Source organism: Xiphophorus couchianus, chromosome 22 (genome assembly GCF_001444195.1).
Source record: "Xiphophorus couchianus chromosome 22, X_couchianus-1.0, whole genome shotgun sequence".
Taxonomy (NCBI): Eukaryota; Metazoa; Chordata; class Actinopteri; order Cyprinodontiformes; family Poeciliidae; genus Xiphophorus; species Xiphophorus couchianus.
In genome coordinates, this window is record NC_040249.1 from 12,771,757 (window position 1) to 12,893,652 (window position 121,896).

General features: G+C 38.7%; 9 protein-coding genes, 3 long non-coding RNA genes and 1 other non-coding gene across 17 annotated transcripts; 7 read left to right on the forward strand and 6 right to left on the reverse strand.

Annotated features, from left to right (window-relative positions):
- Positions 1-3,229: 3,229 nt before the first annotated feature.
- On the reverse strand, positions 3,230-17,184 carry LOC114138230 (E3 ubiquitin-protein ligase TRIM8-like). Of its 2 annotated transcripts, none has more exons than XM_028007365.1 (7): positions 16,870-17,184; positions 14,780-15,383; positions 7,933-8,028; positions 6,497-6,730; positions 6,351-6,382; positions 4,531-4,646; positions 3,230-4,452 (listed from the first exon to the last, which is right to left on the reverse strand). In XM_028007365.1, exons 1-7 carry the CDS (start codon positions 16,881-16,883, stop codon positions 3,812-3,814), a joined length of 1,737 nt encoding a protein of 578 aa, XP_027863166.1. In that variant the 5' UTR covers positions 16,884-17,184; the 3' UTR covers positions 3,230-3,811. The 2 variants fall into 2 exon arrangements, with proteins under 2 accessions (XP_027863166.1, XP_027863167.1); XM_028007366.1 differs by having other exon boundaries at positions 16,866-17,184.
- A 2,403-nt stretch (positions 17,185-19,587) lies between these two features.
- sufu (suppressor of fused homolog (Drosophila)) lies at positions 19,588-30,798 on the reverse strand. 2 transcript variants are annotated; one of them, XM_028007816.1, is made up of 12 exons: positions 30,463-30,798; positions 30,089-30,223; positions 29,691-29,827; positions 28,752-28,894; positions 28,221-28,306; positions 26,702-26,774; positions 25,507-25,660; positions 25,303-25,405; positions 24,756-24,890; positions 21,089-21,227; positions 20,935-21,003; positions 19,588-20,847 (listed from the first exon to the last, which is right to left on the reverse strand). In XM_028007816.1, the coding sequence occupies exons 1-12, from the start codon at positions 30,609-30,611 to the stop codon at positions 20,758-20,760; spliced, it is 1,413 nt and encodes a 470-aa protein (XP_027863617.1). In that variant the 5' UTR covers positions 30,612-30,798; the 3' UTR covers positions 19,588-20,757. The 2 variants fall into 2 exon arrangements, with proteins under 2 accessions (XP_027863617.1, XP_027863616.1); XM_028007815.1 differs by having other exon boundaries at positions 25,507-25,663.
- A 1,368-nt stretch (positions 30,799-32,166) lies between these two features.
- Positions 32,167-37,718, reverse strand: LOC114137878 (uncharacterized). Its single transcript, XR_003594122.1, has 2 exons — positions 34,737-37,718; positions 32,167-33,662 (listed from the first exon to the last, which is right to left on the reverse strand). It is a non-coding gene; the product is annotated as an uncharacterized LOC114137878 (long non-coding RNA).
- LOC114137877 (uncharacterized) lies at positions 33,658-38,611 on the forward strand. Its single transcript, XR_003594121.1, has 3 exons — positions 33,658-33,898; positions 37,734-37,846; positions 38,525-38,611. It is a non-coding gene; the product is annotated as an uncharacterized LOC114137877 (long non-coding RNA).
- On the reverse strand, positions 37,846-41,216 carry mettl18 (methyltransferase 18, RPL3 N3-histidine). The gene is made up of 2 exons (XM_028006708.1): positions 40,993-41,216; positions 37,846-38,982 (listed from the first exon to the last, which is right to left on the reverse strand). The coding sequence occupies exons 1-2, from the start codon at positions 41,095-41,097 to the stop codon at positions 38,020-38,022; spliced, it is 1,068 nt and encodes a 355-aa protein (XP_027862509.1). The 5' UTR covers positions 41,098-41,216; the 3' UTR covers positions 37,846-38,019.
- A 185-nt stretch (positions 41,217-41,401) lies between these two features.
- zdhhc16a (zDHHC palmitoyltransferase 16a) lies at positions 41,402-46,797 on the forward strand. Of its 2 annotated transcripts, none has more exons than XM_028006707.1 (11): positions 41,402-41,554; positions 42,579-42,836; positions 43,334-43,528; positions 43,629-43,717; positions 44,238-44,266; positions 44,376-44,509; positions 44,651-44,734; positions 44,839-44,924; positions 45,150-45,273; positions 46,057-46,127; positions 46,221-46,797. In XM_028006707.1, the coding sequence occupies exons 2-11, from the start codon at positions 42,603-42,605 to the stop codon at positions 46,321-46,323; spliced, it is 1,149 nt and encodes a 382-aa protein (XP_027862508.1). In that variant the 5' UTR covers positions 41,402-41,554; positions 42,579-42,602; the 3' UTR covers positions 46,324-46,797. The 2 variants fall into 2 exon arrangements, with proteins under 2 accessions (XP_027862508.1, XP_027862507.1); XM_028006706.1 differs by lacking the exon at positions 41,402-41,554 and adding an exon at positions 41,571-42,035.
- A 138-nt stretch (positions 46,798-46,935) lies between these two features.
- Positions 46,936-58,564, forward strand: ubtd1a (ubiquitin domain containing 1a). Of its 2 annotated transcripts, XM_028006709.1 has the most exons (5): positions 46,936-48,779; positions 49,203-49,289; positions 56,199-56,426; positions 56,737-56,922; positions 57,735-58,564. In XM_028006709.1, the coding sequence occupies exons 1-5, from the start codon at positions 48,728-48,730 to the stop codon at positions 57,947-57,949; spliced, it is 768 nt and encodes a 255-aa protein (XP_027862510.1). In that variant the 5' UTR covers positions 46,936-48,727; the 3' UTR covers positions 57,950-58,564. The 2 variants fall into 2 exon arrangements, with proteins under 2 accessions (XP_027862510.1, XP_027862511.1); XM_028006710.1 differs by lacking the exons at positions 46,936-48,779; positions 49,203-49,289 and adding an exon at positions 51,624-52,049.
- A 524-nt stretch (positions 58,565-59,088) lies between these two features.
- rrp12 (ribosomal RNA processing 12 homolog) lies at positions 59,089-71,187 on the forward strand. The gene is made up of 34 exons (XM_028006705.1): positions 59,089-59,312; positions 60,130-60,359; positions 60,463-60,546; positions 60,671-60,747; positions 60,835-60,940; positions 61,028-61,144; positions 61,261-61,399; positions 61,995-62,122; positions 62,210-62,308; positions 62,385-62,476; positions 62,561-62,672; positions 62,769-62,869; positions 62,960-63,074; positions 63,158-63,300; positions 63,390-63,511; positions 63,790-63,854; positions 64,473-64,635; positions 64,725-64,879; positions 64,958-65,025; positions 65,133-65,226; positions 66,380-66,538; positions 66,629-66,709; positions 66,793-66,898; positions 66,980-67,087; positions 67,181-67,338; positions 67,949-68,040; positions 68,119-68,277; positions 68,350-68,519; positions 68,608-68,718; positions 68,793-68,839; positions 68,941-69,019; positions 70,324-70,391; positions 70,477-70,559; positions 70,637-71,187. Exons 1-34 carry the CDS (start codon positions 59,174-59,176, stop codon positions 70,737-70,739), a joined length of 3,873 nt encoding a protein of 1,290 aa, XP_027862506.1. The 5' UTR covers positions 59,089-59,173; the 3' UTR covers positions 70,740-71,187.
- A 1,335-nt stretch (positions 71,188-72,522) lies between these two features.
- Positions 72,523-102,277, reverse strand: antxr1d (ANTXR cell adhesion molecule 1d). The gene is made up of 18 exons (XM_028007432.1): positions 102,117-102,277; positions 94,800-94,871; positions 94,640-94,711; positions 94,352-94,433; positions 93,577-93,607; positions 93,403-93,476; positions 91,780-91,848; positions 91,618-91,698; positions 91,429-91,489; positions 87,480-87,578; positions 86,427-86,496; positions 82,785-82,863; positions 82,430-82,525; positions 82,279-82,317; positions 81,669-81,767; positions 81,414-81,578; positions 81,244-81,324; positions 72,523-74,387 (listed from the first exon to the last, which is right to left on the reverse strand). Exons 1-18 carry the CDS (start codon positions 102,275-102,277, stop codon positions 74,091-74,093), a joined length of 1,728 nt encoding a protein of 575 aa, XP_027863233.1. The 3' UTR covers positions 72,523-74,090.
- On the forward strand, positions 92,742-92,815 carry trnai-aau (transfer RNA isoleucine (anticodon AAU)). Its single transcript has one exon. It is a non-coding gene; the product is annotated as a tRNA-Ile (tRNA).
- LOC114138270 (uncharacterized) lies at positions 102,138-102,693 on the forward strand. Its single transcript, XR_003594179.1, has 2 exons — positions 102,138-102,285; positions 102,395-102,693. It is a non-coding gene; the product is annotated as an uncharacterized LOC114138270 (long non-coding RNA).
- A 1,919-nt stretch (positions 102,694-104,612) lies between these two features.
- Positions 104,613-109,288, forward strand: znf488 (zinc finger protein 488). Its single transcript, XM_028006125.1, has 4 exons — positions 104,613-104,745; positions 105,344-105,563; positions 105,734-105,962; positions 107,209-109,288. Exons 1-4 carry the CDS (start codon positions 104,735-104,737, stop codon positions 108,291-108,293), a joined length of 1,545 nt encoding a protein of 514 aa, XP_027861926.1. The 5' UTR covers positions 104,613-104,734; the 3' UTR covers positions 108,294-109,288.
- A 3,435-nt stretch (positions 109,289-112,723) lies between these two features.
- On the reverse strand, positions 112,724-120,428 carry gdf10a (growth differentiation factor 10a). Its single transcript, XM_028007897.1, has 3 exons — positions 119,904-120,428; positions 114,329-115,431; positions 112,724-114,229 (listed from the first exon to the last, which is right to left on the reverse strand). Exons 1-3 carry the CDS (start codon positions 120,106-120,108, stop codon positions 114,038-114,040), a joined length of 1,500 nt encoding a protein of 499 aa, XP_027863698.1. The 5' UTR covers positions 120,109-120,428; the 3' UTR covers positions 112,724-114,037.
- Positions 120,429-121,896: the final 1,468 nt, after the last annotated feature.

Consider the following 121,896-nt stretch of genomic DNA (forward strand, 5'->3'; position numbering starts at 1 on the left):
ATTTAAGATTTAAATTTAAGATTTAAAAGAATTGGCAAGTTTGCTTTGTAAATATGCGGAGAACATTCTTCATAATTTAATTGTTGTGCTGCCATAGCTACAATCTGATGCCGTGGGTTTAATCTTGTTTAAACCCAGTTTGTTCACAAAAACATCTCAGCAAACAGATCTATTTAAAGTGTTTTTGTCATTCCATGCATTTCTTTGGTTGGAAAAGTGAGATTCTAAAGGTTTGGTTTCAATTTTTGGAAATTGAGTTTTCAAAAAAAAAAAAAGAGAGGAAGAAAAAAATTGGGGAAAAGTTTATTTCCTCAAAAAGTTAAACTAGAAAAAGAAAAGGGGGAAGAGGGACTCATTGATCTGATGAGTGTGTCAACAAAAAGAGAAGACAATGCATTAGGGAAGATCTTAGAGAGGTGACAGCTGCCATCCATCAATCTGCAAACTGTAATGAGTCCATCTCTAAACACTGAATCCATCATTGTACTCTGGGATCATTTGCAAGTCAAGACCGTTACCAGTCCTCAGAGGACCGGACAAGTAAGCAAGCCTGCGAGAAATCTTAATGAAAGTAGTTGCAAATAATTGGACGCTTAAGTTATTGTTTATCTCCATTCATTGACTTTTAATTGCTGGATGTAATTCTAGATTAATTTGTTTACACTTGAATCTACAGCTGTATTTATAATTGCACATACATTAGCAATAGCATGTGGGACTCGCCTATAATGACATACAGGGGGAAATAGGGGAAAAATACAGAAAACCAGCACCCATTTCACTTTCTGACCAATTGACAAAAGAAAAAACACACAAAGAACAGCTGCGAAGCTTTCCACACGCAGGTACGGCCGGCTGGCATCCTGCAGCAGGCCGGGCCATGTTGTACTCCTGCATATACAGCTCAAACACACCTGCTACAACGTAGCACAGCTGCCGGTGCATCACCTATTTACCCCAAATACAGAATAAACACTGTGACTGTGTTCTGACACCTGAGCACACACCTAACTATAAACACAACTGTAAAAGCGGCCAAGTTTGAGTTAGCATTAATGACAGGTAACATGATAAAGTTAATTTGAAATCAACTCTTTAATAATTCAGAGGGATTAGATGTGACCCCCTTTAGAATAGCGGCTGTTCAGTAGCACACGTACACAGAGAAGGAAAAGCAGTGAATAATGACGATGCTATTTGGGCTCCAAACACAGATAAGACTGTAGTCCTGTAATTAAGTCTCCTCTCTTTTCTTTGCTGCTTAAGAAAGGTGGGGAAAAAATATAGAAATGTTTGACGTACAAATCAGACAGGGCTCATAAAACGAGAAAACAAAACAAGGGAGGAAGATTTTACAGCCAATAAATAAGTGATAAGCTTCACTCCCCTCACAACCGAGCCCTTTCTCTTCCTTTTCCTCTCAACCCTGACTTTGCCCCCCAGCTCTCTTATTATCTGACTGTGGGGGAGGTGCACTGTTTAAAAAAGAAAAAAGAGCATGAGTGACAGATACATAGAAGATGACGATATTCCATCCAGCCCCTCATTAAAACCCTGCGCTTATGTCATCCACTGCTCAGACCCTCCCTCTCCTCCTCAACCACTGTCCTGCCGCTGCAAATCAAAACCCGGCAGAGGAGTGGAGGAGGAGGTGCTGCTCATCAGTTATTCCACTTCTCTGACCTAACTTGACAAGCGGCTCCCATAATGAGACAAAGAGGGATGAGACAGAGATTTTGCCAGAGACCAGGATGTTGACGAGGAAGTGAACTGTCCTAAATTGGCAGATAATGGGCCTGCTGAGGGCCACGCTGGAACAAATCACTGTTCAAACCTCCTCCACCGTGTTCTCTCTGTCTCAGCTGGATTGAGCTACAGTCAGGGCTCTTCGTTTGTTTTAAATTAAACTCTTGCATTTTTCCAAAAACGTGCTTTGTAGAGGAGTATTTGTTTTTCTTTGTGTTCCTTTGTGATTTGGTAATCAATTGCATTGGATAGTTTCTATATCTTCTGTATGTAGAAACTAGCCCAGTCCCTTGTTCACATGTGATTTTGATCCTTTTTTTATTCCACACAAAATATCTTCAAATCTTGATGGTTCCTGAGAGTCTTCTTTGCTGTCTGAGCTTCAGACTTTCAGTCAGCTATTCTGTCAGGTTAGTTTTCTTTTTCTGAAACCAGTTGAGAGTTTTCTTTTGTGTTTCGGATCATTTTCTCGCTGAAAAATTCACCCTTGTTTCACAAAGTTCTTATCAAGACTATGCCTGTACTATTCTACAATGATTGTTCCTTCAATGTGATGTCTGCCAGAAACAAACGCTGGAAACAAGCCAAATCCAAAACAGTTTTGTTCTGTTTGTATTTATTTTTCTAACACTTCAATACTTTTAGTAATCAAATTTGTTTTAATATCAAAGAAAACCTCAGTAAATATTAAAAGTAGCTTAGAAAATGATGATTACACTTATTCAGTGAAAACCCAACCAACCTTGCGCCATATGAAAAAGTAATTGCCCCATAAATCAATAACCAGTTGCCTTGCCGGCAACAACTACATGAGTTGTTTGTGATAACTGGGAATGAGATTTACATCATCATGGGGGAATTCTGTTCATCTCCTGTTTGCAGTATTGTTTTAAGACAAAGCAAGCAATGCTTTCACACCTGCACTGCATGCTTAAGTTCATCCTGCAGCTTCTCAATCAGATTTAAATCTGGATTTTGACTAGGCCTCTCCAAAAGCTAAATGCTAAATGCTTTTAGCGATTTTCTTACAGTTGAACTTGCAGGTGTGCTCCAGATAACATTTCTGAATTTATGGATCCATCATATAAGGAAAATCATCAATGTTTAAACAAAGCAAAGCAATCCAAGGTCACCACACTACCACTACCATGCTTGTTAATTTTACAAAAAGAAGGTGTTTAGTGAACTAATGCAGTAATAAAACAAATACAAAACCAAAAAATGTAGCCAATAAGAATAATTTATATATACGTAACTCGGTGGAGTTACTTTTTTCACATAGAACCAGGTTCCTTTAGATGGATTTTTTTTTCTTAACGAATTAAATCATAATTTTGTATTAACTATTTAAAGGTTATCATTGTCTGATGTTAAAATTTATCTGATGATCTGAAATATCTAGTGTGGCAAAAAGCAAAACATAAACGAAAGCAGGCAAATACTTTTTCAAGCACTGTATTTTCCCCACTTTAAACCACAGCAGGACGGCAATGTTTAATGCAAAAACAATGAGACTGGAAAAAACCTTAAAGATTCCTTTAGAGGGTTTTGATCTGCTTATTTATTCAACATCTTTCACATACTTTGGTTTATTCATATTCTTCTATAAAAAATACATGAAAAAACTGACAAGCATTTGGAGTCCAGTGTTTTGTTTTGTTTTTCCTCAAGCCACATTGACATCCGTCTGCATGGAGACGTTTCCCTGCTCACTTTCAGATGCAAGCAGGAAATAATCAAGAGCTAAGGAGTCGCAAGTACATTAAGAGTGGAGTTAACAGTCTTTTTTTAGGCACTGACGTCCCACAGCAGGACTCGTGATGAAGAACATGTCACTTCCTCATTTGCTGCTTGGATGGAGTTTAAGACTAAAAAAAATTAACATCAGCACTTACAATGAAGTTGAAAAAGAAACTAGCTGCAAACTTACAACGGGTTCAGGAGTTACTAGTGTTACTGGGATAAACGGGCTACAATGATTTGCAGAAGTGTTGTCGAACAAATATTAAAATCGTATCCTAAAAGGGGTTCTGATACAGTAACAGAACCAAAAGCTGATTCTGATTTATTTGGTCCCGTAATGCTTGGTTGAAGATTGGCCGTACAGGCCGTAGAAGTCAGGGTGCCTGGAGGTTTGCGACGCATCCATCAGGCCCCTGACGGGAAAATGCTGCAAGGGCTGACTCGCAGGAAGTGGGGCGTGCGGGGGGAACCCCTGAGAGGGGAAGGTATCCGCCCCCGGGTACGGAGGCTGGGCGCGGGAAGCCGGTGCTCTGGAGCAGCAACAGTTATTCAGGGTGCACATCAGCACTTTCCTGCTCTCGTACATGGATTGTTGCGACGCTCCTCCACTGGGGAAGTGGGACGATGGGAAAAGGTTTCCTGAGTGGTGGCTAGAGCTTGACCCCAGACCCACCATGTGATGCGCCGCCGAGTCAAGGAGGCGACCGGAGGTATGGGGAGCCTGGGGGAGGACCTCGGAGGAATACACAGAGGAGGAACGGTGGCTTTGCTCCGTCAGGAAGGGCTTTTTGCTGCTGTAGATTAAATGCGAAGGATCCTGGGAAGAGGAGTTTTCTGAGTTACTCTCCAGGAAGGCCATGCTGTATTTCCTCTTCTGCAGGCCTGAACTCATTCCCAGCTGAGAACCAGCATGGCTGCTGTGAGACTGGATGATCTCAAGAATGGACGCCTCATTAAACGGCTCTGAAAAAGTTAAACAGGCAAACTTTTAATAGGTTACACTCGTCTATTCATTAGCTACTTGATGCTTCTCCTGCCTACCTTCGAGCATTTGTCGCAGGTTCTTCTCTCTCACCGAGAGGTCAGATAAAAAATGATGAGAGTTGAGCTGGCCTACTCTCAGGGCAGGGATGGCCCCACTTAGATGTGAGTCTAACCTGGAAGAAAAACACCCAAATAAAAACCACAACTGACAACAATGTGGATAAACCTGCAGGAATTCCTAGTTGGGGCACACTTCAACTATTATCCACATACAAAGTGTTCCATTTAGGATCATTTAGGTAAGTAAATGGTTAACTCCACAAGATTAAAGGTGATGTAATTCATTAACACTCTGTACCTTTACCTCTATGAGGCCAGCATTAGCAGTACAGAGTCCCACACAGAACAGCATAACCAATGCAAAGTGGATGAGCCAGATTTAATAAAGAGCTGGTTCCTGTGCATCTACACCACAGGTGTCAAACTCAAGGCCAGGGGGCCAAATCTGACCTGCCGAAGCTTTTTATGTGGCCCTCTAGGCTACAAATTATATCAATAAGTCCTTCCAGTTTTTCAGAAATCTGCAAAACTTACACAAAATCAACAAATCTCCACATTTTGTTCTGATTTTACTGCAAATTTTCTCAAAATTGGTCAAAAACATGGAATCTGTAATTGATACGGTGAGTGAAAAAAAGTCACATTAAATATCATAATTAGCGCAAATATTGTAAACATTTCCTACAAACATTTCTAAATTAGCACCTCAAAATCTGCAACTTTGCAAAAAACACTAAAACAACCACAAAATTCTGGAGGAACAGCTATTTATTGATACTATGACCGTTTAATTGGTTTTATTGATATATTCTGGTACAACCGGCACTTTAAGAACATCCAGATTTTTGATATGACCCAAAATGAAAATGAGTCTGACACCCCTGACCTACACAGTCATTAAAACAATGAACAATTGTTCATATACTATCAAATTCACCTGCACTATTGCATAAGGAGTTACATCTGGTAACACAGAGAAAGTAAAACACAATCTGATCATTTTTATTTTATTTTTAAATGAAACTTTAAGCTGCTCCCATTCACTTCTGCGCATGGTAATTTGGGCAGAATTTGCACAGAAGTGAAGCGATAAACCAGGCTTGCCATGGAGTATTATTAAATTCCTGGGTGGGTTGCTGGGGTTTTAGGTGACCAAGTTGCTGCTTTCAGATATGTTTTCTGACTACTTCTTTTGTGTACATGTCGGCATATGAATTTTCACCTTCTGAGCTGAAGCGGGAGTTCAGAAGGATAATCTGATGCCATCACTCATTTAGCCATGTGGTGCAATGGGTGTTCCACATGTCAGCTTTGGCTGTGTTTCTTCCACACTCTATATTTCTCCATTTGGACAGGGATTTTACTATAACTATTGAGAGCTCCAAGTCCAAACACAAAACAAGTGTAAAGATCATAATATATGCTTTTCAAAGTAATCCAAGAAAAAATGTACCTACTGGCAACTTGTAACAATTTTTAATGCTTCCTACATTCAGAATGATCTCATTTCTGCTTTGCAGCACACTGAACACTACTCTGTTGTTGCAGACCTTTCTCTGTATGCAGCTGTTTAAAGCCCCTCAGCTTGGATGCAAGCAATGATTTTTATATCTAAAGTTCACTGCCAAAGGAAGAAGTCAATAGTTGGCTCAGCTGAAGTAACATACTAAATATAGTGCTGCTTTTCAATTACTCAATGAATCACATGTAACTGTCAAAGGCTCCCTCTTACTTTACAGTTACCAAGATACAAACATTTTCTTATGTTTTATCACATTTTAGATTGGAAGTAAACAAAAAAAAAACTGGTTTCCTACCTATCCATCAGCAGCTGGTAAGGTTTGGTGTTCTGAAAAAAACAAAATAAATAAATAAAAAAAATCACAAAGGTCATTAAAGCCCAAAACATGTTAAAATATCAACAATATAAAAAAAAAACGAAAGGAGAAGTTTTGATTTGTACCTTCATGAAGTTTAAACTCTCTGTTCTTTGACAGAAGGACTGAACCGAGCTCAGGAGCTTCTCTGACTCCTGCCGCTTCTCGTTGAGCTGCAGGACCTGCTGCGAGTTCTTCCTCACATACATGGTGTAAGTCCTCTCCAGCATCTGCACAGTCTCCGCTTGGTTTGCCTCAAGCAGCGCATACATCCTCTGATACTGAGCTCGGACACGCTCCTTCAGCTCGCACACAGCCTCCTGTGAGGAAAGGCATTTGTAAACAAGCGCACATGCTAACAAAGCCCAGCATTTACTTTGTCGATGGGCATTTTACCAAATAAACGCAAACAACTTCTGGAACTTTTGGAAAGTTTTTTTTTTTTTGAAGAAACAGTAAAGAAAAAAAAAGGAACTCAGCTGCTACAAGCTTCCTGTATTCTCAGAAGTGAATTAGGCAAATGTTTTACAAAATATATTTTCCTTCATGCAGAAGCTATTGTAGATGTGCATTTATTTGTAGCATGAATCAACTTTTATTTTTATGTTTTAGCATCAAACACTTTTTGCTCCCTTTATTACCTAGACAAAATTTGCAAAATGCAAATTCTGGCATCCCAGGATGAAGTTGAGTCATTCTGTTTAATATTTTATTGAAATAGTCATAAGGTACAATAGTGAATGTTTGTTATATGAGGCAGTTCTTTTGTCCAGTGAAATGAATAAGGTGTTTAAAAGACCTTAAAAGCATCAATTGGCTTGAGCTGAGATAAATGTTGAGGGTAAAAGTCTAACGTCTGTGAATTTATCAGACATCATAGAATAAAGTTTCCCTTTAGCTCATTGGCTGCATCGCATTACATCACTTTGTTGTCTAAAAATCAACTCCCTATTGGCTGCATAAACAGTGTGTGAAGTAGAAATATGACTTGTAGATAGCAACTGTCTCTCTTCATTGCTGTAGTTTAGGTCTTTAATAGTTAATAGTTGTTACCCAGTATTATTCTACAATATCTGCTCATTTTTGAATAAATAATAATCCTCAAAATTAATACAAATCCACTCTTTTTTTTTAAAGGCTTTATTGGCTCTAGTGGCCTTTATTTGATAGCAAATTGACAGGAAAGTGGGTAATGAGAGAAGAGGGAGGACATGCGGCAAAGGTCAACAGGCCAGGAATCGAACCTGTGACGGCTGCGTTGAGGACTAAGGCCTCCATATGTGGGTTGTGGTTAACCCCTGCGCCATCACAGCACCCAAAATCCATACACTAATACTAATACTAACCGATACACTATCTGACTGATTTGACTTTAACAACTGGAGCTGTTTGAGATATGGACATTTTGAAGCAGAGGCAAAAGGTAAGGTTGCTTTTACAAAGCACACAAAATTTGACCCCAAAGCCATCGATCTGATTTTAGCCCAGTCTAAGTTTCTGTGCGGTGCGTGCTGTACTTCACCTTCAGAAGGGTTTTATCTGAGTCCAGCTTGCTGAGCTGCTCATCGATGTTCTGAACACGACAATCCAGTCTGTCTTGCTGCCTCATTAGCATGGCCTGTGGAGAGAGAGAGACACGGATCAGAGTCAAAGCACAACAGGATGCACTAGAAACACAAAGACAATGATATATAGAGACTCTGCGCCCTGACCTCAGCAAACCTCAGATAACCATGACTTCCTCCACAACCCCGATTAGTCAGGGGAAACAGCTGCCCGCGGTAGGCACGTGCAATTACCCATTAGGAGAGAAGCAGCAAAGGCAAACACGACTGCACAAATCTAATTCTGATTGCTCCAAGGTTTGTGAGGGACCCTGTAACGATAAATGTAGCCCATTGTTGCAATCAGTCGACCTCCTTTCTCTTCAGGGCAAAATCAAAAAGAGCTACAGGAGCCAAAGGCCAGTGAGAGAGCTAGTAAACATAATCCTCCTCTATTTACAGCAGGAGATAGAAATCAATCTGCAGACACCAGCCGACATCAGAGCAAGAGCAGAGGGCAGGTATGCTTTTTAATGAGCCGTTTCTGCATGGCAAAAGGCACCGTGAAACCCTCGCTGTCAAGGCAACAAAGCCTTGCCTATGTATTTATATGTCAGAGATATTTCATACGCAGGGGAGCAAAAGCAGCACCACCTCTATGCTGTTTTATGTTGCTTTATGCGCATTGCTTCCTACAGTTAACACTGGCTTCTGTGTGTATGCATGTCAGGGTTCAACTAAAGAGAGGGTGCAAAAGTGCACAATGCAAAATATGACTTTGAGAATGACGCGTGTAAGACTGAGACTGAAAGCGAGCAAAGAAGGAAAAGGAGAACGAGGACATTCCTTTGACCTCTTGAGGGAGTTTCATGGTTGTTACATTAAGGTATCTGAGCAACAGGACTCTTCAGCTGCTGACAACACTCATACTGAAAGCAGGAGAGGAGCTGATATTTTAACACCACATTACACAGACCAGAGCCAACAGACTTAACTGGTTTCAAACAGCTATTAGAAAAAGACCTATATGGAGTGCTTGTTTACTAAACTATTTGTAAAAAAAAACAACTGGTTTTTGTATCATTTTAAACCGAGAAACTAATCAAAAACACACAAAAATCAAGAAAACAGAAATAAATTAGCTCACTCTGCTCTGTTTTGATATTATTATTATTTGGATTATTTCCAGCTTACTGCTTTAGATTGTTTAATAGAAAAGAAATTTATTTAAAATGTTACCCCAGATTCATTTTAGCTCCATCCCTTCCAAAATGTTAAAGCATTATAGTACAATACAATGCAGCAACCTCCAGTTCTTTCTTCTTCTCTAGTTTCTTGTTTGACTTTGAGGTTGTCCAATATCTTCTGGTGGTCAGAGAAGGAAAACAGTGTAGTATCATCACAAAATGATGCTACACTAAAGTATGTTATCTGTGCGCTTTCGGATCAACATTTCCTATTGTGAAAGTTTTTTCCATCTTCTGTAATCAACATACAACAGCAACAGAGGTGCCTGCTATGATGCAGCCACCTATGTGAACCACAGTTAAAGAGGGATATTCTTTGAGGCATTCATGTTCCCATTTTTGTTTCCCCAAACTTGGTTCTACCTTCTAATGACTTGTTCATGAGGGTCATATTTGTACAGGTGTGGCTTCATGCTAAAGCGGCACAGCACCGTTATAAAGTCTCACAGTTTCATTCGCAGTGTATAGAAAAGAGGTTTTGCATGAACTTTTCAAGCAACTCTGACATTTTCTTTCAGTCTTGTATTTGCCAGTCACCGTAAAATTGATTCAAAAGTCACATATTTCTGTCATCTGAACATAAAAGTCTCAACTATGTGCAGTAGGAGAACTGTACCTTCATCTTCATTAACTGAGATGCTAGAAATCTTTTCTTCTGATAGAAACTGAAGTTGGGTGAAGATTTGCTTTGATTTCTCTCTTATTAACGACCCCTCTAACATTACATTCAGTCAATCATTGGAGCTATTTTTTAATGACCAACGTAGGTCTATTTTCAAATACATTGAGTATCAATCGATGCAGTGTTGACTAATTTTTTGAAACCGATACCACACACAGGAATAGAAAATAATCCTGCATGCAGGACCAGGTCACGTTATTTAAAAGAGATGGTGATAAAGCTGAGCAGTGGAAACAGACAGGCCTATTAAAGTTCTATGAAATATACAGCATAGAGTCCAGCTGGAACATAAATGAGAAATAATGGGATGACAATAATTGCCTCTGAAAATCTGACAATTTCAGAAAGTTAACTTCAGGGTAGATTAAGTTAACTCTGCAACAACTTTGGTTTATAACTAAGCATTTATTATTGTTAGTGATGTACCAACCGATCAGCCAGTAGGTCTATAAATCACTTTGGGCTGCACTGAAAGACACGATGTGGATAAAAGTTGTGCAAACTTAATCAAGCAATTTTCCTTTGATCTGCAGGTCAAATACTGGAAAATAAGGTTCTTGATCGGTTCATCAAATTAATTAGAAATCAAAACTTTCAACTCGTTGGTCTGTAATAAACAACATGCTCTCTGATGAACTTTGTTGCTTCATTGCTCTACATCAAGTTCCAAGTACCTTGTAAAGAAGTGCACAAAAAAATGCCTTTTTCTGACTCTTAACAAAACAACTAATCTTAAACTACTTGGATTGTATTGGAGACAAAAAAAATCCTTATTGGAACATCCCTTGTCAGAAAACAAAACAAGACGTACACAATCTCAACTTTGCTTCTTGCTTACTCAACATGCAGTTTTCGCTAAAAGAAAATACCCCTCTTTTTTGCAAATCATTGAATAAAGGCTCCTACAATTTTCTTTCTACTTATGTAAGACAAATGTAACCAGCTGCTTTTGTCCTGGTCAATTCCAGATTCACAGGGACTAATATAGACTCGTCTCCTTTTTGTATGTATTTTGTATGTCTTCGCTGCTGTCTGCCTAACAAATTGCCCCTTAGAGATGATAAAGTTTACTTGACTTGACATGATGGTCCTGGACCGATACATATTGCATTGTTAGTATAATTATAAACCAAGTTGACCCCTCAGGTCATCAGAAACCCACTCACTCAGTTTGCCCAGGACCAGATCTAAACCAGGAGAAGCAGCATTTAGTTTATATGCTCTTCAGCTCTGAAACAAACTTCCTGAAAACCTGAAATATGCAGCGGCTTTCAACTTTTCCAAATCAAGCCCAAACATATTTTTGTTCCTGCAGCTTTTGATCAAAGAATCCCACTAACAAACTGTTTCACTAATCACAAATGAGTGAATGAAACATGAGATCGAATATGACAATCTTTGCTCTTGGAGTCTAATAACTCCTGGCAGTGATTCTTTTTCTCTAGCAACTCATTTGTTTTAAATTTGCATTTTGACATGTTTTCCTTTTATGCAATGCTTTTCAGTGTTTGCCGTGTAAAAGCAAAGCTGAAATATTTTTCCCATTGCATTGTGTTTTTTTTGAGTTCTCGTTGCACTCTTTGGAAGTGTATATCTGGAGCTATGCTAATATACTTGCCTTGCCCTGTTCGGAGAAATTTTATATAACTTAAAGGTGTAGTTGTTTCTTTCAAAATGGATGAGATCGTATTACACTTTTTTGTTTTGCATTTTTGCACAAGTAGCGTGAAACCGCAGCATTTCTAATCAAGGTGATCATACAGAGAGAGACTCATATCCATATCAGATGACTTAGCCATGAAGGCTCACATGGCACCTTGTCTCTTCCAGTTTTAAGTCACATCTTTTACACAGAATGCTTCAGTGGCTCGGCCTATACGTCGTATTTTCTAAACAGCAGAAAAACTTTGGAACAAATTATTGCTGTACATCACAATCGCTGCTTTTTCTCATTTTTGCCCCTCAGCCATATTTTCAAACCTTTGTCATTTTCCATCCCATTCCCATTTTTAGCTGGCTGTGCTTGAAATGCAACATGGAGGCCGAGGCTATCCAGCAGCATGAAAGCCCACCTTTATCATCCTTAAATCTGCCAATGATCACTTTCCACGCTGTCTTATTTAAGCTTCCCGACACCAGTGGGCTACCAGGAAGCTCATGTTTAAATGAGGAGCCTCGGGCTCAATGAACAGAGAGCCTCTTTCACAATCAACAGACAAATATTCCCCACTTCTGATGTCAGTGCACTGCCCTCAGCATTCTGGGGAACTGACTCACTCCAGCTATGATAGGAGAAAATGCAAACAGCAGAGCCTCCATGAGGGACGGTTTCCTGCTGAGGTGCCTGAGAAAAGCCAAGGTGAGGTTGTGTGGGAGGGGTCCTCCTCCGCTTGTCCCGGGGATAACATTGCTATTATATTACTCTTCCTTTCTCATCTCAAAATTACCAACGAGCATGCGGAAAGTTACTTTTTTTTTTAAAGAAATCTCCTTAGAGAAGCAAAGATAACCAAAGATATGAAGACACTGTTGCTACTTTGGTTTTTTTTTTCCCTCCTCCGTTTGTCCCAAAAGCAACAAGAGTGCTGCCAGGGGAATTTAAAGTGCTTTCACCAAAATAGACCACAGCTCCGTCAAGGAGAAAGACCTCTCAGTAAATACTGATGAGAAGCCACTCCGGGCCTCAAATTACTTTAACAAACGCGCAGCGCAGAAGAAGCCCAATGTTTTGGTTGCTGGAGGAATCAAAGAGGGCGTGAGGGTCTAAGCATGGACAGCGTTAATCTGAGAGAAGCCAGGATGTCTTTTTTTTTCCTCCCTGGGAATATAAGGTTGTGAAAGAACAAAAAAAAAAAAAGATGGGTGGGTGTGTGCATGCAAGTGTGCAGAAAGGGAGAAAAGGGAGAGAGAAAGAGCAGCTGTGGAAAGGGCTGAACAGACAGCTTTTGTCCCAATAATAGCTCAGAACCGGGGAAACATTTTGCACAAGGGACTTGGAATAATTTGGGACTTTTTGATTTACTTTGGAGAAAAAAATAAATTGCTGTAACTTTCCCATTTGGAAATATTTCAGTTACTAAAAGCATCAATGACAAGGCAACGCGGCAGATGTTAAAACATATTTGCTTCGTACTATCTTTCCCTTGCTGGAAAAGTGTTTGTGGGTGGTGGTTTATGACACCTTTCAACATCAGAATTTTAAAATCAGAACAAGCTGCTATAAGACAGTACTTACACCCCTTCAACAGTTTCAAGAATCTTAGTGGGGTTTTGTTTGCTAGAGCATCACAAAGTAACACAATTGTAAAATAGAAAGAAAATATATATGGTCTTAAAGTTGCCAAATAAAATTTTGAAGTGTCACTTTAACTAGGCCATTCTAACACGTAAACCATGACATTGTAGTTTTAGCTGATGAGCTTCAGGTGTAGTTTCAAGTCTTTTGCAGCTTCTAACAGGTTTTCTCCAACTAGTGTTCTGTACTCAGCTGCATCCATATTTCCTGCTGAAGAAAAACATATGCACAGCATGATGCTGCCATCACTGTGTTTCAGAGGGAGGATGGTGCTCTCAGAGTGATATGCAATTTCAGTTTGCTACCACATGTAGCATTCTGAATATTTAAGCACTTAGAAATGCATTAATATTAAAAATTGGGCCGATATCGATAGCCAACATTAATACTGCTGCTGTGGCTGATAACAGGTCTACGTTTTCCTCCACTTTAGACACCATGTAAAAGTGACCACACCGCCTGCTTCCCTGCTCCAGTTAAACACCCCATAATCAGTTTTGCATCACTAGCTCCATCACATGACCGAACAAATACCACATGACCAACCTTCAGCCCATCCTAAAACACACACACAAATGGCAACAAAGGCCAGGGCTCTCTTGAAAAACAGATTTTCAATCTCGATAAAACATACCTGGTTGCATAAAAGAAACAAACAAATGACAACAAGATGAAAATAAACATCGGTTTTTAATATCGAAATGGTTTTACTTATTGGACTAATACCGATACGATAAGAAATGACTAACATCGACGATACCAGTGTTGATGCATACTTATCATACAAACCTAATAAAAGCCTGCAGCACTTTTCAGATTGTATTTATAAAAAAAAAAAAAACTTTTTTTTTTTTTTTACTTCTACTTCACAACTTTGCACTGATTTGTGTTGGTCTATCGCTCAACATAAATGTTTTTGTCTTGTAACCAGACAAAACGTGGAAAAATTCAAGGGGTTGTAAATACTTTTCCAACACACTGTATCCCGGCTGCGACTGGCTGATTTATGTGAGAAACATTCCTCCATGCACCTCCCATCCTAAGGTCAACCCTGCCAAGACAAATCATAACTCATTTGTTAACAGTTTGCTGCCAGATGATCGCTTTCTGCAGCATCTGTTTCCCACCTTTCTGTGTCTCTCCTTTCAAAAACGTCTCGCCTGGGTTCAGCTGAGACCCCATGAGGGGAGATGAAACGCTAAATTATCGGAAGCGTTATTCATATTAAGCCGTTTTAAATCAAGGCGGCTGGTATTAACCAACACACGAGGATCTGCCCCCCCGCTGCACAGGGGTCGTCACTTCCGGTGGGTGCCGACTACATCACAGCACTTACCCGAGGGCGCAGTGCTGCTAATGCAAAGGCGTGAACCTCCTCGATGGGCGGTGTGATCAAGGTTAAAAGCTGTGAGTATACATTTGTGTGTGTGTGTGAGTACTTTTATCTGCTTAGAGGCACACTTTCCCCCCTTTCAAATCAGATTAAAAGACGACATAAAGAGAAAATATACTTTTGCCAGTAAAACTAGAAGAAATATTTCCTGCACCGACATGTTTTCTCCATCTTAGAGTGTACCACTGTAAGTAGGTGTGACTTATACCTGCATTTGTACGCGTTGTGTGTTCACATCGCACACTGTGTGTCTTTGGTTCGTGCAGTGGGAGATGTAGCAGAAGGGGCACAGAGCCACCTGCTCTTCCTCACAGTGGAGCAGCCTGTATTCCTCATGAGTGGGACACGTCCAGGCACTCAGCTCTTCGATGTCTACTAACAGGTGTCCCGGCGCCGGGCACGGCTGCTGCAGGTGCGTCTGGACGTGGGTCTGGCAGCAAGGCTCCTTGCAACGCAGGCACACTTTCCTCACGGGCAACGGGGGGCCTCGTCTGCAGAGGACACAGTGCAGCACAGCGGGGGCTTTCTCTGCATTCAGAGCGTTAAACCGCTTAACTATGTTGGCGAGTTTAAAGTTCTTCTCCAGCGCTGGCTTCTGGTCATAGTCGTGGTTGCACTCAGGACAGCGGACCGCCGCGCTTTCCTTGGCCCAGGCCTCAGAGATGCAACCTTTGCAGAAGTTGTGCTTGCATGGCAACTGGATTGGCTCATCAAAGACATTCAGACATATAGGGCAGAGAAGCTCCTCCTCGAAGCAGTTTTTCCAGCTTGCATCCATAGCTTTGGTGGAGATCCAAACTGATGGTGCACAGCTGGGAGGGGGAAAAAAAAAAAAAGAGTAGCAGAATGATTTAATTTCCAGAAGATCACATGGAAAGATAAGAAAAACTTATTAATTGTCAGGTAGCATCTAGTGTTACGATAGTAAAACAACAGTGAAGGGCCATAAGAAGTGGTAAACACCAAAGACCACATGACTTTAAAATAGGACAGCAAGTCTGAGTTTATTAAAACTTTTATTCATTCTTAAAAAATGTTGTGTCCTTTTTAGCATTACACTTGTAATCATCTCTACAAGCTTTACTGTTCACAGAGTACTGTTTCCAAACATATTAGTAAAAAGTTCAGTGGAAGAAAAAAAACTAGCAGAAAAAGCAACACTATCTTCTAAGCCACTATCTTCAGAAGAACCCAATCAAGACACTGGGTGGGCGGGGGCGGAGATTTACAAAGTATGAACAGCACAGCCATCTACAACAAAATTTTAAAGCATATCATATTTTATCTGGTTATCAGCCTTTTGGAAATGCAGATTTCATTTTCCAGCTGGACTTGGCACCTGTCTATACTGCTAAATCCTACAAGACCTGATTTAATGATGACAATAGCAATACTCCTGAACTGCCAGTTAACTTAATTGAACTACATACAACAGAGAGATCTATGAATTATCAGGGAGAATGTGAGAGATACCCACTAAACCAAGCAGGTGAGCTAAAAACCCCACAGTTCCTTAACACTTTAGCAGAGACACAGGCTGATCGCCTACATTCAACGCTGCAGTGACGCTGTAATTCATGCAAAAGAAAACCCAACCAAGTGTTAAATGCAGACACACTAATGCATTGACATAATTTTCAGTAGGCTGAAATTTCTGTATTAAAATACCTTCTTAAATGGCTCTGAAGAAAAATTCTAATTTTCTAAAAAAAAAAAGATCATTTTGCATTTGCTGTAAGCCACACTCATCTAAACTGACAAGAATAAACACATAAAAAAAATGTATTGCTCCGTGAAGAGTTTCAATTTTTCACTGAATTACAAGAATAAATTTACGTTTTGTTGTGATGCACCTGTACGCGACAGAAAAACATAATAAAACTCCTAAAACTCTGTTTCTTGCTCGGATTTGGTGGGCCACCCCAAAATTATTAAAGGCCCCCATCTGGCCAGTCCGACTGAAAACTTTCTGGAGGCGCCCCTGGGCACAACAGGAGCAAGCAGGTACACAGATGTCATGTTTTGAAGCACCGGAAGAGAAACAACATGATTTTAGACTGAACTTCATAAACCCTACATATGAATCTGAGTGCGATCTGATCTTTTCACCAACAGGGCCACACACGCTGTGGCGTTTAAAAGCGAGTGACAACTTGCTGCTGAGAATTTGACTCCTCTCCGGTTGTTACACTAAGCTACGCTGACATTTTAATTACACGCTGTAATTTGCCACTAAATGGGCTTTAAAGCAGAATATATAATGAGTATATTTCTACGGAAGAGAACGACGTTACCAACTATTTATTGTCCATGTCGTCGGCAGACTCCGGTGCTCCTAGAATAAAGCCGAGGAGCTTGTCATCCAGCCCGCGATGAAACCCAGCTCTCTCCGGTTAGATTACAGCCGTCTGTCCGACGCAGCAGCCCCGACGCCGGGCTTTTAGGACATTCCCAGCTGCTTCTGTCGACTGTTTCGCTTTCCCGTCAACTCTCTGAGTAAGGTTTTACTGTAAGCAGAGGCAGACGGTGACTGGTCGGAAGAGAGCACGGTGCTTTCACACCGACTCCAACCCCCAGCTCCGACACACCGTGACCCGTCACAGAGTTGACACACAGACGGGGAGGAGCCGAGAGGAGGAAGGGAAGGCGAGGCGAGCAAAGGAGCGGACACAGCAAACTCTACCGGACACACTGCAGAAGACCGGTGTGACCCGCCCGGGAACATGCTTTACATCCGAACCAGGAGAGGGCAAAGCGGAGGCCCTCAGGGGCCCATGCGAGGGTCCGTAAGCAGGGAGGAAATGTGGGGATGGGGGGTTGGGGGGGACAAAAAACCCTTCTTTTCTTTGAAAGTTTGTCAGGTACATTTTAACAATAAACTGGAGTTCCTGTAAATATATTTGCAGGTTAAAACTACTTTAGGTTTTTAGGTGCAGTGGCGGTTTCTGCATGAACTATTATCCTGGACTAGTTCTTCTACCCCCATCCTCTATACTCTACAATAATAATAACAACAAATACCTTTTTGCGGTGTAACTTATTTTTCATTCTTCTTCAGCCATGCTCAAAATTATTCTTACCCCTGGTTGATTTATGTTTAAAGTAATCTTTTCCTGTTCGCAGTATGTTTCATTCACTCGAAGTAAAAACTTTTCTGAACTGCTCAGCCAACAGACAAAGATTAGGGTGATGACATGTTCAACTTTAAAGACTTGGAAGTTCATCGCCAAAGATAAATAATCCTTCAATTACTGAGAAAGGTATAAATAAACAATTTTTGATATGTCATCTTTGCAGAAAAACATCAATGATCCCCCCCCCAGAACTACTTCTCCTTTTAGATATATTTATCTTTTTTTGAGACGTGCCTATTTCAGTTCCTATCAGAAACAACCTTCTTGAGTCAATGAAAATCATTTTAAAACCAAGTCTAACTGAGGTATGAGTAAGTGTGAGTCTAACTGTCACCAAAATTCTTTTGGCTACCTGTTAGAATATTTTTAATCTCTGTGTATAGTAGCACAATCATTTTGTGGTTTGACTAGTCTATGTATTTGTAGACGATCAAGTGCTAGTTTCATCTTTACGAGACACTCACAATACACGGCAGCTTGTTCTGTACAGTGTATAGGAGTGACCAGCCATGGACACAATAGGAAACAATAGGAAGTTGACTGATAACCTTTTTTCCCAATTAGGTCCAGTGTTTGGTACAGTATTTGCCTAACACTGATGTGTGACAAAAAAGCAAAAGCAGAAGACACTTGAAAGGGAACAAGTACTTTTTCAAAGAACTTCATCAAATAAGTTTAACAGAGCAGAAACATCTTCATACGTTATTAGGATTTATTGATCCAGCCCATTAGCTTGCTCTTGTCTGTAGTTGGAACTTCCACCCACAGTCTCAATCTCTCTGTTGGCTCTAACAGCTTTTCTTCCTGAATTACCCTGTTGTTAGCTCCGTCCATCTTCCCATCAACTCTGACCAGCTTCTCTGTCCATCCAAACAAAAAGCCCTCCCACAGCATCCTGCTGCCATCACCATGTGTGGCAGCAGATGTGTTCCTGGCTATAGAGGTAAGCTGCAAACAGGTCTTATTGTGATTTTTTTTTAAACCAGTCACTCTTCCATCAAGTCAATAGTTATGATAATAACAGTTGCTCTGTCACCAGACTCAACCCTTACTGTGGGCCTCCTGATTGTCAAGCCTGTAGGTTCATGGGTAGATTTAGTGGTAACATTCACTCTGTAAGATAATACATTCAAAAGTGCTGAATGAGATGCTCAGAGCTTGGAATATTATTTGATTTTCTAACACTGTTTTGTAACTTTTCCACAACTTTAATCTAGCTGTTTTCCTTGTTCATCATGGTGCTGCTTGTTCCCTATTATTCTCTTTAGATGACTCTTTAAGTCAACTTGTTGCATTGCTTTATTTTTAACTTTGGGGTATAAAGGGTGGGTGAAGAAAAGTGCACACCACTCTTCCCCAGCTTTCAAGACCATGAATTGTTTTAATTCCAGGTTTCCACATCGTTTTCTGTTGGTTCACCACATAAAATCCCAATAAAACACATTGGAAAAATTGCATTTCTTTAAATAACTTTAAGAGAGTTGATTCTGTCTTAAAGTTTTCTTTCAAACAATGAAAACAAGAATGAGATCAATGTACGCATTTAAAATCCATTTACAGAAACTAGTTCCTTGTTTCACTTGGTGTCTGGCAATCCCCTGCAGTCAGTCTGAACCTGAAACTTAATTAAAACTAAATACACAAGCTCATACAGCAGAGCTTAATAAAAAGTGCAAACTAATTTGCACTCATTAATATTCTCCACATCTTCTGCCACTACTAATCCTTCATAATTAAATTACTACCAACACACTTTTGCATTTTTTAAACATTTTCTTGCGCACTTAGGATTGTTATTCATAAACTGAAGGCAGTGACAACACTGTGTCCAGCATGAGCATTCAGACACATCCAACCACTCACAAGAACCGGGATTCACAACGCTTTTCAATCAGTGATCCTGATTTATTTGTGTAATAGCTACACTCTTTAATGCACTTAGGATTACAGTCAGCCGGTTCACTCATAAAAAATAATAATAAAAAAAGAAATTTAGCATCTAAACTTTTCTTTCATTATGAATGATAAAAAACATAAATATGCCATCACATGCTGCATGAGAGTACTTGTACAGTTAAGACAACACCAAAATATGCTGATTTTACATTTCGTGTTGATGGGGAATGAAGTATGATGGTTGGCAACTTAACCAGTTTTTTTTTTCTTTTAATTATGAAATAATGTGTTTTTTAAACAATCCGGTGCTGTACGTAAACGGAAAATAGCTTGTAGCTCAAGGCACTGAGGAGGTCCTGTGTTAGGTTATGGAAGACTGATATCTTTTCTTTGACATTTCCTGAAAACCTAATGCATTTCAGCTTTTAAAACACACCTGCTTGCATGGGGAAAATAAATGTTACATGTAACACTCTGTGGGGTAAGGCTCTTGGCAAAGAGGGAGCTACAACAGCAGAGTGGCTAACCAAAGCTCTGTGGCTTGCTAAGGCAATGGTATTGAAAGATTTGAGACACAGACAGTACTGGCAGCCAAAAACTTTGGTGTGAACACAAACACATAAAAGAAAAATGTCCAGCATTTGTAAATACTATACAAAAAAAAGGAGTAACTGAAAACAAGACCAATAAACTGGTTTGCCATTTTAAGTCCCTTTTCTAAGGCCACTTGAATAAATAGTAGTGTTTCATAAAATGTAGCCCAGGTATTGCTTCAGACAGTCTCTGATGATCAAGGATGCCGTGTCAGTGATGCATATTTTAGTTTTTTTGTTGTTGTTGTTTTGTTTGAGCAATACAAGCATCCCGTTTGCCTCGCAGCAAAGTTCTCACAGAACAACCATCTGAACAAGCTGGTTTGAGGCTGGGTTGATAACCTCAAGGTACTAGCGCCTCAGAGAGAAGTGGTAAACAATGGGCCTAGTCTGAGAACACAGTAACAGTCAGAAATGTGTGGCTGATCCCCAGGATCGTCCTCCGGAGCAAAGCAGTCCTCTGTGGATGACAGTATATTTCTACTATTTTTTTTTCCTGCTCGATTTGCAGCACGTTCTGGGAGCGACGCTCTTGGAAAACATTTGTCTGCATTTTCTCTGCCTCATTGCAATGGGTTATCAAACACAGAGTCTGGCAGGATGGAAATCTTCAGCTTCTTCTCTGGCCAGCTGTATTCCTTGGGTAATTTTGACTGAACAAAAGGAAAAGGACACTAGAGTTGAGACAGCTAAGCAAACTGAAAGCAAAACATAAAGCAGAAGGTTTTTTTTTAATTTACCTCATCACGAGAGCCGAGCTCGTGTAAATCCCCCAGCATCTGCTCAACAAATTCTTCAGTCAGCAATATCTATGTGGGCAAAGGACAAACACCAGTTAAATGCTTTGAGTGTAAAGAAATTGCACAAAACAACTCAGCCCGTCTATGTGCATACCTGAAGCCAGGGCCCATGCGCCGCGTAGGGATGCTCTTCAGTGGCAAAAGCTCCTTCGACTCCAGTAGAGACAAACGTGATGGCCGTGTCTCCGTTGATGCTTTTATACGTGAAGTGTCTCCCGTGGAGTAACCTGCCCCTGCACACGATCAAATACAACACAGCATGAATTCTTTAGTTCATCCAATTACACACAGCTTCATCTGACCCGGACAAGTAGCAAGGTTTCTGCAAGTTCTGACTTACCCGCAGCATTATCATTATTTCAGTTTCAGGTCTTCAAGATTAAAGAAATAAGTGAAATACAACTTTTTCATTATTTTCCTCTCTTCCTCTGACTGCAGTATTTTTACATGCAGACTGCTGAATATAGCAACCTTCATAACAGTTACTGTTGCCAGCTTTTAGTGATCACTATTGTATTCTGTTTTCAAGTCATATCTCATAAAAGACATACTATGGAAGTGAAAAACAATTATTTTGCTTTTGCTTCCTGAATCATTTATAGTGAGACAACGTCAAAAGCAGAAATTTAAGACCATACCAAGCATGGCAAATGTTGATGTGTTTATTACTAAAATTGAGATAATTCATTTTTTTGGAATAGAATAGCAAATTGAAACCATTTTGAGTGGTAAAAAGCTCTAGCAAGCTTCCATTTGACCTGAGTTTGAACCTAAACGTAGAGCGAATACATCACTGGAAGTGTGTGACGAGATGCTGAAGAACGGAAAGGTGGAAAGATGAGAGCAGCACCAAATCAACAGTCTGTTTACCGGCTGCATTTCAGGAGAGCTCTACCTTGTGTGTTCAGCTGTTCCAGCTGAATAGACGGCCACAAAGCTGAAGGGAACAGTTGCTTTGACTCAGACTGGTTAGTACAAACACGTCACAGTAAAGAGTCAAAATATCACATCGTTCCACAGAGAGGCTGTTCTTTTCTATTTAATTTTTAAGTGGAGCTACATAGCAGTTATCATCGCAATATCAATACTGGAACTGCAAAAAACCTGCTTTGTTGCCTTAGTGTCAGGCTAATAAACTGTAATTTGAGGATTATAAGCCTGTACTGTTATTATATGTGGATTTTTACCACTGAGTTTCAAAAGGCTGGACTTCTGCGTGATGAAGAGGATCAAAAGTGAATTTGCCTTGAGACCAAACTGACATTGAGTGACAACGAAAGAGAGGCTGAGGAAGTGTGTGTGATGCTGTTCAATTGTGACTGAAAAAGACGACTGGTGGTTTTAGTGTGCAGGAGGAAGATGAAGACGCCGATCGATTGCTTTTTTTTTAAGCAGCTTTGCTACATGTACTGTTTGGAAAAAGCATTCATGGTACACATTTCATTAAAAGTAAAAAAATAATAATACTATAATGATAATTTCCAGTTTTTCGCTGAGAACATTGCTCTGCCACATAGTAGCATTATAAAGGAAAACCCTGGCCTGATGTATGTTTTTGTAAACCACCATCCCAAAACTATTTTAAGTGGAATTAAGATGATGTGACCTTAGATGATCTAAGGGACAGTATGCAATCTGCTGGGTTTCCTTAGACAGAAAACTTTTAAAGCTAATTTTAAAAGTGGGAACTTCTCATGCCAGTAAAGCTGAAAGCCATCGGGACCATTCGCATCAGTTTTTATCCACATGTAAACGTCATATTTGGTGCTCTGTTGGGCGATGGTGCCTCAAGCATTTGGAAATGTGGCCTTTTGAGACATTTTTTGTTCTTTGAGGTCTGCGCCCTTCTTTCCCAGATGCCGTCTTATGTTTATTGGCCTTCAGTAGGCATCAGTGGGAGCCACAGTGTTTTGGCTCAACCAGTTTTTGTTCCTGAAGCCACAGGATCTTTTAAAATCATTTAAAATGACTGCCTGACTGTGCTCAAACACTGCAGAGAAGTCACTCTGTGAGAGCTGCTTGTGCAGCTCAACAATTCTGCCATGTTCAAAGACAGAAAGCCTTTTTACTTTTAGCCATGATGCCCGACCTTAAATGACAGAAACTGATTGATTTTTGATTGTTTAAGCCGTTGTCATGAAATGTTGATCAGCTGAAGCTCCTAAGATTAAGATTAAAAGTTAAAAGTCACTAACTCTTTCACCAGGAGTGTATGAATTATTATTAACATATTTACTAGAAGGTGTTTGAACAAATATTTTGAGGTCATCTGCACTGCAGATTACATTTAAAATATGTGCAGAAGCTGTACATAAACACAATGCTGAAGTTGGTTATGTGCTTTGAAGCTTCCAATTAAAAGGCTCAACTAAAGGGTGATTTCACAGCTTTTAAGGAGTCTGGACGGAGTTCAAGTCCCTGTAGTCGCAATTTTTAAAGTGTCAATTCAGTTTTCAACGATCCTATCCAAATGTAAGTTTGTGATTTGTGCCGGAAATCTTGTCTTGGCTCATGGATGACATATTAGTTGTGTGTCTAGCCAGTGACATATAACTTTAATTTAGGAAGTTGTTTTAAAAAGACAGCAATGTTTTTGTATTGGTACACTTCAAACTGGCTGCTCTCTCTAAAACTAGTCTCTGGTTTCCCACTAGTATTAAGAAAGAGTCCTACATAAGCCTGTCACATGCCAATAACAAATTTTGCTAAGCTATTAATTGTCTCAAAAATTATTACGATAAACAATAATATTGTTTGAAGACCTTTTTACACCTAATTAATGGAAATGACGTAATAATGCATGCGATTTCCTTTCAAAGATAGATACACTTTATTTTCAAAAGAGCACTTAACACTGGAACTGATAAACAAAATGAACAAAACAACCAAAAACAACGTGTGGATTTGTCTGCATCTGAAGTGGTTAAATGTCTTTAATCCAAACATGTTTAAAAAATTTTATGGTTAATCTTGCATTTATTCACCTGGGTTTTTATTACCTTTTTTCTGTCTCAAGTGGCTTCAAAGAAGCTTTCTTTCCCTTCTTATTTTCCTGGTGCTGCAGTTTGTTGTCCATGTTGTGTGGACTCAGACTAGCCACATGCTTTGCAGGTAGACTGTAGTAAAGCATTGATTAATGCCTGGTTTTAAAATTAGTTAACTGGACTTGGAGCCGTTATTTTGTGCCCATTGTTGGACACCACACGGCACGATCGAACCCGATCGAACCGTTATTTCTAGGATTTCTGTCAGCTAATGTGTGGTCTCTCAGGTTTTGAAAATGGGTCGACAATCGGCCGGCAACTCAGATCGTGTAGTGTGCGCTGGGCATTACACTAAGGAAACGAGGAAGGGAGAGGTCGGTGGAGAGCACCGGAGGTTTTTCATCAACAGAAAGAGAAATAGGCCAAAAGAAACGATAAAGCTGATAATTAAAATGAGGTCGATAGTTTTAATTTATCGTGCAATTAATTGATTTATTGTTTATCGTGACAGGCCTAGTCCTACAAAGAGAAAATAAGTTTCTTTCCAATACATCTATAACAATTCGTCAACAAAAAAAAGATATTTTGATTTAAAAAAAGAAAAAATAAAGAAAACTAGGCAACTAAGCACAACTGCACCTTTGCGCAATTTAAACTGATGTTATCTATTATCTTCTCAAAAATATTTCCTTATCCTAAAATGAACCTTTGATCCATTTTTTTCTACATTTTAAAAACAGTGAATTAAGTGTGTGAGTGGTGGCGTTTCAGCCGTACCGCAGACAGAGGGGCAGCAGCGTGCCGGACTCCTGGTTGAATTTCAGGTGGACGCTCTCCAGCTGGCGAGTTCGGACCAACTCATGAGGAACGATGGCTGCTGAGCTTTCACTCTCCAAACTGTCCTTCCGACTTCTGAAAAAAAAAAAAAAAAAAAAAAAAACAAGATAAATTGTAAGTGGGGGTCCCTAAAGTGACAAATTTCCTGATGAAACTGTGGAAAAACTGTAGGGCAGGGGGATGGGGGTGGGGGGGAAAGTGTAGGAAATGGCAGGGGCTTTGTCAGCACACAGGAATGTAGACAGATTGCTTCACAATTCCTGTCATGGAACCCACTATGCAGAAGAAACCCAGTTCTAGAGAAAGGAGGAAATGAACAGAGACAAGCCAACGTAATATGCTGGTATCTTGGAAACAATGGTGATATCAGCTCAGATGTCAGCGGGGTTCTGAGTCACTGCGCATGAAGGAGGCATCTCTTTCTCTGGGGCCCACTGAGCTGAGCAGAGCCCATGTAAGTGTGTTGGTGTGTGGGAGGAGAACTTACTGAGCTCTGTCGTGGTTCTGTTTCTGGCTGCTGATGGGTGGCAAGGCCGCCTTGCTGTTAAACTCCAGTCCTTTTCTCAGGGTCTCTCTGATCTGTTCTGTGTCTGTTGAGTGGAATAAGAACAGAAGAGCTATGAGCTACTGAAAGCAGCTTCCCACCTCAGTGTTTTAGATTTGCTCCTGTAGTCTTTAGGAGATGTCGTGCCTTTGTTTGAGAGCCGGCGAGGCTGCGATCCGATGCAGATGGATCGGCTGTCCTCCTCGTCGTCTGGGGGTCGGCTCAGGTCATCCCACACACACTTGGCACTCACGCCGCTCAGGTTAGAGCCCTCGGTTTCAATACCCTGGTCCACTCTCTCCTGCTTGGATGTGCAACAGACATATGCAAACATTAACACTAGCTTAGATGAAACTCACACGGGCCAAACATTTTAGAAGTGCATCTCAATAAATAAAAACAATATAATCAAAAAGTTACGATTGATTTTATTCAGGAAGTGTAGCTCATTATCTGGGTTCATTACACACAGATCGGTATCGGTACAGAGGGGTGGTTCATGCCAACTGATAAACTAAACGGCATCCATGTGAACAATTGTAATTATGAATGTGGCAAACTGACCTGACTGTGTATGTGTGTGATATGTCAGGGTAGTAAAACTGGTCTGCTGATATCTCATCCTGCAATGCAGGAACATCAACAGCATACTGCTTAGCCTATAGCTTAACCGTCCAAGCTCCACGCTTCAGAAGAGCAAGGCAGGTTTTATAGCAACCAACGGGAATGTGACGGGGGTGTCCCGTCAGTTCCCAAAACCACAGGAAAATAAAAAAATAGCTTATAAAGGCGCATGCGGGGTCAGTCCGACCTCTCTGAAAGAGTGGGAGGCTTAATTAAAGGGTGTGTTAACTTCTCAGGCATTATTATAACCTGCATGGGACCATTCTGAAAACACTTCTGTGTTTGTTTTCATGTTTAGCACAGATTGAAGGACAACTTTTTCTGCCTTTTTTTATTTTTAGGAAAATTTTACAACTCTGTGCTGCTTTTACTCAGAATAAAGTCTGTCTTTGGTACCTTTGCCAGTGAGAGCAGGAGCCAACTCCTGACTGGATTAATTAATTTTGTGCCCATATGAACAATTCATTCTGAATATTTAATCTGAATAGATTTTAACCCAATCAATGACTTTTTGAATTAGATTGTGGAAATAAATGAACTTTTTGATGATATTCTAATCAAATCAAAACTAATCTAATCAAATCAAGATGCACGTAGTAATGTCCAAACAATTCCTTAATCTACTCTCAATTAATTTTGCATTCATAATCTTTTAACCTTCAACTAAAAGCAAAATACAGGAGCAACTGTATGTGTGCAGATTTGAATGAAACCTTACTTGTAGATGTGGATCAATTTCAAAAATGGTTTCTCCTCTCCTCATGTCAGTGATGAGCCAGGGGCCGCCAGCTCTGTAAACCAGACAATCAATATTAACCTCTAGTTAAACTCGAAAGTTATCAAATGACCAAAGTTTGCACTCCCAGCTCACAACACACTCGAAGTGTAAGTGATATGGATTGCTTTTCAATACAAAGTTCATTTAACAGGAGCTGATCTGAGCAAAACACTATCATTTGACAAAAGAGAACTCATAACACACACACAATAAATACTTTTTTTTTCTTTTTTACTCAGGACTGTGAATTTGTCCAGCAGTTCGGTTACAGTTTTGCAGAGGCAGATGATTTTTATCCATTCCCTCACAAAATGAGCTCACATTGGCACTCCCTACATTCAAAGTGTTTCATCACCAACACGGTCCTTTGTTTTGACTCATCAACACCCACGTTCCTGAAAGAAGAGCTTCTCTGTCTTTCAACTTTAACCTTTTCAGTTATGAATCAGAACATTAAATTGGTGTCAGATCATATTTTAACTCATTAGCAATGCAGCAGTTATTTTTGTTGGGTTATTACACTCAAATTATCTACCAACACAATGCGTCAGATTCATCTGAACAGTCATGAGATAAATTAACGCCTACACTCGCTTCACTTCAGCAGCTCAGACTTCTCTAGGTAAATGTTAAAGTTCAGATTAAATATTTAAAGGTCGAATTTATTGATACAGGAACTTAAAGCTGTAGCACAAAAATGAATTTAAGGCATACCAAACACATACCCAGCTGCAATTAGGTTGAATTTACGTTTATAAAAGACTAATTTCTTTTTATTAATTAATAGTGTAGCAACAAATTATTAACCTGAACAGTGCAGCAACTCTGATGTAATGTTTCTCAGGTTCTTTAGAATAAAACCTGCATCCTATATTTTGCATCTAGTGTAAAATATTTTTGCAGCCCCAAAAACTGCTTAGGAAGAAGTCGGACAACACTACAAAGAGTTCCAGATTCCCATTAAGTGTGCATGCATACTTCCCAGATCTTCCGATATAATGAGGTCACATTTAATCTGCAGGAAGCACGTTCAGTCCTAAAACACCCCACCCAACAATCCAGAGACTTAAATATCTACTGCCAAATGTCCTGTAGCAGTTACTACAAGCCCCCTTTCAATATTAATTCAACAGCGGAACAGATTTCTTTTGCACTTCAATAAGACATACAAACAAAACTCCTTGCTTTCAGCAGCTGCAGTTAATTTGCAATTTCAGCCTCAAAAGTATTATTCAAAGATAAAAAAAAAAAAAAGTCTGAATATTTATTTTCAGAAACTGTTCAGACGTTTGATACCAACATCCATAATCCTAAGAGCTGATAGTGCTGTTTTCAAGAATCTGTTCTGATTTAAGGTAAACATATGCAAATTGCATCAAATTCTATAAACTAGACAAAAAGCTATGCAATAAATCAGGATAATGCCTGGGATTTTTTAAGCTTCAACAGTTTTACTTACACTTTGATTCCACGCATCAGCTCCAGGATGCCCTGTCCATTCCACTGCTGGGACGCCTGCAGCTCTTCTGCACACACGCCCACAATCTATAGAGAGCGCAGAATTTCATAAAGTGTTGCAGGAACTCACGCAGCATGCAGAATGTTTGTATTTATCGTTTTCTTCCCCTTTTATTTATCAGACTTGACGCACCTGATTTCAGGTAAAAAAGCAATTTGAACTGTGCATCTACACAGAACAGTATGAAAGTCTCATATCAAAAGAACTTTTGTATGTATTTCTTTGTGTCATTGGGAGCTACCGAGGTTAAATCTGCTGAAACTCAACTCTGTCTGGATTCAGGAACCTTGTGCTTCTCAAACTAAGTGCTACTTTTTCTTTTGTTGGATAAAATAAATGGCAGCCAATGTTTGAAAGCATTGAAAGCAAGTTATCCACTCTCCTAATTAATTACGACTCCCCAGCCTCTTCTCAAGGCTAACGCTGTATGTATAGTAAAGTTGTTTATTCATGTGAGGTATTGAAACCCACCTGGAGAAAGCTGACGGCACCAAACGGAGTCTGGATGGGGTGCATCTGCGGGTCTTCAGTAAGCAACATGTGCTGAATGCGAGACTCGCTGTTATCCAGTGGACTGTGCCATGACACATGATCCCCGCTACAAAATGTGTTTTCTACAGAAACATAAAAAAAGACAACATATGTTTCATAAAATGAGAATTGGACTCATCTCTATTCTTAATTTCCCTAAGGTGATAAAGAAAGAGCAACAATAGAAGAAAAATGATGGGAAAAAGAACAAAAAGAAGTGAAAACAGGGATGAAACTGGTATCCAGATGTGGAATGAAATGCATTAAAAATGGATTTCCAACTGACTGAATCTGTCTACTTGGGAGGTAATAAACACCCTGTTTGGAGTGGAAAGAAAACCAAGGGAGAGAAGATGGCCAAGAATCAGCATTCGGTTAACTTAAGGGCCCACCCACAAGCAAATTGACCCCAGCTGGAAAGCAATGCAAAGGACCTTAGATGTCCTTTCTTTCTGCAAGACTTTATTTAACTTCTCTCTGGTCGATAAATTCAATTTTTGGACATTAAGAATCTCAAAGATAAAAAAATGTCCTCAAATATTAAGTCAATAATTGAACCGAAGACTCAAAGGGGGGGCACAGGCAACAAGACTTCCTGGGAATCTGAGGTGCTAATGACTTGTCCATCCAGGCATATTGAAATATATCAGTCTAAGAACATATTTTAAATAAATTAAGACATAATATCTAACAAATGCTGGAAACATGCATATAGAGACAGTTCTAAAATACAAATTATCCAGTGAGTCTAAAAATGGCTGAGCAAACAAAAACAAATAAAAGTCCAGAAGATATCATTGATTACTTTAAAACTGCAGGAACATTTTTTTTTCACCGTACTTTTCATCAGCACCATTTTGTAAGATTTATAAATCTTACCTGACTGGAAGACATAGCGAGCCAATCCTTGCATGAGTTCTGCAGGCCACGTTGGAGGTGCTGTCTCTCCCGCCTCTCTCTTGAGCCTGAAGGTAAGTTCAAACCCAAATCCGCTGGGCCCGTCTGTTCCTGTAAATCTGGAGGAGAAAAAAAAAAGTGGCCAAAGAACAACAGTAACTGGATGTTTGTTTAATCTTAAGTGTAAGGGATCGCTAAAGTCACAATGCATGTCAAAATCAATAAACTGCCATTACAATAGGTGGTTATCATGTAAAGTGTTAACCTGTAGATAGGTTTTCCCCCACACAAAATGCATTAGTAAAAAACAAAAAAAGTCATAAATTAATAGAGATCAATTATGTAAAATGTAGAAAAATGACACAAAAAATTGTACTTACTCGTGGACCCGATTATCTCCATACAGGTCACTGAGTCCAAAGCTTACATAGTGCCAGTGTTCCTGGACGTCCTGAGCCGCACAGCCCATGTTCCTGTACATGCTGATGTAGTCTAAGGGGTCTGGTCCACCAAGCCTGGAAAAGGAAAAGATTGCTTTCATGTGTAGTGTTTGTACCAAGTTTGTGTCGTTTTGAACTTGTTTTCAAAGGATATTCCTGGATGTTTGTTAGCTTAACTGTAAATGTTAGCATTGTGCGCTAAGCTAACTTAATGATATTTCTTAGCCTTTGATACACAAACTTTTCCTACTATTTGCTAGAATGTCTACTTATGAATATAACTCAGACCAGCTACAGCATATCGTGTTACCTACCAATATTTAACAATGGCAGTAACTTGCAGCGGGTTGGCCTGATCGGGGTAAAGTCGCCGACATTCCCCATATATAGCCTGCAGTCCGGGAGGAAACAGTGGCACCAGCCCGTGGGCTTGCGCACCACTGTTAGGCCGTATTTCATCCATACTACGGCCTCGAATAAACCGGGTTGTTCTCTAAAGGTAAAACCAAAGTGTATGGAGTTTGTATCGGTTCTCCCCGATGAACAAAAGTAGTCAAAACTACACCATAAAGGTCCCAGAAACAATAGGTCGACTTCTTTGCAAAACTCTTGTTGCTCCTTCTACACAAAAAAGCTCTAACAATTGGTTGGACAAGGAGATCTACGTCACAATACTGACGGGGAGTTTTAACCAATAAACATGGAGTATAGGATTAATGGCTGATTATGATTGACTGATTCGTTGTGAGTGGGCGTATCCAGTAGCAGGATTGGGACGGTGGGTTGGGCATTGAACGTGTAGAAGCTTCTCCGGAAACTGTACGTTGTAATTCGTGGCGGTCGAACTGATGCTTTCATACAGTATATTAAGCCCTATTTATTAATTGTAAAAAAGAAACAACTTCCCTTTTTGGACATTCAAATTAAACATTAATTAAACGTATTTGCAGGGAAAATAATATTACGTTATAATATAATTAAAATGATTGTTAATTATGTATAATTATATTATAGGAAATAAAAAGAAGCAGTCATGTTCAGAATATTATTTAATATTAAGTAACTCAATTCACTAAGTGAAACGCATTAACTACACATAATGGTGTTTCCAAGCCTTTATTTTTATTTATTTTTTTTACAGTTGATAAAAAGTACAGTTTAAGATAAGACCAATAAAAATATATTTTTACAAAAATGTGGCCTTAATGAGAAAGTATAATTTTTGATTACTGTTGTAAATGTATTCTAACATTGTAGAATAGTACTGTAAATACATATATATAATAATTGTCATAACTAACAATATGATGACAATTGTAAATGATTTAAATGATTAATAGTTCATGTTATATTAAGAATCTATCACATTTTGTCAATAAAAAATTAAGTATGCCATTTGGCTTTTTTAAGTGATGCATTATTATAACTTTTATATTTTTATATTATCCAAATGATTATATATCCAATGTATATTCAATTTTGAATCTAGTATACCTGCAAATTGTCCTGGTTTATTCTTTAGGTGATGTTGTGAAGTGGAGTTGTCAAATAAAAAAGGAACTTTCAAGAACCTCAAAACTGCTCCTGTTTTAGCATGTTACTTAATGTTTTACCATACACAGATGCTTAATATATAAATAGATGTGATAATGTTTGTAGGAAATCACACAGAATACGATCCGCACCTTATAATAACTGTTTGTTGTGATTATTCCTAAAGTGAACAACGTTAAGAAAAAATACCAATCTGAATATTATTGTAGCTTGGTCAGTGTGACAGCATGACTAGCTTCCAGAATAAGATCATCACGTAGTAACGATGCCATGCATATATAAAAAAACAAACAAAAAAATCTTGAGTCTACATAAGGTTTGCATATTCACTTTAAATAGTATCAGAATGATTAGGACACATGTGAAAGTGCAGAACTATGCAAAGTATTTTTCTGTACTCAGACAGGCCATTGTTTTATTTAGGATAAGTAAAGACAAGAAGGAAATAGATGTTTTTTTCTTTGAAATATTTTATTTAAAAAATCTCAAGTCACAGGAACAAAATTAACACATACATAAGTTAAAGAAGTTATTTCACACCCTTCCTTCCTTGATCAGAGTTGATTGTGGTGTACGTGTTTCACAGACTCTTTTACATCTGACAATATCAATTAAACTTTGTGTAAATGAAACACTGAGTTACTACCAGCTAATCTGGTAGTTAATGTTAAGTTTTTGTTAATTTTTTACAGGTTATTTAATAATGAGTTTGGTGTGTTTCCATTATGCATTGATTATGCTTGCAGTGGTACAAGAGAAACCACATTTCCTATGCCACATGATAAATAGGGTATTCAAGCACAGGGTACAACCCCCATGGCTGACGTGCGCCTACAGCGTAGCTCGATTTGTGTGAAATAAACTGTATTCAAGCTGAACAGTCACTGTCTCCACCTCTGATTTTGTTTAAACTTTGATCAGAATGATAGAAAATTGTGTAAGGTTACAGAGATGTACACACGATTAAACAAAAAGGTCACAATTCCTATGACTCAAATGCCCTGAGAGAAGTCTGTGTAGTAAATGGCAACAGCTGAAACTGTAACAACCACTCTTTTTGTAAGAGCAGGCCTAACCTCTTTGTGGGTGGAAGTGAATAATAAGGTGAAACTACAATTAATAACCTTTCAATGTGAAACATTCAGCTTTGATCTCATGATGTGGCAGTCCTTACGTTCTGATTCAGGAGGATATTATGAGTAGAACATCGATATTTGCCGTTTCAGTCTACATACATTTCAGAAACTACATACATTTCTCATTGCTCTTGTTTTTAAACAGTTTTTGTGTATATTGTTTCATCTGCAAAAACAGCTAGCAAGAGCAATTTTCAATTTACAAACACCTCATAGTACATTGTATTTACAGAGTCCTTTATGAACTTTGTAAAACTTTGTAGACAGAAAGCAAACCAAATGCAACAGATTAAATCAGTTGTAATTTCTGCTTAAATATTTTACCTTTTGTCACGAATTATAATCATAGTTTGTTACAGAATTCAGTCCAAAATACCGCAGGAAAAGCAGGAACAACACATACGAGGCAAAACGTTGCATCATACAATAAAAAGAAATACAATTAAATAAAAAACAAATGTTACACATTTTTCTGAAATGCAACAAAAACATGAATTATCTACAATTATTATTCAATTCCAACCAACTGCCAGGAAAATAAATCAAAATTTTAAACAACTTGGACTTACAGTTCAAACACACAAATACAAAAATAGTCTGAATTCAACACTTATAGGCCTACCAGTATTAATTGATTTAGATGATCATGAGAGCTGCTGTCGGATTCCAAACAATGTGCTCGACAAACCAGTACCAAGCCAAAAGAACTGGATCCATAGATGACATCTTTACATGTCACCATCTATGGAATTCAGTTCTCACAGCGGAGCACTTATCAGCACGGCGTCCTCAGAGGTGTCCTGATCCTCAAACGGCAAACCTGTCTGAAGAAACTCATATCTCAGTATCAATTTGTTTAGATCACCACTCTATTAGTCAGACACAGCAAAAGATTTTACAGAGCATATATACAAATAATTGCAACATAACTTCGGAGTAAGCAAGAAAAAGGGAGTAGAAGCTCGTTACATAGCAAACAGAATGACGAGGCGCCCATGCCCATTTCTCAAGAACAGCAGGGTGAGGATGAGACGATAACATCAACACAGCTTCTTCCATGGTAAGATTGAGCAAGAGACGATTACTGAGGTGACTAAACTTAGCCTCACACAGCTAATAATTATTGTTGGAGTATTTGTTTCAAATATACATGTAGATATGTTATAGCTTCAAAGTTTAGGATATGTTTTATCAACATACGGCATAAAATTGAAATGTGCATAAACAGTGTATGGGCCAGATCTGACTAAATAGATTCCATTCTGGAGTTTGAAACGCCCCACTTCAGGACCCCAAACTTCTGCTAAACTCAAGTGTTCCTGGAAGCGCCGCAAAAACGAAAGTTTGTCCACTATCTGACAAGGGTCATGGTGCTCCGGTCAACAGATGAAATGAATCATCAGTTACACTGCCAGGAAAGGAACTTGCTGTGGATCAGTGTTTTACAGACACACATAGTGTGAGTAAATGAGTTTGATATTAACTGGGCTGCTCTGAACTAAGCTGAAAAAATCCTCATCCAAGGCCTGGAGTCAATATTGATAGAGACGGTTGAGATAAACGCTAATCTCAAAGTTACCGCATTGATGACGGTTCATGTATTAAAGTCTGTGCTCTCTGAGGGTGCAGAACAGTACAGAAGTCTTTCTAAGGAAAACCACACCTGAGCACATTTGGGAAACACACACCTTCCTGGCAGTTAAACAGGGAAACAACCGGTTCTGCGGGCCGGCTATTTGACAAGAAACATCCATTCATTAAGAAATAAATAAGAATTAATCGACGAAACGATAAGAGTTCCTGATGGCGTTCAATAAGTGTTGCATTTGGGTTGTTTTTTTTTAATAGAAACTCTACACTAATATCCACATCAAAATGTAACATGTTTTACCACGTACCTGAAGAATATCTTCCCAGATCCTGGCTGTATCAGAAAAGTACTTCTTCATTAAAGCCAGGATTTTTCCATGTGTATACATACACTTCAGGAGTCCTTGTTTGTTCACCTGCCTTTCCAGCTCTCCCTGTCATGAACCTCCAACTCCCGAGAAAATATGAAACCCAGTGCCTGTCATTCGCAGCAAATGTGCTTAAATACGGACCTTTCACTTCACCCATCAAACCTCCCTCCTCTCTGTTTTTCATACACTCCCTCTGTACGGTAAGCCTGACAGTCACTTCCCAGTAAGAAGGAAGCAGTGGGTGTGAACAGCACGCCCCCTCACCGTGAATCAACACATAATAGTTTCTGAGGAAAACCATCTGACTTGCCCTGCCCCCTGTTCCCATAAAGTAAGCAGGGGAAAGGCTGTGTCTACTCGAGGAACCAGGAATTCCCCCACAGGCCACAGAACAGCTGTCAAGATGAGAGGAGATGACGAAGCGGACACACTGGAAGTTTGTCGGTCAGTTTCTGCAAACAGAAACTGTGCTAGGACAACCCTATGTAATATACTTGTTGAGTGGCATTCAATGCAAAAATGTATTTACACAATAGGGAACTGGAAAGTCTGCTCATACCCTCGTGGGTGTTTAACAGTACAGTCATGTAAGAGATGCTGACATAATGTTTCCAAAAGATTACGGCAGTTCTTTGAGCAATAGCTGCAGGGATGAATGTAAAAATGCACATACTCAGATGGATTTCTACCAAACTGTATGGAAAAACTAGGTCTCAAATAACTTTATTTGCTGTTCAGAGAAAGTCAAACATGATAGTGATGTAGCAACTTCTTCATAGAGTCCTATTGTTCAGCCAGTAATGAGGGGAAAAAAAAAGCTGATTTCCTCATCCTCCTCACATGCCTACCTTAAGTACAAGCAACTAGTCTGGACTTGATATGTTCTTCCTCAGAAAAATCCCTCTTAGATTTATTCACTGGATTTCCTTGTTCTGTACCAAAAGGGGATTCCAGATAGTTGGGAAACTATCACGTAGTTCCCTACGCCATGCTTGGCTACACGTCTATGCACATTTCCTGGATCCTATACATGCCTGAAACGTGTCAAGACTCATTGTTTTGGAGCAGGACCCATTAGGGCTATATATTCTGAAAAAAAAGGCGGTACAGAGACCCCAAAGAGTTCCCCTTGCTATTGATGCGCCGTGACGCCAGCATCCACTTTCAAACCTTGTCCCTAGGCTTGGGGGATAAGTTGCAATTGACATTTTGTGCTAGATGGCTGAAACAAGCCGGGCTTTCATGCTGGTGTTTGAACACTGGGGAAAACACTTGCAAAGGTCACTGAGCCCATTTCCTTTCTGTCTTCCCCATGCATCTAAAGACCTGGAACAGCCCCTTTTAACATCACTTTAGTTCCTGGCATATTCAAATTTCGTTGTAGGAAGTAAAAAGTAGAAGGAGAAACCCAAGAATGCATTTTTTAAAGTTTTTTTCCTATTTCTTATTAAAATTCTAAAACATTTTATATTTCTAAAAAAAAAAAAAAAAGATGTAGCGAGAAATCGGCTGGTGACTAGAACGGGCAGAGTTTTTTTGTTTGACTGGCTCTTATTGGTGTTGTTAGTTGGAAGCTAAAACTCAAATTTTCTATACGTTTTTCTACAAGTTAACACACAACACCTAACCCCCAAACAGGTCACACTTATAACACTCTTCTGTGTGGATGTTGATAATGAGGGAAAAGGATTTTGCTGGCGGTTTTTGTCAGTGTCGTTTAAGATGCTTCAAAATGTCGTCAGAGGAAGCACAACAGGAGAAACAAGCTCCTAGGAAGGAAAACATTTTCTGCAGAGGCATGCGGGCTGTTCATTCATGCAAATACTTTCAAAGTTTGGGGGCTGGGAGCATTTCAGTAAACAACAGGAAACTGACGTATTACAGCAAAAATACACCGATTGACCCTTTTAAAAAGCCCAACTATGCTTGCCGGGGGAACTTGGTGGAATAGTTGGCAAACTTTTGGAAATTTTACACTCTACAGGAAATACACGCTAATGTCTCCAGTTACTAATGCTAACAGCACTAGCAATGGTGGGCATTAAAATACGATGCTAAAGACAATTTAAAGTATTACCTACATAACCTTAGCACATTGAACTTTGTTTTTACTGTAAACCACTGCAGAGTTTTACAATTAAGCTCTCTTAAATACAAAGTGTGATGTCTTCTGGTCTAAATATAATTATTGATTGTTCACAAGGGCTGCTATAAACTTCTCATGGTAAAAATATCAGTTTCAGGGTATTGTGAGCATAACATAAAGATTTTACACCAATGTATTTACAATTACCTGATGACTTTTATTGAAAAGAGAATGCAAATCAAACTCCCCCATATTCAGGTTTACCAGAATAAGAAAAACAGATTCTCCTCCTTTAATTACAACACCATGACTGTCCGTATTGTCGGGAATATTTCGAAACAGGCGTTTAGTTTTTTTCTGTAAGTATAAGAAAAGCCTTCTTCCAGTCAGCTGACTGGCTTACTCATTCTACATGGGTCGTCCCTGGGATTTGTGGAAATTTGTTTGGGCCTCATGGCATATTTCTGAAATCTCATTTTAAATGGTACAATGGTAATGGTAGATGGAAAATTTCAAATTATTCTTCTCGGAAAAAGTTCAATGGAAAATTTTTAGAATTTTAAAACTGTGTTTTTTATGACCTCTGTATAAAAAGATATGTGTAGCCACACGGTGTCTGTTTGTAACAAAAAGTCTGCTTCATTTTCCTGTTAAGTTACAACAAGTAACTCTAGCACATAATTGTATATCAGAGCTTTCTTCCAACTTGTACCCTGTAAAAAAAAAAAATTATGGTAAATTTCAAAGGATTTGGTAACCATCTACATACTGAGCTTGGCAAAAAAAAAAAAAGTAAACTAACTGAACCTCTACAGGAAGTTCTAATGTTTTTTTTCTTTTTATTGCAGAGAAACTTCTCCGCCACAACCAATTGCACCATGACGCAGACAGCCTTGAAACATTGGGCTGCAATATCATTATCCAACGTGTTACTACAAAAGACTTCAATGTATTCAAAAAGGTTTTTAAAAAGTTTTTATTTTTTATAGTCTGCAAAGAGAAAACTGTATCAGTCAGAGCTTTACAAAATCTGTGACTTGAAATTGGCTATAAAGTCTCTAATCAGTACATCTCTAAAACACTCATTTAACAGTTTGTCCATGAATAATTTCAAAACCAGCTGACGTTTCCTTGTCAGTTCTCATTTTGCTTTTTAAAACGCAGCACCACTACATGTCTCTGCAGGCCTTCGGCCCCATCCCACAGGTGATCCAGGGAGAAAACACCCCTCTGCTCCACAAATGTCTCAAACAGATGTAGCCCACCACCAACACCAAAGTAGTGTGATTTGGTGGCCAGGTAGACCAGACCACTTGGTGCCAGCAGTTTGTGCAGCGTTTCATGTAGGGCAGGGTAGTAGCAAGTGTTGTAGATTGTTTCTGATGTGAATATAATGTCAAATTTGGGCTGTGGTTCTTTCTTTAAGACCAAAGGAATAAATGTCCTCCAGTCCCCAGAGTAAAAGAGGCACTTCCTCATTAATGGGTGCTTGGATAGATCTGCTGCTCTTTTCTTAGGAGGGGGGCTGCCAGAGTTCAAATCCTCTTTCCCTTTCTCTGCACAACCGTCTTCTTGTTTTTTTCCCTTGCCTTTCCCCTTTTTCTCACCATCACCCTCTACCTCATCATCCTCTTCACAGTTTAGGATTACATTTGGCACTGTGAGCTGTTCGATGACTGTGCTGTTATAATCTTGAAAAAGGATCTGCCTGGCTCCTCGCTTCAAGGCCAGTATTCCCAACAGTCCAGCTCCACAACCCAAATCCAGCACTGTTTTCCCACTGAAGGTTTCTCCCTCTTTTTCCATTATCTCCAGAATGTCATAAGTGCACTCCCACACCTTCAGGCCGCCCTCGTACACACCAGAGATGAGATCAGAGTTCTTCTCCTCCCTGAAAGACAGGATTTTCTCCCTGTCCTCTCGCTCTGAGGCCGTCCTCTCAAAAACGGTTTCGTTGAGGAAGTGCAGAGGAGGAAGGGTGCCGATGGTAATTGTTTCAAAGACTCCATCAGTGAGGAGGAACTGGGGGTCAGATGGAGGAAGGTGCTCTTTAGCCTCTTTTACTGGACCGGCTGGTGTATTATCATCAACTTCTGCCTGCAACAGAAAGCAGCATGTTTTAGGGAATGAAAGAGCCAACCGTGAGTTTCGGTCAGAGACAATGTGTTTGAAATTTAAAGGAAAAATCTAAAAAGAACATGAAAGAAAAACTCATTGAGATTTTGACTTGAGTAATGGTCTAGATGTTTTCCATTTTGTCCAAAGCCCCTTTCAGAAGCATGACTCTGCTCCGTTAAGCCTCTGTGAAATCGTGGCAGCACATTATGACAGACAGTTAAGAAAGAAAATGCTTTGCTAACACCAAATTCCTTTTAATTTCTAATTTTCCTTTCTAATAATAATAATCTAATGATGACATAATGAGCTGGCTGACTGGTTGCTAAACTTGGACATGAGATTGCTGATCAGCCTTGTGATTCATTACGTGACTTAAAAACACTATTTGCATATGTCATGTGGGTCACACCCACAGCCACAGAACAATTCTGGTAATAAAAAAAACACAAAAGCTTCCATCATGCCTTAGTAGTTTAGTGTCTGCACAGCTAATAAATATTCATGCAGTCTACCATCAGTAGGAACACCAATGCAAACTGATTTTTTTCTCTTTAACCTTTTAACGCTCTCTAGTGGTTAACAGCTGACATTTCATTACAACTTTCTTTTTCTGTAGCTCAAAAACTGAAACAAAATGTTCCACAAAATGTCTAAATTGTAAGCTTTTGTTGTTTCTTTATATTAGTAAAACACATGGATATAATTTAAATAGCATGTTCTAAATAACTAAGTTGGAAAAAGTATGTATAAGATTTTGCTATATCAATAATGTGAAACGACTAAGATGTTCAATGTAAACTGACAGCTACAAGTGGAAAGAAAGCCAAAGGACCTTTAAATGCTCTCTCCTTCATCAAAACAGTTTAAAAATCAAGAAGGGCTCAAAACTTTTGATGTAAAAATAATAGATACTTTCCATCAATTTAAATCTTGTCCCTGACTTTTGACTGATTTCTAAAATATTAAGAAACACTCACCATTGTAAGAAAAAAAAAAAATAGGACACCCTATGAGTCTGTGTGTTTCCTAACAAATTTAGACAGTTTGATATTTAACAATAAATAACACAAGAAAATACAATTTAAATGTGTGAAATGTAAAAAAGCAGGTTCTGGTAAAGAAAACACTAGGTCTCCAACACATTTATTCGCATTTAAAATAGTTAAGGTCACACCAGGACCTTAAATAGTTACGGTCAAGTTTGCTCCATTTAAACCTTCAACATTTAGTTTGGTGGGCTCCTGACGGCTAAAGTGAGAGTGAATACCACGATCAAAAGAGCAGCCTTCAGAAAGAAGACTGTAATCTATATTTATTTTTGGCCTTTATTCATGAGTCTGATAAAATATTTAAATAAGTATTAAATAATTTGGGACCTCTACATTTCAAACCCAAATGATCTGGGTGAAAATTTAACCATGGAAAGGCCTGGGCCAAGATTAAATAAAATAATAATAATAATAACATTAATTTCCAATTTTATATGCTTTTAAAAACTACATTATTCTGCAAAATGACCAGTAAGCAAAAATTTAGTATATGTATATATATAGAGAGTTTAGAAATATATTTTCACCTAAAAAGGTTTAAATGTATGCCCTATGTATTTTTAAAATGTGGCATTTCATATATTTTGTTATTTTAAAAAAATGCTTAAGTTTGATCATTCTTTGGATTTCTAACTTTATTCAGTATAGCAACACAGCAGTAGCTGACTCGCCAGTAGAGGGGGCAAGCAGAAGCTGTGGATAAGTTCTAGTTACACAGCTTTTATTGTGGAAGAAGACTACCAAAACAAAAGCTGTATAACAGTCTTATTTCCATGCTAGCTGGTACGTTGTGAATAAAATTAGAAATAAATTTTCAAATGCAACTTAATAATCTTTTATCCCGGTGTCATCATTATCTTCCCAGCAAATTAGACTTCTGCTACTCTCCCGGGCAACTAAAACAGGCTGCAAGAACGTAAGATTAACAAACATTACTCACATATTTAGCGCCATCGTCTTTGTTTCCGCTTTGCACTTCATTTCCATCCACTTCTTGAGAGGCGTTTGCTTGCCCTGAAATGTCGAAGTTAAAACAAAACGACATAATGACTGGAATCAACCACGACAGACTAACTCCGGCTAGGTAGACAGACGGCTCCACATGTTGACCTCTCGGGAAGACTTCAATTCCCACAATTCCTGAAGCAAATGACCAGTTTTTAGATTATTTGTTGATTTGACAAACTTGTTGTATGTTTTTTTTTTATTATATTGGATTTATAGTGTTACAAAGATAAAGGACAACATTTAAAAATAAAAATTAGTGATGAAAATTAAAATCTGCTGTGAGTTTAATGCGCAGTTCCTGACTCAGATAACCATGATGCATCGGAATAAGTCTACAGAACATGCGCAATAGCTCCAGGTCAGGATTCAGCGGCGTTTACCGACAGGTCCGATAACCCACTCTGGCACTTAAATAGCAACAAGCCCGCTTTATCTTCACTTTAACTATGTCGTCCTTAAAGGTTCATTCAGAGTATTCTTCTGCTGCATAACAGGTAAGTTCTGCAAATTTCTATCAACATTGTCGTTAAATGTCAGTGTGAGCCGCAGCAGTACACACTGGTAAAAAGCTGTTTATGACATCCAGACAAAAGGGATTTGGGAGTATTTTATGTCGCAGGGAGACAGTTAACTGGCTGCATGAATTATGCACAACAGACTATTCTTTCATAAAGAAACAATTAAAGGTACTTTGTGGGTCATTGTTGAATATCCTGCCATTGACTGATGAAGTGAGTGTGTTGGTGACAGAAATCTGCTGTCCAATAAATAGATCACTGACTCTCCCTTTCACCTGCACAGAAACAACATCCTCCACCCAGACACCACTCTGTTGGGAATGCAGTCGAGCCGGACTGCCTCTCCCGTTTTTTGACAAATTATGCTTTACACGCTTTTGAGAATTATTTTTAGTTAACTGTATGTCCCTCATCTTTCTCATCTCTGACTTTAAAATATTGGATGTGCCTAATTGTGGTAAGTTGGGCTCCGAATGAAATTGTGAAATATATTAGACAAGGTCGTAATTGATTCTCAGAGAATCATTTAAGCCCTGTTAAGCCTCTGTGGAGTCATGGCCATCATAAGCAACAGAGATACAAAATCCTCACCATACTGGCGCCTCTGGAAAAGATGAGTGAAAAGCCTTAAAATGCAGTAGACCTTGGACTTGCTACTGTTTTTCTTGCAGTAGCAGAGTTTACATCGACACAGGTTTTATCACATGATCAAAAAGGTTATCCTTTTTTAGATATTTATTAAACTGCAAGAGTATGTGTTGTTTAATCGTTTATGGACTAAAATGATGGAAGTTTTTATTACTTTTATTTATTTCATGAATATAAAATTAAACAAATCTAGTATTTGATCCTCCAATCGTTGATCAAAGCCATGATAGGACAATTGACCAATTTACAATAGTTTTGTGTAAGTATCACAGCTTTAATGGCTTTAAGGTTTTGATTTCTGTGTAAAACTTTAGTTTTAAAGACTGTTAACTCTGTATCTTTATCTGTGCAGGTATCTCCTCATCACAAATGCAGAATGCGGTGCAGTCCTGGTTCCATGCTCAACCTGCTTCGCAGCGGGCGTATACGATTCTGCAGCAGGCGAGGGAAGAGCAGACTCCCCCTGTGGCTGAGGAAAATATGGGCCTACATGAGGCTGCTGGTGCAGTCGCTTTGTTTCAACACCCTCACAGACTCTGATGTAGTGTTTGACTCCATCTTTGAACCAGTGTTTTGGACTGTGGATTATGTCACACGCTGGTTTGGCTTGGTGAGTGAGTAAATTTAACTGTGTGTGAAGACTTCTCTTTGCCCTGACTTGAAAGGGCAAAGAAATAGACATTTCCAGGGTTTTGGAAATGTCTATCTCTTGTTTTGGACATGGAGACATATTGATAACAAGCCTTATTTTGTACATCTTATTTTGTTTTGGCATACGCTCCACGTTCCCTGCTTTTTCCCACTGCAATTGAGGTTGAATTGGGTCTGTAATGATCCTTTAAACTGGACATCATTATGTTAATCTGTTGTGTCCCAGCTTTATCATTCTTATGTTTGATTTAATTATTACTGAAACAGGAATCTGGGAAACCACTTTTAGAATGGCTTTTCAAAGGTCAGCCTAAAACACAATGTTAAGGGTCTTCCTTAAGCATGTCAATTAATTGTTTTCTTTATAAAAAATAATACTTTTTTAACAAGGATAAAATTTGCAGTGATGCATATAATTGTAGTTGATTGTCCCATTTTTGTACTTTCTTTTTTTAGGTGTTTGTTTGTCTGGTGGTAATTCTGACCAGCTCCATTTTGGTGATAGCCTACATAGTGCTTCTTCCTCTAATCTTAAACACTTACTCCCCTGCATGGATTGCTTGGCACATTTGTTATGGACACTGGAATCTCATCATGATCGCTTTTCACTACTACAAAGCTGCTAAGACCTCCCCAGGGTACCCCCCCACAGTAAGCTCTCAAAATCTGCTTCTCTGCAGAACAACCAGTTTAACTGTGCTGCCATTTTTTTTGCTCTTTAAAGATATACTACATGTTCTCTTTCTCGCAGGAAAAAAATGACAGGCCGTTTGTGTCGGTCTGTAAAAAGTGCATCATGCCTAAACCAGCAAGAACACACCACTGTGGTATCTGTAACAGGTGAGTGAATGTCTTTACTCCTTACCTTAATCAAGTGCGTTTAAGTGGCTGATGTTTTTTGTTTTGTACAAGTCATTCATATGTATGGCTAAATATTTGAAGGAACATTTTGTTTTGTTGTTCCACTTTGTCTTGTTGAGTGTCTGGTGCTGCAGTTCATTTGTGAGAATTTTATTTTAATTGGTTTTATTTTAAATTAGTTTTAAAAATCATATTTAGATTATATTATTTGTTTGTTATTATTATATTTTCATAATTTGTATTCATTTTTTCTTATGTGATTTAAAAAAAAATATTTTATTTGCTTAGTTTTTATTTGTTCAACTTGGTAACCGAACTTGTATAAAACTTTTCTTGTTTTTTTGTTTTGTTTTATTTCCTGGAATTGTACTTCAGACCATTGTCTGTGGAAGAGGCTGCTTTTGAATCAACTTTGGAACAAAGGACTTGCCACCACTGACTGCTATAAAAGTACCCAAAATGTACCTAAAATGTGCTTTTTTTGTTGTCGTCCTTGCAGGTGCATTCTGAAAATGGACCATCATTGCCGTATCCTTTGTCATTTTTAACTCAATTGGTTGTATAAGCTTTATCAGAAAGTTTATTTAGAGACTGAAAGCATGTTTTGTTTTTGTTTTCCTTAATATCCACCTGCTAGCTTGGTTAAATAATTGCATAGGACATTTTAACCATCGCTACTTCTTCTCTTTCTGCCTCTTCATGACCCTGGGCTGTGTCTACTGTAGCATCAGCGGCAGAAACCTGTTCCTCGACGCATACAACGCTCTTGAGGTCAGACAGCTGGCCTGCTGCATTCTCCTTGTGATCCTTGCACTTTTTAAAATTAGTTTGTTTTTTTGTTTGCTTCTTTTCAATGAGGTTAATTTTTTGCTGCCTTTTTGTCTTTCACATCTGGGCGGACTTCTCTTTCAGCGGTTTAAGCATTTGGATTTGGAAAAGCCAGGGATTCCTGTAACAGGGATGGGACTTCTTATAGGGCTTCTCCCATCTGGCCAGGTATTATCTCAATAACAGAGCACAGAAATGTGATTAAGCTAAGGAGTGGTTCCTTTATTCATTTGATTGGTGATTCATTTGTACTTTTTGTCTGTTTTGATAAGACCAACTTCCACACGCCTGCACCTTCATACACCTTTAAGGAAAGGATGATTCATAAAAGCATCATCTACATGTGGGTTCTCACCAGGTAAAAAGTGTTTTAATTTATCAATAATTATAATCTGCTTTAAATGTAGGGAAAAGCCTCAAAATAGACAAGAAAGTCTTTGCTCTAACTGATTCCACTCTTCTAATACAACACCACTTTCACTTTGAGATTGACAGCAGGCTGTGGTTTAACTTTGATTACAAGAAGATGATGCCTTTTGTTGTTTTGGCAGTAGATTAACTAAAAGGTATTTTGTTTCTGCAGCACTGTGGGCGTGGCTCTGGGAGCTCTAACTGTATGGCACGCAGTTCTAATATCCAGAGGGGAGACAAGCATTGATAGGCACATTAACAAGAAGGAAATGCAGAGACTGGCAGCATGGGGAAAGGTATTCAAGTAAACAGAATTTAAAAATATATACCCTATATTTGCCTCTTGATTTCTTATGTTTTATTGTTTTTGTCACATGCAATTGTTTCCCATTGTCGAGCTCATTTGAATTTCACACAAGATGACCTAAGTTAATACAAAATACTGAACCTGAACTCTAATTTAGATAATCATTTAATGATAATTGGCTACATTTTTGTGGGGTAAACCAAAGTTAGATTTCACTTAGCACACCTAAGGCTGAATACCTGCAAGATGTGTAGGATCAAGAAATCCCTTAAATAGAACTAGTTTGGCAACGTGAAAGTGTGCTAAAAGATCTTAAAGTAAGACATAATGCCCCGATCTAAAGAAATTCAAGAACAAACTCAAAATCAAGTTGTTGACATCTATGAGTCTGTTAAAGGTTGCAAAGAGATTTAGGAGACAATAACTTATTCATAGAGAGCCAGGTTGGATTGGCTTGCTTTTTTCCCCCTGTCATTAATGAAATCAGCAATTGTATTTTGTATTTACTCCGGTTTGGCTCTTGAGATTTAAGACATTTTAAGTTTCACAAAAAGCAGCAACAGAAGGGACCTGTAAGGGGACAAATACTGTTTCTAATAAGAATTCCTAAAAATGTGCTTGAGTTAATCTGATAATAATACACAATTTAAACCCCATAATGCCATTGGTAAAATGATACAAGAAGTTTCTTTTCAAACTGGATAAAACCTTTATTTTTTATTGATTTTTTTTTTTTAACTACTACTTTCTTTTTTTTAAATTGATTTGTCAGGTTTATAGAAACCCTTTCAACTATGGCAAGCTGAACAACTGGAAAGTATTCTTGGGAGTGGAGAAAAGAAGGTGTGTTTTCATTGTTTTTAAAACTCACCGCTCAGGTTTTTATCTTGTATGTGATCAGAGATATAATGTTTGCTTTGTCTCTCTCGTGTTTAGCCACTGGGTAACACGCGTCCTGCTCCCATCCGGCCACCCACCATATGGTGACGGCTTGACGTGGGACATCTTCCCAGTTAGAAAGGACTTGATACCTGTATGACAGACTGCTTCAGCAAACCTGTAGCCTGAAATCAGTGCTATATCAACCCATTTTTATCCAGCTGGCTCGCATGGTGGCTCCACTTGGCACTATTGACCTCCATTACCTCAATAAGACAGGGACTGCATATGAATTATGCAATATAAATATGTCTTGCAAGTTGATGCTACTTGAGTCAGAGCTACAATAATGCTGACTGAATTATTTGTTAAAATATCTTCAAGGTAAAATATTTCATCTATTTTTTCCCCCAATTTGTTTAGTGTTTTAAAAAAAATGTCTTAGAGACACACTAAAGTTGAAAATGAAGTGGGTCAGTTTTGTTTTCCTATTCCTGTATTTTCCATGTTAATTTATCAAAAGCCACTCAAATGGTAACACATGCTTAAAGCATTCAATTCCATTCAAACACTACCCCGATGATGTTCTCTGTACTTTGCATATGTTAATAAATTTTTATTACTTTTTTAGAAACCTTTTTTCATTTTTTTGTATGGTATGACATGGTCACGTTTTAGAAATGTGCCTTTTAGCTCTACTGCACCATGTAGATCTGTTTCAGCTCCAGTTGCGTCACCGTTTTGATGGGAAGCCAAACTGGGTACTAGTATGAGAGGAGATTACAATTGATTCACTCTGCGTTTTATTTATTTATGTCTCAGAGATCAGCTATGAAATACTGTAGCTCCCTTTCCAATTTAGATGTTTATCATTTTGATTTATTTTGTGGATTTAGTGCGTTTTTAGTTTGTAATTTGTGAATGTTTAGGGATTGCCATTGGAGGAAAAAAGTGCAGGCCTTTTAAAATGAAGATAAGATGGTTTTAGGCTGATTCTGTCACTCTCATCCTGTGTGTCTCAGCTGCACATCTGCCTGTAAACTGCAAGGATGACAGGATTTAATCTTCCAGCAGATGTCAGTGTTTCAAGCCATAAATTTGTCCTAAACCTTAATGAGATGAATTTAGAACAAATTGTGAACCTACAGTTTTTTCCTCCCACCTGTCCTGTTTTATTATTTATGTTGGTGTTATATTTGATTTGAGCATCTAGCTGGAGTTGAATGTTGACTGAAATTTTTTTTCTCAGTTTCATTTCATTATGCAAAACAACTTGGCACATTTTCAAAAATACTTTATTAATCCCAAAGGAAAATTAAATAAACAAACATAAATAAACAAACAAATCCTCCATGTGTGTATGAGTGCAAAGCCCTGAAGCTGCTGGCTAACCCCTCATTATCCACCTTCTAATGATATTTATAGTGTCAGGTGTTTCCAGCTTCACCCAATCCGCACCTTACAGGACCTTTTACTAACTTAGAGACCATACAGTTTAAATGAAGCAGTATATAAGCTCCACTGAGCTGACTGTCTGTGCCGAGGGTAAGTTTGGTGGGATTACTCTGTTCCCAGACCAAGATACAACATAAGCCTATTCAAATGTAAACACAAGTTATTTTTTCCTTGAGGATGTGAAAGAAACCTAAGCACGTTTTTATCTGACAGCATAGACTCTTACAAGTAGCTGAAAGGTTCCATCTGGTTTGTGTCTGATAAAAGCGCTTTAGTTTGTTGTGTCCCTTACACCAGTAGTTTGCAAAGTTAGGCTTGAGATTCCACTTGGGTTCACCAATATGTCAGTCTTGAGATCCTCCTCAGAAATACTTGAATAGTAAAAAAAATATAAGAAAGCCTATTTCTATTCTTTTAGAAATGAATAAGATTTCATTGCTTGCTCTCGGTAGTGACTTTAGTTTTTGCTACCTTTCCATTAAGGTAGAATTTTCCTGGCTGAGCCACGGATCTCTGTAGCTCCTCCAAAGTTGCCATAGCATTATTGACTGCGTTTCAAGTCATTTTTCACATTGTCTGCCCTTCTGTTTAGGTGGCCACACATATTGGGTTAAAGCTTCCTTCAGCTTGACAATTATTAATCGTGTTGGTCTACTAAATAGAAAACCTAAAGATACAGTACAGTTTATGGTTGTATCATAACGAATTGTGCAAAAGCTTAAGAGGGCAAATGCTTTTGCAGTGACTATATTTTCCTCAATAGATGCTGTTATTCTGAAGGAGTCCCTTCTCCGTTTCCGCTGTGTTACTGAGCCTGTTTCACGCATGCGTGCGGGGCTTTAAAGCATTAATTCTGAGTTAGATCGGAAACGGACTCCCCGAGTGGACCTGCCTCATTTTCAGCTGAGAAAATTTAGATTTTGTTTGTTGCATTCTTGTAAAGGGAAAAAGTAAATTTTTTTTCAGAGACTCAGTGCGCCCATCCATCTCCGGAGCTGCACCGACACTCTTGCCACTGTGGTCGGTCATCCTGCAGACTCGCAGCTTCAGCTGACCCGTCACGTCACGTCAAGATCCGGAGATAAACTTCTGTTTGCCAACAAGTTCTGATGTGGCAAGCAAACTGCAGACGGATGCATAATATAGCAGACTGGATTTCAGGTGATTTGTCTTTTATTTTAAATCTATAGTAGGGTAAATATTCTGCGATTTATACAACAATATTTCGATTGAATGAAAAGCGCATCTATTAATTTAGCACGGTTTATAAGAACAGTGAACTAAAGTGAGTTTTCTTTTCTTGAAATTATGAATGAAAGATGGGAAGCATAGAGGCATGATGCTGTGCAGGCGCGTGTACCCATCAGCTGGCACTACACGTGACACAAACATAGCAGCTTGTCTGACCTCACATGAACAGGCAGTGCTGAGCTGTCATTTTATCCCAAAATCATTACTCGTTGCTTGCACTCTTCCCTCCCATTTTAAAGTTCAATCAAAAGCATATCTATTGTAAAAAGTAACATTTAAAAAACTCAAACATGATTTAAATAGTTACATTTTCCTCCTTGTTCTGGGACACAGGGACAGTGATGGGAGGCTGCGTGGGGAGGAGCAGGATGGATGGACAAGGGAGTGCCCATGGCTCCACCAGGACTAAAAAACGTGGAGGTAAGAAGCTGGAACACATTCAAATGCTTTATTTACAGTGATGTGGAGCCTGGGATAATGCTCTTGCTAATGCATATTTAATTCTGCTGGACGATGTTGTAACTAAGATAAAATATATGTCCGCATCATGGTGAAGTAGGACTTCTCAGATATAGAGAATCTACTTATGCAGCTGGAACTATTATTGTAATAAACATCAATCATTAACATTAAGTTCTTTGATTGAGATAAAGTTAAAATTTTTCAATAAGATATATGACATGGGTGTGGTCCGTAGTTTATGATTCACCTGGCTTTTTCATTCTTAGATCTTATATGGAGGAAGGCCTGAACAATTAAGCACTGGCTAAACTGTATGAAAATAAAATAAATTCCAGTGGAATAAAAGTTTAGCTTTGACAGTTTTTGGCATTAAAACCTTTTGCCAGAACTTACTTACTTCAGTTGTTAGCAGAGGATAAATAGCAGTAGTGGTTTTAATGCCAAATAAGTACTTTTTGGGGTGGGAGAAATGAATGGTCCCCTATAAAAAGTTAAACATGAAAAGATAATCAATAAAACTAAAACAAACATCCAATCAACTACATTTGGCCTTTCAACCTATGTTTGTTTTTATGGATTAGTTTTCAAAATGTGTTAAATACTAAGTCGCTAGTACTCAGATTTGTGTAGCAAGTGCCACCTTAGTAATAAATTATACTAAGTGAATCTTTGTCAGTAAAAGGCTGAGTTTGTCATAAAAGCTGACACAAACCAATGTATTAAAATGAGTTTTTTATCTATTTGCTCTGCACAGTTAGTTGAAGGTTGCAGTTCAAATACGCAGTTTTTTTGTTACATATAAGTTGAATGTTTTGCTTCCAAGTTAGAAAAATAAAAAAAAAATGTTGTCCTCCAAAGTTAGAAGTTTTCACTGACCTCAAACACTGACCTAAAAATCCAACATGGCTGCTGCAGTTAAAACGTACTTCTAACTGCAAACAAAAACAAAACAAAAGACAATTTAAACACAACCTCCTGAAAATTTACATTTTATGAGTATAGTCTAAAATGCTGTGAAAGGAATTGTAATTAGCTTATTTTTTGTAATTTTAGTAAGACAAACACATAAACTAGCAGGTCCTGATGATTTTCTGACTTGCTGCCACAGTTATGATGGGTGTAACGTTATTCTTACATCAATTTCCCAACTTCAGAGGTATATGAAACACAGCATTGTATTTTATGTGTTTTCTTTGTGAGTTATCTTTGGGTGATACAGAAATCAACCTGCTTCAATGACAACGAATCTTTTTTACTGTTTGCACTCATTAGTCCTACATCACAGTTTTTGAGTTGTTCATTGATTTATACAATAAATTAATGATTTTAGCATTTCCTTAGCATACCACCAATGAGAGTCCTAGTGCTATGATTGCTACTTGTACTGTAGTTTGAAAACCACTGGAAAATATGTTTATTCGTTGTAATTCTTATCTCAAAGGTTGTTTTTGGGTGCCCACCAAGCACAATACATAATTCTTGCTTTTTGACCTTGTGCAGTTTGATTATTGTGCTCAAATTTCCTTGTAATTTTTTGCTACCATACAGCTAAAAAATGAATAAGTAATATCTTAATAAATCTATATGAATTATTTAATATTTTAATACCTCATAGAAATGAAATTGCTAGCGCTGCACAATATATCGCATTGCAGCTGCGTGTGCAATATTGCAATTGCAAAGGACTGCTTAAATACAGTACTACATGTAAACATCACTCAACGTCACAGAACGCTTTGAAAATGGCATTAAAACGTCATCACACTTTTAAGATTCATGCAGTTCTTCTTAACAGTTAGTGTGATGAGGTCTTTTCATCCCGCTGCTGTTTGGAGGTCATTTTCAGTCTGCAGATATCTCTTGAACCTCTTAAGCCTTATCTTTTAGTCCTGTATCTAATCTGTACCGATGATCCGACACTCGTTAATCTAGTATTTTTGAAATATTAACCTATGTGGAAGATGGATGTGGAGTACACGTTTAAATGCAATAGCAGCAGAGAATTTCCCCACTCTGCCTGAATTGTATGTTAAAATGGCATTTCCATGTTAGTCTTTCTTGAATTGATTCATCAACTTGAATTTTGGACAAATGTTGATACACAAGCGGTGTAATGAACCATCTCACTGTCCTTTCTGTGAATAAAGTCACTTGGAGAAATTCCGGGTAGCACAACATCTTTTTCTTCCAGCAGACTGGAGTTAATAGCTTGTTAATAGCTTTAGTATGTTGCCTTGGGTATTTCCATCCTGTCTTTAAATAGAGCTCAGAGGATTAGGCCTCTTGTGTAAAGGTAAAGCAGCTACCTGCTTGTGAGGACACGAGAATCTTTCTCCGAATTACACTGAACGAGTTTCAATTAATTGCTCACCTGGTATCTATGGGGTCATATGTTTTTATTAGAAGGGTTAAAATAGGAGAAGGTGGTGACATTTTTAAGCAACTGGAGAAGTGTACCTGCAGGCAAATGAGCTCTGAATCTCAGTTGGCTCTTTGAGATGAACTAGATCAGGCGGATCAGCATTATTCAGCGGACGCAGAGGGGATTCTCCACCTTCTTTGAGGTCAAGCTCTGTGGCTCGTTTTGTGAAGTTTTTGATGAACAGAAGCTTGATTCTCAGCAAAGCGCAGACAAAAAGACAGCAATGGGAGTTCCTAACTCGAGGGAATGCAACTATTATCATGCTCCAAATGCACCCTTAAAGATTTTGCTCAGAAGTAAGTATGGATTATTTTATTTTCAGGTCAATCTAGCTAATGGGCTATATGTGAATGTTGCTGCTGTTTTTGAGATCAGTTTTGTAGAAAGCCTCTTTGGTTTATTGTGTGTTGTCGTATGTTTCATACATTTAAAGACACTGATCCACAAATCTAAATTGTCCTCACAGATTTCCAGTTTGCCTTGAGGTTTCACCTCATGTCTCTCATTTTAACCATTTAACTGAATAAAAATCATGAAAGAAGGAAATGAACTGCAGGTCCTTTAATTGTATTTAATTCAATCTTTATTAGTTTTAGCTTTTAAAAAAAGAAAATCCCCATAATACATTGAATTATTAAATGCATACCCTCGTAGGAATATCCAACCCATTCATGGATTATTAATTTAAAGGGTCACAGTGATGGCTGCAAAACTATCATGTCAATCCAAGTTGCTTAGCAGATCAAACATAAATATATCCAGGTGTGTTTTCAGTATTTTCAGCTTTTAGTTTTTATCAAATTCTTAAAATCTGAAATTGTGCATAAGTATTGAAATTTAATTAAGAAAGCTTTAATTATATCACAGCTGTCTCGCATAAGATTACAAAACACCTGGCAATAAAAAGCTAACATCATAATTTCAAAGACATATCTATATATTTTTATTTATAGATTACGAGCATTTGTTTTTGTAATTTTGTGATATTTGTAATTTTTTATATTACAAATATTATTACATATATTATTCACCAGACTTCAGATGCTGTCATAGACTTGCAATTCAATAGGCAATCTTAATTTGATTTCAGGACCTCGAAACTTAACATCTGGCTCTGACAGGTTATTACATCCCTCTACTAATTCAAATAAACCAAAGCCAAAATTAGACTGCACCACATTAGGAACACATTTATCTCTCTGCTATTGCTAGATATTGTAAAGAGTTAAATTACCATTCACCCACATTTTCCTTGTGAGCCTTAGCATCTCGGTCACTAAAAATATCCATCAAGGAAATGTCCATCCAGCAGTCCTGATGTGTTAACTGGAAGCATAATTTGCATGCCAGGCTCTTGAAATATGATATCCTACCACATACTGGATCCAAGCAACCCTTTTTCGATATTACAAATGGTAATATTTTTGATGATGTCTGCAATTTGAGATAATATTTTTGATGATGTCTGCAATTTGAGATAAATTACATATTTGTGTGGCTCTCCCAATCATCAAAGTGTGCACCGCGAGTAAATATATAATTCGAGTTAGATAATATTTTTTAAAATGTTGGTTATTCAGCTAAGAGAAGATTCTTTTTTTCTTTCCACACTAATTTTAAAGCTGCTTCTCATTGGATGTTTAAGGTATAACTATTGTCACCATCTGATAATTACTCAGAAAAATTATTTGAACTTGCATTTAATTTTGGCTGTGTTTTCATTAAAAAAGCCAAATTGAAAAGACGACTCATTAACTTAACGAAACTCTGTATAAAAGTTATGGATTGGTCTTCATGACACTAATATGCACTAAAACAGTTGATTTTGCGATTAAATAAATTTGCAAACTGAATCCTGCAATTTCTGCACCCTTCACTGATGTCTTTACAATGCCACATACTTTGTGATAGCAGCAGTGCTAAATACTGCATTAGAATATGAATTAGATTAGAAGTGCACACATTTCATGCAAGATGCAATCAGACGGTTTATTTAGGCTAGACATTGTTGTGTAAATGTCTGCTTCTACTCATCAAAGTCATCCATAAAAATAAACCATCTTTGTTTGTAGGCATTCATATGATAACAGAGCATAAGTAAATTTTTACAAAAGTGTGAAGTTATTTTAAACGGAAAGGCTGTTGATTAGTTTTGTTTCCAACAAAATATGTGTATGAATTCAATCCTAACAGCAGTTACTTTACTGCTGTACAAATGTGGTAACAAAACCTTAAAGAATCATTGCTGTGTTACAATTACACTTCTGTACTTCCCTACATGCAACCTTAAGACAAATATTTACAAGCTGGTCTTATTCCAAGTGTCACAAACATTATCTTTGGTGTCCATACTGGTGAATTTGGAAGTTAGTGTGTTATATAAATATATGTTATGTAAGTTATATGTTATTTAAATTCCGCTCTACTAAAAAAAAAAAGAACTAAAACAAACAAAAAACAGTCTCAGAGCAGATAAAACACGTATATATATATATATATATATATAAGTCAACAGATTAAAACATAATTTTTCTCCTGTCTAGCTCTGTCTAGTGGGTTTGCGTTTCTATGCAGGCTGTTACAAACGTTTTTTATTTTTGTTTCACTGGTTCTCATTGGTCAAAGAATGCTCATCTCATCCGATGCCCAATGGGATAGTGGCAGATAAATCCTGTTATGTGGAACCTGATTACAGCCTATAATCCATTGCTGTGTGTCTCTGTGTGTCCATGCACATGTACAGTACAGTCTCTGTTACTAGCAACTGCAATAATCCACTGTGCTAAAAATAACAAGTTTGATTTTCCTCTAGCAGTGAATCAAACCAACTTTGTGGGTAATTTTGTATAGCAGATATGCTTTATATTAAGGTGTTGCAATCCTGCACAAGCTGCACTGACAATTCCAGATTTTTTATGGTAATGTGCCTCTGGAAAAGAAAACTTAATATATCATATCATTTATTATGTGTTAAAATAACCACAGAATTATTTTTGTTTGACTAAGTATGCACTGTACAATTTTTATACTGCACTTAATCCATTTCGTGTTGCTAATACATCCCCCAGAGCATTCTCTTTTATGTTATTACAAAAGTGTATTCTGCTTATAATACGTTGCTTTAATGTAACATCAGAGATAAATTGCATATTTATGTGGCTTTCCCAATCGGAAACAAAAGCTTAGGACAAACAACTCTACCTAGGACATCAGAGCAAAATAAAAACATTACCTAATGCTCAGTGGCGCCAGAGGTAATGGAAAAGAGCTTAGCCGTTTTTAGATCAGCCATGACGTGGGTCAACATGGCAGCTATCGCCACACTAAGCATTTTTTCTTGGAGGTTTGCGACTTCATTGACATTAACATTCTTGATAAGAAGTACAGAGCTGTGCAAAAGTATTTATTCTTGTTGATAATTTTGTTAAATTACTACCACCAACTTACATATATTTTATTGGGTTTTTATGTGACAGAGCAACACAACAAAGTGTATAATTGTAGATGTGGTATGCATTTGAATTAATCCCTTCCTGAGTGAATACTTTTTAGATTTAAGTGTCATTGCATTTACTGCTGCTGCTCTTTGGGTTTGTTACTACCTTCATTAAATTTTTAAAATAATATTTTTTTTGCCCATTCTCTTGCAAAATAGTTCAAGTAATTGGACGAACAGCAACGATGAAGAAGTTTTTTGCAGCTTCTTCTATCTATAGTATCTTCCTATCAACTGAGACCATCTTGTCTGTCCTTGCTGAAGAAAAGCAACTCCTCACCATTATTTTACCGACACCATGCTTCACTGTGTGGTTGGTGTGTTGAGGATGATATACAGGGTTCTGTTTTGCATAGAGGCCAACCGTTTGATTTTGGTCTGATTTTGGTCAAGCAGTTTGTGACAAACTGCAAATGCTTGTGGAAAACTTGAAACTTTCTTTCAGCAACAGCTTTCATCTTGCAACTGGTCTTGGAAGGTTTGCAGTTGTGCAATCCTTTTTTCATTTTCAGATGATAGATTGAGCAGTACTCCATTAAATGTTCAAAGTTTTGGATATTGACTCAACTTTATAATTGACTTGTCTGCTGTGTTGCTCGTTAAATGTTAACTTTTTTATTTGTTCACTAATGTTTTCGAACAAACCTGTGAGGCAATGGGCGTGCAACTTGATTTATGCCGAGATTAAATCACAGACACATTGACTATTTACAAATTAGGTGGCTTCTGAAGGTTAGTTTATGGGTATTGAAGGAAACTGTGCTGAATATATATGTCTCTTAGACTTCTCAGATGTAAAGGATTTTGAAAGATGTGCTTCCACTTTTGCTTCCACTTCACTACTCATACTCTTTGTTGGTCTTTAACATAAACCCTCCAAAAAAGCATTGTAGATTACAAGCCATTTGTAGATAGAAGCAACAATCTTTTTGTAATTTCTCTTTTATAGCACGCAATGAGCCTCTTAAGAAAGACCGTCCTAAATGGAAGAGCGAGTACCCGATGACAGAGGGCCAGCTGAGGAGCAAGAGAGACGAGTTTTGGGATACAGCTCCTGCCTTTGACGGACGAAAAGAGATCTGGGATGCACTGAGAGCAGCAGCCCTGGCTCTGGAGTGCAATGACCTGGAGCTGGCCCAGGCTATAGTGGATGGAGCCTGCATCACTCTGCCACACGGTATAAAACGCTGACACAATCCGTTTCCTATGTGAAAACATATCACACATATCTAAGCTTTAGATGTGCTGGAACGCACTGATTGAATAGTAATTCTCTCAATGCCATAGAGTGGTTTGCAGAATCCAATGACTTATTTGTAAGAGATTACTGTTGGGATTATGTAATAGTGCTGCGTGACCATTAAAGACAGATACACCCAGAGCTCTGGGATAAAGCACAGCATGCTCCCTCAGAGGAGAGTATTTATCTCTAATCTTTGAAGGCTTTTGAGAAGTGGGCACTTATTTGGGTGTCCTTTCCCCTGCAGGATCTCTCACGGAGAGCTATGATGAACTGGGAAACCGCTACCAGCTCCCAGCGTACACTTTAGCGCCACCTATCAACCTGATCACTGAGACGTCTGGCGACAGCAAACTGTCTGAAAGTGCACAAAAACAAGCTCAACCTCCACCGTCTCGAGAGGAGTTCCAGCTGCGGGTGCGATTATCAACAGGTAACACCGCCAGATGTTTAAAAGTGGAGAATCGCAGATGAAACCAGATATTTAGATACAATAGTTTGCAGCCTCTCTCTCCTAGAAGCTTGCACATTTGTTCATTCATCAAGTCAGATTAAACCTTTCCTGGTTTAGGTTAGGATTGTGAAAATTATTTATATGCTAAATACTGGGATAATCAGAGAGTGAGAGACACATATTTTTTAATAAGTTTACATACACCAAGATTGTTACTGATGCATGATTAAGGTCATTGTCCATTTGGAAGAGTGATTTGTAAAAAAGCCTCAATTTTGTGGCTAATGTGTTATGAACATGAACATTCTTCATGTCATAACAGGTGTTATGTCATGTTTATGACAGTGTCATGTTAGTGTTATGCACACCCTGTCAAATAAAGTGTTACCCATGCCTCTATAGTTATAAAGTGGTTAACTAAGGCAACAAAGTTAATGTTTTGCAGTAGATCTAAGTCTCATAAAAAGCTTACAATCAATGATGAAAAGGTGTGTGTGAGCAAAGTGGCCCACAAACCTGATTAGATGCATGTAGAACCCAAAACATCTGACCTCAGTCACAGCTTAATAAAAAGAAAAATATTGGAAATTAAGATAAAATTTTGAATTTGAAGTAACTTCACAATGTTCTCTTTCATTATTCTTGTAGTTAGCAATCCTAAATTATTTTCGGATAGTCATAAATTACCAAAAACAAGACAAAATTGAGAATAAATATAAAATTGACAATAATTTGGCCTCAACTCTGTCTGGAAGCATTTAAATATCTAACGCAGCACATTCCTGTTTCAGGGAAGGATGTGCGTCTGACAGCCAGCCTGGCGGACTCCATCGCCCTGCTGAAGAAACAGTTGGAAAAACAGGAGGACATTGAGGTCATCCGCCAGCGGTGGTTCTTCTCTGGGAAGCTTCTGACGGACAAGACTCGCCTCCAAGATGCCAAGATCCAAAAGGACTATGTCGTCCAAGTGATCGTCAACATAAATCCTTTGGTCATACCCAACTGAGGGATGAAGATCAGAAAAGGATGTGCCAGATAAGGCTTCAGAAACAGGAGCAGGTTTCCAGCAGGGAAATTTTATGTACATTTTATATAATAAATTATTGCTTTTATATCGTTCCTTTTTCTATTTTTCCCTTTTTTCCAAATAAAGAGATATTACTGAAAAGCACTGAAACACTTTAGGTGATAATAGCGCCCTAAGATGCACCTCCCAGTGTCTGTCTGTTTCTGAAGATCTTGACTTGCAGCTCTATTGTTTACATGGGTTCCTCTCCTCGTCTTGTTTGTTTGTACTTATGCTTGTTGATGAATTAAATGCAGCTCACCTAAGGAGAGCAAATAAGGAAAATCTACTCTCCTTTTTTCTCTTGTGACAAATAGATGAGTATTTCTAATTGTAAACATCAGATACATTTTTTTTGTCCATTTCATTGTGTGAACAGCACATTTTGACTAGACACTGAATATAATAAAGGAACCTTTTGTAAGGTAGAAAGAGATGAACAGATTTGTTTTTTTAGTTCATCATTTCAAACAACTGTACAAACATGCAATAGCTTTCTGTCTACAATTATGCACACTGTAATGTCATTTAATAAATGTTATGAATTTAAACTCATCTCTTTCTTTTGGGAATTTATTTCATATTGACTGAATGTTTTCATCTTTCCTTTTTGTCAGTCCAAAAAATCGGGAAAATCTTTGTGTCATAGATCACCTTTTAATACATTGAAGGGCCATTCTGCCTTGTGCTGAAGAATAAAATGCCCTTAAAATTCATATTTCAAGAAAAACAACAACCTCAAAAATATCAATAATTCAGCAACATCTTTGTTTCACACCAACGTTATTAACATTACGAAGCCACCAGTCTAGTCGCTGCTTGGTCAAACCGAAAACTTGCTGGTTGGGATTAAACACAGTATTTCTGAGGAAAAACCAAGACATCCAGAGAAATTGTTAGGAATCAATTCCTGGGCTGGAACACCTGCAAAAACAAAGTGGAACTTATTAGTTTGTAAGTTGTCTGAATGGCTGTAACAGAAATCATAGCTGCACAAATAGGACGGAGGGCTGTTTGTAGTGAACAGCGCCATCTACTGGCATACCAACATAACGTCGAATTGGACTCGACAGCAAATCTTGTGACGTCATCCAACGAGCGACGGAGTCATCTGGAGCTCCACGGTCAGCAGTGGGGAAACGTGATTATTTTCGGCCCTGAAAAATGGTGAAATCAGGGAAACTTCGGTCGGGGACCGGGGTCAAGTTGAAGCGCTGGAAGAAAGGACACAGCAGCGACTCCAATCCGCAGACCAGCCGGTTCCGACAGGCGGCGAAAAGCCGCTTTTTCAGCAGACCCAGCGGTAAGAGATACACACGTGGGTCTCAGAGAGCTAACATCAGCCACACTAGCCATTTAACTTAGATAACTTTATCAGTTACGCCGCTTAGCAAACACCCAGTATCATACTCTCAGGAGTAAATCCCCCTGACTTTTCTGTTCAGTCGGTTTGTAAAATCCTAAATGGAGTTTGTAAACACTGAGAAACACACTGATCATTATTTGACATGATTACTTCACTGCTACAGTTTACAACACAGAGGCATAACTGGACATATGTTACAGATATTCATGTATGTTTGCCTATTACCACTTACCTAAAAATTTTAAGGAATGCAGTTTTAAGACATCAGCCTCTAATATAATTCAGGACTCACAGGACAGTCTGGATAAGTATGAAGCTTTATTAAAGTATTTTTTATGTTTGGATAAGGATAGAAAATCAGTGGAACAAAAATATGAATAGTTTCACTTTATCTTGTTTTCTGAATGATGTAATCATGATGTAATCATTCACCAATCTACCTGATTCATCTGTTTATCTGTATACTCTTACAAAGTTGTTTTCTTGCATATTCCATGCTCTTTTTTGTAATGAACCATTACATGTGTGGTGTAAAAACAGAAAAGAGGAAAATATTAAGCTGTAAACATTTTTAACTTTCATGGTAAACTTGCGTAGGAACTATGGATGTAATTGTCTAAACAAGCCTGTAAACACAATGATAAATTAATTTATATCACATAGTAAGTCGGGCCCTCTTAACTCTTTTTGTGAATAAATGTTGAACTTTAGTTTGGGAGTGACAGCAATGAATGTTTTGTTTTTACTTCCACAGCGAAGAGCGACCTGACTGTTGATGCTCTCAAGCTTCACAATGAGCTGCAGGCTGGGCCCCTGGAGCTTAATGCAGAGGCCCGTAAGGATACTCAAATGGAAGAGGAGCCTGATGAGAGACTGTCGGAGAGAACATCGGGCACCTTCCTGAGTGGCCTGTCCGATTGTTCCAACCTCACATTCAGAAAGGTGCAGCGCTTCTGGGAGTCCAACTCCGCTGCACATAAAGAGGTAGGACTACGCCTGCCCCCTGCATACTCCCAATTTCTAAACTTGAGCAATATTTTGTAGCATATCTGCACCTGCTGTAACTGAGTCTTTTGATGTTTGCCAGATTTGTGCAGTTTTAGCTGCTGTTACTGAAGTGATCCGAAGTCAAGGCGGGAAGGAAACAGAGACGGAGTACTTTGCTGCTTTAGTGAGTCTTTCACTGGTTTATATTTTGTTTAAAGTTTGTGGTAAAAAAAAAAGAAAGAAAGAAAGGTTATCCCCTTAGATTGATTAGCTTTATTTCTAATTAGTCTGTTTTTGATTTTTGGTAGATGACGACCTTGGAAGTTGTGGAATCAGAAGAATCTCAGGCTGCAGTGGCTTATCTTCTCAACCTTGTCATGAAACGGTAGAAATTAGAAAATGTTTGTCTTTTACATGACTGAACATATTATACCTGATTAATACTGACTGCTCAGTGTTTGGGTGTCACCAGTGTTCCAGCTCCAGTGCTTAAGTCCAAGTTCTCAGACACCACCAAGGCTCTCATGGACATCATGTCTAAACAGGTTTCATCTGATGCATCTTCAGCTCTCAGATGGGTGAGAGGATTTTCCGGTTTGCCTTTGTGTTGTTCTGTTTTCACTCTGTTTTTAAATCTATATTGTTTTTTGCATCTGCATCTATAGATCTTGTCCTGCTTGGCCACTTTGTTGAGGAAGCAGGATGTTTCTGTCTGGAGCTACCCATCTACTCTGCAGGCTTATCATGGTCTGCTCAGCTTCACGGTGCACAGCAAGCCAAAGGTCACTCCCACTAGCTTAAATAAACAGAAACCTTATTTACTTTTCATCCAAAAAATAACAATACAAGATTTTCCTAACAAGTGATTGTCTATTTTGTTTGTTTTTTCCCCCCTCAGGTCCGTAAAGCAGCTCAGCAAGGCGTTTGCTCCATTCTTCGAGGCAGCGACTTCCTCTTTACTGATGATGCTCCAAGCCATCACCCCGCTGCTGTCACTACAGCCAAGTTTTGCATCAAAGAAATAGAGCAGGCAGGAGGTGAGGCATCATGGTTGTTAGTTTACTTAACTGATGTAGTAAGATGTTCACTTTCCAGTTAAAGGATGGAATTTTATATCTAGTAATTAGTTAAAATCAGCAAATTTTGTACACAAAAACAGTCAGAAAGTGAATTAGGTAATATAAGGATCTGCATTTAATGTATGTTGTTGGGATTTTACACCATAAACCAACACAATGTATTCATAATTATGATGCAGACTGCAGACAGGTCAAATATAAAGCTGTGGAGAAGTTTAAAGCTGGGTTATGCTATAAAAGAACAAACTGTATGCAAATGTTTGTCACATTTTAGACCACAAAAAAAATGTAATTGTGTTGTATGAAGTTTTTAAAATCCCATTGTGGATTAATGTGACAAAATGCAAACTAGTTCAACTGATGTGAATAGTTATGCAAGCTGATTATACTGAAGTAAGTTTTGAAATGGCTGCAGAAAATGTTTGGAAGACCATGTCTGGTCCAAATGTTTGCTTTTTGAAAGTTGTGGTGATCCAACGAGAGAACATCCTCTTTAGCAATTATATTAAAATGTGTCCGATGAGCCATGAGTTGATCTTTGGCACCTCGTCAGGTAGCAAAGAGGACACCACCACCCTCCATGTGCTCTGCCTCCTGAAGGAGCTGATGGGATCGTTTCCTCTGGGAGCCGTTAAGTCCTGCTGTGAAACTCTGCTGCGTGTCATGACTCTCAGCCATGTGGTGAGTTCCCCCAGCTGCAGCTACTTTGGTGCTTCTTTGGACTTTTTTTTTTAAAGCAATGCTTCTTCTGTTTGTCTCGGCTGTAAGATGGTAACAGCCAGCGCCATGCAGGCGTTTCATCGGCTCTTCATTGCAAAGCCGAATTCATCGTCCCTCTCTGCAGAACTCAATGCCCAGATCATCACGGTGAGACAAAAGCAATGTGCCCCGTTACTCATGGTGTAAAATCTGCTGAAGACTCACTCTCAGTTGTCTTCCTCAGGCTCTCTATGACTACCTTCCCAGTGAGAATGACCTGCAGCCTCTGCTAGCCTGGCTTACCGTCATGGAGAAAGCACATGTTCACCTGGCAAGGTATAGTTGGTCAAGATTGGAGAGCGAGATTGAAAGGACTTTTCTCAGGTGTGTCACTGACCTTCTGTGTGTCTTTTGGTCCAGTTTGCAGAGTTCTCTGAGTTTAGGTCACCTCCCTCGGCTGTTCTCTTCTACCATGTCCTGCCTGCTGTCGCCGCACACACAGGTGGTCTCTGCAGCCACCAACACACTTAAGGTAATAGGCACTGAAACTGACAGCAATTAAACTTTCGGTGTTATTTTTGGTGTGTGCATATGCTAAATGGTTATGTATGATGTCTTTATATCTCAGAGTTTGTTGACTGAGTGTGTTGCTCCTCACATGGAGGAAATGGGGGTGATCACTGCCACCGCCTCTGCAGGGAACCCCTCATATATCTGTAAAATGTTTCGGTAAGATCGCAGATAGTTTTTTGTGTTTTTTAACCGTTTTTCCATAAGTCACTACACAACTACTAACTGTCTGTACTTGCATTTTTCCAGCATTGTGGAGGAAGGATTATCCTATCGCTTTCATGCCTCGTGGCCCTTTGTGCTGCAGATCCTTGGTTGCTTTTACAGAGCTGCAGGAAAACAAGCTCACCCTATCATGACTAAGGTATAGCCTTGACATGTTGAAACCCTTAAGATGATAAAGAGTAAAATGAAGTGGACTGACACTTCTTCCCTTGTGCTGGACAGTCCCTGCAGTCCCTGTCAGACCTGCGCTCCGTCCCTCAGTTCTCCTTCAGCGGGGAGTTGGACCTGGCTGTGGGAGGCGCTGTGGAAAGTATGGGGCCTGAAGTGGTGCTGGCTGCTGTGCCTCTCAACATCACCGGCTACAAGTACGACGCCAAAACGACAGGATGTTCTACTGTCTTTACTGTGATTTTATGAACTTTTGCTTGTGTTTTTTTGTCGTTTGTTTTTTTAGTGATGACTTGGAGTTCCCTCGCAGCTGGTTGGTTCCAGTCATCCGAGATCACGTGAAAAACACTCGCCTCGGTTTCTTTGCTTCTTATTTTCTCCCTTTGGCCACTACACTCAAGCAAAGAGGCAAGTTACATGTTTATTGAGATAAAACTATTAACTAGATTTAGCATCTTGTATTAATGATCAGTACTACTAGCATTGCTAATAATCAGTTTCCAGATCTATTCCCTACAGAATGTAAATCGTGACCGTAGCTTTGAAGTTTCCAAAAGGTTACTAAAATCTCCAAAATTAGCTATTGTTAAGTCTCTCTCTCATGTGCTAGCAGCTTGAATGAATGTGGACTAGGAAATAAAATTTTGTGTTTTTACATGCTTTAACTGGCTAATCCTGTTTTGTAGCTGAAGAGTTGGAGCAAGAAGGAAAGAAGCTGGAAGCAAAAGTGTACCAGACATTACAGCTTCAGGTAACAAAAAAAACAACAAAAACTTGCCTCGTTGCTTTAACTTTTCACTTAATTTTGACTGGTGTTATAAGTGTTGAATTTTGGAGTTATTTACTTAATGTTTATTGGATCCGGGACAAGGGGTTAAAAAATATCTACATTTAGGGGAAAAACAACCGTTATTCACAAGCCCACTAGCCTAAGACCTCTGACAATATCAGTTGTATTTAGCCTTCATTTTCTTCATTTCTCTTAGCATTTGCTTCTAATAATATCAAAGAGGATGTGGTAACAGTGGATAGAAATGGCAGGAAAAAGAACTCCAACAGAGTGGGGTAGGATGGACAAACAAGAAAAAAAAAACAATCATTGATCCAGAATGACTTACTCCTGAGGTTAAAAAATGTCCACAGATTAAATGACAATAGAATGATAAGCTAAACACACAATCTCTGGGCCGGGAGTTTGTTCTATAATATAAAACTGAGAAAGCTAAATGCATAGATAGGTAGGTCAGTGACTTCATCCAGGAAGTGAGCCTGCTAAGCTTGGATGCACCAGGCCAGGTGTACTTTCTATGGTTACAACAAACCAGATTGTGCATAAGCAAACAATGCTGATCTAAGTTCCACATTTCAGATTTGGACCATGCTTCCTGGCTTCTGCACATGTCCAGTGGACCTGACGGCGTCCTTCAAGGGCGTCGCCCGGACGCTCGGCATGGCCATTAACGAACGGCCAGACCTGCGCCTCACCGTGTGCCAAGCTCTGCGTACGCTGATCAACAAGAGCTGCTCCACAGGTGGCAAATGTTCCCAGAGGTCGTCTCTTTGTCCAAACTATTGCATCGTTTCAGTGTTATAATCATTCCTGTATGCGATCATGTTGAAGTGGAAGAAAAGGCAGAATTGGGACGGTTCTCCAAAAACTTCCTGCCCATCCTTTTCAACCTGTACAGCCAGCAGCCTGCAGACGGGGACTCTGGTACTTACAGGATGGCTGTGCTGGACACCATCAAAGTCTACTTAACTGTCACTGATACGCAGGTAACATTTTAGCGCTTCTGTTGTGCTGAAGAGTGTTAAAATGATCTGCTTATGCAATTTTACTTTGATCATCCGCAGCTGATCTGCACATTGCTGCAAAAAGCCTCTGACCGGCTGACCAGCACGGAGAGCGTTGAGTTCACACGGTAGGACATCTAACTGGGATCCACTGGGTTTGATTTCCATCAGAAAATGATTAATATATTTTCATCATCTGTTTGCTGATCCTGTTCCGGTCCGTTCTTCTTCTCAGGCTTGCAGTGATGGACCTTGTGGTTGCCATGGCTCCCTTCGTTGATGAAAGCACTATGGCCAAAACGTTTGAGCTCATAAGACCATATATGGAGGTATGTTTAATGATGCATCGAAATAAATAAAAATATAATTGAAAAGTTACTTGAATCAAAAAGTGAAACTCTGACTCTGCCTTATATCGAATAAAAACCCAAATTTCCATTTCCCAGAAAATTTGAAACAAATTAGACCAATAAAAAAGTATTTGTAATACAGAAAACTTACTTTTATGTACTGTGTATTAGCCGCCCGGCTAGAGCTCTTTTTGCTGCAATTACTGCATGAATGCAGAATGGTTTGGAGCCTGAATGAATGTAGCAAAGGTTCCCTTTATAGAGTCCTGCAGCTCGACTGCATTGTTGGCTCTGGTACGTCCCATCATTCTCGACAACCCTCTGTGGATTCTTTATAGGCTTTAGATCAGATGAGGTTGCTGGTCAGTCAGCCACATTAATCTCGTCTAAAAGAGTAAGCATTGTTGCTTTTGGCAGTGCAAGAATCGAATCCTGCATGAGAATCAGATCAGCTGCTTCACAAACTTTGCCAAGACAGGGAGGCATGAAGTGCTCTCGAATTTCTGGGTAGACAGCTGTGCTGACTTTGGACTTTATAAAGCACAGCGGGCCAAAAGCAGCAGCTGCCATGGCTCCCTAATAACACTGACTGGAAACTTGGTAGTGGTCTCCACTCCTCCAGAATCAGAGATTTTAATGTTCAAATGGAATAAACTTCCTTTATCTGAAGTAGCTGTAGCCTAAGTCCTGGTTATATCTATGTGGGTTTGCTTGAGTGCCTTTTTTTTCCCACATTTTTATTTTTTGCTAAACTTTCTAATAATGTACTTCATTACAGCACTTTGGAAGCTCCTGGATTCTTTATTTCCTTTCTTTTGAGTAAACCTGCTTGTAAAGAGGGTCAGTGACTGTCTGTTGAACAACTATCAAGTTAGCAGTCTTTCCCATGACTGTGTAGGATGTACTATTTTTGTTTTTAACTATTTTTAGTTGGTTCTAAAAAATTCTATTTTATTTTTCAGAGAAATAAATTTTTGTTTGTCGCTCTGTAATGAATTTATTAACAAGATTTGTAACTTTTTAAAAATCAGTTTTCACTGTTCTAGAAAAAATATTGGTTGCCCTTGCAGTTTTTTAATTCAGGCCCTTTTTAGAAGGTTTCTTTTTTTTTTTTTATTGCATTTGTGTTCAGGCCAAAGAGCCGGGCATGCAGAAGAAGGCGTACCGCGTGTTGGAGGAGATGTGCGGAGCAGAGAGAGACGAGTGTAAATCCTTTGTCCTGTCCAACCTGGAAACTCTGAAAACTGTCCTGCTTGACACTCTTAAAAATGCTTCGTCACCCGCAAAGAGGGTAAAATCTTTATATATGTAGAAAACCATCCTGTACGCCTGACTGATGTGATTCACTCCCACCTGACTGCTTTGTTTTCGCTTTTCTCAGCCGAGACTCAAGTGTCTTATCCATATCGTGAAAAGGTTGAATGAGGAGCACAAAGGCTTCATCACTGCGCTGCTGCCGGAGGTGCAAACGCAAATCAGAGCTGATGACAACAGACACAGACAGAGCTCATGTATTTGGTGTTTATGAGGATTTCTGCCCTGCAGGTGATCATCTGTACCAAGGAGGTTTCTGTTGGAGCTCGTAAGAACGCCTACAGTCTTCTGGTGGAAATAGGAAACGCCTTTGTTCGCTTCTGTGGGAACAAAAAAGGTGTTGCATTGTTTCTGAATACATGTAAGTTTGTAACATTGGAATTTATAAAACAGCTAACATTACCTGCCTCGATTATAGATGCGATGGAGGAGTATTTGGCTCTGGTGTATGCAGGACTCACCGGATCCATCACCATGATCACTTGCACCATTTTGGCATTGACTCGTCTTGTGTTTGAGTACAAAGGTGGGTTTCATTTGTATGTTTTCACCTGGACTTATGAAAAAAAATGACATCTGTGCGGCAGACTCAATTTTACTTTTTACATTTGTCTTTCAGACTCGATAGACGTTTCCACCATGGAGCAGCTGCTGCAAAACGTCTGTCTGCTGCTTTCGTCTCGAACCAGGGAGGTCGTCAAAGCGGCTTTGGGCTTCATCAAAGTCATCCTGTTTATCATGGACCCCAAAGCTTTGGGTTCACATGTTGCCCTTATGGTATGAACTGTACATTACCGGTGACAAAATGTTTCAAAGGAGCTCTCCATGACAACCAAATCAGTCAGTCCCACCCCTCCACAGAGAGTTGATACTCAGAAATATTCTGTTTTGGATAATTTTCTTAATTTCAACAGATTAATATGTTGTTGTTTTTTTTTTTGCACTAAAACAAAATACGAGAATGTACTTTCCAACTCATATTTAACTTGATTTAAGGTAACAGTTTCTGAATAATGACTAAAATTATGGGTCTGTCTGCTGGTTAAAACTCCAGAATCCTCTTTTTTAAAAAAGAAAAAATTTGTCAACATTTTCAACCGTCTTAATTCTGATTGAAATAAATGACCTGGTGCCCATCGCACTTACACAGTTTAAAAGTCACATGTACACTGCACACATAGGACATTTTGTCCAAATAGTTGCCCATTGATGATCAATCAAACGTTTACGATGTAAAATGTCTTATCTAAGAGAAATTGTAAAGATTTTGATGTAATTGACAAAAAAAATTGTTAATATTTAAACAGTAGATTAAAGGTTTAGTGCGTAAACATTTAGTAGTGAGGATATAATATGATAAAATACTTTTTGTTCCCTCTCTGTTCAGATGGAGGGAGTTGGAAACATCAAGGATGATGTAAGAAGGCATTTCAGAACCAAACTCAAGAACATCTTCACTAAATTTATCCGAAAGTTTGGGTGAGTTTTCTTCCTAGCTATGTTATTTGTTAGCATTAAGCTTTCCTTCTCCTGAAAGCTCTGATTATGGGTTTCCAGCTTTGAGCTGGTGAAGAGCATGCTGCCTGCAGAGCACCACAAGGTGCTGACAAACATCCGCAAAGCCGAGGCCCGAAACAAGAGGCGGAAGCAGGTCGCAGATGAGCAGGACGCATCGTCAGAGAGCGAAGAGGAGACGTCTAAAGGAAAAAGCGAAAGGTACGACAACAGCTCCGAACACGAAACTCACTTTCGTGTATATGTTTATCACATTCCCTGTTTTCGTTCTAGTATTGAAGACATCCTGGCTGAGTCTGACGGTGATTTGTCTGAGGATGAAGGGAAGTCTCGTAACACCCAGAAGAAATCAAGCAAACAGAAAGGGAAAGCGTGGCTGAAGGAGGGAGAGGGAGATGATCCTTTGAACTTCTTGGATCCAAAGGTTTCACAAAGAGTTCTAGGTACTACGGCATTGTGAGGCTTCTTGCTTTAATCAGAGAACAATTATGAGGTTCAGAGGAGTTAAAATGATGTTTTGCTGTTTCTCAGCCACAAATCCACAGCTGAAGAAGATCACCAAGGTCGAACACGGCTTCAAGGTGACCCCAGACGGACGGCTGATCATCAGAGAGGATGACGAGGACGATAGGAAAAATAAAGGTTAGAGGAGTCCGGTGATGTCGTTGCAAGAGCTTTTTGTGTGAACACACTGACGGCGGTGCTTCTCTTCACAGGTGGAGAAGAGATGAATGATATCCTGGAGGAAGCAGGGGTGAAATCTGTGAGTTTTGCAGAGCATGGTGTATTTTCCTATATTTGGAAAAACTCAAAACTTTTGTAAGCTGTTTTGCTTTTTTTCTTTCTTGTTTTTTGCACTTGCAGAAAAAATCCCAGAAGAGAAAGTTTCAAGATGACAATTTAGACGAGGACATGGATGTTGAACCTCAATTGAAATATAAAGGTAACTAAAGAAGATATTCGTCTTGATTACTGAACTGCCTTGGAGATGAAATGACACTATTTATCCTTTTTCTCATTTTGTTATGTTGTAACCAGAAACCTCAGTGGTGTTTTATTTGAATTTTAGTATTGATTATTTGTGAAATGGAAAGATGTCGATATGTGTTTTTAATGTGCTTGCATGCATTCAAGGCCCTGACTTAGCACTTTAGTTCAGTGTGCTGAAAGAGATGCAAGTCTTCTGAGTTAAAATCCCTACCAGCCTCTGACCCAATTTTCTTTCACAAAGTGGCTCAGAGTGGATGGAGTGGATCTGTGAACATCAAGTCTGGCCACAGATTACAAATTTGGTTTTCTTCTCTTCTTTGATTATGCCATTCTGACAAATGAATGCACTTTGATGTAACTCACTCCTTTTAGCTCTGACTGTATATTTAGAGTTATTCTGGTGGAAGGCGAACCTCTGCCTCAATCTCAGTCTTGTGCAGATTTTCTTCAAGGATTTCTCCCTGACCAGGCTCCTTTTTCCTGGTGAAGAAAAGCATTCCTACAGCAGACTGCTGCCACAACCATGCTTCACGGTGTGGGTAGTTTGCACAAACTGACTTGCATTGTTAATCTTCGACCACACAAAGTGTTTTGCACATAGGCCAAAAGACTCTTCAACGTTTGCTGTATCCTATACACAGCTTGTGGGAAACTGCAGACAATCATTTCTACCTTCAATCCAGCTTAATAAAACCCATTCAGAATCACAAAAGTTACCTGACCTTTTTGAAGAAAGAACAATTTATTATTTTTAACACATATGTACTTTAAAAAATGTGTCTTTATTAAACCACTACCATTTTTCCTATATTTGAAAAACTCAAAACATTTGCAAAAAAAGAGGATGGATACGTGTTCTTTCATGGGGTGTAGAAAAATTATGGTGGGAAAAAGACGCTGGCCATTAGTTTTCAACCTAATGGCCAGAAAAAAATAATCCAAAATAATATTACTGGCTCTTTTGGATAATTCAGTAATACAATGTTCTTTTCATGCAATACAATTATTGCATGAAAAGAACCACAAAATTGCTAAAAACATTGAATTTGCTATCATTTCTAAGTCTAAAAACATTAGTTGGTTCTTTATCATTTTTAGCCCAAGTTATGAAGAGCCGATACGGAAGGGCCACAGGTTGCAGACTCGAATAAAATCCAGTTAAAGTACATTAAGGTTTGCAGTTGTGTTGTGGCAAGGTTCAAATAGATGCAAACACTTTGTACATAGCACTGTGTGATGATGATGCTTTTCTCACAGCCGGTGGCTCGGGTATCCACAGACCTCTGGGACGAAGGCAAGATGTTGGATCCGATTATAAATCAAAGGTAAACAAGAACAACAATCTGCAACTGAAGTAAAGTTGCTTGAGTCTACACTGTCATTCTGAGTGTCTTTTTCTAACTCTGACAGAAAGGAAAAGGAGATGTGAAGAAAAAAGGAAAGGTGGATCCTTACGCTTACATCCCTCTGAAGAAGGACCAGCTCAATCGCAGGTATGAGCATCAGCTCATGCCATCACACTGATTTGTAGGCTTAGACTTGAGCCTAAAGTTTTGCTTTACGCCTACAGGAAGCGAGCCAAACTGCACGGTCAGTTCAAAGGCATGGTGAGAGGTGTCCAGAAGGGGGCGCAGTCTGGAAAGAAAATGCAGAAGAAAAAAAGGAAATCCTGAAGAAGATGACTTATATTGTTTGTTGGACTGCTTTTGTAATGTGTGTATCAAAGTGAGAGCACACCTAGATATGTGTGTGTGTGTTTCAAAGATACTCTGAACATTTATCAGTTTACGTCATTCAGTGGGATGGAAATGAGAATTTCTTGCTGATTATGCTCCCCTTGCCTTGTTACTCAAGTGGAAGAAAAAAGAAAATCGTATCTGTACTCATTTTGACATGCACCAAATTGATTGCATTCATACAGAGACACAACAGTTTTGTTTTCATTTCCACATTTGGCCGCTTGACGTTGCTGCAGTCTTGTGTACTGTAAATTGTGATAAAGCATTGACTAATGCCATAAGGTTCCTTCAAGTGTATTAAAGTGAATTATGGAGTGCAGAGTGAACTTGCTTTTCTGTTTTGACTCATCATAAACCTGAAATAAATCCCAACTTGAACAGGGAAGTTGTTGCATTTTGCAGCTCAGCTTCGAAACTTGGGTTGTTTTTCTGACATACCGTAATGCTGATGTGATTCATTTTCCCTGATAGGATGAAGTAATGCGAGTCATGTAATGACAGGCTGACCTTTGAGTCACTTCTGTGTTCAGTATGTCTGCATTCCTTAGGAGAAAAACAACAGGGACCTGAAGTACGAAGCAGGATTTGGGACAAAGATTAAGATTTAACCCTGGATTTCCATTGTTTTGTATGTGGTTCAGTCTTATGTAAATAGAAAGCCTTGATTTGCAATTGATAAGAAAAAATCCGATTTATCCAAAGTCAATTAAATTTCACTTATGTTTTATATCCTACATGGATCAACACACAGCTTCTCTGCTTTTTTGTCTTGACTTTAGTAAAAAAATATGATAAAGTTCAGAGACATGGTCTTCAGTCCGTAAATAAGAGTAATGTTTGTGGATTAAAAGTTGTTTTTTATTTATGATTATCGCATTTGATTGTGGATTTAAAACTATTAAAACAAATAAGTTTGTTCTTGCTATTGATATCCAAAGAAAATTACACTGAGCAGTAGGGCTGTTGTAAAAGAATATTTTAGTAATCGAGTACTCTATAGAATATTTTTACAATTATCCGAGGAACCAGATCTCTCGCTCTCTCTCTGCCAACCTGGATGTAGTCTAAATCAAAGACTAGTTGGTTAATATTATTTATTCAGATTTATACACACAAAATTCGTGTGTGTAAGCATATTCTAAAATCAAACAGGGTTTCTATTTCCCCACAAAATGCTTTATATATTTACATATGTTTATTTATATATAATTGCAATAAGATTGAAACCGCTGGATTCCTAAAATGGTCTGGATGACAAAAAAAAGTCTCACCAAATATTACTTTTAATATTGTGTAACTTCATAAAGGGTGCCCCATAGTATGTTGTTCAAAAAGGGGGCTAAAATACCCCTTTCTATTATTATATAACTTTAGGAATATGAGCACTGCACTTTATTACTGCAGAAATATATTTCCTGGTAAAGACTTAAAAGTTGCTTCATAAACTCTCCAGATTAATGGATGTAAAGTATATTTTTATGGTTTTCAACATACATTTCCTGTGTAGTTTACAACAGGCCTGACATTTTGTAATTTGCTTAATTAATTTGATGTAGTTTTAAGGCATTACATCAACAAGTATTAACAAAATTCAATCAGCTAATAACCATGTAATAAAATCTGTTGACCTGCTTGTTCCTCCGCTGGTTTGAGTTACACCGTCACGGAAAAGACTCATCTTTAAATACGTAAAACAAAAACTATGAAAGGCAGCGCATAAAAAAGAAATGTCTTTATTGAAATCAGACGTGTTAATATTGAAGAAACAATGCAAATGATCATTTCAGTCAGTAAATGCAGTATACAAAGAGCCCTGAAGATACACGTTTTTCAATACAATCGTTTACTTGAATGTGTTCAAAATGATCTCAAGCACATCAGATGCCATGCCACAAAGCTCGCTAATATCTGCCATGGTGCTCCCCACCCTACAATGACTTTAAAACCTACAAACCTAAAAAGATGCTAAAGAAACGAGGGCCTGTATTACAATAAATAACATACTGAGAAACTGCCCTGCAGTTGCAATAAGACTGGTGAACATTAAAACTACATTTTAAGTAGACTGCAGTAAAGCTTTCTTTGGTTGAAAAGGTATAAAAATGTATGAATTGTTAATTAAAAAGCCAACATAAATGACCCTGCTACCACCCTTTTTGTTTACTACATGATGTATTTCATACCACCTTCTCCTTATGGATTAATATTGTGCTGCATTTATATGTAAAAACATTTCTGCTTACGTTCATAAGCCATCTGTCCCTAGCTCACTTTCAGCATCAGCATCACTAAAGTTTGATAAACACTTACAACCACCACCTACTCTACGACGCTGTTACTGTACAAACAGTCCCAGTTGAATCCATGGTCTTTTTTTTGTTTTATATTTTTTATAAAGGTTTTGACATAAGATTGATAAATTTTGCTGTCCAGCAACAAGACACAGCGCTCAAAAAATATCTGTGCTTCTGGCCTGGAAGATTTTTCACTATGACGTTCGGTTTTCTAAGGAATTAGTTAAGATATGAGAGTGACTTGCAAAAGTATGACCTGCCTTTGTTCTTCTAACATTTTGTCATGTTACAACAACAAATTTTATTACATTTTATCAAGCATTCTAGAAGGATTGCACGGCTGTGAAGTAGCAAATCAGAAATATCTGATGTGAATTCAGTTCTCTTCACTCTGATCCTCCAAAATGAAATCTAGTTGAAATCTGTTGTTAGCAGTTTGCCACCATGTGGAAGAAGGTGCTCTGGCCAGCCGAAACCAAAGTTGACGTCATGTAACCCCGAAGTGTAAAACTAACACTGCACGTGATGTAGATGACAAGATTGATTGAGCAAAATAAAGAGCAATACTGTTTGAAAATCTATTTGAGACAGAAAAACATTTAAGAGTGGGGTTGTGTACTCTCTCTCCCACGGACACCTTAAACACATTTCCACTGTGAAACATTGCTGTGGCAGCATTATGCTGAGGATCACCTTCCAGGAGGAAAAATGAACGTCAACAGCTGCTCTGTTGTCTATCCAGCTTGATCGATGAGTGAATAACGATTTCAGACACAAGATATGGACAACAGAAGAGAAATAACCCAAATAGACTTGCAGCTGTAACTGCAGAAGAACATTTTCTTTCTTTTTCTTTTCAACTTCACAGTTATGCATTCCCAATGAAATACATTTACGGTAATTCTCTAGTTGTAACATGACAAGATGGAAACAGCTCAAGTGTTTAAAATACTTCTGCAAAGCTCTGTATTTGCATCCATTCTCTTCTTCATTACAGCCTCGGCGGAGGCCGGGATGGTGGGGGTCCGAGGGGCCCAGGCGGAGCACGGGTTGGGGGTGGGCCGGGCGGGAGTCGTGTCACAGGAGGGGGCGAGCGGGACGGAGGCGCTGTGAGCGAGGATGGAGCAGTGCGCGGTCCTCTTGACGGAGGTTTCGTACGGGGGACAGAGTTGGAGACTAAAGGTTGTTCCTCAACTGGGGGAGGAGGAGGAGGAGCAGGAGAGTGAGGCATTCGGGGAGGAGCCGGCCGATCATCATCTCTGACCCGTTGAAAGCGAATACAACGACCCTGCAGAGCAAGGAGACCAGGTTTAATCACCACTGCTGTTATGCAGAATAATGAATAAAATAGTGACTCTCTAGAGTGTACTCTTGATAAATACCAGGCTTTTAAAATGAGACCAATTAAACCAATTTTTTTTCACATATCAAGTATTTATTCTAATCAAATTAACTAATACACAAACAAATCTCTTAAAAGTGGACGAGGGAATGTAAAAAAAAATAAAAACATGGAATAACAAATACTTAGTTTCACCATTTTACAATTATATTAATTCTAATCAAGATAAAGATTATATGTCCTAATTTGGAAAAAAGGTTTTTCATACAGGTTACAAAGAACCAGAGGGATTTCATAGTCTCCAGGTATCAGTCAGAAGAAGGGCAGAAATCATTTATTTATATTCCACACCACAGTAAATGTGGGGAAACAGGGACATTCAAAACTTTATGAAATATCACTAAAAAGGCAAAGAGACTGAAGGAACCTCCGACAAGGATGTGTTGTGTTTTCAATGTGACAAAAATCTCCTGTGTAGTAAGGGTTAGAGTTGCGAGAAAGAAACCTTTTCTCAGAGAAAACATGCAGTCCTGACTACAATGGAGTTTTGTATTCTCGTCTAGAGAGCCTTACTAAAATAAAATTTTGTCCTTGGTTGAAACTTGGTGTTGAAAGCAATTACTTTTCTGTTTTGTAGTCAAAAGACTCTGTAGATTACTTTCTGAAAATGAAGCCAAGTGGTGCAGAATTAGAGAAATGAATCTTTATTTTAAAGTGCCGCTATATTTCCTGCAACCGCTAGGTGTCGCCTGAGTTTACATGTGTCCCAAGTCTCAAAGACAACGTGATGGGGCTTCATTGGCAAACTGCTACTTTTATGGACGTTTTTTTTTTAAGATAGATTAACATATGGAGTTTTAATAAAAACTCTCCAGTTGTCAAGTAATGAGCTAAAAATTAATTTAACTTTTTAACATCACACTAAGTGCATGTGATCCAAGTCAACATAGATATGTATTCCTGAGAGGAAAATGCAAGGTTTGGAATGGCCTAGTCAAAGCGGAGAACTTAATCTAAAGAGAACTTTGTGGGCTCAGCTGAAGAAGGCTGTGAGCAAGAGATGTCACCATAGTCTGTTGGATTTGGAGAACTTTAATAAGGTAGAGTGAGATAATATTTTCAAGAGAAGCTGTTGTGAGTATTAGTTTAAGGGTGTGTACAATTATTCAGCTCTACCTTTTTATTTCCCGCCTCACAGATGTATTATTTTTCGATTCAAATGTCCAGGTTAAGGGTCACATAAAAAAAAAAATTAAATAATTTATTATGGATGTGAACACTTTCCAGAAATAGGGAAAATTAATTCCTTGTATAAACTTAGTGAATTTTTTTTTTTTAGATTCAACATTCAGAATAGTTTCTGTTAGGCTTTGCCCAGCGTTGCAGATAGACACAGGAGTGTCTGATGTCTGATGCCTAAGGGAACACACAGAGAAGCTTCTGTTTTCCGTTCACACCTGCACCACAATAGCTGCGATGCCGGCTCTGACAAAGTGTTTTAGTCTTCAGCGTTCCCTTTTTTCTTTCAGGACAAACCTCCACTGTGATTTGGACTCTTTAGATACCACACAGAGAGCATGTTATGTCCCTAATGTGCTTGATTTGAAGCCATATAAAGGGAGGGATTTACATTTCTTCATAACAGTGTTTAACATAATTTACAAGTTTTGGAGAAAGGGATGAGTCTCTCATTGTCCCCATTGATGGGTTTTTATCTCTCCTTGCTGAGTTGCTGAGTGAAAGATGGAGGGTGGAGTCTCTGAGTGGCAGACCCTTGGTGGTCTGATTATAACACCTTATTAAGCAGAGAGGCCCTAAAGTCACACAGGGGCCATTAAGAGGACCCGGCAGCAGAAGCTTTGTGACTGAAGGGGGCCATTGTGGGTTCAAGCGTGTATATATGAGGGGTGGGTAATTGATTGAGGGCAGCTTGGTCGGGAGTGCCGGGGTGGATGGAGAACGGGGCTCTTTGGGTGCTGTTGCTGGGCGGCCATGAAAAGCCAGTTTGTGAACAGCAGCACAACAGGAGAGACAGCATATGGACACAATGAGAGGACAAGCTCATGAATATGAGGATGTTTATGTGTGTGTGCAGGGGTGTGTGTGTGTGTGTGTGTGTGTGTGTGTGTGTGTGTGTGTGACTGTAAGCATGGTTCTACCACAGCATATGGTCTGAATGAAAGCTCATGTATAAAAGAGATGGAGGATGGGTGGTGTGGAGGTGCATCTTCAGAGCATTTGGTTTCGTCATGACGGTCAGTCTCCTTGTGTGACCCCCGGGGGCAGGGGTCAGCAACCTGCAGCTCCACAGCAGCATGTGGCATTTTGGGCCCCTCACAGTGACTCTAAATAATTTTGGTCACAAAATATGCAGCACAGGGAAGGGTTTGTTTTTCAAATATGTGTTTTACAGTTAAATTAAGGAACAGTGTTTCTATTTTGACTTTTAGAACAATGAAAAGTCAACTTTTACAATACGCAGATGCACCAGACAGACAAGTCTAATAAAAAGACTTTTTTCTCTGCTTGCCTTTGTTTAACAAATCCACAGCAGAATGAGCCTAATGGAACAAGAAACTTACTTTTTTGGGTTAGGATGCAAACTACTGTATCTGTCACTGTGATTGTTTGTTTCGATCCTTGAACATCTGCTCAGAGACAAAAACAAATCCTGAAACACCCCAAGCATGCCTTAACATTCATCTGCTCTCTATTTCCACTTCCAACCCCAAATACTTTGTCCTTCTTAGTAATGCAGACTTACAGGGGAAATTGTTTGTGGATATTTACAAGTAAGTGGTACACACTCAGACACACACACACCTATGGATATATGCACACACATTCAACCATCATAGTGAAGAGACGGTGGGGGACAAAACAGGAACGAGACACATGTGAAGTGACAGCTCAGCCCGTCAGGTCACATGACCTCACAGTTCACGCTTCACTCACATATGGAAACTGCTGCATTGGTGCTTGTATGATTCAATGTTTTTTTTTTTTCTTTCAGGAAATGCATCTCTTATTCATCAGTTAGAAGCATATGATAAGGTCAGAAGTTTTTTATGTGCAAAACTTTTTAAATGTTCAGAGAATATTATCTGAATGTTCAGTTGTTATATATAAAAAAAAGTCCAACACAATCTGCGATAAAACAACACTAATATAGAGCTATGGGTTCCATTCCAAGCAATTACACTAGAAAAAAAATTGTAGAAAGGAACATTTAAAATTAAAAATGAATAAGATAATACTAAAATCTTAAAATCACTTGCTCTTAAAATGTAGTCATTTTTTAAAGTTCCCCAATCCCCAGTCACTGGTGGCAAATGGCAGATCACACTGACTCAGGTTCTGATAGAAGTGTCTTTCTTTCTTCCTAAAAGGGATTTTTCCTATCCAAAGTTGCCACATGCATGCTCATTTTGAATGATTGCTGCAACTTTGACGATTAGATGCAATCAGCTGTCCATTGTCTCCATAAGCTCATTCAGAAAGAGGGGAGATTGCTCCAAAGTCAGTTGTTGGACGCAATTAGTTAAACTTTCTTTTCTTTTCCACATGACTGCATATTTTTGACTTTGCATCTATCAGAATGATTGAATTGAAATTGATTCTATATGTCTGGATTAAAACTGTGCCATAAAAAGTGCCTTAAGGTGGAGTTTGAGATAAATTAATTTCAAAATTATATCATAAGATACCAAAATGTTGCAATAGAATTTTTAAAGCAAATTTGACCCTCAACCAGTCGGGTCAAGACTTATGTTTAGATGTGAATATGAATTACCTAATGAAACCTGAAACTGTGGATATGACTTGACAAAATCTAGTTAAATAAATACTTGTGACATGTGCAATGGCAATAAAGTTGAATTCTATTCTATTCTAAATATAAACTACCTACTTTTGCTATGCTCTCTTTCAATACAGAGAAAATGTAAAAACCCTTAAAAATTAACATGCTCCCAAAAGACTTAATACTCTTTGATCCTTAGGATTTTGTGATTAACTCAAAATATTGCATAATTGTGAGGAAGCCCGAAGAGTTGTCACAGTTGTTAAAATGTTTTACTAATACAAGTCAGTAAAACTGTCATGTTTATTTTTATTTAGCCCCTTTTATGGTAATGACCCAAAAATAAATCAAGCGCAATTACATACAGAAACCATCATTAACATAAATAGATTTATCGATAAAACACATTAAAGTTTGTGTTTATAAAATGACCAGAGGCCTAAATATTGTCAGAAACTGTAAACACAGATAATGTGACGGTGCTTAAACGCTTTTATTAGGTTATAGGTTTATTTTTAAAATAAATCTGTGATGTTTTGAATAATGGGTTTCCTGAATACCACTCCTCTGTCACTTAATCATTGAAATCTGTGGTTAAAAATGATTCAGGATAATTTAGAATTTATCTGAAGAATTTTTTGTAAGTGGAGAAAGCAAGTGGCGATGAAGATTTTGATGGCGATCAGCTCTGGGGACAAAAGAAGGCAATCCTATCTGTCATTATATGCCTTGTGGTCTTTTAGCTCCTCGTCTGTATATGTGACATCTGCTCAGGAAAACTAACACACGCCTACACACCAATACACATACACATGTGCACACATTCATTAGTGAAAAAAATGAAGTATAAACAGGAAGCGTGGCAGAAACTGGCAGTCCTCTTATGGCCCTATGCAGACAAAGTGATTTAGTCAGTAATGAGTGGAGGAAGCAAAACAGATTCCTTCTGAGCTGCCGTTTAACAAACCACACAGATATACCTTGCTATCTTTTCGAGCCATCAATCTTCTGCAGAGACATTTGACATTCACTCACAGTCAATCTCGGATTTTAGATCAACTTTCATGCACCATGTCCTGCACCAGTTCTGCACAACTATCTCCCTTGGTACAAAAGTGGGCTTTTTGCATCCATTTTATTTCTGTCCAGCTTTTCATTTTCCCCACTTAATGGCGCGTGAAGGAAACTGGGTCCTTGCTGAATGGCTCTGTGAACCACGTTCCCATAGAAAGTGACTGACAAAGACTCCAGAAACTTCGACGCTGACAGACACTTTTTGTTCTACCATTTAAAAGAAAAAGAAAAAAAAAGAGAGAAATCCAGCACAGGCAGGAGAGATAGAAGCACCAATGTTAACCAGTTTTATAGACTTTGCATACAGCAGACACACACTGACACACTGAGACATGGTAAAGATGAATCATGCCATTCAAAAGCATAAATCAATAAGTGATATGTGAAGCGACAATGACGCCATTTACAACAGTGCAGATGTTTCGCCATGACGACCAGTATGATGGTGAAAACATGACTTTAGGGTTATGGGATGCCCTTCATGGGGTCAATGTTGGAAAACAGAGAGCACTTTGCTCATTCTTCCCTCTGACACTTGGAGGAATGATAGAGATGGCACAATTTAGGACTCACAAGTGTGAGAGACAGCATTTAAAAAAAGTAAATTCTGTTTCATACACAATCAATGTCTTGTCTTTTAGGAATAATGACAATTTTTACATTTAACTTTTACATAAAAACCACAAACTTCTGTGTAATTTATTGAGCTTTGTACCTGTCAGTTCTGTCAGTTTATGCCCATTCTTCTTTTACAAAACAGTTTAAGATCAATCTGACTGCTGAACCTCAATTATCAAATCTCACCACAGATTAGAAGGGCCTTTCTAACACTTTAGTGCTATGCTTTAGTATATGCTTTAGTCTAACTTATTGCTTTGTAGCTCTTGTGGTATGTTCCCCAGTCTCAAGTCATTTGGAGTCTCTAACTGGTTTCTTGAGGATTTTGTTCTGATTTTTCCATTTTTTCATCACCTCTCAACCAGTGCTGCTGAAGTAAACATCCCTACCATGTTTAATATTGAGAAAAGTGTATTTGGGGTATTAGTTTTCATAAAGTGTTGCATGTTGGGCAGAAAGTTTTGGTCTCCTCTGACCAGAGCACCATCTGTTTCATAAACTGCATTTAACAAAATAGAAATGTATCCTCTTATGAATCTCTTTCAACCACTCAACAATTTTCCAATTCTTCCACAAAGGCTCAGTTTTGTTGTCTGCTATATTCCTTGGTCGTTGTGATGCTGTTTCTTAGTTGTTGACATCTGGATTTTGTGTGGGAGTATTGAAGTAAAGTGAGATAAATGCATATATTCATAAGACATTTCAGATTTTTATTTGAACAATTTTGCTGTGCACTACTTTGTGTTGGTCTACCACATACAACCCAGATAAAACACATTAAAGTTTGTGGCGATAGTGTGACAAAATATACAATTTGTTGAAGAGGCCTAAAACCTTTTGTGAGGTTCAGTAAGAGTAGGGAAAGAAATGGGGGAGGCAGAGAGATTGTAACCTCTTTTTTTGTAACCTTGACTGAAACCTTGTTATTTGGAGGGAATTTCAGGGGAAAGCACAGAAAACAACCGAAGTCCTTGTGTGTGAACAATTGCGGCTTTGACAAGACGAATGGTATTAACGACTCTATGACTGAGGGTGAATCTAAGAAGGAGTGGGGGGAAATCTGAACCGACTTCTACATGTAACGTAGAAACAGTTGTTATAAATCAGTAAGACATACAGATCGAACTGCATGCTCTGTTATTCACAGCTGAGCAACAGAAAACCCCCAATCTGTACCATGTAGCTTACTATTAAAAAACTCCTGGGTAGTTGTTACCAAAAGAATGAGCCTCTAGATTACACCAATTCTTAAATTACAGTTTAGTGTACAGCTTTGTGTGCTAAGCTGACTTTAAGAAGCAGGCTCACCTGATCTCCAGGCTGTGGTCTCATTAGAGATACTTGGTCATAACCTCTTCTGAACAGAGACAACAGAGCATCTAGTTTTCCCTGGAAAGTAGAAAAAAAAGTTACAAGGTAGATGGGAAAAGGTAAACTAAAAATGAACTACAGTATGTCTGTAGCTGCAACACACTGACCTTAATGGGTGAGTACCACTTCTTCTGCTGCGAGGGCCGGCGTGGAGGTTTTCTAGGCTTGGGTTCATAAGGTTCAAATTCCTGCTCAGGCATCTTTACGATCGCGTTTTTAGGTTTGTCCAGTTTGGCACCTTCCTCGGTCGACCCCTTTTCCCCCCATCGTACCTTAAATTTATAAGGAAAAACAAATCAAATACTCCGTGCATAATGCTGTTTTCCGTTTTGAAAAAACAAAGCGTTGAGTCTGAGTTTTACCTCCATACGCTTGATGCCACCAACTCCTCTTCCTCCATAGTATGAAGCGTCCACTGTGGGCCATTTTTTCCTGGGCATCCCATCATCCTCATCTGATTCCTTTGACAAAAAACGTCATTGTGATGCTTATGTCATTTAGCTAACAGCTTGTACTAAGGTTGAATCATTTACAGCACAAGTATTTATGCTTCTTTAATTTCTGTTAATATTTTGTCTAATGTAACCAGTGTATTTTGCTGTGATTTTATGTTGTAACCAATACGAAGCAGTGTATTGAGAATAAATATATAAGTTGACTCTATTTACTGCTTAGGTGATTTCTTATGGATTCACTATTATGGGTGTCAATGTACAGAAGGCTAGAGTGAATACATATTTTAGATTTTTATCAATTTCTTTCCAGTTCATAAATATGTGTATTTTGTGTTGGTCTGTCCCATTAACCTGAAATAAATATCTTAAACATGGTCTTGTGTAATGTGTAAAAGCTCAAGAGATGTGATTATTTTCCAGGGCACTGTTCAAAGACTGCAACCTATTTTCTGCATATTTTAGAAAGCTCCAACAAAACAAAACAATAATTTTCTGACTGATGAAGGTGCTGACTTACTGGCTCTGGAGGTGGAGGAGGTGGCGGTTCTTTGATTACCTGACGCAAAAGGACGCATAAATATGAGTTAACCTGGGTGTAACTGGCCTAAATGCTTTCAGAAATCCTGATCAAGTCATTTAGATGAACTTTCTGAAATGCTCACACTTACCACAGTGCAGCAGAGAGGCCAGAACCACCACATCAGCAGCAGAGCCAAGAGCAGGAACACAACCAGCAGTGAAATCAGCACGATGGTGCCGTCAAACTACACAAAAATGCGGGAGGAATGCACGACGATTAAACTCAGCTTGCATGCAACTATTTGCAAAACCAAAGAAAAGAAAACAGAAAAAGGGAGGAAATGAAAAGTACTCACTGCCCCCTCTGATGACAAACAACAGAGGAAAGAGGGGAAGATAAGAGAAGCAGGAGAAAAATAACTTGGAAGAAAAATTGTTTAACAAAGGCAGTATGCCAAAGACAGATATGAACATGTGTTGCGCTTCCACGCAGGCCCTACTCACACACTCAGTAGTTGTGATGTGAACAGAGCTGGTGATGTATGAGAGGCCTTCGTTCATGCTCACCTGCAGGTAGATCTCCCTAAGCAAACAAAAAAACCCCAAAATCTCTGATCATCTCGTCTGAAAACACTCAAAGATGTCGGCATGTGTTAACACATTTATGGCTGTTGAGGCTCGCCTGGGGTGTCAAACACATTCCTCTATCTAATGGAGTTGTACTTACTGCTGTATTAAGCACACAAATATGCTGACAAAACTCTCAGCTAAAGCAAATGGGAAGGTCAAAGAGTTCTCCACCCACAAAAAGAATCTCCACTCCTTGGATTAGACCCAAAGCTCTAATGTGGAAACCGCTGAAGGATAAACTTTCTTCTTATTCTCCAGAATCTACTGCTGCATCGAGATATTCAGGGTGGAGACAAGAGACCAGAGAAAAACAAGCAGTTTAAGATCTAAAACCATTCAGGGTTATAGATGTGAAGAGGAGATTGGACATTTACACAGCTTTCCAAATGTATTTATACCCCTCTGATCTTTTTCATGTTTTATGAGTTAAAAACCATAACTTTTATTGTAATTATTGAGATTGTATGTGATACACTCACACAAACTTGTGCACAGTCGGCAAAACAGAAGCAGATGTTGTTGTTTTTTAATTTTCCCAAACAGAAGTCTGCATGGCGGACATCTTTATTCAGCTCCGGGTGACGGTGTGATCAGGATTTGCATATCAGCCATAGATTTTAACTTAGATCTGATGTAACCTGAACATCTTCTGCCACATGTTTTCCTCCTACATTGATAGTGGGAAACTGCAAAATGCTCTCTTTTATTTAGGAGTGTCAGTGCAAAGGGTTGAAATGTCATTGCACGCCATACTTTCCAGATCTTATTTGTTCATTATTTTCCTCACACATCTTGCGTTAGTCTTTCACAACAGAGCTCAACAGAATATTTTGCAGTTTGTGGCCGTAAGATGACAAAATGTGAGAAAGTTAGGAATACCTTGTCAAGGCAGTGTACAGTTATTAAGGTTTTAACTACAAACCAAAGAAGCAAACTCTTGGATTTGAGTATAAAACAGCTACTTGTTCTTATGGGAGGCAGAAACAACAGCAGGCATTGAGCTTTAGGTTAAAATCTGAGGAGGGGTTGACAACACGGAGGTCACTGCAGGGTGGCGGGTGGGAAGAGGAGAGGAAACAGAGCGTGGGGGATGGTAGGGAAAAAAACCTTCTCCCATTCTTGATCCTCCCTTAAGAGAACCCATGTACACTTTTGCAGTGGGTGACTGCGGTCTACAGCTCCTGGTGACATTGACTCGGGAAGATGGAACTGGAGGTGCAGGTGCCACTAATCTTTCTGTCTAATTATTCCCTCTGTTTTCTGGCTGGCCTCCCTATCACATGGTGGGCTTTCCTTTCAGGCAGACAGCAGACATGATGCTATCAGCTCCACTCTGACAGAGAGATCTCAGTCCCTATCAATCATCAATGCACCCACTGTATACATTTTTGCCTTGTGCGAGTTTATGTGGGCATATTGTGCAGGAGGAGCATGGTGAAGGTGGGGGTGGAGGGTCTGTGTCCGGAAGGTTCCCAGTCAAAACAAATTTATCTGACAGAGACCTCAGTGACTTCATTGCATGCGACAATGCTACTAAAACAAGAGATACTTTAAAACCATAGTTTTCACTTGCTTTAAAAAGTTTGTGCACTACATTGCATTGCTCGGGTTTAGCAGAAAGCCTCAAGAACTGCTACCCAAAGGCCTCAATAAAAGAGAGAAAGTCCAACCCACACAGGTTTTGTGCTTGTTTACTTATTCAGCGTCCCATGAAAAGATATGCACTGCATTAGCTTTGGTAGCTGGCGACATTCCAATAAAAATCGAAATAAAAAGTATGAAGACATTAGCGGGTGGTTTTAAAACGATTGCACAGAAGGGTGACTTTAAACCTCTGTCATTAAAACATTATTTTATTAGTACAGCACAATAAAATGTGGTTTTAATGGCAATGTTGGCACTATCCAGAGATTTATGCCAGGAAATGTTTTCTTTTACACAACATGACTGGTTTTCCAGTGGAGTGACAAATTGGTTCTGATGTATTAATTTGGGTTTTAGATGTGGGTCCTTTCTTGGAAGGCATGGTAAGGAATGCTGATCTCTCCTGCTGGATTCATTACTGGTAACTTTGCCTATTACAGGGATATTAAGCTGCATATGCACAAGGAATCAGCAATAGCATATGATGGTTTATGTCAAGGCTAAAAACCCATTTGCTCAGAGTTGCCTTTGATGAACAACAACTGGGACATAGAATAATTTTAGTCTGGATTGTAACTTTTCATGTCTTCTCTTTATTTTGCCTCTGTAACGTTGCACTTCATTCTTTCTTTTAACATATTATTTATTTATCATGTAAAGCACATTGAATGGCCTTGTTGCTGAAATGTGCTACATAAACAGACATGATCAATTATTTTTGTAGCGAAAATTGCAAACACACACAATTGAATTTGTGTCTTAAAAATGTATATTGAAGATTTAAATAAAAATGTATTCACATAAAAATAAATACATACATTCTTTAATTAAATTTAAAAACAAAACTTTTTTTTTTTTAGTTTTTAACAATAGGTAAGGAAAATGTTTTTGAATCACTGGCGCAGTTTCCTGCTCACTGGATGACATGTCTCTACGTCTCAAACTCATCAGCCAGATGTTGGCCATCTCTCTGCGCCCTTTGGCCAGTCACAGCTGACATCCTCTTTAGCAGCACTCAGGCAGCTAAGCTCTGCTGACTCTGCTCTGATGGGCCCTTTGTATCTTGGATAGATGCTTCCTTAAGGCATTACTGCAGTATTTAATGATGTTCTGCTCTGGTCTCAGGGAAAGCAGCTCCATGTGGCACAAATGTATTCAATCATATAAAACACCCTAAATGTCTGCTTGAGTTTTGAGAGTTTTTTCCAGTCTATAAGAAAGGTAAAAAACCCTTTACTGCTACAGATTTGTAAATTTAACAGAACAATATGAAAATAAAAATTACTTTCTCCCGGGCCAGGAGAATAATTTTTCTATCATTTTTCACTGGACAAACTCAAACTGTGGTAGACATCTGAGTGACAGAAACAAGACAGAGGATGACTAGGAGGTGTCTGAGGCTGCAGGCCCAAATGTATAATTATGTACCAGACTGCGGGCAGCCGTGAAGGGAAGGCTGCGGCTGCCGGGTCTCCAGCTCTTCTGAGCTCCGCCAAAAGCAACGCTCCGTCTCCCCCGAAAGATAATGCTGTGATGAATTACTGGGAGCAAAGCTGGGAGCCCTCAGAGGGAACTTTTCCACTGCCTGCTGTCTTCGCTCACACTTTGTCACTTTGAGATTAAAGGCATCAAACCTACAAACACATCCGCGCGATTCTCTCAAGCAGGCTCTCATTAACTCGTGTTCCTGGGCTCTCCTCCTGCCGTCCCCTTGTGATTGGTGTCTGGCTTCGTTAGCGGTGACAAACATTGATTGATCATCAGACACTCGGCGACTTTGGTCCTAATTTCTTCAAGGACAAAAGTCTTCTGAGTCCACAGAAAACTTGTGGTGCAGCTGGTAAATATCAGGACCACAGAAAGAGAGCTTACCTCCCCACCTCCTCTATGATAGGAGCAGGACAGAGCAGGAATGTGTCCTCTATTCCAGTGGGTCTTTCGTCTTCACAGGAAAGAAAAAACAAAAAGCAAAGCCACTCAGTAATTTTTCTTTCTTGTGAAATGCAAAACATTTCAAAGCCTAACAAGCATTCAGATTTGAATAAGGAACAATAAAAGCTTCGGTACCAGAACTTCTAAGGGTTTTCTCTGTAAAATCATTGCATCAGATTTTTCCCAAAACCTTTGGAAATTCTTTATGCAGGAAAGTAAACAAGTCGTGCCCCAAAATGTGTATGTTGTTCACTGTGAGAGCATTAAACACTGTGGTGTTCTTAAAAAAATAACAGCCTTTGCAGGTAATGGCTTTGAAAACAATTGGAACTTTTTGGTAAAATCTGACAATACATTTACTGACATAGATCGTATTTAGCTGATGGTTTAACTGAGATAAATGTGACTTCTGACAGCTAAAGAGCAAAACTTTCTGTCTAAAAATACAAGTCTCGTGTGCTCCATCCATCTTGCCATCCATTCTGACCAATCTCCTTCTCCCTGCTGAACAAATGAACGCCCACAGCATGATGATGGCACCACCATGTTTCAACATGGGAATGAAGTGATCAGGGTAATATGCAGTGCCATTTTTTTCTTTGCGTGTAAGCCAGATCGTATAATTATTAATTCCAAAATGATTTCCTTTTTACCACACCTTTATGAAGTCAGATTAGTTGAGTACATTTTATCCCACTAGCCAGTTGTTTTCCTTGTTTTTCAGGGATATCAAACTAAAGGGTGCTGAATTCAAATGTGTGACACGTAAAGTTCAAATGGGGCGAATACGTTTGCGGAGCACTGCATAAACGTAAGTATTTTTATTTGTCACTACACAGTCCTGCTCCCCTAGCTGTACAAACACATCCTGCCATATGTAAGCACGAAGAAAATTTCAGTTCAGTTTCATAAAACAAAACTTTTAAAGATCCATTTTGCCCTGTCTTAAAGTATATGTCTGCTTGAATGAATGTCCATGTGTGCAGAACTCACCCACACTATGAGTATCATTGAGTTTGAAGCTGCAGAGGACCTGGTTGATGTTTCTTGCATGGAGGAAACCATTACCTCTAACGACCACTTGGAACCTCTCTGGGAAACAAACAGAAGGCAGACCAGCCATCAGGAGAGATTGATAACATGTACATTTGTGGTAATGAGCGTATTTTCATCTGAGATAGCCATAAAACATCAAGATTGTTCTCATATTCTGATTATACAGAAAGTAAATCATTCAGTGTGCAATTATGGCGAATCCTGACAGCCATTCCTTTCGCTGATGCGTTGAGCTAAAGCTGCAGAAAACCCATGCATGCTTCATTACTGTTTGTTTACATGTGTGTGCTTGTGCGTGCATGTGTGGAAAGCCCATAATATGCTCCAGTGGTGCTAATGTTAAAAGTGCTGCTATTCACAAATATCCCAGACAGAGCAGCAGCCGGGAGGAGTGTGTGCATGTGTTCATGTGTGTGTGTCTGACCTTTAGTTTCCCCAAGGCACTGTTAAAGTGCACTGACAGAAGCTTGCCAGCATATGCTGGAGTGTCTATGTGGCTGCTACCCAGCATATGTTAAAGAGCGAGGGGGGAACCACTATCCTAAAAACATGCCTTGAAGGCTGACAACCGCACTGTCAAAGTAGGTCTGACCTTACCTATGGCACCATGGCATACAGGCATGCACACATGTCAGTGTGGAGGCAACGTGTGTCTATATCGTGTTTTTTTTTTTTAAGGAATGTGTAAGCATTTATCCTCTGTAATTACAAGCAGGAATGCGTGTGTCTCTCTGTGGTCTTTCAAGCACACATGTGTGCTGAGGTTTCCTCCAGCAGTATCTTTGCTAATAGAAGTGAACATTTGCCACACCTTTATCATTTAACGCTGCAGCGTGAAGATCACTGACTAAAAAGATCACTGGGAGAGGGTGTATACGTGGCAGCCCTTCCTTAAAGGTCAGACAAGCTGCTACGTAAACTATAACGCGCATTTATGCATGAAGAAGCACAGCTGACAGCTAAAACCCCCAAAAATGTAGACGAGTGAAGGCTTGAATTTAGAGGTTCTTCAGAGAAAAGAGTGGTGATGTTTGAGATTTATCAAAGTAGAGATATAAGGCAGCGTTACAACAGACTTTAGATCATCTACATCACTGCAAAGACTGCACCTCAGTTTCAGAAGACAAATCCAACCTCGACAAGATAAGACCCCCCTTAGGTCACTTTTATACTGTCCTACGGTTGTGCACAGAGCTGACCTCATCATGCTGAATGGCTAGCACATGTGTGCGCAAACTCAGTTGCAGATGTTTAGTGATTTGCAGCATGTTAGTCACTGGTTGTCATTTCCAGCTTCAGTAAAATCTAAATGTGTTGACATTTAGACCACACGACTGTGCATCTCCTTCAAAACACATAAATTATGTCATTTCAATAAATAGTTATCTTCTAAAATAAATGTAATGTATATAATATAATATAATGGGTTAAGAGTAACACAGTTTGGCTGATTTAGCAGTCAACATCCTCTCACAACATGTTACCATCAAATAGCCCACTCTGCAGTGTGACACATAGCATACACAGAAACCTACAATGTATTCATTAATCTAGCACAACTGACTGTCATTAAAACTACTAATGTTTAATGATTGCAAACATCTTTTGTTGTTGCATTTATTTATGACATTTTTCTTCATGCACATTCCTTCTCTTGACTAAACACATACCAACAACTTAAAAAAAAAAAGTCAGACAATAGTCCAACTAAGCCCTTTCTGCAAACACAGACAGTTGATAAGCTGAAAGGTCAGTGCTGTCAGACACATGGTGGGCACATACTGGTGTTATCCCACTGACGCACCACCCGCATGGCTCTGCTTTCTGCTGTCTGCCTGCCCTGGCGACCACAAGTCCCTTTACATCTACACCTGAATGCCTGACATGGATTTGATTGGTCTCAGTGCGCGTCTCTGTGTTGACACACTTAAGCACATATGCATGTATGTCCTTTTGTCTGAGCACGTGTGTGCGTGTAGAAGATGTGGCATGACTTGTCTGAACGGCATATCTTCAATCACGCTAGTGAGAAAGGACACTGAAACGCAGGGAGGGGCATAAAAAGGAAGGGACAGCAGGGAGTTAAGGGTCAGACGTTAATGAAAGCAGCAATCTCTGCTGTCATGTTGGATCTCCGGCCGAACATTCGCTTGCGTGTGTATGTGTGTGTGTCATGTAGGGGGAATCGGTGCTGTCACGTCAGATAGTGTGGCCCGGTGTTCACTGTCCAGTCTGATGGCCTGTTCGCAGGCAGCTCGATCTGGTCACTTCACATCAATGTGAGGGACATGTGTTTACGTGATTCAACAACCATGTAGGGGTGTGCGTGTGAATGCTGCTGACTATAAAACATCCAACCATGTGTGTTAGTTCAGGAGATGCGTCGATATGTTGCATGGATGCAGAGAAGGAAGCAGACAGTGTCACAACATGCATGCAGAACATTAGTATGTTTGTAAATGTAAATGCAAGGGATGTGGATGTAGGATTACAAACTAGTGACTCATTTCTGCTTCAAAGTAAATGCTTAATAACAGTGTTACGTTTTTATGATGAGGCAGAAAATATTCTACTCTTCAATAACAAGTCAGTAAGATCTGACTTTTTGAGACTTAAAAAAAAACAAAACTTTTATTCCAGTTGAGTAAACTTGCATCGAAACATAAAAATAATCAACCTTTTGTTAGTCAATGTTAAGAATAAAAATGATTTTTAAAAAGGAACATTATTAGCATCCCTGCTGATAATATATTAGTGATTCCCCATTTTACCATCAGGACCTCTATCAAGTATGGAGATTGATAAAGACCTGGAAGAAGGTGTAGCTTCATCTCTGTGTTGATTTAATCCATGTTTTAGATTAATGGCCTACTTGAAGATCTATTGAAGAACTATTTTCACTTTGCTAACAGAGGTCATCAGATTTCTTTTTAAAATTTGCACAATTTATGTTTCATTAAAAGAAATATTTCAGATATGGATTCCAGTGTTTTCTTATGCTGCTGTTCTCAAAGAGATTTATTTTAAAACTTTAAAAAAAAATTATTTGTTACAAATCTTTACCCAGAGTTGTGAACAAATCTGTCCAGTTGTGTAGACATTGAACTACAAACAGAGGCAAACAAAGTGCATTTGGGTATAATCTCCTCTAATTAGGCCATAATCAGGGTTTGGTCTCTTGGTTTCTTAGTTCACTGAACATTAGGAGATTCATCAATCGAATAATAAATGAGGCTGTAACAAGATATTTCGGCACGTCTAGTGAGACATGCCAGACTCAGAAACCAGAGACAGTAATTATGTCTGGTAATAGAATTTTTTCACTGTGTTTTACTTCTAAGGCAAGATATTTCTCCAGTCTCCTCCTCTAACATGCTTTTCTCATTCATCATATCCCATAATGCGAGGTAATCTCCATTAGCAGCCCTGGTAGAAGGCCCGCAGATGCAGTCTCTTAAGTGAGTCCTAATAAGGTCATGTCAAAGCTCATCCATCGTGCCGGCTGCACATAAAGGATCTCTCTCAGCATTTCCTCTGCTGGTTCTGGCTTCTTTAAGCATCATACAGGAAGCAGCATCACTGGAGAAGGAGTAGACAATAGAGCTTGAAACAAATCTCAAAGGTCTGTTTAGCATACACAATGTGGCAAACTAGGCCAGAGATGCAGCCATGCTTAAAGATTTTTTTTTGCACACATGCTGCGCTGGAGCGGCCATGCTAATTTCCTCTGGCTGTGGGTGACAATACGCTCCCTGTCACTCTGCGGTCATGAGCATCCATGCAATTACTTAACCTCATGTTCCACTATAAAGGCTTTCGATGACTGACACAATTGCTCACGCCATCCCCTCTTTTAACCAAGACCCTCACGGCTCAGACCTCTTACCTCCCGCACACACACTGGATGGCTCGGCTGCCAGAATCTCAATGCAAGACTTCTTGATAATCTGAGAGCCACAAAGGGGGGAAAAAAAATCACACGTGAAATTTTGGGATCCAATATGCTCTGATGAGTCTTCCTGTGTGGGCGAGTTTTTCTATAACATAGATGTGGTACTGCATGTGTGTGTCATACCGAGTCAATAATTCCTCTGAGGGCTTGGAAGCCTCCTGTTACTGGAAACACATGTTCCATGGTATCTGCAATAGTTGCAAGCTGCAAAATATAGAAACAGGAAGCAGAATTGAGTAGTTGCTTTAATGCATTTGCAACATTTTATTTCTATGTGCATCTTACCTGGGTCTGGTTGAAGTCTTTGACTCCTACACAATAAACAATGGCTCCCAAAGACCTGGCTCTTTGTGCCTACAAGGATTGGTCGAACATTTGGTAAGATTTTAGTGTCTGCTTTTCTGCTGATCTAAAATGGCCTTAGGGATTTTAATATGTGAGCAAAATGAACTTCTAGGCTATTTCTCAAAACTTTATACAAGTCTCTCATAATAAAGATGACTTACTGACACTATGAGTTGTTTTTGTGTAATTTTGTTCTGATACGAAACAACAAAAAACTAAATCCTAACCACTACATTTCCTTTTGATTTCAAACAGTCCATGATTTATTACCATAAAATTAATTGCTGAATATTTATCTTGTCACAATTCTGCAAGCGAAACAGGTGTTCTGCCGGCCTTTTCATGAGTGACATGCGGACAAATTCCTCCACTGTGGGAGCTGAGGTTATGTCTCTGAATCTACGGAGCATAAATCCAAGTCATTACAACCTTCACTGTTCTGTTCCTGAGGTCCAGGCCTCGTTTTCTGGATGTTCAACAGCTTTGTTCCTTGCTTTTCCCTTCCCCAAACTTCCCTTAAAAATTTATTTAGAGCCATAATATGGAATCTTAATAATTTCTTTAGTTTGTCATTAGTGGTTAGTAGATGTTGATTTTAAGTAATTTTTTCTTTAGCTGCCTCTGTCAAATCAGGTCATAAATTAAATACTTCATTTCAGCTACTTCCACTCCCAGCAAGGTTTGAAGCAACATTTGAATTGGGATTTCAATCCCCATACTGCCCAATTGAAACATAAAGGCTTTCAGAAAATCAACTCTTCAAAATAGTAGAAGGCTTTAAATTAAACCATTATGCATGTTGATTTTGAAAAACATTAGAATATGAGCACTTTTGTCAAATCTTCATTGTGGTAAGATCATGTAAGTTTTTCATAAATTGATAAAAACTCAGCATTATGTATGGCCGGTTAGCTCAGCTGGTCAGAGCCTGGTGCTAATAACGCCAAGGTCATGGGTTCAATCCCCATACTGGCCAATTGAAATCTAAAGTCTTCAGAAAATCAACACTTAATAATAAAGGAAGGCTGGATTAAATCGTATTTATAGTTTTCCAAATCTTTACCCAGGGTTGTGAACAAATCTGTCCAGTTGTGTAGACAGGCAATACTGGAACACACAAATTACTAAAGTATTTTTTGTACTGTTGTAACCATTAAACAATCTCCCTTTCAGTTCAACCATATAAGTGGAGATACATTGTTGATGTTACCATTATAAAATAACTTGCAATTAAGTATTGGCAAAGATTAATGTAGTTTCACAGGAGGTGGAGAGTTGTTGTTAGCAGCTGCTGAAAGTAACTAAAAAAGTTACTTTTAATATAACTTAGTTACTTTCCAAATCAAGTAATCAGTAATCTAAGTTACTTTTTCAAGGAGTAATCAGTAATCTGATTAAAGTTACTTTTTCAAAGTAACTATGCCATCACTGCTCCTAAGGTTAAGCCACAAATTCAATCAATCAACAATTTTCTATAGTAAAACTGATTGCAGCTAGAGTGGTAATAATCCATAACAAGGCTGCATGCCATAACGCATTTCTCCCCGCATTAACACGCATTACCTCACGCTGTGCTGTGTCGTACTGTCTTTCCTTCAGTTCCCCATCTGTCAGAGCGATGATAACACTGGCAGTCCCTACAAAGAACATGGAGCATATACGTTTGTTTGTTTGTTTTTGCTATTATATTTAATTGTGTTAAAAAAAGAAAAAAACAACATTTCATCTGGAGTTTACCTCGGTTCTCATGGTATATCTGTGCATTAGCCTGTAATAGCAAAAACAGGTATCAGTCGATATTCCATTAAAATGGTTTCATACAGTAAAATGATCACATATTGGTATTTCTGCTTATCCCAGGAAATGCAAAGAAATTGTGACATTCAATTAGAGATGAATAAAAATAAATTTAATGCACATATACATGTAAATATGTGCCAGTTCTTCTTGTGTGGAGGAAATATTATTATTTTAGCATAAAGGCGTTAAAAGTTTAATGGGAGAAAAAACATAATGTGACAAAAAAAACATGCTAGTCAAGGTAACTGTCATTATATAATTTTTAAAAAAAAAAAGAAAATGCATAGTTCCCAATTGTGAATTCTAGCATAATAATTATGACTGCAGACATAACCCTGCACAACTAAGTGTTCAAACCACAGAGAGTTAATCTCTGCCTTCAAACAGTCCGACTTGTTTTGTTCTGAGACTTTTCCAAACTTTGCTTTATGTCATCATTTAACATTTTCGCTTTCTTGCTTAACTGTCCTAAGTGAAAAACTTAGCTGTCACTACCAATTACTATGAAGTGAGCTGTAAAAGAAGGGGTTATTAAAAATACAGGCGGTAAAATGGAGTGCTTTGGACACACATACAGAGTACCAACAGGCAAAACAGCAGTTTACTATTTTTTCAGATTGAGGTAATTCAACTAAACCTTTGTTTAACTGAATGATATAAAATCATTGTGCCACAGAGGAGGCATTTAGTACACAAAAAGAATTAGTCATACCATCTCCAAGCCTAGGTTCATGCATGTGTCTCCTCCAGGAATAACATCGTTCAGAGCCCTCAAGCCTTCGGTTATGGCCTCCCTGAGGAGTAAAAGACAAACATCCAGATTAAAAACACCCTAAACAAACTGAGGGAGAGTTCTTATTAAAATAAACAGAACAGAGTAGTAGAGTCAACATGACACACAAAAGTTTTTGAATCAGGTAGAACCTCGAGTTTGGATGGATGGATGGATGGATGGATGGATGGATGGATGGATGGATGGATAAAACACTGAGTGTGTTACCTGTTCTCAGTCAGCTCCATGATGATTTTTCCTTGTGTGGAGAAGACGATGAAGGACATCCTCAGCATGGGGCTGCAGACACAAAGTTGTTCCACTTCAGCTTTCAGTAAAGACTTAAACAAACCATCCAACAATTTATATGCGCCGTCGTCCATTTTACCTGATAAACTTCTCTGCTAGGTGCTTTACAAAGGAGTAAATCTCATTCCAGTGATGCTTCACGCTGCCAGATCTGAAAATCAGCATTTTTCCCAGTTAAAAAATGAATAAATACTACAAATCCATGTATGCATAAGAGTGTTAATATTTTCTTTAGAAAACATGCAAATGCATCCCACATGCTTCAGAATAAAAGTCACCCCTGTCTCTGCCAAGATCAACCCTCTGATGATTTAGTAACATTCCTTCAGTTTGGACTGCAACCCCTCATCTGTGAGATGCTGGTTAGTCTGCTGCATGATGCCATAAACAGAACCGTCTCTTTAAAGCCCGTCTCACAGCGCTGCTAATGGGAGCTAATTGCTGCTGGGCCACAGGGTTGAGGTTAGACAGGGACAGATGCAGCAGTCTGCCTCTAAACAGGGACCACGTAGCAAGCAGCTGGCCTCTGTGTTATATGTGTTCAAGTGACGGGGTGTGTGTGTGTGTGTGTGTGTGTGTGTGTGTGTGTGTGTGTGTGTGTGTGTGTGTGTGTGTGTGACTGTGAGGGGGAACAGATGGTCCCACTATGCACGGCCAGCCCAACAACAGGTTGGGTGTCCGTCCGCTAGAGTAGAAAAGGCTTTGACATGAACAACAGAGGGAACCATAACTATCACTCAGCAGGGGGGAGATGTCTTAATGTGTGTTACAGGAAGTAACATCAAAGCTCTTTAGCAGCAAATCTGCATGAGTTTTAGAGGGTCATAAGCAAAATGAAACACAGAGCCTGTTGGGTTCAAGTGGGATTATTTGTATCCTCCATATAAACGTAGACTTCCCTCTCAATTACCATCTTCTGTGGATTTATCTGGAAAACAGCAGGAGGAGCTTCCTGCTAGATCCCTATCTTATTGAGAAACTTCGTGCACCAAAGCTCAACAAAAAACTCTGCTTTATTTCACCGTGTTTGTGAAAAGGATTGCATAAAGTTAAAACAGCCCAGCTGATGTTCATTTTAGCAAAATAAGACCTAAGCACATTGCTTGAGTTACATGCATGCAACAGTAACGTGCAGAAATGGCTAAAGCGAAAGAACTTCATGTTATTAATGTTCTATAATTTGCAAAGTCAGAACATTGTAAATGAATTTACTAAAGAAATGTTTTGTATATTGCTGCAGTTTATTGACTTATAAGTCAATACAAGAAAAACATAAAGACAATATTTTGAGATGGGAAAAAAACAACTTAAAAACATGTTAGCTGCTGATTAACTCGAACACAAGTTTGTAAAAATGCAACTGAAACCAGATTGTTATATACACTGTTTAAAAAGAATTTTTTTTCCTCACTGTGAGACTAAACATTTCCTGTCAGCCTTGATTACCCAAATAATTCTGCATTTCTTAAAATACAGAACAATGAGAGGGAGAAATCTTTTTAACTTATTTTTTTAAATTCAGAAGTGTACATGTCTTTTCTTGATATTTGGTTTCATTTCCATTAAACTACATGACTTGGGCCAAACATTTTGGGAATCCTTCCACAAGCTTCTCACAACAATTTGCTGGACTTTTGGCCTCTAAGCCAGGTTAGTTAAGCTGCCTCACTTGCACACGCCTTTTCTGCTTTCTGTGGGACTGAGACCAGGGCTTTGTAATGGCCACTCCTAAATAAAGACTCTGTTGTCCGTAAGACACCTTCTAACTAACTTGGCAGTGTGCATATGGTTATTATCCCTTTGGAAAACCCATTTGTAGTTTAACTTTCTGGCTGATGTTCTGAGATGTTGCTTCAATATTTCCCACATAATGTTTTTTCCTCAATTTGTGAAGTAACCGTTCCTTCCTGTAGCAAAGCAAACCCAAGACAAGTAGAAGTGCACTGATTGCAGTTTTCTGGCCGATTGCCAATTACCAATCTTTAAAAAGCCTGACCTGCCGATTCTGATTTTGGACAATAAAAGTTTTTTTTTTCTTCTTTTTTTTGTCTGAAATGTTGTAAATATAGACAGATAGTTGCTGCATTGGTAACGGTACTATGACTAGCATGCAGACATGACCTGGTGGGCTGGTCTACCAATCAAACTTCTCTCACATTAGAGCTGAAGAGGACAGTGGTTGATTTTTGGACCTTCGCAGAAGTAGATAAGATCAGAGGATATGATCAGTTTCACATGTAGGTATTGGCCGATCACCGATATTCCAAAATTAAGGATATTTGCACCGATAAATCGGCTGGCCAATAAATCGGTGCACCCCTAATTCTCAGGCTTTCAAGCTTCACTTTTTTCCTCTACCTAAACACTTAAACTTTAGTTTAATTACATTACAGGACATCTTTTCTAAAAATAAAAGTAGTTGTCCCAAAGTATGTTTTCTAACTACATATCTGACTTTTTAAGTTGCTATTGAAGTAATAGCCTTCATTTTTCTGAGTAGGCTTTCTGCCTATATCCATATGACACTCTTTTACCAGCTTCAACCAGCCTTCTTACAAGGTCTTTTACTTTGGCTTCAGGGTTGTTATGCATATTTCTCACCAAAACATGCTCATCCCTGGGACACAGAGCCGGTGTTCTTCCTGAGTGGTATGCCGGCTGGATATCCCTGCTATGTCTATACTCTCTTAATTATCTGAACATATGAATGTGGTGCATTCAGCCATCTGGAAATTGTAAAGGATGAACCAGACTGGTGGAGGTTCACAATTCCTCTTCTTAATATTTCTATTTATTTTTCAATAATGTCAGAGGAGAAAGCTGTGTTGTCTTAAAATATGTACATTCATAGGTTTGAATCCATTTAGCTCAAAGGTTGTGAATTACTCTATCCATACTTCTTGAAGTCATGACATTATCTCTGAACTTTACAAAATTATTGAACGGCAGCGTAATATTATGGTCTGAACAACTTTTGAATTTGAAGTAAATAAGAGTAAAATTGGGGTCTTTATTGAGAAGTGAACAAACAAACAGGAAATCAGAGAAAAGTGGAAGACGTGCAAAAAGTTGCCCAGATTGGCAACTAAAGCCAGGACAACTGTGACGAGGTACATGCTGTACCAACTGAGCCATCCAGCACCCAAAATAAAGTTCTTTAAAAGTGTGATCTCTCTCAATATTTTGCCATTTAGCAAAATGGCAAAAGTTTTCGAATAGGGCTGAAAGTACGGAAGAGGACCCAAAAAAAAAAAAAAAAAGAATTCTGACTTTAATCTCAGAATTCTGACTTTAATCTCAGAATTCTTTTTTTGTTTGTTTTTCGGTGGCCCTAATCCTCTTCCGTACTGAAAGTGACCTAAAAAAAGGAACATTGTTTTTTTGGCTTGTTAAATATCAGACAGTTAGGAAAATCTGATTATTTGAGTTTTAAACAATATGTGTAAATATTTGGTTTCAACTACATATGAAAATTTGATTTTACTTTTTTTTTCAATATTGTTGAATTCAATGTAAAAAATAATGTAATAATAATAAAAGACTGGGTTACTTCTACAATCAAAATTAAGAAAAACAAAGTTATCATAATTTTATTTTGGTAGCTGTATTTTTAGGTTCTGAAGACCAGACATGACAATGTTTCCCCCTTAAAAATAACATAAATCTGTTTAAGACCTCTACACAAAACACAGTTGAATTTGTGAAGACCCAGACTGAGAGGAAAAAAAACTGTAGCCTGGTTTTAAGTGAGGATCAGACATGGCTTTAAGAAGGTGGCACTCATGGTAATTTAGTTTTTCTGTTGCTTGCAGTTATGAGCTCATAACCCTGTCACACAGCCAAAGTCAAACATGAGGGACAGACAAACACCGATGAGGTGATGTCTAAAAACTAGATGCACATTCGCTGTTTTCAGTTTTGCTCTGCACTCTGCTACTGAAATATTAGATTGGGTCACTGGGTGGCATTTAAGATCCATAGAGCGTGGAAACGAGACAGTCCTATCTCGGAGGAAAGAGCAGCAGCTTCCTGAAGGCCTGATGAAGCTTACAGCTCTAGACAGTGTAACAAACCATAGGCTAGGCCATGCATGATGTGCCGCACTCCCGAGGCTTCTACTAAACCTTTTGAAGCAAAGGGTAAAGACTGAACAGTGGCAGGCAGATGTCGAGGTGGACATCTGAAAGATCGCCCAACATGTCTTAACCCGACCTAAATGTCACTCAGTTTGTCTACTTCACAGCTCATGGGGCTGTTCCATTGAGGACACTGGAAGAGGGGCATTTTTTTCAAGCTCATGTTTGCAAGCCTTGGATTACGTGCAGCGTCACCACAAACTCAATCTTTACTCCATTAAAGACTTGCTGTACTTTTCATCTTCTAATCAGATTGAGCAAACAATTCGACTGTGGTGTTGGGTGTTGTTTAAATTTTTTTTCTCTGCTAAGACAGCATGTTTTGAAACGCCATAATATAAGTCCATTTGGCGCATGATGTGCATAAGCAGCAATTTTTCTTGGTGCACTCACCAAAAAAAAAAAGGCTTTTGTAGCATTTTTAAAAATCAAACTAAAACATTCTAAGCAGCCCTGGTGACCCCACAAGTCATGAACATGTTGGATAATGGATGGATAAATAATCTAATCTATTTGCCTTTTTACAAATTCAAACGCGATAGTGAAAGTAATCAAAATAGCAACATGAATAGAGTGAATAGAGGGCTACAAAAAGCAAAGTTTGATGTTCCTATGTGAAAAATTTATTATGGTCTCAGCAGAGATTGCAGCATTTTCTTGTTGGCCTATTTGGCAACAAACTCTTAAAGTCTCACCATGACCAAGACCCTTTTTTACAAGCCACATCGCCATGTTTCTACCAACAATCAATTCAGATATTGATGATAAAGCTGAGCTTGTTAGGATATATAGCATGCTATCTCATGTTAGACAAAAATTTGGAAGAAATGTTGGAAACAATAACAACTGCAGTGTTGATTTTGAGGGGACTTTTTTCAGCGTGTGGCTTTGTCTTGGCCTTGTTGCAAAAGCATTTTTGCTGTGCTACGGTAAAGTTACTCATAATGGTGTGTGAGGTTAAAAAAAACAACAAGATAATATTGTTCTTGGAGAATCACTACCCGTGCTCAGAATATATCTCCCTCCCCTTCCTTTTTTATTTCTGGCAATATTATCACCAGTTATTAGCCTGGTCTGTTATTTCAACATTTTTTTTGTTTATGTTTTCTTTTGATGATAGAAACTCTTGAAAATATGCATGTAAAAGTGAATTTACATTTGTGTATTCAGTGTCTGGATTTCTTTTTAAGGAATGAAGTGCAATGTCATACACTATGTGTCTGAAATAACAAAATTGGTCTTTTATACTAATGAATATGTTCTGCTCTGTTCCTGATTTGCAGTGTTCACTAAACAAGATGACAAACAAAGTGAAGTAACTTAAAAAACAAGATGCAATTGAATTTAAATAAAACTAAAACACTTATATTCTGAAATAAAAGAAAAATAAATAAATAGAGGGCAGACTTAGCTGGAAATCACAACACTACATAAATTCACTCTAAGGTAAGGAGAAGCATTGAAGTGAAAAAGAATGCCAACCAAACAAATCTATAAATACATAGATTATTTGTACATCACTCCATGTTCTCTGCTGGAGTGATGCTAACTGGTTTCACCTGATTTCAGCTGCTGTGTAGAAGTGTGGACGAGAAACTGGAATGTAACTAGCACTGGCAATTTCTTCCTCAAAAGAACAAAAAACAAACATAAAATGTTTCAAACAAACCACTTTAAAACTACAAAAGCATAGAAATGAACTTTTAAGGGGTGTTTGAAACTTCAAAACTTTTCATGTGCTCACTGAAAGAAAAACAGCTCTTTGTGTGTGGAGTCGTGAACATGGGCATGTTGGCTAGACATAAATTGATGCTCAAGACCTGAATTTAAATACAGTTCAGATAAAAATCTCAACATATGTATGAGGCTGAATACATATGGTTAACACAGTTCAGAGTCCTTCTCAGATTTTTAAGTCTTTTGCAGGTTTTAGAAAGTTTTCTTCCAGGATTTCCCCGTATTTAACTCATCTGCATCATCCCGTCAACTCCCATGTTAAAGAAAAGCTCACAGCACAATGTTGCCACCACTGTGTTTCATCATATCTACATCTGCATAGTCCAGACACAAGCCACACCGCACTTGTAGATGGATAAAAGAGATGAAATGACCAGCTTTTCTAAAGAACTTATAATCTAATGTTAACTTAAAACCTGTTTTAATACAAGGTGATCTTTTGGTAATACATTCTCAGACATTGTTAGCTATCTTATCAATTAACAATATTGTTCTGAACATTTGTGGTGCATTTTTAAATATACTCTCTAACATTAGGCTAATCTGCATAAGTCTAAATATGTATTTTATTGATATTGTTCTGTCAAATAGTGGATCTTTCTTACAATTTTTCACAGTGAATCCTTATTGGTTAGTGGTTAAAACTTTATTGTTGAAATTTCTCTGCAGAGAAATTATGACAAAGGCCCTGTATGATGCTTAAGGAAGCCAATGATACGAATGATTTTGCTGCAATCTACAATTTTGCCTCTAGATGGCACTGTAATAAATACTGTTCATTTAAATCGTATCTTTAGGTATATTTTACATTCCCTTTGTTTTAAATGTTACCATTTTACAATTAAAGATTTCAGCCAGAGTTTGCAAAATAATAATAATAATTGCTTTGTTATCCAAAACACAATAACTTATATCCATTAACTTGGAGGATTAAAGAAAGAGTGATTATTTAAATCAGGGCATAAGTGAAAAGGACCCGTTGAGGAGCTCACCGGGCCATGCAGGCAGGCAGCACCGCTGCGGGCAGCTGCTGCAGCTGTGTCCGCAGGCGTCATCAGCCTGAAACCCTATCCTGCTCGCCCTGCCCACATCCGTGGGTAACACAGCCTTTTTTGACTCACCACTTTCAGCCAGACAAAAAGAAAAATACGCTCCGAAAGCCAGAATATTCCCTCTACTTGAAAAATCACTACAGCCTGCATAGTGGAACATATCTTAAACAAAGAAACGTGGTTTTAGGTGTGTTCCTAAGCAAATTCTTCCAGTAGACTTTTAGGAGGAGGATAGTTTTGTGACACATAAGCACTTTTATCCTAACACTGACTTTGTAGAATAACAAACACTACGATGCAGATGTTTATTTTATAAGTCACCCATAGCGCCGCATTGAGTAGCTTTCTTCTCTAAAGTACCGTTAGGCCACAACAGGACAATTGATGCGCTCCACGTTTCTAAGCTCGGTTGCATGCCAATGAGCAGCGAGCAGAAAGTAACAATGCCATAAATAATATCAGGGGACTCACTTGTCCAGAACAAAGTAGAGGTCAAACGCGCCCTGACAGGACATGGTCTCCTCCTCCTCCTGTTGCTCTCCCGGCGGCTCCCCTTCCACCGGGACACAGAGGAGGAAAAATCCAAGCGAAGCAAAGGCGAGGAGCAACAAGCGAGCCTGTGTCCACGCCATCTTTCCAGGTTAGCACTTTACTTCTCCAACACTGCAGCCACTCAGGATCTTCACATTTCTCTTTACTCGTCTGTTTTCAAACAGACTGTTGGTTTTTTGTTTGTGTGTGTCTTCAAGGAGGAGTCAGCCCTGGAGGAGTGTTGCTCTGCTCAAGCCGGGCTCTTCAAGACTTCTCTTTCGGCTGACGGGGAAAAGAAAAAAAAAAAGAAGCATGAAAGCGGGGCAGGATGAAGGAGATGCGAGAGGAGAACCGAGAGGAGGAGAGGAGCGACACCCGAGGAGAGATGCAAAACTTCACTTTTTCCATTTATTTCCAAAGAAAAGGAAATCCTCTCTGTTCAAATTCGGAGGCAGATTGCCACAGTTTGTGGATTACGCATAACGCACAAACATAACAAAAATACATTTGCACGACATCTAAAGGTTTTAGCCTTGATTTTTGTATTTTCGTGTAGGCTAATTAAAAAAATAAACAAAAAATGTATACACATTCACAACTGAGTTTGTAGCACTGTTGCCTTGCAGCAAGAAGGTCCTGGGTTCGATTCCCGACCCGGGAATCTAACTGCACGGAGTTTGCATGTTCTCCCTCTGCATGGTGGGTTCTCTCCGGGTACTCCGACTTCCCCCCACAGTCCAAAAACATGACTGTCAGATAAATTGGTCTCTCCAAATATTCCCAATGTAAGAGTGTGTGGCACCCCTGCCGACCCCACTATAGTTTGATATAAAGCAGTTGTATGAGCGGTGAGTGTTTCCCCAACCATTCATTATCACGCTTTTTAAAACAGACTCGTTATAATATCCGTTATAATATAAATAATTAAATATTATATAATATATAATATAATATAAATCTTATTTCATTTGGGCTCCAATTCCACTTTATTTATTACATAAATATCATTAAGAGCCAATCTAATGCAGATTTATATCTGCATTAAATCAATCAGAAAAGACTGTCAACTAATTTTATAATAATGTGATGTTGCATTCTCCAAGAGGTTTGAGACAGCTAGAAACATACTGTACATCATGACTGTTACAATATAAAACTGTTGATGTTTCAGTCAGCACTCACTTAAGGCCTAATTAAATGTAAAACTGGATAATTTTAAGCTCCTTTAATTTTTCTTATGAAGATGTTTGAGGCCAAAAAGAAAGGACCCTGCTGGTCATCTCGAAGTTTGTTTTTGCGTTGGTTTGGCTCAATTAGACCACACAAAGCTGAGCTGGAGAAAAAAAAATTCAATCATTCACATTTTGCAGTTTACCAGTAAATTTAGGACACAATTTATTTTCATGGCCGCTAGGGGAATCCATAGGAGACTGGTTAGTTTTCAAACATTTGTGATTGTCCCAAAAATAAAGAAAATTATTTTAGCATGACAAGCTATAGCAAACAGAGCAAGTCCAATGTGACACAAAGTTAAATATATATCTCACAATAAAGGGAAAGGTTGTCACGTTGTAATCACCTCATGAGAACAACTGTGCCTTTACACTCAATGTTGTCAACTTTAGTCACAAACTATCTCAGATAACAGAAGTTTAATTGAAATTGGTTATATTAAACATTTATAGTAAGCTGTTATTTCCAAATAATAAATATACAAGTTAATATCCCCCAAACCAACAAAAATAAATAAATATATTATTAATTATTCCTCCAAGCCCTTTAAATTTATTAAAGTCATTTGATAGTTGGAGAATTTCCAAGGAATCCTTTCCTTGTTGTTTTTTTTTCCTCGTTATAAAAAAAAAAGTTGGCTCAGAAACCAGCAGGATATTTAGGCCACCCCAAAATTGAAAGCTCTGATGCAGAATAATCATTAAATGCTCATTAAACAAAAACATTTAGTTATGAATAATGCATTGGCCCGTTGGCAAGCCCAGATCCTTAAAGGCGCACACAATGGCAGCCAACTTCATTGCATTTTCTTTGGCCACATTCTGCCCCATGGAGTAAGCCAAACTTACTGTTTTTATTGAAACGCGACTAAAAGGAGTGGTTCTGTTGTGCAATAGAATGATTATTTTTCGAGTAGAGTTAAAAAGTCAGAATAACTGGGTTGATTTATTTTACGCACTGAGAAATAACACAAAGTAAAGATTGTAGCACATAAGCACAAGGCTTAAATGAACACGATGAAATTGGGATTTGCGTTATTACACTGCATTCCAGATTAATGCCCAAATCCTGTTTTCATATGGAAAATACTGTAAATACCGTATTATCACTTTAGATGCTGCAGCAAAAGGCGTGCATGAGCGCGTGTGACCGTGAGCGCGCACGTGTTATAATGAGTGCGCCGCGCTTCACGCTTCAATTTGCTCTGGGAGTGGAAGAGGAGATAGGCAGCAAGTGAGGAAGAGCTCTCAGTCGGAGAAGGAACTCGTCCAAGGAAGCTTCGATTCTGAGGTCCGCTGCACCTGCCGGAACCAACAGCATCCTCCATGTTCGCCGGGTGAGTCCGTCAGCAGCATCCTTCATCCACGTCTCCTCTGCTGCCTACTCAGGAACACCACGGACCAGTCACAACGAAACCTGTGCATAAAGAACGCTTTTTTTTTTTTTTAAAGAGTGGCACCAAATTCTTCGTATGGGTTACAATATCGTATGTTCATATGTTTGTGTAAACTAATAGATCGGCATTTTGCATATATATGTTTGAGTGATCGTATGAAATGTTCAGAAAACGCTTTTTAAAAGCCGCTGAACTTCTCTTGCGCACAGAGGAGCCAGTTGGACTCCACGGCAGATGCGGAGACAAAAGGAGTAACCGAGTGAAAAACCGAAACAAAGAACGATAGAAATTATTTCACTCCAACACCAGCTGTGTCTGCCTCCCTCTGGGATTTTATTTATTCATAAATATTTCGAAAGGATCTTTTTTTATCATTTGTTATCTGAAACCCAGGTCGCTTCACGTTACAGATTGAAAATATTTGTTTTCTATAGCAAATTACTTGATAGACAGCTTTATGCATGCCATTTAGATATTATTTGATTGTAAAAAAAAAAAAAAAAAAAATCGGTATCTGATTCTGATGATTCTTCTCCAGCTTAGTGATGGATCACGCTCTCCAGACTCGGTCTGTCTGGTCCAGTGACACTAAATTCCTGCAGCATCCAACGGATCTGAACACCAGTGTGGTGGTGACGCGATGCATCCCTGCAGGAACGTGCTTTGGTCCGTGCGTCCTTCAAAACACTTTCTACGAAACCATCGCCTTTATTGCCCAGAAATGCAGCGACAAGACCGCGAAGTCCTACATGTTCAGGGTGAGTCAAGGGTCAGGCAGCGTGGACATGTGGACTTTAAACGACTTTATGACAGTATGGCTTCTTTGTGAACTTTAAAATAAAATTTAAATAGTGGCATTAAAAACAGCAGCAACAACAAAACAGACAACAATAAATAAAGACGCCTTTTTGATGTGTCCTGCCAACAGGTTGACCCAGAGGCCATGCACAATTCAGCTCTTGTGCTCTCCTGGCTGCGGTTGGTGCAGGCTGCGCGTAACGCAGAGGAGCAGAACGCCGAGGCATTTCTGAAAGCGGGTCAGGTGTATGTACGCACTACGCGGGACATTCAGTCTGAGGAGGAGATGCTGGTGTGGTACGACCAGGAGCTGTCTGACCTGCTGGGGTTCACAGACATGATCAAAGGGCTGGACGGAGGTGAGACGCAGCTTTTTGTGGGTACCGATGTATAGACTGCTTGGATGGATTGGATTAATTAAAGGGATTTAAACAATGGTTCAGACTGTTATTCAACAGAATTTTGAGAACTTCCTTTAAAACATAATGGTGATGACAGTGGACAACTGTGTAAAAGCTATTTGCTGGTATGTGTAGATATTGCAGCTGCACATTATATTCAGAAAAAAAAAAAACAGATACAACTTACATTTTAACAAAAGATGTCTTATGGACTTTATACACAAGATCAATGTGTTAAATTGAGGTGAGATGGATCAATTTTATAAACACGAGTTCAAGCTGCATGAAGATTTTTTCTTGGTTGCTTGGGGAAATTTTATTAAATGGTGGGATTTCATCATAAGGACTGCGCTGTCCAGCCAGACTGAAATTGAACATGTTTGTGAACTTCAGTTCTTCACACACAGTGGACAGCGATTCAAAGATCTTCATCTTGTATGTGTGTAGGTGATGTACATGCAAATAGGCCAGCTACTGTATTAAATAATCATCTCTCCATTAAAGTGGAGAGATGATATAAAAAAAAACAACCTTTTTGTTATTTAAAAAAAACAGTTTCTACAGTTGCTTTTGCTGTTAGGCTAAAACTAGCATTTTTATTAAAATATTTATTATTTTAATAAATAATTTATCTATGCATAAAAATAGATGCACATACACTTATTTTGTACTTTATTTTAGTTCCTCTAAAGTTAATGTCTTTATGCTGTGAGTGAGCGAGACTGAAGTCAAGTTCCTTGTTTCTGCACACAATCATGGAAAGGCTAAAATGCAGCAGGCTACATGAGTTTATCGGTGACTATATTTGCTTTGTATTTAGAGCTACAAACAATATTTGTGTTACTTTTATAGAAATATTTTTGTTAGAACACAAAGTTCACAAAGGCTTTGAGGAGCCTAATGGAAAGAGCCGAAGGACTGAAGAATAAACAGGAATGCCCAAAGCAAGAGGTTAGGGATGAGGATACATTTATAACTCCATTAGCTTAACAGCAATATTTGAGCATATTTCAGTCAACGCACAATATAATGTTTGGTTTATCATATTAAAAATCTAAAGTGAAAACCACCTGAGTTAGATAAGTACTAAGAAAATTCTTTATTTCCAATGTTGATTGAAGACGAATAAGTAAGTAAATAAATCAATAAATAAATAAATCCCAAGAGATGTTATAGTCTACATGTATTTTTTTCTCTTTTCTAGAATACAAATGCGGGAGATGCAACCAGATCTTCAAAAATCAGAATCCATTCGTGGCTCATTGCAGATTTCTGTGCACCCAATCGAAGAGTGACACCTGGTACCGTGAGGTCCATGAGCTCAAGCACGTGGAAACCAAGAGGCATCACCGAGTGACCGATTTCCACAACATCGCCAGAGATTTAGAGAGAAAAATATCTGGAGGAAGCGACGAGGCGGAGACTCCCTCCAGAAAAAGAAAGGGCGAAGATGCTCCGGTCCCCAAGTGGCGAAAAACGGTTCTGTTAGAGAAAACAAATATTTCAAACGATGAAAATGTCACCCAAATGGGTAAGAGCTGCGACCAGGCTGCGGATGACTCCTCCTCCTCTCCTGACAAACTCAAAGCTGACAGGGTTAAAGCAGTTCGTGCGCCACGAGGAAGCGCTGATTCAGCTGAAGTTGGGGAAGTCAGTGCTGCTTTTACGCACCATAAAGTGCTTGACACACGTTTGGGGACAGGGGAAGGATCTGGTGTGCTTTCGAGCGGCAACAGCGCGTTTTCTCTGGTTCTGTCGAGCAGCCAGGGCGAGCAGAAAAGCGCGTTTTGTAAACCTTATAAAAGGACATCTGCTGTGAACCAGCAGATCCAACTGAGCAGCGCTCCAACAGCCCCCCCTAGCCGTGTGGATGAGATCACTGATGCTTTCACCAACAGGACTATTCTGGGATACAACAATCTGATGGCATCCAGCATCGTGGGCGGTGACATGCAGACTTTAGCCTCCCCGATTCCATTAGGCAACGCTTTCCATTACGCGCCGGAGCACTGGTCCAGAAGTCTCCACACCACATCCGCCCTCACGGTCCTCCCGCCCACGTTCACCTCCTCGTTCGGTGTGTCGGTGCAGAACTGGTGCGCCAAATGTAACTTGTCCTTCCGCATGACCTCCGATCTGGTGTTTCACATGCGATCTCACCACAAAAAGGAGTTCGCGGCGGAGTCTCAGGTGAGACGTAGGAAGGAGGAGAAACTCACCTGCCCGATTTGCCACGAATACTTCAGAGAGAGACACCACCTGTCGAGACACATGACTTCTCATAACTAAAAAAAAAAAGAAAGAAAAAAAAGATTAATTTAAACTTGAAGACTTTGATGTGTATAATGAATGTATGTATTTAAAGACGTGTCCGTTACAGTTTGTCCACCAGATGGCAGCAGAGGGGCGCGTCTGTCTTGGTGCCCTGTACGTTAAGCAGTTTAACAGATTATTTTGTGCCTTATGTGACTCAGGAGGTTGAAAAGATCTCCGGAAAAGCTGACGATTGTTGAAAATGTCTCTGTGCAGTTTCTCCTTATATTTATCAGCTGTTATTTCTTGGAGTTGTACATGAGGTGTGGCTTGAGTTTGCTTTTAGAAATCAAATGTTATCAAAAAGTTTTTGTCACAAAAGAGCATTAGTAATTCTATAGTTGAACGAGCAGCCAGTGAATCAAACCTTTATGCAATTCTTTCTGTTTGTTGAAACCTTTTGTAACAAGTACCAACTCACTGAAGGTTTGCATATTATCCACAAGAACAAATAAAGGTCAAAGTGGAAAGAACAAGAAGAAAGTTTGGCCAGGAGATTTCATACTTCATAAGAACTCAAGTGCAGAACTCCTGAGAAGTCTTTAGCATACATCATTTCCACTTCAATTTTCGGACCAGTCACACAATAGTTGGTAGAGAGGATACAAAAAAATGAAAGAAAAACAATGGTTCTCAGAAAAATAGAACACATGAGATCAACTGGGGTAGAAGCGATTTTTAAATGTTTTTTTATGAACCACAAAATGTATTGCGAGTAGTCCAGCTTTCTGTCATTGGAACTCTCAACAATGAATCTGAACTGCAAAAAGTAATTGCTGAGGGAGTTGGGAGATCACAAATTTCCATATAAAAGAGATTTTAATGAAAAAATGTTGGAAGGAGAGAGTTTGGTAAATAAGAAGCGCTGATTTCATTTTCATTCAGGATTTGTCAATGGCCCAGGCAGTAAATGAAATGGTTACTACTGATTGATTCAGAAAGCTGAAATAAATTAAATCCATTAGATAATATGTATATGGAGTACTGTTCAGTGGACCCAAAAATGGAAGTAGGTGAAGGCCCCTTAAATCATCATGTTTTCTTAACAGTTTTTATCAGCTGTAGAGCATAATAATCAAGATCAAGTACAATAAGCATTTGAAATAAACCATTTTGTGTGCATATTAAATGTTAGCTTCACTTTCTGAATCGAGGTAACATTTAATACACCTTTTTACAGAATTTGTAATACAAAATGATTTAATTGTGGGGTTTTTTAAGTTGAGGTTTCCAAATTTTAATCTGGATGAACAAACAGAATAGTTATTTCAAAATCCAAATTATAAACAGAAAATCCAATATGTTTGTCTTTAATGAAAAGCCTAATTGTGGCAAAAAAAGATTTGTTCTTTTCATATATTTATCTAATTAACTTGAGTTATACAGTTCTAGACTATCCCTTTTAGTGAACATGTTGCTCATGTTTGAAACTATGAAATGCTGAGTATCAACATTAGCTTCTATTGCCAATAGTTAACTTGTCAGCGAACAAGTTCCACTGGTTTTCAACCTGGAACTGATAAACAAGTCTAGATAACAGGAATAGAACTAAATTTGATTTGATCGATAAGCCAATAAACATGGCTACCTCTCCTGGATTCCTTTAAATCTGTATTGTTAGTAATTGTGCTGTTCATAACAGGAAGAGAAGCCCAAATCAAATTCTACGTAAGTGCATGAAGACTTAAGCAGAGTTAACAGGTAAATTATACATTTTATTATACATCTATGGAAGCTCCACTCCTGTGAATTTGTGATTGAAATTCTGACTACCAATCAGCTTGTTGCCTATTTAGACTCAACTCTAGAATAACCTCTCCTATGAATGTGAAACCTTTATGAAAAAGGCCCAAATATGGGCCCTAATGGGGACATACAATTGGATCAAAAGAAAAAAAAATCAATCTGAAACAGATTTGAAACAAAACCAAAACATCTAATGCAACTGAAAATAAAGATTAAAAATTGAAAGAAAATGTTTTGAAATGGAAGAAAAAGTGAAACTGAAGAAAAATTTTCAATAACACTTTCAGATTCTTCAGAGTCAGATTAATTATGAGAAGAAAATGTTTTTATTTTCAGATATAATTAAAGCTGTAAATCAAAGCTTGTTTTATTTGAAAATTTGAGATGGGTAAAAGTAATTATGGTCAATCATTAAAAGTTAGAAACAATCCTTTTCATCTTTTGAAACTGGGGCTGAATTCTAGAACATGCAGTGAAAAGAAACTTTTGCTATTGTGGGTTTTATTGTGGGTTTTGAAGCAGCTGAATTCCTCCTTGGATGAGGAAAATGTTTAGAAGAAAAATTAACCAGTTCACATTTTTATACCATTTCTACACATAGGATGAGATTTCTTAACATTACAACTACAGACTCACATGATTAGACAGATTAATCAAGAGAAACAGTAGTTTTTGTACTAATGAACAGAGGTATTGCTCTGAGCTCAATAACCAGACCATTTTACAGAAAATGGTACAGAAAATTCTCAGTTGTCCAATAATTACTTCAATGCTCCCCTATAATTTAACCATAATGCTGTAGAAAGGTAAATATTATTCTTGGTTTCCCACTTGCCTTGTTTCACTTTGGTTTCTAAACATTTTGGCAAATTTGCACGAGTCTGCTGTGATTTTCTTGGCTACAACACAGAGCTTTCCTGTGAGAGTGACTGTAGATGACATGCGGTGTGCATAGACTGTAAAGGGGATCAGTCAGGAAATAAGTAAAAGAAAAGGAAAAAAAGTAGACATTTTGCTGTAGTGAGGGCTGACACACTTTGAAGCTCTGACATAAAGCAAACATGATTTATAATAACCCTAATTGCAGCCGTCATTGCAGTTTTAATGGTGGTCGTACTATAGTTCATTCATAAAATGCTTAGTTTATTGCTGAATATTTCGCGGTTCTTAAAAAGGAAGCAACATTTTCTCACCCTCATCAGTTTTGGTTTCTTACTGCAATACGTATTCACAGTGATGTCTTTATTTTACTGTTTTGTCATTAGATGCAATAACACAAAGATGCCCTTTAACGTGGTTTTCTATGTTTGCTTGATAATCCATGGAATGAAGTGGCTAATAGGCATTCTTTCAAATTTGAAAACAACTAACACTTCACTCTTGTACATGCAGTATCAATTAACCCATAAAATTAACCCTCAATAAAAATATTTTCTTAAATAAATTATTTTAGGAAGAAGTGGACAAAAGAAGAAGAAAAAAGCTAACTAAGTAAATAAATATAAAAATGGTAAAAAAAAAACAACCCTCAGCTACGGAACAGATATATTTCCAAATTAAAGGCTAAACTAAGTAAATAGGCCTATTATTATTTACAGAAATTACAGTTACAAATTACAAATTTAGTATCAGTCTGTGCCATATTAGAGTAAATATAGCAATATGAATTGGTTAACATAATAATTTACCAAAAATAATATAATACCTTTTGACATAAAATGGTACTAGCTTAATTTTATTAGCACTTCTCAGCAGAAGTGCTAATAAATCAGAACAAGTATACCAAACATGGTATATTCGCCATGTATAGAAGAACATGGCAAATATACTATTAATTTAATATTGGACAGCAATAATTAATTACAATACGGTCTTTGATATCCTTCCTCTCTGAAACATGTAGCTGTCTTTGGGACAGTTTTCTTTCCAGGTGTTTTACACATAAAACATTTTGTCATTATGAACAGATGTATCACACTGATGCCGAATTTCTGAGTAGTAATTGGATAGTTAATAAAAATTGGGACTCTTTTCCTGTTGCTTTTATCTTATGTGAATAAAAAGGATAAGCAGATCATCTCGACACAAGATAAGCTGTCTGCAAGCATCTGCAGGAAGAAAAAAACACACTTGGAAATGCTCTCTGGATGAGCAGAAAAAGGGGAAGTGCTCTATGTTTTGAAGTTCAAGTGGCTGACGTCCTGATGGGTGAAGGCTTGCTTCCTCCATGAACCATTTATCCGTAGCAGCCCACATCCGTCACATTATTCGCTGGACAGCTGATGCCTGAGCCTTTGGTGTGGGGCAACAATGGGTTCAAAGGGCTTGCTTCTGAGTGGAACCTTCCTGCTTTTGTACACCAATGATGCTAAAACCATGGTGTCCTTTAAGGTTTGTTTTGATACAAAACTCCACACTCTGAAATTTCCGAGAAAAACTAGTACTGTGTAAAACAATAATATTACTGCAAGGCCAATGGATTAAATTATTTTTATTCTAATTCTTATAAGGCAAAATTTTCATAATTTAAGCAATACACAAGTAAAAAAAAAAAAACACAGTATAATCTGAAAAGTAGCATTACATAATCTAGTTATTGTTAGAGTCATATTAAATCAGATTTCACATCCAAAATACCAAACGTACAAAAAGAAAACAACTTACAAAACACATGTTTTTATTCTAACATTCTTGAAGTGTTAGAGGGGAGTTGCTGGGTGTGAAGTGCTCTCTACAATTTGTTTCTTTATACAACATAAACAACATATTTTCTGCAAACAAAAGTACACATGTGAGGGCATAAAGTATGCACAAAATTGGAAATATTTTGTAATCTTGTTTTCTGAATGAGCTGCCAAAAAATAATGTCATTTTGCAGTCAAAGATTTCACCTTCAACAGTATTCTTACTCCTTTTTACATCTCATCATATTAGATACACAAACTTGGATGTATTTGGATAAGATTTTAAGTGACAGACCAACATAAAGTAGTTAAAAATGTGTGAGCGTGTATGTGGAAATGATGGAACATGTTTAAAATGGTGAAACATCACCCTATGGGAATGGTTTTATTCAGCAGGAAGAGGGAACTTGCCAAGAGTTGATGGGAAGATGATTGCATCTAAAGATGAGGGAGTTCTGTAAGAAAACCCTTAGAGACTGCAACAAACTTGTGATAAGGGCTGAGGAATCACCTTCCAGGACACCAACATTAGACATTCAACCAGAACCAAAATTGGATGGTTTAGATTAAAGAATAGAAATGTATTAGAGTGACTTAGTCAAAGCCCAGGGATAAATGTTAAATTTGAAATTGCTTTTCAAAGATGCCATCCTTCCAGTCTGCTGTGTTTGATGGATTATTATGCAAACACAGATCTAGGTTTCTAGAAGTTGGAAGAAACCTGAAAGTGGTTATCTGACTCTGACTTGGGGGTTCTGAATACAAATGAACACCACACTTTACATAATTTTATTTGTAAAGGAGAAAATAAATAGCACCTGTCCTTGTATTTCCACTTCACAAATGAGAGTTTTGTATTGTTCTGTCACATAAAATCCCAGGGAAAAGTTTTGAAGCCTGTGGTTGTATTGGGAACCAATTTTAAAAGGTTCAACAGGTATGAATACTTTTGCAGTGCATTGTAAAACAAAACCACAAACTCAACATGAGCTGTGTTTAAAAACATTCTGCTATTAAAAAGGAAAACATCTCTTAAATGCTCTTCTCAACAGAATGCATTCAGCAACCTATGGGTCTTCTTGGAGATACAAAACACTGTCTGTGCTTCTCCTGTCAGTGCAGAGGTCAGTCAAATTCAATGGAAGTGATTCCTTTATAGCTCCCTTATTCCTGAAGAAATATAGGGTGTCATTTTTTTCCAGCATCAGGAAACCTGTTATCCGATGCACAGTTCTGCCACCTTTACACCTGTTGTTTTTCCCTTTTTTGCGTTCTCCCCTCACCACTGTTCTATCGGCAGGAGCAGGATTGGACGGACATATTGGGGTAAACCTTGAGTACCAGGTTTCTGGATTCTTCCCGGAAGAGCACAGCCAGGGGACTCATGCTTTCTGGGACACAGCAGGGTTCAGGAATCCCAGGGATGATCCCAACAGCTCGGACTATGCTCTGAATGGTGGCGTGGTTGGATGGCCTGGCAGCCTGACAAAGTTTAAGGAAAGAAGAAACATCAAATTGTGACCAGGATACAAGGCAAAGTAGAAAGAAACAAGAGAAGATGTTGGATGTGTGTACTCCTACCTGAGGCATTGGAAAACCACATGCACCAGCACAGTAATAGGCATCAAATGACTCGGGGGCTATAACCCATTCATTCCAGCCAATATCAGCAAAATCCACTCTTAGGTTCCTCCTGGAACAGCGTCTGTTATGGCCCCACTGACGTCTCCTGGCTTTCCGCATTGTTTGTTCATCAAAACTCAGAACAGATGACTGAGTGTTAACCCTGCCCTTGTGTTTTCCCTGATTGCTCCGCTCATTCTTCTGTCTGTCACCAAGAGAAAGTGTTGGACTATCTCTGAAGGTAGTTGAATCGTCCATTTTAATTTGTGCTATTCTCTCTTCTCCTTTGAGGGTCTGATGTTCAGCTTTGTCTCGCTCTTCTCTGGTCCTGTCTTGACTCTTCCCCATCTTTTCTTTCCTCTCTGCTTTAAACTTCGGTTTGAGTGCAAGGTGCCGGTTGATCTCCCACAGGTCCTCTTTTCTGTATTCACTGGGTCTGTAGTTGACGTCGGGCAACTCGTTGTTCTGAATGGTGTCAGGAAGGGGATTTGTTTGTCTTCTTATTCGTCCCTTCAGTCTTGGTGAGGAGTTAGACCTGTGCAGGACTTCTGCTCCTTCACTTATTGGGTCATATCTCTGAAGGCTAGCAGCAACACTGTTTGGCTCTGCTAAGGCTTGGTCATTGGCATACAGTAACAGGTAGGGCATGCTGACAGCAGAGAAAACATCCCCTTGTTTTTTATGGGGCTGTTGTCCAAATTCCAGTTCCAGCGACAGCAAAAACTGACTCCTATCTTGAGCTTCCTTTATTATCTTGGTCACATCTTTCATCTGCCAAACCCCTTTCCTGTGGGGGTAAAAGGTCACGTTACCTATAGATGACTCCACCGGCTCAGATCTAACCTCCGACCCAGAAGAGAGGGAGCGAAACAGCAAGCTGATGGACGGAGAAGATTGTGTGAATGCGGAGTGGCATGATGGGCTCTTGAAGCGTTTGCAGAACCAGGGTCTTGTAAGTGTGTGCTTATCTAGCAGGAAGTGGAATGTTGCAGAGAGGATGGCCTCTGATTCCTGAAGGGTTGTTAGGTTAAGTCTGTACACAATCCTGTGGTCAGCAGAGTCTGAAGAGACATTAAATCATAATCAGCACACAGTCATTGGAGAATCAAATAAGATTTATGAATAAAATTACATTATTAAGTATATATATGCAAATATTTATATGTTCTATAAGTAACAAACTAATTTTTAAATGTACAATTTATTTTTAAGTTGATCAGAATTCCTTGGAACTTTTATTCAGTTCCTGCTGACTTGCTGCTTCTTTAGGCAAAAGGCTTTCTTTTGTTTTCATGACAAACTTAAAGTAAACACAAATCAGCTTGAAGTGTGTCTACTTTACTGGGGATCAGTAAGCTGTAAATTACACTGTGGACAGTGCAGAAAAGAGCCACAACATTTTACCTGAAGGTGAGAGCATAGTGACTGCTGTGTGTCTGTGTGAGTCTTTTTGTGGTTCAGCTGTTATCCATGTAGAGGAAGTCTTAATGGGGACCAGCTATTGATAATGTTAACCCTTCCCTGGCTTTAAATAGTAAATGTCCTGTACTTCCATAGCACTTCATACTACATCCATGCACACGTTTACATGATGATGATGGCAAACTACTGGATAGTAGCCACAGCTGCTGTAGGTCACATTTACAGAGACGATGCTGCAATGCACTGACAACACCAGGCCTCTGACCACCACCAGCTGGCAAGGCAGGTGGAGTGTGTTGCCCAAGTGTCTTGCAGAACAAACTCCTACCACCATCGCCACCATCATCTCAAACTTAATTGTCATGCCTTTTGCATCACTGGATCATAAGGTCAAATAACCACGAAATGGCTCAAAGGGGCAAAATCGGCCTTCTTCCACATCCATCCAAGACCCCAGATCTAAATCCTTTAGACCTCACCTGAGTGTTGAGCTAAAGAACAAGACTTTGTATGATCTAGACCAGGGGTGGGCAATCCTGGTCCTCGAGGGCCGGTCTCCTGCAACTTTTAGATGTATCTCTACTTCAACACACCTGAGTCAAATAATGAGGTCATTAGCAGGACTCTGGAGAACTTGACTGCACTTAGGAGGTGATTCAACTATTGGATTCAAGTGTGTTGGACCAGGGAGACAGTCAAGAGTTGCAGGACACCGGCCCTCGAGGACCAGGATTGCCCACCCCTGATCTAGACAGACTGCACAGATGAAAGGTCAAAGATCCTTCTGTATGTGTTCTAATCTCCTAATACAGTAGAAGTTATTTTTGCTAGGGGTGGAAAAAATATACCAGTGTCCATATATTTTTGGAAGTTTTGTTTCTGAAGCCCTAAAGTGGAACTTACTTTTGCAGTAAGAAATTAACCAGGACCAACTAAATGGACCTTACCAGAGGGGCCACTTTTCATTGGCTGATGCCCATTCTACATGGTCACGTGCGTGGCCGTCTCACAAACACACTTAGCTTCCCGTTAGCTAAATACAGCATAATGGCAGAACTGATACAACTTCTACACCTTGAAGCCTGTCTGCTACACAGTCTTACGTTAGCTAAACAGATCAATATGCAATGTGTACTGTATCTGACATACACTAAAGATTTTATTTTAGCAGAAAAGGCTTTGTACTAAACTGTTACTCATGTTAGCCACTAGCACCAAGTACAGCTAGTCAGTCAACCATCGCTGTGTACAGGGAAGCGCTGATTAATAATCGAGAAATAAATATCAAACCTGGAAACTTGATATTGTAACAGACTGAATGTTATGTTTTTAACGTAATTTTTGCTCGTCTTGGCGGTTGACATGGTAACAGGTGTGCTTAAACTACAAAGAAAGAGAGTAAAAAGGTAGGAGTGGTTTTGAGTTGATCACATGTTCGGGTTATTTTACCTTTGTTTACCTTTGCTGTGGCGCATTACAGCTGCTGTAGTTTCTAAACGTTGGACTAATTACCTCGTTCGTTTGTCAGTATACATTCACAGCAAACATCAAATAGAACAAATATATTTCATTCACAACAAACATCAAATAGAACAAATATATTTCATAAAATTTTAACAAACAAATGGCTTCTACCGTGGTAATTATGTGAAATTAAAGTAGATTAGATGACTCGATTAGAAACGGTGCACTAATCGAGTCATGTTTACATAGAAACAACTCGCTGTGAGGCTTTGTTTGTGAGACTTGCAGTCACGTGGGTCGGTTGTGGGCGGAGCTTGGTAAGGTCCATATGCTTTGGTTGTTTTTTTTGGTTTTTTTGGTTTTATGAGCAAAATGTGACAGTTGTGACAAAACAGAAAAATGGAGTAGGTTAAGGCAACGAGAAGCTGAATTGCGTTTGAACTCGGTTTTTTGAATTTTTTTAGATTAAAGGCAAAACGTTTAGAAAAAGAAAAAGTTCTGAGCCAAAGGCACTTATGTGTGGTTAAGTTTCTCCCCCAAATAGGAAAAAGGCATTTCCTTACATTGTTACATGACTGAACCCTGAAACTGTTGAGCAGCTCATTGGTAGGATGTGAGAAGGTGTGCCCTTAAGAGGAAACAGACTCTGGGTGAGCAGCAGGCTGCATATTCATGATCAACATTAACTTCAACAGCAGAGTTATTGTTCATTGTGTAAGACTTCAGCGGAAGTGTGGACTGACTGAAAAGATATATTTTACCCTGAATTCAGCCTGCATATGGAAGTGCTTATCCTCAGTTTCAGTTGAAGCTTTCTTTTAAGCTTGCTACAGCCTGCTCAGTCACTGAGATACAATCCACTTTTTCAGCAGTCCTCAAACCGTTGTGAAAAATCTCTTACATGTCTCCTTGGATTACATCAAGCCTCTGCAGTAAAAATACACACATGTTATGATATGCTATCTGAGAGCTCTGCAGTGTACAAATGAAGAGTTGCATTAATAAAAGCAGCTTTAGATAGAGAGGAAAGAATGTGCATTGAGCCTCCTGTTTCCGGGACGTGGTGTCACTTGTTCCCCTCAGGACCAACTAACTTAAACACAGAAGCCACGACAATGACCCTCCTCTGCACACATATCTGCCTACCCCTGAGTTTTTAAAGTTTTTTTTTACTGTATTGTATTTTACTGCACATGGCTCAAACGCATTCTTGTGAGTCTGTCTAGGGTAATTCATCGGACCCTGCATGCGAGTGGCGCCATTGCTTCCAGAGCCCCAATGAACTATTTAAATGCATTCTCAGACTGATCCAAAACAATCCTAGATATTTGGAGTGCAGAACCGGCCTTAGATTGTTTGGGGCCCAACGTAAAAAGTTTTATTTGACCCCGTAAAACTATTTAGAACAATTTACTGAGTAAACACTGTAAATAAACGTGGAGGCAAATTTATTTATCTAAGTTATTCCTTTGGTACATCAGTCTTGTAGCAATTCTAATTTATTTACTCTAAAATTGTATATTATATTACATCACAAATGTAACTGAAATACCATTGAATGCAAACAATTAATCCCAAAAAAGTGCTTTAACTTTTGGTAGGTTTTGGTAGGTTAATATTTTTCTAGTGTCATACTTTCTTATTCTGAATGTGTAATTTGTTTGACCAACTAGACAGAACTTTACGGTTCATGTTGGCAACACAATATAGATTTAAGTGACCAAAAGACTAAAGCTCACAAAAGATGGTGGGTCCATAGTGGTAATAGAAAACAATTGAGATGAATGCAAAATTAGTAAAATCATTTAAATATCTGCAGGTTATAAGACAATTTCTTGTTTCACTAACAAGAAATTGCTAGAAATAATGCATTGTCTATTGTCTAGTTTGCAATTACAGTGTCAATAAAATAAGACTCCTTCACAGACACAATAAGCTGCTGAACTGTTTTGCAACATTAATTTACGACTATTAATGCATTCTTTAATGCACTAATTTTTAAGAATTATTATAAAATAATCAAATATTTAAAAGCTTATTTTTAGGTTGTACCATTTGTGGTCCACCACTCACCTTGAGTTCACTTTTGTTTTGAGAACTGCTGCACTTCCAGGCTACAGCATCACCTCAGTACATGACGTCTTGCTGTGAGCATGAGTTTCAGAACCAGTACTTGCTACACAAGTCCCGGTGCAAGTTCAGAGACAAAATAAGTAATTATATTTTTGATGTGTTTGCTTGATTTCACATATGTTTCGACTTATTTATTCAGTAGTATTTGGAATGAAAAAAATATTGCTACTGTGCAAGTATTGCTATTTGATGCCTCTAATTCAAGACAGTTTTATTGGATTCCACCACTACTATTAACATAACCCTTTACTCCACGTGATCTCTTATTTAGTCTTTCAATTTCTTTTGTAAACATAATTTGAAGCTTGGTTCATGTGTGACTTGGGCCGGCTGGGTGTCTGCATTTTGAATAGCAGTTAATGGAAATAACTGGAGGAACTTTTCATCCTGCAAATTTGCATTGGGAAAATGCAATTCCCAATGCATTTTAAAACACTTATTTTTGCTGCACAGCGACTCCTAAATTGCTTCATTTGAGCGCCCATGCGTCATGCAGGTGAGCTTGTTTACACACCTTGGATGGCTCTGAAACTCCTGATAGTGTTTCCTTCTTTCAGGCGCTTCTCTCTGTTATATTTCTCGTACAACCTATGCATATGCCGGGAGAGCATATCCTCATCAAAGTCACTTGAGAGCTGGAGGAAGCCGGTGTCTCCGGTAAACGATGCAGAGGCCAGGACGCAGATCAGCGTCAGTAGAGACAGGTGCGAGGAAGTCATAATAAGGACTGCCGATTATGGGCCGAGAACGATCCAGCAAAAACTCCAAAAAATATGACAAAGAGAAAACGTGCAGAGAAATGTCCAAACGAATCATTAAAAACAATCCACGCTGTAAAAGCGCGACTTTCCCCTTTGCGCTCCGTGCGCACTCTCTCTGCTCTCTGTCGGACTGTGTGGGACCTGGATGCTGAATGGGTTGGTCCGGGCAACAGTTGGGGCTGGTACTTTCACACTTGTGTGATCGCCAGCGGCTTCAAGGGGGGTTATAGTACTGGAGCGGTAAGAGGCGATGACGCACAATCCTGTCAGCCAACGGGGTCCATGCAGAGTCAAGAGCCAGAAGTGAAGGTCATGAGGCTGACCCCCTTCTCTCCCTACCCGAGATGTTAAAGAAGACGATGTTATATTTCCTTGCATGCGGTTTTGGATCACTTTTTGAAAACAAAATTTGAACCCATTTGGTCAACTGAAATGCTTTTTTTCCCTCCTTGCGGGCAAAGTAATTCTACCTCATAATTTCCAGCTCACCACATTATTTCCAGTAACTGCTTTTGACATGGCCTCAGTCACACATAATTAGCATAGAAACACCTACAATAATAGTCCGACCAACAACCCAGGGGCTATTGTTAGAGCAGGGCTCCGCATTGTGTACAGTGTTTAACGTGTGCGTGTTGGCGCTGAATTTGTTCATTTCAAGTAGCACACTGGTTTCAAACTTGTAACACTTTGGTCTGTGCTGCATGTATTTTTGTATGTTTGTGCTCACTGTGTGTTTAATCTGGTGTCTGGAGTTCTGTACCAACAATGCTTGTTTTGTGGTGGTGGTCTCCAGCAGAGAGGCTGTAACTAGCTGGGGCCTCTCAGGTCATTTTGCAGCACACTGTGTGAATCACACACACACACACATACACGCACAGAGAACTACTCAATACCTTTGTGGCCCCCAAGGGCCGCGCAGAATACTCCTTTTCACTATGTTCCACGCCAGCGGCAGCTCTTAAATCTGGATCTCTCTTAGGGCATCCATGTGTGTTTGTGTGTCCATGCATGCTTTAGTGACAGTAGAGTAGCTCACTGAAGTGGCATGCTTTATGGTTTTGTCATACCGCACAAACACATTGGTTTTCCTTTTCCCATATGGTGTTGACTTATACTGTGATGAAAAACAAACCATGATTAACTGCTGTGGTCATTTTACTGAATACATGCAATTCTTCCCTCCCCACCCCATTTCATCTATGAAGAGAAAAATCTAGTAAGATGATTGACCCCTCCTATGCAGATTAGGACTTGTGGCTATACAATATTAAAAAACATGCTGCTGTTTCTCTTGAATTAACTATATATAAAAACTGAAAAATAGTTGTGCAACAACGAGCTGACGCTTTGTGATTACAAGTCGTAAAACACGGTACCTGTCTTGTTGCTCTCTTCTGGTGAAGAAAACGGAAAGTAAACAAAGGGGTTCAGAAAGGATTCAGAAAAAAGTGCATTCTTACAGCAGATGCAACATGTGTGAGCACAGGAAGTAAAGTTCAAATGTGAAGAAAAGAGCATAAAGTTGCCAAATCATATAACTGTAAATACGCACAAAGCACTCATTAGCTTTCATTAGCTTACTTTGAAAAAGTGTTCAGACTTCTTGCAGATTTCATACTTTGCCACATTTCAACCAGTAATTTTACAGTATTTTCTTAGAATTTGATGTCATAGACCAACAAAAAGTGGTGCATAATTTTGAAATGGATAGAAAATGAGAAATGGTTTTACATCTTAAAATCT

Bases quoted from the DNA above. Each gene is read 5' to 3' on its own strand.
- LOC114138230 (XM_028007365.1), bottom strand. The intron at 8,029-14,779 runs GTATAAGTCACA...CTCTCTCCACAG, and splicing joins CACAACGCGTACAAATGCAG to GCCATGCTAATGAGGCAGCA. The intron at 4,647-6,350 runs GTAGGAAACCAG...TTTTTCTTCCAG, and splicing joins TACCAGCTGCTGATGGATAG to GTTAGACTCACATCTAAGTG.
- sufu (XM_028007815.1), bottom strand. From the start codon at position 30,611: ATGGATGAAATACGGCCTAACAGTGGTGCGCAAGCCCACGGGCTGGTG. The intron at 29,828-30,088 runs GTAAGTACAATT...TTTCTCCTCCAG, and splicing joins GGAGATAATCGGGTCCACGA to ATTTACAGGAACAGACGGGC. The intron at 26,775-28,220 runs GTAAGTAAAACT...TCTGGTTTACAG, and splicing joins CTGATGCGTGGAATCAAAGT to AGCTGGCGGCCCCTGGCTCA.
- mettl18 (XM_028006708.1), bottom strand. From the start codon at position 41,097: ATGTCGTTTTGTTTTAACTTCGACATTTCAGGGCAAGCAAACGCCTCT. The intron at 38,983-40,992 runs GTGAGTAATGTT...TTTCTGTTGCAG, and splicing joins AAGACGATGGCGCTAAATAT to GCAGAAGTTGATGATAATAC.
- zdhhc16a (XM_028006706.1), top strand. The intron at 42,837-43,333 runs GTGAGTGAGTAA...TTCTTTTTTTAG, and splicing joins TCACACGCTGGTTTGGCTTG to GTGTTTGTTTGTCTGGTGGT. The intron at 44,267-44,375 runs GTATCCTTTGTC...TCCACCTGCTAG, and splicing joins GAAAATGGACCATCATTGCC to CTTGGTTAAATAATTGCATA.
- ubtd1a (XM_028006709.1), top strand. From the start codon at position 48,728: ATGTGGCAAGCAAACTGCAGACGGATGCATAATATAGCAGACTGGATT. The intron at 49,290-56,198 runs GTAAGAAGCTGG...TCTCTTTTATAG, and splicing joins CAGGACTAAAAAACGTGGAG to CACGCAATGAGCCTCTTAAG. The intron at 56,923-57,734 runs GTAACACCGCCA...TTCCTGTTTCAG, and splicing joins GCGGGTGCGATTATCAACAG to GGAAGGATGTGCGTCTGACA.
- rrp12 (XM_028006705.1), top strand. From the start codon at position 59,174: ATGGTGAAATCAGGGAAACTTCGGTCGGGGACCGGGGTCAAGTTGAAG. The intron at 66,539-66,628 runs GTAAAATCTTTA...CGCTTTTCTCAG, and splicing joins CTTCGTCACCCGCAAAGAGG to CCGAGACTCAAGTGTCTTAT. The intron at 68,041-68,118 runs GTGAGTTTTCTT...ATGGGTTTCCAG, and splicing joins AAATTTATCCGAAAGTTTGG to CTTTGAGCTGGTGAAGAGCA.
- antxr1d (XM_028007432.1), bottom strand. From the start codon at position 102,277: ATGGCGTGGACACAGGCTCGCTTGTTGCTCCTCGCCTTTGCTTCGCTT. The intron at 93,608-94,351 runs GTATGACTAATT...TTGCTATTACAG, and splicing joins TGAACCTAGGCTTGGAGATG to GCTAATGCACAGATATACCA. The intron at 91,699-91,779 runs GTAAGATGCACA...TATATTTTGCAG, and splicing joins AAGACTTCAACCAGACCCAG to CTTGCAACTATTGCAGATAC.
- znf488 (XM_028006125.1), top strand. The intron at 105,564-105,733 runs GTGAGTCAAGGG...TCCTGCCAACAG, and splicing joins CGAAGTCCTACATGTTCAGG to GTTGACCCAGAGGCCATGCA. The intron at 105,963-107,208 runs GTGAGACGCAGC...TCTCTTTTCTAG, and splicing joins GATCAAAGGGCTGGACGGAG to AATACAAATGCGGGAGATGC.
- gdf10a (XM_028007897.1), bottom strand. From the start codon at position 120,108: ATGACTTCCTCGCACCTGTCTCTACTGACGCTGATCTGCGTCCTGGCC. The intron at 115,432-119,903 runs GTGTGTAAACAA...ATGTCTCTTCAG, and splicing joins GAGTTTCAGAGCCATCCAAG to ACTCTGCTGACCACAGGATT. The intron at 114,230-114,328 runs GTAGGAGTACAC...AAACTTTGTCAG, and splicing joins GTGGTTTTCCAATGCCTCAG to GCTGCCAGGCCATCCAACCA.